The sequence below is a fragment of the Tenrec ecaudatus genome, chromosome X, assembly GCF_050624435.1.
Source record: "Tenrec ecaudatus isolate mTenEca1 chromosome X, mTenEca1.hap1, whole genome shotgun sequence".
Lineage (NCBI taxonomy): Eukaryota > Metazoa > Chordata > Mammalia > Afrosoricida > Tenrecidae > Tenrec > Tenrec ecaudatus.
In genome coordinates, this window is record NC_134548.1 from 45,422,131 (window position 1) to 45,544,026 (window position 121,896).

The 121,896-nt window shown below is 43.9% G+C and overlaps 4 protein-coding genes and 1 pseudogene across 5 annotated transcripts; 1 reads left to right on the forward strand and 4 right to left on the reverse strand.

Annotated features, from left to right (window-relative positions):
- The first annotated feature begins 19,972 nt into the window (after window positions 1-19,972).
- Window positions 19,973-20,462, forward strand: MPC1L (mitochondrial pyruvate carrier 1 like). The gene has a single exon (XM_075539348.1). It carries the CDS (start codon window positions 19,973-19,975, stop codon window positions 20,381-20,383), a length of 411 nt encoding a protein of 136 aa, XP_075395463.1. The 3' UTR covers window positions 20,384-20,462.
- A 3,090-nt stretch (window positions 20,463-23,552) lies between these two features.
- CXHXorf38 (chromosome X CXorf38 homolog) lies at window positions 23,553-40,334 on the reverse strand. Its single transcript, XM_075538618.1, has 7 exons — window positions 39,773-40,334; window positions 39,556-39,690; window positions 34,172-34,291; window positions 32,466-32,615; window positions 31,143-31,322; window positions 26,078-26,240; window positions 23,553-25,468 (listed from the first exon to the last, which is right to left on the reverse strand). Exons 1-6 carry the CDS (start codon window positions 39,986-39,988, stop codon window positions 26,079-26,081), a joined length of 963 nt encoding a protein of 320 aa, XP_075394733.1. The 5' UTR covers window positions 39,989-40,334; the 3' UTR covers window positions 23,553-25,468; window position 26,078.
- A 3,677-nt stretch (window positions 40,335-44,011) lies between these two features.
- On the reverse strand, window positions 44,012-117,524 carry MED14 (mediator complex subunit 14). 2 transcript variants are annotated; one of them, XM_075538616.1, is made up of 31 exons: window positions 117,099-117,524; window positions 111,965-111,991; window positions 109,202-109,307; window positions 98,663-98,836; window positions 97,963-98,092; window positions 96,681-96,809; window positions 96,262-96,369; window positions 95,499-95,631; window positions 93,781-93,931; window positions 93,170-93,281; window positions 89,901-90,026; window positions 88,227-88,305; window positions 85,084-85,243; window positions 81,129-81,323; window positions 80,424-80,558; window positions 78,445-78,521; window positions 74,032-74,192; window positions 73,805-73,951; window positions 72,143-72,234; window positions 69,985-70,137; window positions 69,399-69,668; window positions 66,909-67,055; window positions 62,322-62,433; window positions 57,634-57,765; window positions 55,618-55,800; window positions 54,320-54,555; window positions 50,700-50,879; window positions 50,495-50,602; window positions 47,239-47,364; window positions 46,677-46,869; window positions 44,012-44,183 (listed from the first exon to the last, which is right to left on the reverse strand). In XM_075538616.1, the coding sequence occupies exons 1-31, from the start codon at window positions 117,305-117,307 to the stop codon at window positions 44,110-44,112; spliced, it is 4,365 nt and encodes a 1,454-aa protein (XP_075394731.1). In that variant the 5' UTR covers window positions 117,308-117,524; the 3' UTR covers window positions 44,012-44,109. The 2 variants fall into 2 exon arrangements, with proteins under 2 accessions (XP_075394731.1, XP_075394732.1); XM_075538617.1 differs by lacking the exon at window positions 57,634-57,765 and having other exon boundaries at window positions 117,099-117,523.
- Window positions 72,984-73,037, reverse strand: LOC142435285 (U7 small nuclear RNA; annotated as a pseudogene).
- A 3,190-nt stretch (window positions 117,525-120,714) lies between the features above and the next one.
- Window positions 120,715-120,993, reverse strand: LOC142433105 (small nuclear ribonucleoprotein E-like). Its single transcript, XM_075538238.1, has one exon. It carries the CDS (start codon window positions 120,991-120,993, stop codon window positions 120,715-120,717), a length of 279 nt encoding a protein of 92 aa, XP_075394353.1.
- Window positions 120,994-121,896: the final 903 nt, after the last annotated feature.

Genomic DNA, 121,896 nt, shown 5'->3' on the forward strand with positions numbered 1-121,896 from the left:
ATCGACACTTCATGATCACACAGGCTGGTGTGCGTCTTCCACGTGGGCTTTGTTGCTTCTGAGCTAGATGACCACTTGTTTATCTTCAAGCCTTTAAGACCGCAGCCACTATATCTTTTGATAGCCGGGCACCATCAGCTTTCTTTGCCACGTTTGCTTATGTACCCATTTTGTCTTCAATGATCATGTCGGGAAGGTGAGCACCACAGAATGCTGGGTTAGTAGAAAAGTGTTCTAGCATTGAGGGAGTACTTGATTCTGTGTGCTGCCTTAATACTTAAAATATAAATATATAAACATACAAATATATGTACTTAACATATAAATATATGTACATAGATCTATTTCCCTATCATTATATGTAAATATATGCACATGCCTGTACATTTACATATGTACATTTAGACCTCTATAAATGTCCTTTGCCTCCTAGGTCTTTCCTCTATTTCCTTTTACTTTCCTCTTGTCCCACCATCATGTTCGACCTTCATTCCGGTTTCAGTAATTCCTCTCAACACACATTGCCCTTGCTCAAGCCCCATCAGGCATCCTACACCCTCCTCACCATCAATTTTAGATCACTTTTTGCCCCCTTGTCCCTGAATTTAACACCCACTTCCTTTCCTCTTACCCCCAACTGTTGATGCCATTGTTTTCTCCTCTGGATTGTTTATCCCACCTACCTCCTCTAGATAAACATGCAAAGATAATAATAAGCACAAAAACAAGACAAAGTAAAACAAAATGACAAAAAAAAAAGAAAAGCCTATAAATAGTTCCAGGTCTGTTTGTTGACCTTTAGGAGTGTTTTCCAGTCGAGCCTGATGGGGTGCCATGCCCTCGCCCCAAAGTCTAGTTTTGGTATTCCCTGGGGATTTCCTCACTTTGCTCCCCTTGCTGCTCTGTTGTGTTCCCTTAGTGTTTCCCCCCAGTGTGGTGGGGTCAGGTTGGGCACAATTCCCACACTGTGTCTCCAGTGTTGTCCTCTGTAGCGCTATGGGTCAGTGAGGGACGGCGTATGTCTCGTGGTGGGACTGCCCTGTGGTCCTCTGCATTGTCTGCTCTGAGCAGGAATATCGTCCTCAGGGTTTGGTGAGCCAGGATGTGTTCCCCTCCCTCTCCATCCCTCTTTGCTTCTCCTGTGCACTCTCCCCGAGCTGTAGCTTCAGTGCTGTCCTCTGAGGTGCACTTTTCTGGGTGGGGGAGGGGGTTCCATAGAGTTGGGATTTTAGGCTTCTTTAATCTACGACGGTTCACTTGAATATTGGCCAAGCGTTTTATAAAATGTCCCTCAATTTGACTGTTATGTTTCCTCATGAATTCAGAATATGTGTTGTGGGAAAGACAGAGAAATGGTGCTATGTCTGTTTCACTTAATCAGGAAGCACAAATGGAAGCCTGGCTCATTTGGGGAGATATTAATGTTGCCAGATTTCTCCAGCATAAAGTGAGTATCTTCTTTTGTTTAGTGAATATATTTTTACCTTGTAATTGTGCGGTATTTTGTAGGGATCTACTTTGAGGCTGTATATAGCCCATTTTTCATCTTTTTCACCCATTGAAAATTTGCTGGAACTTACTGGCATGTTTGTCAAAGACCAATGTTCTATTTCTCTATTTTATTCGTTGGCATTGAACTGGAGAGCTTTCCCTTCCTCCCCACTTCTTTATTATATTGGCATGAACCCATGGATATTCTTATTAGTCCCTGTGTTACAATCCATTACTGTAATTTACTTTCTTTGGGGTCATTGGGAGCCCCTTTAAGTTGGTTGCTTGCGCTCTCTTGCTCTCTCACACACACACACACATAGACATGTGCCCATTGTTTGGAATACTGTGGCAAATATATGAGGCAGAGAGCTTCAAAAAGTTTGTGGAGATTTCCATTATTTTTCCCTTTGGGTACTGTGTTAGCCCGGGCTGACTGGAGAAACAAATCCAGAGACACACATATGTGTATAAGAAAGAGCTTTAAGGCCTCACCAGTATCTGTTGTCCACTGGGGTATTTGTTGCAGGCAGAGGGCAGCCTTTGGGGGGCACGGCAGGCCCTGGCATCCTCCCAAGTAGCATCTACAGGTCTGCTCTGAGGCACTCGCTATGCCCCAGTCTCTTGGATTTTAAGTAGTTTCTAAGTTTAGGGGAGTCACTTAAATCCGTTCATCTATTTAAGTGGTTTTCAAAATAAAGTTCTAATAAATGACAAAAAAAAGAAAGAACTTTATATCAAAGAGAAATTGTATATTGAGAAAATATCCCAGTCCTGCCCATATCAAGTCCAATATTAGCCCATATGCCCGATACCAGTCTATAAATTCCTCTTCAGACCTACGCAACACATGCAATGACGCCAAATGCAGCAAGATCACAGGTCAGTGGGTAGAAAGTTTTGTGGATCCAGTGGTGGTGGAAGCATCTCAGCGCTGGTGTGGGTCTCCCTGTGGCTCCTCCAGCTCCAGGGTTCTGGCTCCATCAGCATAGCTCCATCTGGCTTGTCATCAGGAATGTCTCACAGAGAGTGTGTCTGGCCTCTAGTGAGCTGTTTATCTGTCAAGTCTCCAAATGAGTTCGTCAAGCTGCAACCTGATTTATAAGCTAGACTCCACCCCTTCCTCAAGTTGACAGTAGATTATGTAATTGCCACAGGCACAACAAAGCATTTGCAGATGCAACAATCACGACATTGTGACACAGCTTACATCTTCATGTTGCACAATGATTTGTATTGCTGGTTTCCAAATTAGTCCACCACCATTAATGGAAACTCAGTGCCCCTTAAACCGAAACTCCTCACTCCCTCCTTCCCGCCCCTGGGAACCACTGATAAGTGAGATCAGACAGTACCGGTCTTCACTGAGCATGATGTTTACAGGGTTCATCCATGTGATGTGCATCCAGACTTCATGGCTGAGTAATATTCCCTTGTGTGTGCATGAGTTTTGTTTATTCATCTATTTATGGGCACTTTGGGGGCTGGGGTTCTACTTTTTTGGCTCTCGTACAAAGTGCTGCAATGAACATTGGTGTACAAGTTTGAGCCCTGGAAGTATACTTGTGAAATCCTAGGACATTTCTGTTTTAGCTTTGTGAAAACCCGCCAGGCTTTTCCACTTCACATTCCCACAACAATAGAAAGGGGTCCCTCATCATTGAGAACCGCAGATGTTTATGAATTCCAAGTCAAAATTAACTACCAGCATTCCTTTACATGGGGGGGAGAAAGCGAAAGAGGCAAGGAAAGAAACACTGGAATCATTTAAAATATATATATTTACATATACAGGGGTACCCCCCCCAAAAAAATGTTAAACTCCACTAGGAGGAGCGAGTACTCATTATTCCCACTAGGCTAGCTTCAAGCAACTTGCTCTGAGTTCAGTGCACCCAGTGGCATCGCGTGGGAAGGTTCTCTCTGGTCACAGTGAGTTTTTGTAAACGCAGTTTCATTTTGGGGGCTGGCCAATTTGAGAGATGAGTGGCGGCTGTGAAATTTTGTTTCCTGCATGACAAAAATGCTGTGGCGTTGAGCACAGCTTACCAGGGCAGCGCTGTGGGAACAACTCAAGTTTCTGAGTGGTTTTCTCGTTTCAAAAAAGGGGAACTGTCGGTTGATGACCAACGTGGTTCCAGACATCCATCAACATCCCAAACAGATGAAAGTGTCAACTCATAGTGCATTTGGAGTTCATTCCACCAGGTCAGGCTGTTAATCAAGCTTTCTATTTAGAACAGGGGTCCTCAAACTTTTTAAACAGGGGGCCAGTTCACTGCCCCTCAGACCCATTGGAGGGCCGGACTATAGTTTTAAAAAAAACTATGAACAAGTTCCTATGCACACTGCACATATCTTATTTTGAAGTAATAAACAAATGCAGCAAAAACACCCGGCGGGCCAGATAAATGTCCTCGGCAGGCTGCATGTGGCCGTAGTGTGAGGATACCTGATTTAGAGGTTCTGAAAAGATAGTGCAATAGTGTGCCACCAAAAAAATGCCTAATTTGTGGCAGATGGAGGATTAGTTTTGCCACCACGACAATGCACCTGTTCACACAGCCATCTCAGTGCACCAGTTTGGGGCCAAAAACCAGCATGCCTCCCTTGCCACACACACCTGACCTTGCCCCATACGACTTCTTTATGTTTCTGCAAATAAAGAGGGACATGAAAGAACAGTGATTTGATGATAAGAAGTAAAAAAATAATACTAATAAGGGAGGTGCTACCAGCCATCCAAACACATGAGTTTGAAAAACGTTTCCAAGAATGGAATCACAGATTTGACAAATGTATTAAGTGTAATGGAGAGTACGTTGAAGGTGGTAAGGTTGTTTTGTAAAAAAATATAATAATACATGGCTTTGAGGGAAAAATATTCTGGGGTTTTTTGGGTACCCCCTTGTATATGAAATGCATTCATATATATATGACAAAGTGAGGTCATGTGTATATTAGGGGGAGATGTTGTTGTTCATGTCACTTCAAAAGATAATAGGATCATGGTTGGATTTTATGATTTTTAAGTCTATCTTCAACATTCTTGTTAAACCTCAGCTAGTTCTTCACCTCTTACCAAAACCCCTTTATTCCTGAAGTTGGAAAACATCTTCCAGTAAAATATACTGGACTACTCACCATGTGATCTTGCAATACCTGATGTGATAAGTTTAAGAACAGAGAGCAGAGTTTAGACATGGTTTACAGGAATTGGTCATTCCATGATATCCAAACACATCATCTGCTTACACACTGAGTCACATGTGGCACACGCTATGACCGAGTCGTGCACAGTAAAGCCAGATGCCAGTGTGAGATCTCTTAAGATTTGTTTGCCAACTGTCAACCCAAGTATGTATAAAATCTAGAGTTGTTGTCTAATGTTTACATCATAAATTGTTGGAACTGGCTATTGAAGACAGGCATACTGGCTTTGGTTTTGGATAAAAAATGAACAGCCTGCACTTGCCAAATCACTTCAAAATCTCTTCCCTTCCTGTCAACATACCTCTGAGACCAGTTTTTCTACTCTCTGTGGTAAGACAAGGCGCAAGAGAGTGATTGAGCGAGGTTATCACCCGCTGCAAGTGGTCTTGTTAACAATGCAGCCTACGTTACATTGGTTAACAAGCAAGCAAGCTCACTTGTCCCATTAAAACGAAATGTGCAGATTGATACGTTCCGTGTTCCTTCAAAGTGTGCAAATAGACATTTAATATAGCAGAATTGCTTCGCCTCATAACTTTTTGTTTGGTTATAATTGTGGAATGACAAAGTTATGAATATAATAATAGTGTCTATCTATTCACTTCCAATGACTGTGTAGTTTTTGCAATTGTTTCTTGCTTCCGTTTATATTCATTTAAAATATGATTTTTCAGCCTGTTAGGTAAAATATGTGGGCTTACATTTTTATGTCATTCACATTTATTTTCAAAGTAATTCATTTTTATTGTAATTCATAACAATATTGGTCTGTAAATGATTGGAGGTTAAAGAACTGGTTCTTTAGCACAGTAGTTCCAGAAGCACTGCCCTAGTGGATGCCCTGTCTGTCCCGCCATCCACCCCTACATTGTATAGCATCAACCTTGTCTCCTCTCCAAATCACCCTATCATGTCACAGGGTGAGGACTGTTTGCTTGTTTGCAATACCTCGGTTAAGATAAAGGAACCTTTGGATAAACAACGCACCCTGGTAACATAGTGGTTATGCATTGGGCTGTTAACTCCAAGGCCAGCAGTTCAAAACCACCGATCGCTCTGTGGGAGAAAGATTAATTTTTTTTATGTTAACAGTCTCTGAAACCCACAGGGGCAGTGCTACCCTGTCCTATAGGGTCCTATGAGTCTGAATCCACTTGATGGCAGGGAGTGAAACTAGAGAACAAAGTAGGAGGCCTCTCACTTCCCAATCTCAAAACCTACAACCCAACCACAGTAGTCAAAACATCCTGACATTGGTACATACTCGCAGATAGCAATAGAATAGAACCCAAGAAGCAAATCCACCCACCTATAGACAGATGAAACCGGGGGGGGGGGCAGTCTCTTTACTAAATGGACCTGGCACGACATTGAATCTGCAGCTTCAGGAGAGGGGCATATCTGATCGGTGCACACGGGAGCAGATGAAGGGGGAGTAGGAGAGAGTGGAGCACATCCTGGCCCACCAGGCCCTGAAGATGATGAACCCAATTAGAGCAGCCAGTCCACAGAGAGGACCACATGGCCAGCCCCACTATGAGATATGACGTCCCTCACTGACCCATGGCCCTGCGGGGACAGCACCGGAGACACAGTGAGGGAATTGCACCTGACCTGATCCCACCACACCGAGGCAAAGCACTGGGGGAGTGCAGCAGAACAGCAAGGGAATGGAGTGGCAAGGGCCCCAGGGAATGCTGAAAGTGGACTTTGAGGCCAGGGCGTGGTGCCCCGACAGACTGGACTGGAAAACACTCCTAAAGGCCAACAAATGATCCTTGAACTAACTACAAGCTTTTCTTTCGTGTTGTGTTTTGTTTTGTTCTTTGTCAGTGGTTTGTTGTTGTTGTTTTGTTGTATACTGTTGCTTTGTTTTGCTCTGGCTTGTCTTTGTGCATGTTATTATCTCTGCAGGTCTGTCTAAATAAAATAGGCTGGATAAACTATCTGGAGGTAAAACAACAGGACGGACAGTTCCGGGGGGACATGGGATAGGGGGAGGTGGGGGGTAAGCAAGTGGTGTTAACAAACCCAGGGACAAGGGAACAACAAGTGGTCCAAATTGGTGGTGAGGTGGGTGTGGCAGGCCTGGTAGGGAGTGATCAAGAGTAATTTAACGAAGAGGTATAACTGAAACCAAGGTGGGGACGGAGCATGACAGTGGGACAGGAGGAAAGCCAAGGGAAATAGAGGAAAGAGCTAGGAGGCAAAGGGCATTTATAGAGGTCTAGACAAAGACATGTACATATGCAAATATATATATGAGGATGGGGAAATAGATCTATGTGCTTATATTTATAGGTTTAGTATTAAGGTGGCGGAAGGACATTGGGCCTCTCTACTCAAGTACTCCCTTAATGCATGAATACTTTCTTCTATTAAATTGGCACTCTATTATGCTCACCCTCCCAACACAACCGCTGAAGACAATGTGGGTGAACAAGCAAATGTGAAGAAAGCTGATGGTGCCCGGCTATCAAAAGACATAGTGTCTGGGGTCTTAAAGGCTTGAAGATAAACAAACGGCCATCTAGCTCAGAAGCAACAAAGCCCACATGGAAGAACACACCAGCCTGTGTGATCACGTGCTTCCGAAGGGATCAGTTATCAGGCATCAAAGAACAAAAAGTCATATCATTGGGTGCACACCTCCATGATACGATCGCTGAGGACAAACGGGTGCATAAGCAAATGTGGCGAAAAAAACTGATGTGCCCGGCTATCAAAAGAGATAGTGTCTGGGGTCTTAAAGGCTTGAAGGTGAACAAGCGGCCATCTAGCTCAGAAGCAATAAAACCCACATGGAAGAAGCACACCAGCCTGTGCGATCACGAGGTGTCAAAGGGATCAGGTATCAGGCATCATCAGAACAAAAAAATCTTACCATAGTGAATGAAGGGGGAAGTGCAGAGTGGAGACCCAAAGCCCATTTGTCGGCCACTGGAGATCCCCCTTACAGAGGGGACTAGGGGAGGAGATGAGTCAGTCAGGGTGTGATATAGCACCGATAAAGAATACAGCTTTCCTCCAGTTCCTAAATGCTTCCTCCCCCCCAACTATCATGATCCGAATTCTACCTTGCAAGTCTGGATAGAGCAGAGGATGGACACTGGTGCAGATAGGAGCTGGAGGTACAGGGAATCCAGGGTGGATGATCCCTTCAGGACCAGGGGTGTGAGTGGCGATACTGGGAGCATAGAGGAAGAGTCTATGGACAGCCAAAGATTTCACTCAGAGTAAAAAGAGCTCGCACAGACTGGGAAAATGTTTTTGTGGCAATGACATAGCGATTAGGGACTAGTCGCTAAAGTCTACAGAAAAGTTCACCACCTCTACAAGAAAATGACAACTTATCCAGTTCACAAATGGGCAAGGCACGTGAACAGACAGTTCACCAAAGAAGACTTTTAGGTGGCCAGCAAACATGAAGGAGGGCTCCCAATCACTAGCCAGTACAGAGGTGCAAATCCAGGCAACAACAAAGTATCACCTCACCCCTGCAGGAGCAGCGAAGTTGAAAACAAGAAAACAACATGCTGGTGCTATGGGAACCCTTACATGCTGTTGGTGGGACTGTAAAACGGTGCAGTCACTGGGGAAAGAGGTATGGTGTTGCTTCAAAATTTGGGGAATAGATCATCCGAATTCAAAGGAGGGAATGGTATCAGAGCTGAAATTGTGAGCACCCAGTTTGCAGAAGGCTGTGGACAATAATGGAAGGCCCAAATCCATTTGCAGGGTCCACACATAGCTGAAGCCTCTAGTCCACTGGTTCTCAACCTTCCTAAGGCCGCGACCCTTTCATACAGTCCCTCGTGTGGTGGTGACCCCCCAACCATAAAATGATGTTCGTTGCTACTTCATCACTATCATTTTGCTACTGTTATGAATCGGGCAACCCCTGTGAAAGGGTCATTCGACCCCCAAAAGGGTCGTGACCCACAGGTTGAGAACCGCTGCTCTAGTGACTCCCCTGTGATTTTAGTCAAGAGATGTGAATCGCTTTGTTATTAAGACAGAGTATTGTGGAGACAATTACAGTAGACACAGTTAAGTTAAAATTTAAATCTCCCCCAATAAATTTTTAATGTAATATATCTCCCTTTGGAACCATTTGAAAGTCATTTTAGTTTAAAAGAAAAAAGTCAAATACACGTGGATTAAGCCTCTGGTGCCTCCCCTCTGACCAGAGGCCCAGGATGTCAATAGCCTTGCTGTGATGCAGAGGGCACTGGAACGTGGACTACGGCAGATGCGGTTAGGCTAGAGTGTAACATCTTATCATTGCTTCTCCCTCTTAGCCCATTTCAAAGTTGTTCTGGTTCTGAATATTCTCTGCTTTCTTTTCAATTGAGGTTTTCCTCTATTTTGTTGTTGTTAGCTTGTTTGTTTCTTTGGTTTTGTATGTTTTTGTTTTGGTTTTTTTATTTGAAAAATGTAAAACATAATGCTATTATTCTACATGTGATGACAAAGAACACAAATGTGAAATTTAACTTAATTGGAAATAATATTGTGAAATTATTTTCAACATCATATGCTAAATTGAAGAGCTACTTTAATTGCTAAGTAAATATGCAATAAAGAAAGCCACAGTGGTAAATCTGGTTAGGAATTATGCAAATCCTTATTTCATAATACCATCACAGTCCTTAATAAGGATAATTTCAAAGGTAGATAATTCAAACTGGAGTGGACAGCAGTTAAGTATGTGATTTTTTAAATTAAATACTTTTATTGGGGGCTCTTACATCTCTTATCTTCATCCACTGTGTCAAGTACATTTGCACGTATGCTGCCATCATCATTTTCAAAGCATTCTCTTCCCACTTGAGCTGATATCATTTCCCCATTTCTTCCCCCTCCCGCCCTCCCTCACGAACTTTTGATGTTATAGATGATTATTTTCATGTCTTACATCGTCTTCCGTTACCCCTCACCCACTTTTCCATTGTTCATCCCCCTGAGAGGGGGTTATAGATTGATCCTGTGATCTATTGCCCCTTTCTCCCCACACCCTCCCCCGATCCTCCTGGTATCTCCACTCTCATCGTTGGCCCTGGGGCTTTTAATGTTTCTCGGCATCTGAAATCTGGAATGGGTGAATGTATAGACAGCAACACTAGATTAATGGATTCTTGGGGGTGTGGCAGGGAAGGTAGGGGTGGGGAGCTAATAACAAGGAGTACAAGGAAGAAGACAATGTTCTAAAATGGATTGTGGTGAGGATATACAACTCTTCTTGACATGATTGAACTATTGCATATACATATGGAGATTATGTCCCACTAAAACTGCTTTTAAAAAGTGGGGACTAGAAATGCCATGTGACTCGGCAATCCCACTACTTGGATATGTCCTAGAGAGCTCAGGCCAGGGCAGGAACAGCTATGTAGGCAGCCATGTTCATCGCAGCGCTTTCACCATAGCAAACAGATGGAAACAATCTAATGGCCATCAGTGGAAGAACAGAGAAATAAACTGTGGTACCTTGTCACCATGGAAAATCGTATGCACGTTAAAGAATAAGGATGAATCTGCAAAACACCTCATAACATGGATGAACCCGGAGGACACTCTGCTGAGTGAAATTAGTTAAGCCCACAGGGGCAAATATTGTATGGGAACACTAAAAAAATAATATTAATAATAAAGCTCAGGGAAAGGTTTTCCCACTAAAAGCACAGTCTTTGATGATTACCAGGGGTGGGAGGGGAAGAGAGGAAGAGGACGTCATGGGCTAGCTAGAGGGTAGACATGTGTTAACTCAGATGAAGGGGAAGGAAATATACAATGAGAGATTAGGAAAAAATGACAGAGGCAGGGGAAGATGCTGGGCGGATGCTCTATACACCATCCTGCGGCGACAGTGAACTGTGAGCCGATAACAAGCAGGCTGAATAGATGTGGGAGGGAGGGCGGGAGTAACCCACAAATACGTGTATCTGACAGCTGTACGGGGGCATTCACCTTTGCTATAAACATATCCACGAATGAAGTGGAGCACACAGAGGGTAACGTTATAAAAACTTCTTAGACTAAACCAAACACCTGGATGAGATGCTGGGGCTCATAGTCTCAGGGGACACGAGCGTCCACTGGCAGACCATAGTCCATGTGGCAGTCACCTAATCTGGTGTCAAGTTAAGGATTGAGAGTGTAGGGCTGGAGTCTAGGCTGTCAGTCTGGAGATAGCCAATGAGATTTCTGTGGGCATGACCTTCTCCTGAGAATTCTGGGAAATCTGGTACTTCCTCCTTGGAGCCGGAAGACACCTCTCTTTCTTTCTCTCTGCTACTCCCTGGGAGACATTGCAGAAGGGAAGCCACATGGACGCAACCAGACCTCGGTGCTGGAGAAGCCACAGAGAGACCCCTGCCAGTGCTGAGATGTTCCAATGACACTGGATCCAAAGCCTTTCTACCCACTGGCCTGTGATCTTCTGCATTCGGCATCATTACATGAGTTTCGTGAGTCTGAAGAGGATTTTACAGATTGGTATTGGACATATGGACTAATATCGGACTTATGGACTTGATCTGGACTGGGCTGGAATGTTTTCTCAATCTCTTTCTTATACACATATGTGTGTCCATGGATTTGTTTCTCTGGTCTACCCAGGCTAACACAGTCCACCAAGAAGACAGTGTTGTACTTCCTACTTCGGTGAGTAATCACGGGGCTTTTAAAAGCTCATAAGTCATCCAAGGTGCAACTACTGGTCTCTCCCGGTCCAGAGGAAAGAAGTGTGATGAAAATCAGAGACACATGGAAACAATGAGAGCAATGGACCATTTGAGCATCACTGTCTGCGCAACCCCAAGACGAGAACTAAATGGTACCCAGAGACCACTACCAACTTCTCTGAAAGGGATCACATGAGAAGATGGAACAGGAGTAAGATGTGGGGCAAAACTCAAAATCATAAAGAGACCAGGCTAAGTGGGCTGACAGATTGCTGGAACCCTTAAGACTACGGCCCTTAGTCACCCTTCAGGACCAGAACTGAACTCTCTCGGTAACTGAATTTTCAGCCAAACAATAGACAGGGGGACAATAGCACTAGCACCCCTTAGAATAATCAACCACTTGAGCTCCAAAGGGCAGCATCTGCCATAGGACAAAGTACAGACGGGTTAGGAAAGGGGGACGAATGAAAGCAAGAAACACCGAGAGGAAAGAGGGGAGGGGGTGGCGATGAAAGGCAAAACCCAATGTGTACGAAGTGTTCGATGTGAAACATGATCTGCTCGGTAAACTCCACCCAATTCACAATTAAAAAGTTTGAATGTTTTGAGCCCAGAGAGCGTATTGGCTTATGTGTTGGGTTGCTAACTACGAGGTCGGCAGTTTGAAACCACCAGCTACTCCGCAAGAGAAAGCTGAGGCTTTCTCTTCTGGTAAACATTTATAGCGTTGGAAACGCACGGGGCAGTTCTCCCGTGTCCTTACAGGTTGCTGTGAGTCAGAATCGACCCGATGGCACTGAATTCATACTCATATGTATATGCATGATCACACGCATATCCATATGAACTTTGCAGCAGTCTAGCTCTGCGTTGTGTCACTTATATGCCACTTACATTCCTTACCCACGGGGTTCTCCGGGCTGTCATCTTCAAAAGAGCACAGAGCCAGGTCTTTCTCCCTCCGAGCTGCTGTGGGCTCCACCCGCCAGGCTCGCAGTCAGCCATCCAGTGCTTTATCGCGGTGCCACCAGACTTCCGTAAAGCCAAGCCAGTGCGACACGTTCTGCATTTAAAGCCACCAGGAGCAGAAATGCCCCTTTACAGGAATGCACCTACTGCCACTGTGGGACTGTCTCCTTTCCCAGCTCCTGTTGGCTGCCATTTCCATTCAGTCAGAAGAGGGGCCTTGAGGAGGAAGAACCTGTGGTGGAAATGTCCTAATGAGCCAGGTCTTCAGCTGTCTGCCCTCAGCAGGCCCCCAGGAATGCTGCCAAGGAGGCCCTGGACTCTCACACTTGACGCTGGGCAGCCGTGGCCCTGCACCTGGAGTGCTCACTCTGAAAGCATCGCGGCTGTTCACAAAGCTCCATTTTGCCCTCTGATCTTGAGGAGCTGCGAGGGTTAGCGTGATCCCCCGCCCCCCACACACACACACACCTCGTTTTTAAAAGTTCTGGAAGATGACTTCCTATAAAGACCAGATTAAGATCGCCTCCTCTGCTTAACTGCCTCCCTCCCCCTGAGCGCTCACGCCCGCCCTCCTCTCAGTTTCTACAATCTCAGAGACCCTTTTCTCTCCTTCCCTGGTCCCTGGGCCTGCAGGCAATCTTACAAGACAACCCAGCTCTCAAGCCCGGGGCCCTAACTGCAACCCCCATAACAGTCTGAGGCAGCTCTGGCCCAGGTCACACCCCTGCGTCTGGCTCTTCCCTCCTGCCGTGGTTTCCTTGCCCCCTCCCCTCCCTCTAGTCCTCCCTGCTTCTTGCAGTAATCCTATTGAATACAGTTGTTCTCTTGTGGCTGCAAACCATTAAGCCCCCTCTGCTGCAAACTAAGGCCCGTGCTTGGTGGTGCCGTGGGGGAAGCTTTGAGCTGCTAACTGCCAGTTCAAACCTCCCAGCCACTCCATGGGACACAGATGAGGCTGTCTGCTCCTGTAAAGATCTACAGGCCTGGGAGATGATCGATAAGGCTCTCGACCATAAATTAACAAGGAGGTTTGGAAAGGGAGCCAAAGGCAGATTAAAAAACAACAACATAAACAAGCGGCCATCTAGCTCAGAAGCAACAAAGCCCACATGGAAGAAGCACACCAGCCTGTGTGATCACGAGGTGTCGAAGGGATCAGGTATAAGGTATCAATAGAACAAAAAAATCTTACCAGAGTGAATGAAGGGGGAAGTGCAGAGTGGAGACCCAAAGCCCATTGTCGGCCACTGGAGATCCCCTTAGGAGATGAGTCAGTCAGGGTGTGATGTAGCACCGATGAAGAATACAGCTTTCCTCCAGTTCCTAAATGCTTCCCACCCCCTGCCATGATCTACCTTGTAGGACTGGATGGGTCAGAGGTTGTACACTGGTGCAGATAGGAGCTGGAGGCACAGGGAATCCAGGGCGGATGATACCTTCAGGAACAGGGGTGTGAGGGGTGATGCTGGGAGGGTAGAGGGTGAGTGGGTTGGAAAGAAGGAACCGATTACAAGGATCTACATGTGACCTCCTCCCTGGGGGACGGACAACAGAAAAGGGGGTGAAGGGAGACGTCGGACAGGGCAAGATATGACAAAATAATAATTTATAAATTATCAAGGGCTCATGAGGGAGGGGGGAGCGGGAAGAGAAAAGAAGCGGACCTGATGCCAAGGGCTTAAGTGGAGAGCAAATGCTTTGAAAACGATGAGGGCAAAGAATGTACAGATGTGCTTTACACAATCGATGTATGTATGGATTGTGAGAAGAGTTGTATGAGCCCCTAATAAAGCGTTTTAAAAACAACAACAACAACAACAAACACCAGATCCAGGAATGGGTTTGGGACTCACACTAAATCCTAGCTCCAGCTTCAGAACAATTAGCTCTTCCATCGTGGCCCTGCTCCATACTCACCCTCAGGAAGGGAACGCCGAAGATATGGTGTTATAGGAAAATGTAGTGAAGCAATCAGATGTGCCTGGCTACCAGAGAAAACACTGTCTGGGATCTTAAAGGCTTTTCTCCAAACAAACAGCCATCTAAGTGGGATGTCAACTGAGGCCACCCAGAAGCACACCAACATCAGTGATGGGAGGACTGTAAATCATATCATCTGACGCTGAAGGAGGGAATCGTATCAGAGCCTAAACTGTTGAGAATCTGTTTTGCAAAAGGCTACGGATGACAGTGGAAGCCCAAGACACATTTGTGGGATCTACATGGGAAATAAGCCTCGGGTGATTCCCCTCTCTCCATAATAGAGGGATGGGAAGAAGCCGGTTAGCAAACAGTGCATTGGAGAGATGCCTGTAGGAGATCAAAATGAGAAACCTGACTGGAACAGTTAGACCCTTGTCACTTGATCCCGCCTCTGGTGCACGCTTGGCCTGAGCTGGTTTTCAACATTCTCTGTATTTTTGTTTGTTCATATGGGGGGTTTTATCTCCGATGTGTGTGTCATTGGGGGTGACCCTCTTGAATTTTTAAATTCCCAACTTGAAGCTTCAAGCGCCACGTGGGGAGTGTGAACAGAAACTGCCAAGACCTCTGAGGGCCATGGTACTACTGCTAGTATGGACTGCCCAGGGAGAATTCTCTTTCACAAGGTTGGGACAGGCAGATTTCCAAGTTGGCCTCTTCTGGGGGGAAGGCTTGTCTAGTTCTTCGTTTTCTTAAACTTTGTCATTGGAAATTGGGTGAAGGCTTACAAAGCAGATGACCAGTTTTCCAGTCAACAATGAGTACACATTCGGCTTCATCTCATTCATTGCAATCCCCACAACAGACCATCACCCATCCCACCTCCTTCCGGCGTTTACTGCTTCCATTCCTCCCTCTTGCCTGCCCCCTTCATCCCAATGGTTGATTCAAAGGTGTGCAAATACCAATAGGGCTCTTGTTCCCCTTAGAAACCGGCTTATTGTTTGTTTGAAAGTTGAGTCACACAGAGGTGAGCTCAGTTCTGGACCCAGAGAACGAGTCTATAGGTTTATCATGTTATTGATCTGATAGGGTTCCAGCATCAGTGGGGTTTTCCTGTCAGACCTTCCAGCTTAAAGCCAAATAACCTCCAGAGCAGGCGCCAGTATGGCCTTTACTTACCTCCCATATCATGTTTGTATGTTTCCTGAAGGATCCTTTCCTGCTACCTCGAGAAGATCTTTTGTAAATTGCTGCTGCCGCCGCTGCTGGAGTCATTAAACTCTTATTTTCAGGGTTTCCACAAAGAGAGTCCGTCAAGACCTCTAGCCTGCCATATGCTGGGAACCTAGGTCACTATCGTTTTAATGACTGTTCACGCTGTATCTTTCGCATGGCTCAAGTGAAATAGAAATTTCTAGATGGCTCAGAAATAATAGCAGCTACTGGAATCAGAATGTCTCCACCCATGCTCGAGCAATACCATGAGATCAACACCACGTGAAAATACCCCCCCCACACAAGACCTACACCTTTAGCAGGCTTAGGAGACCAAGTCACAAGCTTCAAATGAAGTCTAAGTAGACATAATCACCAAATCTCATCAGTACTCCCCGATACAGACCTGCAGGTGTGTGAGGTGGGAGGGAACGCTTAAGACTAGATGAAAAAGAGGACAGAGAAACAGAGGCGGGGCTCAAACACAGACAGCATCATTCCCAGAATGAGAAGGTCAACCAGGTGCCAAAACACTAGACAAAGGTCTGAGCATGGCTTTCACAGGATGACTGCAGGAAAGAGTTGCCGCGTGTGTGTGTGTGTATGTGTGTCTGTTGGTAGATGTTATCAAGCAAATTCTAAAATTGACATGTAAAGACAGAGGACCTAGAAGAGCCCAAAGCACCCTGAAAAAGGACCAAGTTGGAAGACACATATTTTTGATTTCAAGGTTTCCGATGATGCCCTAGTGCTCAAGAATATGTGCTATTCGTGTAAAGATAAATACTTGCTCAATGGACTAGACTAGAGCCCAGGCAGAGCTGCTTGCAAACATGTTCAACTGCTTCTCCACCCAGAGGCCGAGGAAATCCAGGAGAGGAGCATTAGCCTATCAGCAAACAATGCTGTAACAAGTGGGAGAAAGGAGCTTCAATCCTGATACCACATGTAAAAATTAACTCGAAATGGGTCACAGAGAAACATAGATTCCAAGACTAGCAAACGCTGGGAGGAAAATCTTGCGTAAGCAAAAATGTATTAGGACACAAAGAAACTTGAACTGTACCAAAAAAAAAAAAGAAGAAGCAACCTGAACTTAATTAAAAAAAACCTCGTGAATCTTCTGCTCTCTGAAGGACAGTTACGAAAATGAAAAGACCAGCTGCAGAGAGGGAGAAAATATTTGCCAAATGCATATCTGATAAAGAACTCATAGTCAGAACATCAACTCACTGATATGAAAACAAACAAGCTCATAAAAACTTGGCAAAACATTTGAACAGCGATATTGCCAAAGAAGCGAAATGGCTGAACATCATTAGTCATTAGGGAGATGCAAATGGAACACACAAACGAGATGCTCGACGACAAGGTGGCACGGCCCCTGTGTGTTTCCGAGCCTGGAAATCTCTACGGAGGAGAGAGCCCCTCATCTCTCTTGGATCGTGGACCTTGCTGTTCGCAGCCCAACATGTTACATGTTACACACACCACTGGAGCTCCTTTTAAACCCATTAGAATGTCTAACCCTTTTAGAAACAGAAAACAAAAACCCTGACTGCCTACTGTGTGCAGATGTGGCGCCCCAGGGGAACTCCAGTGCACCGCTGGTGGTACTGCAGAAATGTTTCCATCTCCTCAGAAACCCACTCGAGAGGTCAAATGTTTTGCCAATTTTTTCTGAGCTTGTTGGAAACCTACCCTTACCATTCAGTCTAGCACTTCCACTACAGAGTTACCCAGGAGAAATAAAAACACGTATTCTTCAAAGACTTATATTTATGATTATATCATCTTTCTTTTTAAAAAGACCAGTAACAAAGCCAAAAGTGTAGCCATATAACTCAGATCAGTGGTTGCCAGGGGCTGGCTGTGTGAAGTGGGAGGGGGGGTGACAAGGAAGGGAGGGGAATCTTTCAGAGCAATGTGGTGGTGGTGACAGAGGCGCCTGATGGGATAGTGAGTTATGCTTTGGGTTGCTAACTGAAGGTGAGCAGTTCCCAACCACCAGCTCCTCCGAGAGAGAACGATGGAGCTCTCTACTCCTGTAAAGTCTCAGAAACCCGCAGGGGCAGTTCTACCTTGTTCCAGTTGGAAGCGACTTGACGGCAGGGAGTTTGGGTTTTGAGTTGGTGCTGACTAGCTATAAACATTTTCAGAGTACTCTGGACTACGCACTTAAAAAGGATGTTAAGTTCTACTTCCCTTAACCTAACTTAGAACAGAAAAACACAGAGCACTTGTACAGTCTTTTGGGCAAGATTATATAACCCCAATCGAATTGTGGAAAATATCAGACAAGCACACTCTCTGTGACATAATGCGACGTAATGCCAGTGCTCTGATACACGAGACAGACCCAGCAACTGCTCAGGACAAAATGCCATGCACGATCCTAGGCTGGAAAGAAGTTCTACCAAGGGCATAACTGGGGCGAGTGACGCAATTGGAATCTGGGCTACAGATTCCCGGTGTCCAATTTTCTGAGCTCCCATTTACCTGTGGCTGCGTGCGTGAAGTCCTCATTCTTGGGAAATACACACGGCAGTCAGAAAGGGGCACCCTTTGATGATTTTGAATTAGGAAGTTTTCTCCCAATTCGTCCCAGGGCCTCCTAGTGTGACCCTCTTCAGAGCGGCTGGGGGTGGTAGCCCGGGACCATCTAGTTCTTTAGGCTTGGGTTGTGGAGACTGGTGCCTGCCTGAGCCATTAGTCCACCGGACTAATTTGTTTCCACATGGCTTTTGATGTTGGCCCCTCTTCTTTCATCTGTGACAGACCAACAGTTGCACCTGAGATGGCTGCTCACCAGTTTTGAAGACTGCAGTCGCTACTCATCAAAGGAGGGTGGAGAACATTGTCTTTGTGAATTCTATTATGCCCATTGACCTTGATGTCCCCTGAGCCTGATCTCCCTAGCCCAGCAACTCTCTTCCCTCAAGGTTATGGCTAAGAAGGTTTCATAACTTTGTCCCTGTACGAGCCACCACATCCATGGATATGTTTGCAGCAAAGGGCAACGCACGCATGCAAATATCCCGTCAAGCCTGTACATATGCTCATGAGTACAGTACCGCCCTCTCCCACCTGTTCAGCGTCTAGCCTGATGATGATGTGGCATCATCATGAGACCTAAAAATCAAAACCTGGAAAGCACTGGGAAAGTAATCGTCCAGGTCATCAGCTAAGAATGGCCCTCAGTGGCTATTCGAAGTCCTCCCTGGAAAGCTTGCTGCAGAAAAGAAGTCATGCACTTTCCAAGAGGTTCCCCCAAGATGAGTTACGGATTACAGACGGGGAAAAGATAGCGTTTCAACCAAGGAACTCGGCAGAAAACTCCTCAGTGATCACACTCACGGGAACCAAGGGAAAATGGAGCCAAGAGACATGATGTGCCTCCCGGTGTGATTCATGAAGAACACAGCACCGCCTGGCCTAAACAGATTGGCACCAAAAAAAAAAGTCTGAACCAAATCAAACCTGGCAGGGGGAAAATCAGATGAATCTTAATGAACGATATTTGGCAAAACCACTGGCTTGGACGCTTCAAAAGTGCCAAGGCCAAGGGAAGACGAAAGAAACTGGAGAGCCTGAGAAAGTGTTGCGGAGGGAAGATTAATCGAAAGTATCCTTGTAGAGGCTGTCTCGTGCCCTCCAGTCGATTCTTACTTTACAGAAGCGGATTGCCAGGCCTTTCTTACGTGGTACCACTAAGTAGGTTCAAATCGACGCTCTTTCGGTGACTAACCTAAGGACCTTTCCTCTAGAGATGAGAGTTAAACATAAACTCTCACTGGATCCTGGCTCTCCCCTGCTTTAACAAAAAAAAGTGGGGGAGGAACATGAAGCTATGAAATGAGACGCACACAATATATGAGATAACATAAGCACCGTGTTGTTGTTGTCAGGTACCATCGATTCGGTCGCAACCCACAGCTACCCTGTGCACAACAGAAGGGAACAAGGCCGGTCCCGCGCCGTCCTCCCAGCTGCACTGGACTTCAGGCTCATGATCTGAGTGGACTTCTGCATTGTAGCACAGTAGGAGCCGCCGGTCCTTGTTAAGAGACAGATGCGGAGCTCTTAGCATCAAGTGTCACTAGTGAGGGGTGGAAAACGGAGGCAGGCCTGCGAGTAACAAGGCAGGCGATTTTTATAAAGCTGAAGGTCTAAAATTCGGCAGCTGGCTCAGGGGTTGTGTATCATCACCCAGGCACCAGCGCTCACGCGCAAAGGGCGGGACAGCGGGCAGCCGCGTGACCCACAGAGCGCCACGGCCCTTCAAGGGCTCTGCCGCGAGCCCCACAAGGGCGCGAGGTCACGGTCACGGCCCCACCCCCACCCACGACGGCGCCGCGTGGTGGCCTGCGCACCTCACGGGGCTGCGTCAGGGGCGGTTGTGATGTCACGTGGCCTCGCGCCCGTCGCCGTGGGCTACTTGCCCGTGTATTTCACACAGCTCAGCGATCATGGCGGCTGTGGCTGCAGTGCTGCAGCGGGCGAAGGACTACGTGAAGACCAAGGAGTTCCGGGACTACATCACCAGCACTCACTTCTGGGGGCCCATGGCCAACTGGGGCCTGCCCCTGGCCGCGTTCAAGGACATGAAGTCGTCCCCGGAGATCATCAGCGGCCGCATGACGGCCGCGCTCATTTTCTACTCGCTGGCCTTTATGCGCTTCGCTTACCGGGTCCAGCCCCAGAACTTGCTGCTGATGGCGTGCCACGGCACCAACGTGGTGGCGCAGAGTACTCAGGCCACCCGCTACTTTCTTTACCACTATGGCGGGATCGAGTTGACTGTCAATCCTGGCAACCCTCCGGTGACCGTGACCAAGCAGGGGGCCACTGCCCCTGGCTCGAAGCAATTTTCGAAATGACTAAGGGTGTTTGATCAAAGCTTTGCAGCTTGCAAACACTGGGGTTCTCCGACCGCGAAGACCCATTTAAAGCTTTGGTGGTGACTCTCCAACAGTGTGCATCTGCAACCTGCGGTTTGGTTCATTAAAAAAGAAAATTGCATTGACTGCAGCCGCTGAGTCTTGTTATTATTTGGTGGACAGCAAAGGATGTTTTCAGGAGGTGAGGGTAGCGGGCGTGCTTTTCATGGGCTCTAACTTGAGGGTTAGTTATATGGGAGGGAAGGCAGACTTGCTGTTTGAGCGGGAAGGCACTCTTTATTCTTTGAAAGCTCTCTTGAGTATTTGATATGGTTGTGGTTTAGGCGACCAGGGAGGGCAAAGGGTACTTTGTGTTCACATGGCTTAAAACACGGTACCGCCCCAAATCTCAGACACCACCACCAAAGTGCCAGGGATGATTTCTTTGTTGTTGTTGTTGTTTGCCAGGGATGATTTCTACTGGGGAAAATACTTTGAAGTGTTTTAATGAGTCACTGAGCTCCAGGTGAGCAGTATTAAGGGTCGGATGTCTTTGTGACTGAAGACAATTAGAAAAGCTCCCTGGGAAACAACATACAGATCTAAGGGCAGTTGTCACGCTTGGTTTCTAGGAATGTAGAAAACCCAAATGATAAACGTCCTCATTGTTTATTTTCAGTAAAATGGTTGCCTTTTCACCCTGTGTTGGACACTACCCGGGGCCCCTCGTATCCTCCTAGGAATCCGGTGGGTGCTGCTGTGCAAGGCTCTGGGGAGTACAGGTCCAGAGTGGTGTATTGGAGAACCTCCATGCATGTTGGTTAGCTAACTGCTGTCTGCTTGGCCCCGACTCATGACCCCACACACAATGGAGCAAAACCCTGCCCTGTCCTGGGCGGACCCACCTGATCAGTTTGGACCTTTGTGATCCCCCAGGGCTTTCAGTGGCAGAGTTTTAGAAGTTGATCACTAGACAGGGAAAGGCCTTTCATTGTAGTTCATCTTGGTTTGACCTCTTCAGTTGACAGCTCCATTGAAACCTGTTCAGCACTCGACCGAATCACGACAGATGGGTGGTGGCTGTACAGGAGGTGCATGGGCCTGGGATCGAACCTTGGTGTCAGGCATGGAAAGTGAGGTCACTACCATTGACCTCCTATGTCCCCTCATGTCTCCCCACTGCCATTGTATTAACTCCGACATGCGGTGACTCAACATAGGGTTTGAGGCTTTATGAATCTTTGCAGGAGCAGGCAGACTCTCCTGAGGAGTGGCTGGTGGCTTTGAATCACTCACCTTGTGGTTAGCATCCTAATGCTTATCTGACAGCGCCACCAGGGATCCTTCACTGATGTGTTCAGTGTTTAAACTCTGCCTTTGATAACAATTTCCAATGCAGAGGAACTCAAAGCAACTATCTGAAAGGTTCTAAAGACATCCACTCTTGGGTAAGACAAGCAGGACACTAGTGGGACTCTGATAGAGGTTCCTTTGGCTTTGGTGGCATCTGAGCAGGTATCCTTTGTAGGGAGCCTCGGCATAAAACAAAACCAACCAACCCCCAGCGCCATCAAGTCAATTCCAATTCGTTGGTACCCTTTAGGACAGAGTAAAACTGCTCCTGAGCGTTTTCGAGGCTGTCAATCGTTACAGAGCAGACAAACCTCGCTTTTCCTGGGGAGGGGCTAGTGGTCTGAACCTGACCCCTTGGTTAGCAGTCCAACATTAACCCACCGTGCCGCCGGGGCTCCTCATCCTCTGCACGGGTGGGGGGAATGGTAACTATTGCTATGTAACAAATCCCTTAAAGCCTACAGCTTTAGAAAATAGTTATTTATTTCACATGGTTTCTGAAGGCCAAGAATTGGGAGTGATTAAGCGGGGTGCTTAAGTCTCAGGGTCTCTCCTTCATCCACTGGGGCTGGAAGGTCGGCTCCCCAGTTCGCTCCTTCATGATCTGTGGGAGTCTCCCCACAGGGCTCCTCACCACATGGAGGCCCCTAGGACATAACCCGCCCAGGAAGTATGCCCAAGATAGGAACCAGGGGCTTTCAGAACCTCATCACAGAAGTGACGTACCACCACTTCGGCTGTTCTACTGCTCACGCAGAGTAAGCATGGTACACTGTGGGGAGATAATACAAGGAAGGGACTACCAGAGAGCGGGGACTGTCGGGCGCCATCTTGGAGGCTGGCTGCCCCACATCATTCTGAAATAATAATTTCACTGTTTCTGAAATACAGAACGGAAGCATGTAACGGCACTGCCCACCTCCCAAAGTTTGCCACAAAATGCTCCATTTATAGCCTCGCAGTCACTCTGCGTTCGCTGCCATGAAATTGACTGACCCGTAGCGCCCCCCGTAGGCTAGGTAGGACCGCCCCTGTGGGTCTCCAAGACGGTGACTCTTTCCAGTAGCAGAAGGCCTCGTCTTTCTCCCACGGTCATTACTAATGAGTGCCCTAATCACTGAGCATGGGGTTTCCGAAGCGGGCCTCTGGAAGATAGGGAGACTCTAGTAATAGTTTACATTAATCCCAGCAGCAGTACAGTACTGAAAACCAGCTTTTAAAGTTCATAAATGAATCAATGAAGTCAGTAGTTGAAACCCACCAGCCGCTTCCTGGGAGAAAGAGCAGGCTGTCTGCTCCTGTGGAGATGGACTGTCCCGGAAACCCTACAGGAAGCAGTTCCACTCTGTCCTGCACGGACCCTAGGAGTTGAAGTCAACTTGATGGCAGCCAAGCTGGTTGGGTGGCTCATATGTAATGTCTTCCTTCTAAGGCCCTCGGAGCTTCCTGGTAAAGAGCAGATTAGCATACACAGAACTGCCTCATCTTTCGCAACTACGATGCTAAAATCATTTTTCTCCCAAGTTCTTCAAAATTCTCAACCACAGCAAACGGGTCCCAGCAAATCGTCCCAGGCGATGTGTCTTTCCTAGATAAAGATAGGGTCGTCCAAGAAGAAACAGACAGCCTTACGTGGAAGGGAACCCACTTAGCAGGCTGCTCGCGCTTTTCATGCGCCAGGGGCTGGCGCTGACCCCCACCAGCATTGAGGCTACCACAGAGTCCACACACGGTGATACACAAGTTGTGCACGGTTCCATTTGATTGTACAGGTCTCTTTACTGATTGTGAAATATGAAAACTTAGAAAAAAACACCTCCAAATATACAAGTGCATGTTTATTATAAAAAAATTCACATAGGCATACACAAGTTCTCGGAGAAAAGCCTGCTCCTTCTAATGACCCTCCTGGCCCCATACAATTTCCTTTCCCAGAGGTGACGGAGAAAACAAGCTTGGGAGAAGCATGCAACTTTCCTGATCTCAGTGATTTAAAATGACAAATGGTAGGGCCTAGTTCTGGGCCCAGGGAAACATTTTGGTTTTCTCTCTCCCAGGTCTGACACACAAGGAGCCCTGGTGGCGTAGTGGTTATGCATTGGGCTGTGACCTGCAAGGCCAGCAGTTCGAAACCACCAGCTGGCGGGGGGGGGCGGTTTCCTACTCCCATTAATAATTAGTTTTGGAAACTCACGGGGCCATTCTACCTTGCCCCATAGGGTCACTGTGAGTTGGCATTGACTCAGGCAGTGAGCAAGAGGTCTGACAGACAGATCATTCCAGCCTATCGTGTTCAGTGCTGCTACATTCTCCCTCAAGAGCTACCTACTCTTCTGTGGGCTGGATGGGCTGTGGCTGCGGCTGCCACGGGGATTTCTACAAGTTTATGGAAAAAGAGAATGAAAAGCTCATGGGTGAGCCAGAAGTGAGGGTCATACCGTGGTTCCTACTTGCTGTGCATGGGGCGTGGTGCCAGAGAAGCGCCAGCAGCCTGAGCACTGTGTAGGCGGCGCGCCCAGCGGTGCCTCCTCCCTGAGACTCTACTAGAACGTCTTCCGCTCACAGCAAGGGCCAACCTGACTTCAGCTCTCCCGAGAATGGCCAAGCAGCCAGACCACAACGTGGAGAAAATTGAGAACAAAGCAGAACCCCACCGTAGACACGCTTCCCAATTACCTGCAAGCTTTCAAGAAGGCCCTGGCCCTGGTCATGCAGGTGCAAGAGCAAACCAACAAAGGAACCAGAAGCAAGAAAAGCCCAGCAATGACTCTTAACAAATCTGAAAATAATGGAAGTTTCCCGTAAACTTCTTGAAGCTCCCTTGTATCTCTCTCACAACTTCTGCCTGTTCAGTATCGACAGGCTTAAGCCTTATTGACAGCGATTGCAAGAATCTGTTTGCAAGCTACCATTCCACGATCCATGTAGTTTTTCTATCACCCCTACCCTCCAACCTCCACTTTCTGTATACTGACCCTAGTGTCCAGTAATAAACTTTGCTATCTAAAAAAAAGATCATGGGTGTTTCCAAACTCTCTGAAGCCCCCTCGTATTTCACCAGCCTCCCTGGTGGCTCCTTCACTACACTGCCCTCCCACGGGCCCTTCTTCCAAAGAACTGTGCACGTGGATGCCGTAGAAAGGGAGGGGAGAACAAGAGGCTGCTCTGTGTCCACAGAACAGGCCATTCGGCCTTGACAAGAGTGAATGATATACCCAAGAAAGGGCAAATATTCCGTTACCTGTCAATCTTACCAACCAAACGTCACACCCACTGCCAAGTCGATTCTAACTCAAAGCAACCCTACAGGGCCGAGCAGACCCTCCAACTAGGGTTTACCAAGGCCTCAAGACTCCTGTGGGGCCGTCGGTGAGGGGCTCCACTCAAGGACCTTGCCATTCACAGCCACACACGTAGCCTCGGGCCAGCAAGACCCGGCTTGTAAATGCAGCCCAATTGAAAAGAATCAAGTTCCCTCTAAGTAGGGGGGGAAATGTCCCAATAGTCCCAAGTTTGGGGCGTAAGTATATCCAGTATTTTGTTTTGTTTTATGAGTATATGTTACATAACTTCAAGATTATGAATATCAGAAAACAAACTTCCAAAGGGCCCAGATCCAGGGGCAGACTGCAGTCCTCTTGGGACGTTCTTTCTCTGGCAGAGGCAAGGGTGGCGGAGACAGCAGCAGTGCTGGCTGTCACAGAACAGGTCTGATTTGCATCAACGGACAACCTAAAATGAAAAAGATTTTAAAAAATTATTTCAAGAGAAAATAGCAAAAGTTGACCTTATGAAAATTACCCTCTTGCTGGTACTGCCAGGGCCAACCAAATCAAACCCACTGCTGTCAAGTTGATTCTGACTCCCGGCGACGCTCTGGCGCGGAGCAGCAGGGCTTCCCTGCCCTCCCAGGTTGTATATGGAAAACGGAAGTGCGAAAGTGGACCTTTTCCCCACAGAGCAGGCTGCTGATGGGGGAGCGCGGGCTTTTCAGCTAGAAGCTAAGTGCTTAACCACTGTGCCACTGGGGTTCCTGAGTGTCAGTGACCCGTTTGGGCTGAAACGTCTTTGCCAATGCTATACCGCTGATTCACTTCAGGTGGGATCAATAGCTTCAGGCAGATTCACGTAAACAAAGCTGACAGGGCATTTGTTAGGTTGAATTAGTCCACAGGTGGAAGAACCATTCCCTGCAAACAGCACGTGGCGCAGTGTCCTTTCTTTCAGATCACCAGGGCATGGAGAACTTGGGATGAGACGAGAGTTGTGTGTGTGGATAAGCCAGCAGATACCCCAGGGAGAAAGAGTCTGCTCTGATGGAAATCAGATGCCTGAACTTACCTCAGGCCCTCACTTCAGGTATCTCCCCCTGAGGATCCTCTGGGTTCAGTTTGTGAGGCTGGACGTGGAAGCTATCTAGCCTCTGCATCTCATCTGTAAGCCCATTTCTAAGGTCCTCGTTGTTTCTCAGAAATTCCTTCAGCAACTCCAGTCTCCTTGCGGTCTGCAGTAAGGAAGGTACACAATGCACAGCTGGGGTCAGGTCGTTCCTGAGCAGGTGTGGGACCCAACGAAACCCTCCTAGCTCCCAAACTAGCTCCCGCTCCTGGGTCCACTGAGGGAGACACAAACACGGGCTACTGGCCGATCTGACCACAGACAAGTTAAGGGTTCGAAACCCTTTAAAACAAAGTGCCCTCCACTGGAAACAATCCCAGTTCCGGGACAACACAATGGGGCGTTTGCTTGTCTTCGTAAATTCAGCGTGTGCACATGGCCACTGCCAACATCCTATACGTGTGTGAAAGGGCTTCAATCTGTTCACTTGTAAATTTTTTTTATTCCGCCTCCCTCCCCCATCCCAGAACACCCTTATCTGTAAATTTTTATATGCACTCACAAGATATAAAAAAGGCAAAATATGTACCCAGTACAAAATGTTAAATGCACACTACGGTACAAGGTGAACAAGGTGGTTGTCTTCCCAACCATGTCTTCAGTACCCTAGCTCCTCTCCCCGGAGGCCACCTCGAAGAGCACTGTCATGCGGTTCTCCTGCGAGTCTGTGCACGCATTCACCTGTGCGTACCCGTGTGTGCATGTGGACACAGTTTAAAACACAAATGGCGACACTGCTGTCCCACTTGCTCAGACCCTAACAATCTTTGCTCCAACGTAAAGAGGGGCTGAACAGTCTTTCAGTTGTAGGGGTTCTCCGGTCTAACGTGTCACTCCCAGCCTCCTGCTGAAACCGCAAAGGCCACCACGAAACCGACCTGGCCCGTGGAGTGTTCTGTACAAGGGTCCAGTCCGCCTATAGGATCTGGTGTTAAGAGGGGATGCAGTTCTAGTCCTGCCAGACTTTCGGGTCTCAGCACTGCTATGGATTGCACTGGGCTCCAAGTTGGAAGTCCTGGCTCCTGTACCTGGAATGAGGCCTACTTTCTGAAGATTCTTCTTGTGTCCTGGTCACTCTGCCACATCTGAGCAGGGAGGGGGCCTGAACCCAGTGACTTCCTCACAAAGACCGAACCAACCAATCTCACTGCCGTTAAGTGATATCAATTCATAACGACCCTGTAGTGACCCTACAAGAACAGGGTAGAACTGCCCCTTCCAGTTTCTGAGACTGTAACTGGTTACAGAAGCAGAAAGCCCGTCTTTCTCCCATGGAGCAGCTGGTGGTTTTGAACTGCCAACCTTGTGGATTACAGCCCTATGAGTTACCACTATGCCACCAGGGCTCTGCTGGTCACTTCCTAGAAGTGTCTAATAAAAAGAGCAGATCAGACATAAACACACACAGGGGTATATCAAAAGCTGATGTAGTTCCGAGTACAGAAATGCCAAGGTTTGCTGGCAGCTACAAAGGACGGATATCCTCGTGTACTGTCAGCTCCTGCCCCTTCCTTATGACCCTCTAGACTTGGCCAGTACTGGAGCAGAGGCACTACAGCCACAAAAGTGACTGGCAGTGAGCTCCACACACAGCTTCATCTGCTGGCACCTGCATGTCTCTCCCACGGCTGCCCTCCACCAACCCTTGCACACCCAGCTGCCTGGACCAAGCATCTCTTGCTCTATCCCACCCAGTCTCTTGTCCTTTGCTTCAGGCCCAGTCCAGAACCCTCTCTTCCCTTTCCTTGCCGACGTGTCCTTTCTAATCTTCTCCAGCAGTGGCTTCTTAAGGACCACCGCTTGGAATTTGAACTGTGCTTAAGTGGTGCTCGCAGCTGGGGGCACTTTTCAGTTTGTGAGAGAGTGGGGCCAAAGGAGGCTTTTCTTTTGCTCCTCCATTATTAAGGATGGCGAAGGGCGTGTGCAAGTAAAGGGAAGGAAGAAGTTGAGAGGGAAAAACAAAAGGCACTAGCTAAGCGGCTCACAGTTAAGTAGCTGAGTAACGTTGGGCAAGCAAGACATTGCAACTCTATGCCAGCTAAAGGTGGTGATAGCGACCCCACTGAGGAGTCTGAGGATTCGAAATAATCTACCCAAAGTGCTTAGCATGGTGGCTGCCACACTCTTGCCTCCCTCCACTCATTTCAGAAGCAAACAGTCCTTGAGAATCTACCACAAACCAGGCACGGTTCTGACCAAAAGGGCTTTGGCAACGTCATTCTTCCCTTAAGTCAGCAGTTCTCAACCTGGGGGCCGTGACCCCTTTGGAGGGCGACTGACCCTTTCATAGGAGTTGCCCGATTCATATCAGTAGCAAAATGACAGTTATGATGTAGCAACGAAATCATTTTATGGTTGGGGGGGGTCACCACCACATGAGGAACTGCATGAAAGGGTCGTGGCATGAGGCAGGTTGAGAACCACTGCCTTAAGTGATGCCTCCCTTTCTTTCACATGCCACACCCATCTACTTTGTCACCATCTCTTCCCCCCCCCCCACCCCGAAGCCCCTCATCATCATCTCGACCTGGGCTACAGTGGCAGGCTCCCTGTTCGCTCTCCACACAGCCACAGCCGCCCCTTTGGTCATTCGCTCCTCCCTTGGCTCCCATGGCCAGGTCCACACCCAGTCAGAGAGAATATGCCAACTAATCCAACCTTAAATTGGATCCACTGAAATATTAAGAGAAATACCAAGGCCTACTGAACAGAAGGCATGACAAAATGATAATTTACCACCTCCATCCAGTGACCTAGTGACTTAGAGGACAAGTCGATGAGACCGTATTTCCTCTCTGTAAACTAGACACAATTAGGGTTCAAAATGTCCACCTGCCATCGCCTTAGGGCCCCAGAACCTGCAGAGCGGGGAGACCTCCGGGCCAGCCTCCTACCAGTTGTGGGGCCTTATACTACACCCCTCAGGGCCTGTCCCTCGAGATCACTGCTTCGCAGGGCAAGGGTGTGATCAAATGGCTCCACGGCTCCCTACCAGCTCTCATATGCACAAGAAGCACCTGGCTTCAGCCTGCAGCCACTGGCATTGCGTGTGCTTTACCACACCACCAGGAAAAGACCTGCTGTCCGAGAGAGAGAGAGAGAGAGAGAGAGAGAGAGAGAGAGAGAGAGAGAGAGAGAGAGAGAGAGAGAGAGAGAGAGAGAGAGAGAGAGAGAGAAGTGAGAGGCAGGGAGTCGGACCTCTTCAGTTGTCTTCTCTTGCTCTCCTCTATTCTCAGACGCAACAGGAAGAAAACGAGGCTGGTTCTAATGCCATTTTCCAATAGAGCAAGATAGAACACACGAAACTCACTGCCATCGAGCTGATGCCGACTCATAGCGACCCTACAGGACAGGCTAGACTTGCCCCTCTAAAAGAGCCTCCTTCCAACTGCTGTAACGATGAACTTTCTAAAAGCCGGGTCGGCTCATCTCACTCTTTCCACAATACCGCCTCCTGCTCCATGCTTTTTTTTTTTTTTTAATAATAAAACACCCTTGGCATGGCATAGAAAACCTTTACAAACATGGTTACTTCACCACCTGCACACCTGACTGTAGTGACGTGCAGTTTCTTAATATGGCTCTTCTATCGTGTGTCTGTAACGCCCACCAGATGATTGGATGGGATTATGAACATAGGGATTTAACACTAATAGAGGGGATCGGTCAGCTTCAGTCGCCACTCCCTTGGCTCTAAGGACAAACCATCCCCGAAGCAGGAAACGAGGACTCCAGGGAGCATAAAGGAAGAAGAGCCACCAGTAGAGCACTTTGAAATTGGCGTGAAGTGGCGGAGGCTGAGTCCAGATGGGCCAAAGGCTGTGAGACAGAGCAAAAGAGATGGTACAAGACCAGAGGCCAGGCAAGGAGACCCTGAGACACAACAGAGCTGCAGCACTGAGACTGCGAGAGAGCAGCAGGCTGGCTTCCTGGCCCACAGAGGTAGAGGCCAAGGGATCACATGGCTGAGGCTGAAGACCACACCACCAGGAAAAGACCTGCTGTCCGAGGGAGAGGGAGAGGGAGAGGGAGAGGGAGAGGGAGAGGGAGAGGGAGAGGGAGAGGGAGAGGGAGAGGGAGAGGGAGAGGGAGAGGGAGAGGGAGAGGGAGAGGGAGAGGGAGAGGGAGAGGGAGAGGGAGAGGGAGAGGGAGAGGGAGAGGGAGAGGGAGAGGGAGAGGGAGAGGGAGAGGGAGAGGGAGAGGGAGAGGGAGAGGGAGAGGGAGAGGAGAGAGAAGAGAGGGAGGAGAGAGGGGGGGGAGGGAGAGGGAGAGGGAGAGAGAGAGACAAGACAGACAGTGACTTGGCTGCTGGCTAAGGAGAGGTGTTGCTGTGGACCAATCAGCGTCCTGATTGGTTACTGACCCTGGCTTGTGGAAACCTGTTAACTTTCCTTACTCAACCCCCGAGAGTGTGAGTGCAGTCTCAGAGCTCTGTGTGGCCACAGCCCCAGATTCTCAAACCCAGGAGAAAAGTAGAGTGCCATGGGAGGAATGGTTGGTATCCAAATAGGGTAGGAAGGCTGGAGGGTGCACGTTTGTCTGACCTCTGCCTCATGGCAACAGGCCTTGGGCTTGCAAGGAGCTGGATTCTCCTTCTCCTTTGGGTGGCCAGAGGTGAGACATGGCCCCGCCATTTTCTCACTGACCTTAGTTTGCCTGCCACTCCCCAGCCCTTCTGCCGGAAGCACCTCCTTCTTACTTGAGTTTACAAGTCCCTGTCCAGCAACCCCCTCGCTCTCAGCAAATCCTTTTCTGCAATCCCCTTGATCTATACTTTTGTTCGGAACGGAGTCAGCCCTCACCACATCTCCTGTTTGCATGTAAACATTTTCGGAACCTATTTATGAAACTGTAATATGACTTTATGTGTAAAGAACAGTTACTTCTGGAAATTATTTAACTTGTGGATCAGAAACAGATCACTGGCTATTTTTCAAAATAAACTACTCTCCCTCCTGCCCAGAGTCTCTAATAATTTTTTTTAATTTCTTCTCTTTTTTTTTTTTACCTCTTCAGGCAACACTTCTTGCTCTTCTGCTTGAAGATACATCTCTTGAAGTTTTTCCTTTAGTAATTCCATTTCAATTTCATTTATTTGGCTCTCACTCAGGTAAACTCCTTCTCCGCATGCAGACCCATCTCGCTGATCTTCCTCAGGGATGTGAACCGCCCAATCAGATGTCAGCAGCTGCCAGAGTATCAAAGGTATAGACTGACTTAGTGGAAATGTGATCCCAGGGCCTTACTCAAAGAATTTACAATGAAGCATTCCTTAACTGGGCCTTACTCAAAGAATTTACAATGAAGCATCCCTTAACTGGGCCTTACTCAAAGAATTTACAATGAAGCATCCCTTAACTGGGCCTTACTCAAAGAATTTACAATGAAGCATCCCTTAACTGGATCCTCTAACACCATCCTGTGACCTCTTAGCAAAGCAAATCTTCAGATTTCCCATCAGTAAGGTGGGCAACTCTTTCTCCTACTTGCAGCTGCCACCCAATCAATTTCAACTCACAGCAACGCTAAATTGGGTTTCTGAAGACTGTAAATCTTTATAGGAGCAGAGTCTCTTCTTTCTCCTGGGGAGTGGCTGGTGAGCTTGAACCACTGACCTCCAAGTTAGCAGCCTAATGCCTAACCTATAACTCAGCTAGTCACTGCCAATTCTGACTCACAGTGATCCTATAGGATACAGAACTGCCCCCTGTGAGTTTCCAAGACTGTAACTCTTTATAAGAGTAGAAAGCCTTGTCTTTCTCTACAGAGTGGCTGGTGGTTTTGAACTGCCGACCTTGTGGGTAGCAATCCAACGTGTAACCACTCCACGACCAGGGTTCCTTAAATAAGATATTACCTGTACTCAAATCAATCTATGGTTTCAATGCAAGCCAAATCAAAATCTCATAAGGGACAGAAGTGTAGACCTTGATAAGCTGATTTCAAAATTAATATAAAAATGCAAAAGGATCTACAGAAACTAAAAAAAATTAATAAAAATAATTCTAAAAATATATAGAACCTTGAAGAGAAAAAATCCGAAGGATTTATGCTAACAATTTTCAAGGTTTATCATATAAACCCACTGCCACTGGGTGGATTCCCGCTCACAGTGACGCTACTTATACACGGCTTCCCGGCCTGTAAATCTTTACAGGAACAGACAGCCTTGTTTTCTCCTGTGGAGCAAGTGGTGTGGAACTGCCCCCCTTGCAGTGAGGAGCCCAGAACCAAGCCCACAGCGTCACCACTCACACCCTAAACTTTCATTTAGACCCAATACATTTCAAATTCCATTCTAGAGGCCACAATGGTTCCACACAACTTCTACCTTCTCTATTCTGGCGTAGACCTCCACAATCTCTGGGATAGTCTTGAATTCATTCAAGAAATTTTGGATCTTCAGCTGAAACTCTTGCAGCCACACAGAAGATACTTTCATCTCTGAAGAATGCATGATCTCATTCCGACACTTAATCACCTGCGGAAAGGCACAGAGGCTTTAACGGCAAACCAACCATGGCACGGAAGGAAACTGGGCCCAAAGAGACACTTCGGCAAGGCTTGGCTAACTACAAAATCCCCAAGTGTGGGCCCCAAAGGAAGACGGCCAGGACTTTCCTGGGAGCTCAAGCAGCATCCATATTGGACTGCAGCCTGCCCTGAGAGCATGCCTGCCTCTCCCACAAACACAGTAAAGGGGTGGTGGGGCTGGGCAGGCGGGAGCGCGGAGGCCCTATCTAAAGGGGCAGCTGCTACTCGCTCAGAGCTTGTTGCCAGGCCTGCTGATTTCCCGAGAGTAGCTGGAAATGCAGATGGGTTATGACAACTAAGTTAAGACTTCCTCATTCTTCTTTAGTCCCGGGGAAAGGAGATGACAGTTGGTAAAGCGGAAGGGCAGTGAAAAAGAGGAAGACTCTCGACACGATGGACCGACACTGTGGCTGCCACACTGGGCGGGGACAGGGCTAATGGTGTTTCCTTCTGTCGCACCCAGGGTCGCTAAGAGTTAGAGCTGACTTGAAGGCACCTGACAAGACGAATGGGTGCACATTTTGGAGGGGAAATGCGGGCAGATAAAGATTTTTTCATTCAATCTTGTAAGCCAGATTTTAGCTATGGAATAAAAAGGTCAATGGGCAAAAGTGACACCCCATTTCCCCCCTTCCTCTGCCTCTGGCACAGATTCGTAGCAATCCACATGCTCAAGATGATCACCTGGCTGCCATTAGGAGCGGTTCAGGCGAGTGGATGCTCAAACTCCTGCCGCGTGGATAGTTTAATCAAGGCTAGAAACACAACACCTGTAGTTATTTGTCGTTCTCGAAACCTTCTGGCCTGCTAGCTATGGCTTACACATGGTCATCCCTCAGTCCAGTGGTTCTCAACCTTCCTAATGCCGTGACCCTTTCATACAGTTCCTCATGTGGTGGGGACCCCCAAACCCTAACATTATTGTCATTGCTACTTCGTAACTGTCATTTTGCTACTGTGATGAATCGGGCAACCCCTGTTGGGAACCGCTGCCTTCGTCTAAAATAACCTGTCAAAAAACAAAAATTATTGGCTCTCATTATACTCACAAGCTGAATGAAGCAACAATGCAAAAAATACTGTCTCCAGGAAGTTGGGCCAGGAGAACTTTGGGATGCAGAAACTATGATTAAAAGAAAACCAAGTTTTGCCAAAATGTGAAACACATGGTACCCTCTAATCACGTCAGTGAAAAGGTTCCGACTCACAGCACCCCGAGGTACAGCGGAACTAAGACTGCGGAGGCCTGCGCCCTCCTGACCACCGTGCCGGTGCTCCACTCACTGCTGCAGCCCCGGTGGCAGGCCGGCTCGTTGGGGGCCCTCCTCATGTATCAGAGAGAACTGGAGCCTAGGGTTTCAAACGGCTATGTATGGTCTTTTGGGAGCAGAATGCCAGGCTATTCTCCCAGGGCATTTCAGGGTGGCCTGGAAGAACCAGCCTTTCGAGGTTAGCGGCCCAGGGCTTCGTCGTTTACGCCACCCAGAGACCGGCAGCACTTACCTCTGTGACTTTCCTTCGATTCACCGTGAAGTGGTCACAGGAGTTGATCAGATTCAATAGGGCCACAGCGTCACAGTCCTCGGGTCCTCGTTTGTCGGCCAGTCCTCGGGGCATGAAGGCCTGGAGGGCGAGCAAGCAAGCACACGTGTGGGGCTCCTGAGTCTCTGTCAACGGCAGGAGCTGACGGGGCGAGTATTAGCTGCAGAGTTCTCAACCAACGACTGAGAGTCTCTTGTGAACTGGCGTCTCAAAAGTTATAGTCTCGTGCGTCTGACCCGCCAAGTGGAGTGTCACAGCGAAGTGCCAGCCAAAGGGCTGTTCTAGCTGTCCCTCCTTATGCGGGACGCTTGATCAAAGGCCTCCTACAACTGGCATGTAAGCAGCAAGCCTGGGGAACCACGGCCATGGAGTCCATTCTGACGCATCGAGGCCCTGCATCTAGTTTGAGGCTTTTTGGGTAAATGTCGACGGGGACACAGTCTCATGTTGCCTGGCATTTTCTCACCACACACACCCATCTCAGACACGTTCAAGTGTGATTCTACAGAAATAGAAGCCCACAGGGAGAGGGGGGTGGGGTGGTGTTTGGTGAGCCTTGGCAGTAAAAACATTTTCTTAGAATTGGATTTCGCACCACTGTATCTCATGTTCACACACCTTACTGCCTTCTACCACGTGCAAGGCCGAACCTTGACTCACAGCAACTGAGAGGACAGAGAACCGCGCCTTCTAGTGATTCTACAAGGGTGTGTGTGTGTGTGTGTGTGTGTGTAAAAAGGACACCAAGTCAGAAGCAGTCTAGAGATTCTGCAAGGGTGTGTGTTTGTGTGTGTATGTGTGTGTAAAATGTGCACCCATTCGTCTTGTCAGGTGCCTTCAAGTCAGCTCTAACTCTTAGCGACCCTGGGTGCGACAGAAGGAAACACCATTAGCCCTGTCCCCGCCCAGTGTGGCCAACTGCCACACCCTTCTCTGCCGAGTAGCCAGTGGGCTCCAACTATGGGCCTTTTGCTTGGCAGTCAAGTGCTTCAACCACTGTGGTGCCAGGTTTCCCGCACCACACACTACTCACTGCATCTTCATGGAAATGAGGTTGGAGAAATAAGCCAGGGCCGGAATTTATTCCAAAGACAGCAGAAAGCCAGCCAAGAGATTTCATGAGAGAGGGTAAAGTGATCTCCTCCCCTGTCTGGATCCCATGGGCAGGCCAACAGTGAGAGGGGCCCAGCACAGCAGCAGACAGCCAGGAAGGACCGGAACCCAGGGCTGCAGAGGGCGCAGGCACACGAGGGCAAGAGATACAGCAAGAATGATTCTATGCAGTTGGTGCTGGGGAGTGGGCAGGCTTGAGGGTGGGGGGGAGAGGGAGAGGGAGAGGGAGAGAGACGGGTCCAGCTTTAAAAATAAACTGGAAATAAGGAAGTGGAGAGGGGGGTGGGGGTGTGTGTGGTGTGTGTGTGTGTGAGAGAGAGAGAGTTCTACTTTAGAAATAAGCAGGAGATAGGAAGTGAAGGTGTTGTGTGCATGTGAGACAACTCCTACTTTTGAAACAAACAGGAGATAAGTATGTATTGTGTGACACATACTCACGCGCGTCCTGCCATAGAAATAAAAGGGAGGTCAGGAAGTGAAGGCGTTGAGTAAGCAGCTTGAGGGGAGAGAGGTCAGAGCTAGGGCTTAAAGAAGCCTCCTCCGGCTGGGGAAGGCAGGTGTCCGAGGGAGGGGGCTGCACCAGAAGAAGGCAGAGGAAAACCAGGAGAGACTGTGGCAAAGTCAGGAGTATTCCCAAAGGAAAAGCGTGCTTTGTATTTCAGATGAGAGACATGAGGCCCGAGAACTGCAGGTCACCATGACCCTGACAGGGGCAGATTGCAGGAATAGGAGACAGCAGGAACAAATGGGCGCAGAGGAGGGATGGGCCAACATTGCCCAGCGCCATTGCTGGAGTTTTGTGTTTTGGCTCCACAGGGTTTCCCAGGCTGTGGCCTGCGTAGTGGCTAGTGGATTTAAACCACCGACCCCATGGTTAGCAGTGCTTCCAGAGATCCTTTCGGGGTGGGCCAAGTGAGGCTTTTCTTTCCAACTAACTCCAGTGTTACCATTTAACTTTACTGCGAAATAGTTCACAGCAATCTACCCACTATAAGCTGCAGGGGGAGTGAATTATTTAATGTGGCTCTTGTAGCCAGTCTCTAACCCCCACCAAATGACTCTTCCCTGCATGGGTCCGGAAAAAAGGTGAGGAAAAGTTACTCAAAGGATGCACCTGTGAGTAACTGAACAGAATTCTCTGGAGCGCCATGCTGCTGGGTATTAAGTGAGCCCTCATAGAAGCAGCAGGAGGGATCTCATTATCAGCAAGAGCCAAGAGTGGAGCATGTCCTCTGGATCCGAGATTCCTGCAGTGAACCCCCCTGGATCCAGAAGACAGCCATAACATCAGAGGAGCGGGAGCAGAACCAGGAGCCAGAGCATGGAGCAGAGTGGTGGACTTCCCCACCCAGGAAGCAAGCAAAGTGTTTTTGAGCAGGAGGCTGGCTGGGGGAGTGACCCCCAGAAGCGGAGCTGAGTGCCTTCCGGCTGAGGCTTTACTGGAGTGGGGTGCCCCAGGGCGCTAATTCCGGGAGCTGTGTTTGCTGACCCACAGAGTGTGTGCCGAATGCCTTTGGGTTGAGACTTACTGCACTGTGGTATGCCCCTTTGGATATTTATTAGCAGACCTGAAACTGTGACATGTCCTGATCAACTGCCCCGAGCATTTCTCACTGGAATTACAACTTGTTAACTTCCTTAATAAGCCCTTTCATCAAGACTTTTGTCTGTCTCTGTGTAGTCTTCACAGTGGGCATTGGACACTAGAAAGGTAAAATAGTTCTCACTCTAGCCAGAGCAAACCATTCGTCTATTCAAAGTGCATAACTAGCCAAAACCACAGACCATTTGGGCACATTTTCATCACCTAAAAACAACCCCCTAAACCTTGTTTAAAGGTCACACCCTCCTCCCACCACCCAAATCAGACAATCACTGATGTACGTTGTCGCTATGGGGCTGTTTTTCCTAGACAGCCCACACAAATAGAATCAACATGGACCCTTTTGTGCCGGGCCTCCTTCACTCCCTAGAATGCAGGGCCTGTTTCCACTGTGGTCAACCTCAATATTTCACTCCTGTTTCTGGCTGAAGTGCCCAAGGGGCCTTCAAAGAGTTCGTGGAAAAAATTAAATGGAAAGAACTGAAGGTTCCCACAAACTTTTGCAAGCTCCCTTGAACTTCACTGGTGGGTGGTCCACATTTGCACTGGGCGTGCTTTCTCCTTTGGAGCTATTAGAATAGTGCTGGGGTAACCATGTGTGTACCCGGTTTTCTATGGATATATAATTTCTCTGGGGTAAAGATCTAGAAAGGGCATTATGGTAGTATTGTGGTTATGTGTTGGGCTGCCAACCGCAATAGTTCCAACCTACTAGCTGCTCCACGGGACAAAGAAGAGGCTTTCTATTCCTGTAAAGAGTTAGTCTGGGGAAACCCACAGGGGCAGTTCTACCCTGTCCCATAGGGTTGCTGTGAGTTGAAATTGACTTGATGGCAATGAATTTGGTTTGGTTTATAGACCTAGGAGTGTGATTACTTTTACATGTAATCCCTACTTAAAAAAACTAAATTATATTGAAACGATTGGGATAAACCAGGAGGGAGGGAAAGTGGGTAACTGGAGACTCAAAGTCCTCAGGCGACCAGAGGAGAGCCCAGTAGACAAGAGAGGAGGACTGGGAGGCTGGGTGCAAAGATGTAAATGTGTGTGCTGGGGGCACCCATCAACTCCATGAAACATGTGCAAGGCCACCAGCTGGGAGCAAGGACGATGGAGTGTTGGGTATTAGCGAGGGGGGCGGGGTAGGAATGGAATCGATTAGAGGCACAAGGCCTGGACTGCTGAGGCTCCTGCCTGACTCGGGACAGAAAGCAAAAGCAGTCAGTGAGAGGCTTCCCCAGAGGAGCAGATGCAGGACTGTGCAGGAGCAGGACTGTGGTGACTATGAGGGGCTGACTTACACAATGGATCGTGGAACCTGGGCCAGCTAAAGGGTCAAGTGAAGACGGAGGGCAGAGGCCACGCCACCAAGAGGTGACCGGAGTACAAGGGCAGGGGGCGTTTGAATAAATGTATCGGATAAAAGCCTTCCTGTGACAAGGTCCAAGGCATGAGCATGCAAGGAGGCTGAAGTGGAGCGGCCCGGAGGATGCTAGAACAAGGAGCCCAGAAGTGAAAAGGCTGGGGAGGGGGAAGGACTATAAAGGTCCTGGAGAATGAGGAGGGGGAACAGGTGGCTCAAGCAGGTGGCACAGGCTTCAAGAGCATTCCGAGGGTGTGAAGGTAGCAAATGGCAGAGAGGAAGGATGGATACAGAAAAGAGGGGGGGGGGGGAGTTAAGAAATGCATACTTCCACTTCTTAACATCCCCACCCCCTTTTCTTAGTAGAAAAAGAAATATGGCAACTCCATGTGCACGTGCATGCAATCACGCACGCGAGGCCTGGTGGGGTGGTTCACAGATCTCAGTATCCAGCTATCTAAGGGGCATGGAAGAGCCCTGGTGGCACAGTGGTAATGGGTGGGGCTGCTAACTGCCAGGTCAGTAGTTCAAAACCACTAGTCGATCCTTGGGAGAAAGATGAGACTTGCTACTCCCTTAAACAGTTATAGTCTCTATGAGGAAAGAGAGGCAGGCCCACTATCACACCACATCAACTGGGCTAAAACTCTGATGGCTGGCTTCCCAGGCTCTGGCTGAGCCCATGTCTGCTGCTCACCCATATAGACCAGCTTGTGGGCAAAACCACTTCTGTCACACACACACTTTGCCCAACACCAAAAAGCCCCCAAACTTCGGCTCAGTTTAGTAAATCACGTGTGAACACAGGCTCCTAGCTGGCTACCTAGCCCATCCCTGCTTCCCTAAAGTCTTACTCCACAGTTGGGCACTTAAGGTCCTTCTTTCAGTACTAGCTTCCCTGGTCTTCCTCTGCCGCCCTTGTGGGGTCCTATTTGCTAGCCAAAACGAGCTACTGTAAGAGCCTCTCCTCGGCCTGCGCCCCCGCAGCAGCGTCTCTTGGGGAAATCCTTCCTATGCCTTTCCAAGCAGGGGTAGCAGGTTCAAATGTCTGGAGGATAATATAACATAACAGGCCAAATCCAATAGAACAGCTCCCAACCACCTGGACACTTGAAAACACGGCAAAACTCTGTAGGTCAAATAAAACGTGCAGTTCCCCTAGGCCTCCTCTTTGAGAAGCCCTGGCTTCCGCACCACCTCACAGCCGTCCTCCGGCATCTGGTTCCCGCCACTGCCGCCTCCTCTCCCCGCCATTAAGTGCTTTACCTTGGCCACCTCCCAGGGGTCGACGGGCCAGCGGCCCGGCTGGCAGTTCCCCCAGTGGACGTCTCCATTTCTGTTTGTGTGATGGCTCAAGATCTCCCGTTTCCACTCCGCACACACCCGACACTGAGGCTGAAACTAGAGGTCGGTGGTGAGTTGGGGAAACAACTGAAGACCCGCCCTGCAAGGGAACCGGAAGCTGCCCCCGGACGTTACTCACCTGGCGGGCACGCGGGCTGCACCGCGAGCCGCCGCGACAGGTGACGCGGGGACTCAGGCCAGGGACGGCGGCGAGCAGATTTCGGTGAAAGGCGACCACCTCGCGGCCGACGAAGCCTTGCAAGCAGGCTCGCAGCAGCAGGAGACAGTGGCCCGCCTTCACCCAATTTTTGTATTCAGCACAGTTGAGGCGCACTGCCAACTCAGACAGCACCATGACGCGCTCACGCCCCGGAAGTCGCGGGCCGGGCGGGAAGCAGCGCGCAGGCGCAAGGGCCTGGGAGCGGCGTTTCTGCGGCGGCGCGGCCCCGCCCAGAAGCCGTCCCCACCGGTGACGTGAGCGCGAGCGTAGCTGGGAAAAGCTGTGCGGCTCCACTGACGTCTGGCCCCGGGCAGGTCAGATCCGTTTGGCTTTGCCGGCACTTCGGCCCTTCCCTAGTCTGAGCAGCAGCATTCAAGGGTCCTCAAACTTTTTAAATGGGGGCCTGTTCACCGTCCCTCAGACCCGTTGGAGAGCCAGACTAGTTTGTTTTTTTAAACTATGAACAAATTCCTGTGCACACTGCACATCTTTATTTTGAAAAAAAAAAAAACCCCAAACGGGGCAAAAACACTCGGCGGGCCGCAGTTTGAGGACGCCTGGTAGCCTACACCTGAAACTTTTATACTCTTTTCTGCCCTCCCCTTTCTTACCCCTTCCCTGCGCCCTACCCTCTCGCCCCATTTCAACACCTCATGTTCGTGTGCCCATTTTATTCCAGGGACATAGACGTTCAAGGACTATATTTTGACCTACTTTCTTGAATATCACATTCTAGAAACTTTAGTTAAGTGGTTCCTTAAGTCCAGATTTGTTGTATAACATTGGGATCAGTGCTGCCTGTACCGTGTACCTATTATGTAGGTGTGGTGTGGCCAAGCTGCAGAAGCTCACAAACTTCTGTCCTTGGGAAGTCTAGCAGAGGTAACTGGACAACACATAACCCGCCCCCCCTCCATTCTAGAGGGCTGGAGAGTCACGGATCAGATGAACTTCTTTCACTATGATCTTGAAGCATCGGGCAAAGGTTAGACAATTATTTTATGCTCGTGTTAGTAGTGCTTCACTGCTTCTTGAGCTGGGAGAAAGTGTTAGCATGTAGTAGAGTCCAAAGGGAAGCGTACAGAAGGCCTGCCACCCACCCCCGCCTCCGATTATTTGGTTCTCGGCCGAACAGTTCTGGACTTGAAACTTCTTTTTGGTTGCTCCTAAATCTGCTGAAGACTTATTTTTCTTAGCTTTGCTTGATTTTAAGCATTTCCCTTCCAACATTTCTCTGGGCCTCCATTTTACTTGTGTAAAGGGAGGATACCAATACCTAGCTCATAGAGTTGTGCGGTTTAAGTAAACATACTTTAAAAAGTACTTAGAATTGTGCTCGGTTTGGTAAGCTATTATTGGTATTAGCGATTGTTTTATGATGACCTAAATATAAACAGAAGCCTCGGTAGCTTCGTAGTTACACATTGGGCTGCTAACTGCAAGATCAACAGTTCGAAACCACCAACAGCTCCATGGGGCAAAGATGGAGCTTCCTACTCCTATGAATAGTTTCAGAAACCCACAGGGGCAGTTCTACCCTGTCCTATAGGGTTGCTATAAGTCGCATGGACCCGATGGCAGGGAGCTTTGTTTGTTTGTTTTGGGTAAATAAAATCAATCAGTCATATTCCAAGGCAAGGTATTTTAACCAATTGCTGGCTACTTGGAGTTGGGGCAATTTATAGAAAACTGTGAACAAGCTCTGCACTTAACTCACTCAGTTTTGAAACCATAAGGTTCAGCCACTATTAATAACCTTCAATTAATATGTCCTGTTGAAGTTAGCACCATGTTCCTCTCTGCTAAGTCTGAACTATTTCTCTACCATCTGAAATCGCATGTATGCAGATGGAGGAGGAAAAGGTGGAAAATCAGGCCCAATTTCTTGTTCCAAGGTTAATCTAGTACTAAACCAGACTACTAGTCAAAGCATCTTCATAAAGATTAACGAGAGAGAGAGAGTTGGTAGTTCTCTGAAACTTGGGGGGGGGGTAGATTTTTTTTTAAATTACTGACAGTACTAAAATCACATTGAAAACACCTCAAAGACTCAAATCGCCTATTAGGAAAAAAACACTATGGGCACCCAATCCCTTTGGTTGAATCTGAGTAACAAAAGAGGCAAACGGCATGATTTTGTGATGAAATCTAAGATCGAAATGCTAAACGTTGTCAAGCTTTAATAAGGTACATACCAATTCCAAGTACTAAGCATGACAGCAAAATTCAAATTCATGGGTTTACTTTTAATCAGCATCGAGAGCAAAATCTGTTCACTGAATCCTATCTTACTTTTGATTTCACAATGCATTCAGCTGAGTTTTATAATTAAGAGAGAAGTTGTCCATAGAATGCATCATGTTCTAAAAATCGCAATGAACATTTCCAAACCACACCAAAAGGGGAAAATAGCTGAAAAGTTAACTCTATTAATAGAATTATGTGAAACAATATTATCCTGCAGATAAAAATACACTTCTTGTATATACATGTAGATTTCTACATGAAAGAGAGGATTCAACACCAAATAGAAAAAGGGCTGATCCTTGATAAAAGACATCTTAGATTGCCAAACCGATGTTTATACCATTGTAAGGAGAGCTGAAAGTAGAAGGCCATAAGGTCAGTTGAAGGAAGGAGGAAAGTCTTGCCATCTGCTCTCCACAGCGACAGAGTTGGGTGAGAAACAGGAGACGAAGGCAGAAATAAGACACAGAAGAAAGGCAAAGAAGGCCTGAACTCTAGCCGAAAATGGAGAGCCAAGCCAAGTTCAGAACAGACATGACGTAGCTGTAGTGAGATGCTCAATACTAGAATGCGGTGGTTGGTAGTTACAGAAGCTCAATTAAAGTAGATTTAGACAAAATATCTGACATTTAATGGAGCCAGTATTATAGCAACCAGATAGATAACTCAGCACGTTATTATCATTTTCAAACTTTACCAATAATGTCAAATCCCCAGAAGACCTTTGCTTCAGATCATGGTATCTGAAGCTTACAAAGTCCCTAACGGAGGGGGGAGAGAGAACACAGCGCTCCAAATTAACACACTGATGAGCTAGGTCAGTGGCAGAAATGCCGCTGGAGACATGCACAGCGTTGGCCCTGGCTCTTGGGAGTCTGGGTAATGAGGGCACTGGACCAGGTCTTTTGCAAGCAAAGCATTCTCTTTTGGGCTGACAAAGAATTAAACTGGGACTGTTTACAACTCCAATGTTGGTGAGGGGGGAGAAGTTAAGCAAGAAAAGGAAACATTACAGAAATGTCATGCAAGGGCAGAAGCATTAATGCTATAGGCAGAATTATCTTGTAGACAGAACTGGCCTCATCACAGAAAAGATTCCACATCTCCAACCAATGAGAATGATGACAATATGTAGGCTTCTTGGTCAATGGGAGTCATTTACTGTCTCTTTGCCAAGCCTAGATGCTCTCCGTCTCCCCCCACCCCCCAAAAAAAATCCTACACTGAAAGGACCACCAAGGTGCTAAATGTCAACCAGCAGTCAGGTTAGGAGTGTAGAAGAAAAGAAATTACCTTGAAATAAAGAAGATGTTTTTGGTCAAATTTCAGACCTGTGTAGTTAGAAATGAATTATTGGCCTCACCAGGTTAAAGATGAAGGGAGGCTCAGAAAAGTTTAGGGAGCGTATACACACACACGTGAGTGTCCTTATTTTTGTCAGACTTGTCGTTGGTGTTTTTTTAAACCTAGATTTTATTAAATATTGCTTCTTTGGGATCTGTTTATAACAACTCCCAGAACATTGTCACGTAAGGATTCAAAGCGGTCATATTAAAATACAGCTTCAATATAAAGTTTATCACAGTTTTACAGTATTCAAAAATGGCAGACCTGCCTTCAAAACAAAACAAAAAAAAACTAAACAAAAAGGAGGACTATTACACCCAAAACATAAGAAAACAATTAAATAAACAAGTTTAGCATTTCATAATGTTATAGTAGAAAACAATCTTAATCTATCACTGGCAAGTGGATACGGATGTATTACCTACTTGGAAATGTGTTCCATTTAAACACACTGTACAAGTGAACTATACAAAAGATTGATGATCTTTTTGATGAAAGAAGTGCACCCTGAAAAAATTTTTTTTGCCAGTTTAGAATTTTTAGCTCTTAAAAGTCAAAAAGTCCTTTGTCTTTTTTAATATGGAGGCTGAGTTCAAATTTATTTATTTATTTTGTTGTTTTTGTCTCATTTGCCAGCCCTCCTGGTTTAAAAGCAATAGTGTTTATGGACGCCCACCAGGGGGCAGTGTAAGATTAGCCATTAAATCACGAACAGCTGCAAATATTGTGCATTCACCTGCAACAGAGAAAAATGGTCATTAGCTATTCGCATTACAGGAAAGATTATGCTAACACACCGGTGGGGGGAGGGGTAATTAAGATCCAAATAAAAAACAAAATTTAATTGCCCAAATTAGAATGGACTCAGCTTTGGTGTTAGGGATCAGATGGTATTTGGTTTGGGTTTCGGTTTGTCATCAGGAAATCTTAGCAGTTCCCAGGTTTTTTGAGGAGGGAGATTTGCCTACAGCTTCTCTATAGAAATACAACACTGCCTATACCCTTAGATGGGTAGGGTAGGCTCTAAGGTTACCGACAACTTGCTCACGTAATTTGCATGTAACAGAAAGATCTGGTTTCTATTTGTACATGAGTTACATCTTCAGTGAGACGTGTCTTTTGATGTCCATTAGAGGCCAAATGACAATGTCGGTGACAGCACAGCCCAACTGATGATGGTAGTAATGTCTAGATTGATGCCATGGCGCCTGAGCACTTGTAATTTAGCTAGTGTCACTGAGGAAAGGAACTTTACATTTTAGTTCAGTATAATTAATTTACAGGCGGCTGGCGGTTTTCATATTGGACAGTGCAGAGTGCAGGTCTGTCACATCTGTGGGAATTTTCTCCCCAATTCAAAGGCAACAGTCAGCTTCTGGCATTCAGCATTAAAGTCAATTAAATGAAAAATAAATTATGATTTTATTAAAAGCACTTCATGGGGAGGGAGAGGTGATAGGTTTGGGAGGAGAGGAAAGAGGGTGAAGTATGGCACACCAACAAGCCAAATACAAGATTTGGTGGGAGGGGGTGGCCGATGATTCAGCCCCTCAGTTTCCCCTTTAATTCAAGACACCAAATGCCCTGCCTCTCACTTCTTTTAAGTATCACAAACATTTCAATTTTAGAAACAAACCTACTGGATTCCTTCACTGAACTGTGGTGAGCACCACAGTGCTGAAAGCGAGAGATGACTGGAGGGAAGACCACATGTGAACAATGGCCTTCCGGGCAAAGGCCAGGATGTGCAGTGACACCGTGTGCAAGTTACTGCCACCTCCTCGCCAGTCACAGGGAAATTACGGCACAGAAAGAAAAGGAAACCCAGAGATTGGCCCAGCTTAAGGTAAAAAGCAAAGGAAAAAAGAAAACCACTTCTCAAACAGTCCCACCCTTCTTTAAAGTCAACGAAGAAATTCTTTCAAAAACATGGATTTTAATTGCTGCGGGGCAGAAGTGCTTGCTTGATCCCAGTTGGATCAAGATATTATTTTTCTTTCCTTTCATTTGACTTCTCCCAAGACATCATTGTGGGAGTCATCTGCTTGTGAAAGGAGTAAGACAAGGTGCTTACTATCCAAGTTCGACTGGACTGCTTGCTACTTTGAGGATCGAGGTGTCGCTGAAAGAAGAGGCAAGTCAAAGGATAAAAGCAGAAAACTGTAAGGAGCAGAAGGGTTACAACAGAAGAAGCACTCCCTTCTCGACTGCCCAGTGTCGTCTTTGTAGACTGTGTCTCGGGGAAACGCACCCGTGTGTATAATATGGGGCAACCGCTTAAACAAGGACATGGCCCAATCCCTGCGCTTGGAGTAGAATTTTGACATTGGGATAATTAGAAATGTTTCAGAGAACAACTTTCCCTCATTTCAAAATGTAATTATTTGTCAAACTACTGAGCCAAAAGTTACATAGCTTTCTTAATGCTGGACGTAAAAAGCACAATTCCAGATAATGTTCTCACAATTCCAGTCATGTTCTCAATAGGAGCAATGGGTAAAATGGATGAGAAGGGCTCTCTGCTGATCTTTATGTTATGCAACCAAAGTTGAGGACTGCCAGGAGTTACGTGTTAAGCACATGCTACTTCATCGGTATTGAAGGGACCTTGTCGGGTTTTCCAGATACGCTCTGGGGGCTTTGACAATGTCCAGCTTGGGACCTTTCCTTGTGCACTTGGTGAAAGGTGTCCTTGGCACCCGCCTGACACTTATATTAAGAAGCCCAAAAAGCAATGATGCCATTTGTATCAGCTTTTATTCTTCACAAAACAATTAGAAGATACAGAACTTTTATGCGAATATTCTCATGACTGAACCATGAAAATATGAGAAATTAACATGCATTTCAACTTCGTGAGGTACAGAGTGGCAGGTTATCGATAGGAGGGTGGGAAGTCACAGCCATGGAAAAATTTTATCATCCTAATCTAGGGCTTCATGGCAACGGGCGCTAGAAATACAAGCTTCTGGCATTAGCAACTGGGTCAGTCCCGAGAGTAAATCACTAACAAAAAGAAAAGTCCAGGCAGCAGAGAAATGGACAAAACTGAAGAGCGAGCGAGAAAGGAAGAGAGCGACAGGCAGACATTTAAGAGGGGTCACAGCAACCAGAGTTCTAGTCCTAAAATTGGGGGGGGGGGGAGAAGAGGGGTGGAGCGGGGGAGGGAACCTCTCAAAAGAACTTTGATAACATATATGCAATAGAATAGCATCTACTGGTCATGTACCTTGTCGTGGTGGATTCATCTCTGCAAATCTCTTTAGAATGTTGCTGACCATCATGGGAGCAGCAACAGAAGAGTTCTGCTGTCTGGGGATGTCTGCCTGCTGGGTGGTACCAGAAGCCATGTCATAAATGATGGGAACTATAATGCTAACAGGCTCTTGGGGAGGCCCCGATGTTTTCTGCGTCAGCTGAAGCTGTGGACATACAGTACAGACGAAAGAGAACAACAACATAGTTAGGAAAAGAAAACATCTAAGAAACATCTTAAAAGCCACTCTCCTCTACCGTCCCTTCATATTAAGACACAACAGGCAAAAGAAAAAGAAACGGTAAGGAAAGTGGTAAGCCACCACGTTATTATTACGGTTCAAATGCAACGGTGTTACACACAATTAGATAGCTTAAGACATTTCCTGTCACCAAAGGAGCCAGGATTACCTGAAATTGAAACTAACACGGAAAGGAATCCAGGCCTGCCTTTGGCAGGGGGCGAGAATGGATGCAGTTATTCAAAAGCTGCTCTACCAACCTCGCAAGGCTTGTGCACCCTGGGTGGTACTTACAAAAAACAGCATTTTGGACTTCAGCACCACAGCAGGAGTCCCCGGAGGAGCTATGGGAGGCGCGCTGGGTGGGATCGTCAGGCAAAATTGAACGTTCCACTTGAGCTGTGTTGCTTGATCAGGGAACTGTTTTAAGGAAGAGAAACACCATAAAGGCCAATCAACTTTTAAAATTATAGTATCAGATTCTGAGAGGTTAGAATTTCATTCCATACCTAATTAACACAACACAAAATTGTTAACCGAGACTCCCCCTCCTCCCCTACCCCCACCCCCGACCCACAAGCAATGTATACACGAAGTGAAAGGTGAACTCTGGATTAAGCTAACATGTTCCTCTTCCTCCAAGGAATTCGTTCCCAAGGCCGATGGATTTTGCTTCCAGTGGTACCAACTGCCTCTCAATTACCGCAGATGCCACAGGAGCTCAAGGCTTCATCACATCTCCTGGTAGCCTCAAATGGCTCCCTTACCCATCCAGCTTTATACCACTGCCAGACACTTACCTTAGACCCTACCTCTGTTAGCTCACAATATTCAATGACTTTCTGTGACATGTGCTGACCCCTCCCCCACTGAAGAACCTCCACCTGCCATTCAAGGCCTTTTAAACTGGTGTCAATTTAGGCTTCCAGTCCCTCTTCCAACTTCCTCCCCAAACAAACAAGCCACTGTGTTCATGACTTAAACTACATCCACAAACAGTATTCATTCCTTTGCAAATTGGAATCTGTTTCTCTGGATAAAAAGAATGTTTCCTATCAGAGCAGAAGCCACATGCTGTGACCCCTGATTTTTAGTGGACCGTGGACGCTCTGTATAAACAACTCTGGCAGTGAGACCTGGCCATATCCTAACCAAAGAGAGGTAAAGTGGAAGTATGACATGGAACTTCCCATACAGGAGAAGGGCTATGTCTTCCTTCATTCCTTCCTATTCTCTAGAATGCTGACTGGAGCTGGTTCAATTCCGCCGGCTGAATTTGTGATGACAAGTAATTACATTGTAGGGGAACAAGCTAGAGAGGGCTTAGATCCTTTAATACTGTGGCTCAACAGAAGGGCCCTGGATCCTCTGCCCTGGGGCTTTGACACTGAGAGAGAAATAATTTTTTTTTTTCTTTTAGACCCCTGCCCAGTCCCCAGCCCCCGAGAAATAAATTCTTAGCTTGTTTAAGTCATGGGTATTCAAGGGATGCTGCCACTTAAAATGAACCCTAACGCTAACAAGACCAGCGAAACATTAAAAATTTAGGCAGGAAAAAATAAATTAAAATTTATACACAGTTAATAGAAAAAAATTTTTCAACTAGGGAGAGGACACTTCCTTGATGTGATGGTATCGACTCCACACCTAAAGAACATAGCATATGAGAAAATAATCTAGAAAACAAGGTTCCTAGAGATACATTTAATTACATTTCTAGGTACAAGTATCAAAGAGTCAAAAGATAGGCAATTCAGAAAAGATCCTTTACAATACCACCCCCACCCCATCCCCAAATCAGGAATCCAGAAATAAAGCTAAAAAAGATGCACAAGACCTTATGACAGAAGATAGCTTATGAACAAGCTACAGTAATTAAGTCTGATTGAGCAGAATGATGACACAGGACAAGGCAGTCTATCAGTGGGACAGGATAACCCTGTAAATATGGAGACTGGAGAGAAATGGTGCAGCACTGCATGTTTGAGAGAGGGTGGCCACATAAATTGTGCCACAATTGGTTATCCACATGAGAGAGGAAAAGAACCACGTAATATGAAATGGTTAAATGTGCAAAGATTTAAAGAGGGCGGGGTGGCAGGGTTGCCAATACTAACTATTCCTAAAGATTGGTAGAAGTGGTATACTCTCTCTCTCTCTCACTGCCAGAGAGTCAATTCTGACTCGTAGTGACCCTGCAGGACACAGAACTGCCTCTATGGGTGTCCAAGGCTTTACAGGAGCAGAGAGTCCGGTTGTTCTCCCTAGGAGAGGCTGGTGGGCTCAAGCTGCTGATTTTGCGGCTAGCAGCCCAGGGCATAATCTACCACACCACCAGGCTCAAATTGGTACAAGAGCTTGGTAAATAGATCCATGTTAGCTACTGTATATACTCGAATATAAGCCAACCCGAATATCAGCCGAAGCACCTGATTTTACCACAAAAACTGCACTAAAAATGTGCTGAAAAACTCAACTTACACATGAGTATATACAGTAATCAAATCACATGTACTTAACTGTAGCCTCCCTCCTCCTTTCTTTAAGACGGGGCTGAAGTCAGTATTTATTCACAGGCGTTGAGAATCAGATATTACATGTAAGGCTGTTAACATAGAAGATGATGATGGCTATGATATGGAATGCTATACAAACTCGTAGTCATCGAGTTGATTCTGAATCCTAACAAAAGGGGTTAGAACTGCCCTTGTGGGTTTCTGGCACTAAGTGTTTACGGAGTAAAAAGCCTCGGAGCTACTACACTACCAGGGCTCCAAAAGAACGCTACAGTACTGTGAAAATGAGTGAACTGCAAAAACTTGGACCAAGAAAGATGAGCTTTTAACACATGAGAGTGACTTCAAAAAAAGCGAACAATTCCTAAAAAGAGTTTGGTATGTTATTACCAATCGAAAACCCCAAATTTGAACAATGTAAGCAATATATTGCTTAGACAGTGTCCATAACTGTTAAAATGATCAAGAAAATCAGGGGAATAATAGACGCACAATTCCCCTGGGGGGAGGAGGGTGGAAATGATAATGCTTTAACTCAGTGGTGGAAAGATAAGCATGTTTTATTATTCTTTACTAACACAAATGTTATCTACTTTTTATAAACATGCAATAGTTCATAAGAAAAAGTTGAAAAATGTACAGAACAAGATGTGCAGACTGTTAGTTCATTACACACTAAAACCAGCTCGGCAGAGATACAAGCATTTGCTGTTTAGCATGTACCGTTTCTGAAAGATAGACAAGACACAGTATTGGCTGTGTGGTGTGGAGTGGGGGGCTAGATGGCTATCTAGGGGCTAGGGAAGGCTGGGAACACTTTTATAGTATCATCTTGTTTTCAAAACGCAAGAGATACAACAGAATAATGTGATCTATTCAAAGACAAATAGAAGTGAAGGAAAAAAACCAAAAGAATTTAAGAAAAACAACGAAAGTGTAAGTGGATGAAAACCAATGACCACTCACTGTAGCCACCAACTCCACCCTGTTCAAACCAGTCTTTCTATGAACGTGTAGCTGTCTTGGTCACTTACCAGCTCTAGCTTCATAATGTGCACACAGTCTCTGAGGATGTGTGTAGGCGCTCCTAACAGCTTGGTGAAGGCTATTAACGTATTGGCTTTAAATGGTGGTCCTGCAACCTACACAGAGAGAAAAAAATACATCATCACTCTTCATTCTGCTTAGGCTCTTCTGTCTCCTTAATGACTTTAAACTTCCACAGCATTAGTAGCGTACCCTGGTTTCAAAGAATTTCTCCAAAACTTGAAGCTCATCTGGTTTCCACTGTCCTGCATTTTCAGGCGTCACTTTGAGCTGAAGTGTCTGGTTGGTTTTGGGGCTGAGGGCTACTCTACATTTCAGTGCATCAGTCTTAAACATGATCACGCCCGGCTCATTGGAATTTATCAGCTGTAGCTGGAAAACAGGAGGATCACAAAATGAACACATGACAGAGAAAAAAGGAAAATGTTACTGAGGAAACGGGCTCAAAAGGAAGAGAATAAAGCTGACACCGCCTCAAAGGAGACAGTCCACTTGGCACCAAGCATTAACCACTGCTCACATTCCCTCTTGAAAATGAGGCAATTCAACATTAGATGCAGCTAGATGGGAAAATATCACATGGATCACACAGGATCCTTGCAAAGCAACAAAAAAGTTGAACCTGAATGCCGTAGCTAAGACCCTGAGAATTTACTGTTTTGAAGAGATTTATTTGGCATCTGATTCAGACTGTAAACAATGAGAAGATGGAGGAAATCTGGACACTAAGGTGCTATCTAGTGACTTTTCTGTTTTGGGTATGATAATGGTATGTACCAGGGTTACTTTTTTAAAAGAATTTTCACCTTTTAGAATTATATTCAAAATTCCTTATGGATGAAATGATAATGCTGTGCTGAACATGCTGTGAAATATTGTGGTGGAGTGATGGCTCTTAATATGGCTCTTGTATCCATGTCTTTCTAACTCCCACCAAATGAATTGGTAAGGTATGCAAATAGGGTGTCTATAACACTAAGAGGGAATTGGTCAGTTTTAGCTGCCACTCAATTGGCTGTAGGGATGAATCTTCTTGGCAGGAACAGAGAGAAACGTCCGGACCATCAGAAGAGGGGCCGCCAGTGGAGCACATTTGGAATCCCTAACTGAAGTGGTGGAGGCTAAGACCAGAGGCACCAGAGGCTGCAGATGGAGACCATGGGACAAGGCAGAGGAGTAGCACTGAGACTCTGAAGCACAGCAGCAGGCTGGCTTCCTGGCCCACAGAGGCAAAAGGACCAGAGAGAGATTTGGCTTCTGGCTGAGGTGTTGTGGCTATGAACAAAGTAAGGACTGTGTCCTTAATGGTTACTGGTCCTAGCTTTTGATAACCTGTTATCTTTCTAATAGGCCCCCTTAATTGTGAGTTTTGTCTGAGTTCTGTGTGGCCACTGCAATGAATTCTTGGATACAGCAGAAAGGTGTTATGGGAGGAATAGTTGGTGTAAGAATGGGGTAAAGAAGGATGGAGAGTGAAGGTTTGTCTGACCCCAGCCTGACGGCAATAGGGAAACCAGAAGTCAGATACAGCCTCCTTGCCAGTTCTTCAGACAGAAGTTAATTGTTAGCTGAGTTAGCTGTTGAAGGTAAGTGAAGAGAACATACAGGTTCACTATACTAGTTTCTATTTTTGTATATGCCAAAAATCTTCCAAAAACAGTCTTTAAAAATGGCCAAACCCAAACTCACTACCATTGAGTCCGTTCTGACTCATAGTCAACCTATAGGAAGGTTAGAACATCCCCTGTGAGCATCCGAGACTACTAACTCTTTAGGGGAGTAGAAAACTTTGCCTTCCTCAAAGTGGGTGGTGGTTTTGAACTGCTGGCCTTGTAGGTAGCAGCACAACCATTACGCCACCAGGGTGCCTTAAAAAAAAACAATACAATTACAAAATGTTATCTCTAGATAGGGTCCCTATTCTATAGTGTAAGGGCTGGCAAGCTTTATATATATATAATATATATAGTTCTATCTATATATATAAAAAGCTTGCCAGCCCACGTATATATATGTGTGTGTGTATGCCACCTAGTGAATATTGTAGCACTAAAGAAGCCAGACAATATGTAAATAAATGGGCATGGCTGTGGTCCCACAAAACTTTACTTAACCTATTTTAAAATCCCCCCCCGGACAAAATAATAATATATGAATGATGAAGGGTTCACGGGTAGGGGGCAGTGGGGAGGGAGGGGGAAAATGAGCAGCAGATATTAAGGGCTCAAGTAGAAGGCAAATGTTTTGAGAATGATGATGGCAACAAATGTACATATGTTCTTGACACAATGAATGTATGTATGGATTGTGATAAGAATTGTATGAGTCCCCAATAAAATGATTTAAAAAAAGATCTTTACCTCATTAAAAAAAAAAATCCCCCCCACTCCAACCCCAGCCTCCTAAATCTAAATGTAAAGGTTTCTAAGATGGCTTGGTGCTGACCTTAAAAGTAGATATTTCAGACATTAATAATTGTGACAAATAATATATGTTGACTGCCAAGGCCTTATTCAAAGGGCTTCATATAAAACTTCTCAAATGCCCACTCTATCAGCTGGGTAGATACTTTTTGTTGTCGTTTTTATTTTTTAATCGTTTTATTAGGGGCTCATACAACTCTTATCGCAATCCACGCATACATCAATTGTGTAAAGCACATTTGTACATTCACTGCCCTCATAATTCTCAAAACATCTGCTCTCCACCTAAGCCCCTGGCATCAGCCTCATTTTTCCCTGGGTAGATACTTTTATGAGAAAAGTGAAGGAATCTGCCCAATGAATTCCTCTAAAAGGAGGGAATAGTAATACCAGATGACGCAGCACTCTCTCTATTAGATGGAGATTATATATATACATACATGCATACATACATACATACTCGAGAAATCAAAGCTGTGATACAAATAGGCATATGCCCCCTGTTCATCACTGTGTGACAATAACAAAATGATGGAAAACAATCTCAATGCCCAATCCAGTGGAAGGATAGATGGATAACCCTTGGTCCATAGACACATTGGATTACTGTGGATCTTAAGAATGATAATGAAACTGAAACTCCTCATGACATGGATGAGCCTAGAGGACCTTATGCTGAGTGAAATTAAGGACAAATACTGTATGAGACCTCTATTGTGGGTCTATTCACACTAAAAGAAACATTATTTGATGGTTACGAGGGGTGGCAGGGGAAGTCAGGGGCTACAGGGTAGACATGCTCACTTGGGTGATGGGGAAGGTGGTATACATTAAGAAGGAGGGTGGCCCAAAAAATGATGAAAGGGAAGACAGTCGGGGTAAGGGGTTAGAGAAAGGGCATGCTGGCAGGTAGGTATGGCAGGTAGTACAAGCCCAGGTAACCTGACTCTGGAACTAGTGCTCTCAAACCGACCTCAGAACTATCCTTTAAAGGCATCACAACAGGGTGGGTTAGAAATCTTGTTCTATAAGGGTTTTCCAGTCTTGTGATCACAAATAATTGTAGGCCAACAGAGATTCCAAGTTCAGCTGCCTGCACAGCATTCTACAGGATAAACAGCTACCCAGAGGCTGTCCCTTGGCAAGCCCAGATCCGGACTGCACGTGTTCTGTTATCACGGCATCCCATCTCCAAGGCCACGCTAGCCACATAACACAGTACGAATTTTACAAGTATGCGAGCATGAGAATGGAAACCACATAGAACTCGATTTTCATGCTAGGACAAGAAGAAAATCAGAATCCAAACAAAGTAGATAAAGGTGGTGAGGAAATGTCACTCCACCTTTGAAAATCACCACTGAGGAGGTCACTGGGAAGGAGACATACCGTTTCTTGTTGAATAATCCTTTGGAGGTGTCGCCTCATGATGACTGATCCAAGGAATCTCTCAAGTGGTGAACACAGGTAACTACCTGCCAGGCCAGGTACGAGGCCTGGTGTTGGAGAGGGCAGCAGTAAAATGTTCAAGGCACTGTGTGTGAGGATGGTCGGGATGGATGCTGCCCAGGAGCGCTGAGGTAGTTTGCGGGGCGGAGGCATGTTTGTTGGCATCGTTTGGGAACCTTGAGGGAAAAGACAGTGTATGTTCCTTTCACCGACAAACACAGAATATCTCACAGGTTCCCGTGTTGCTTGTATTAAAAATTTTTCGGGATGTGAATCTATTTGTGCAGTTTTTTGGTTTTTTTTTTATTTGTACAGTTTTAGTTACACCTTGTGGCAGACTCTCAACAACTCCAAGCCAAATTTACTGCCAACGAGTCAATCTCGACTCATAACCACCTACAGGACAGGGTAGAGAACTGCCCCAGTAGATTTACAAGGCTGTAAATCTTTACTTGAGTACAAAGCCTCATCTTCCTCTGTCTGGAGTGGCTAATGGTTTCAAACGAACTACTGCCTTTGCAGACAGCAGCCCAATGCACAGTCCTATGCTATGCTAGCCAGAAAACAGCCACAATGCCCTGCATTCAAGGTGATTTTACAGACACCCCTTCAAGAGGCAAGAGTTTTATTTCTCTACCTTACGACTTGCTTTGGTTAACAGAATATCATGGACGTGACTATGTAGCAGTTGCCAGCCTGGGTTTCCACCCACTCCCTCAGAACGCTGTCATGTAAACAAGCCTGGACTAGTGGGATAAAGCAGAGCGAAGTCATCCAAGCTGAAGCCATCTTGCCAACCTAGTGGCTGACTGAAGACACACAAGTGAGGCCAGCAGAACTTGTAGGGAATGCCCAGGTGCGCTCAGCCCAACTTTCCAACCTGCAGAATTGTGAACTAATTTAATACACGACCGCAATTTTAAGCCAATAGCAATCTCAAAGAGAAAGCGAACAAATACAATCTAACTCATATACTTATACAGGTGTGTGTCTTTTAAGGTCCAGGATGGCTGCAAAGCGTGAGTAGAGGTCTCGGGGCTCATCACCTAAGATCTGCAGAGAAGGCATTCTCTTTGACTTTTGCCTGATTTGGCAAATGAACTAGTTAACCAATTTACTAACTGGATAAAAGTTTAAGTTACTAAGGTCATGGCTTCCAAATGGAAGGATGGGATAAAATAAAAAGGTCACCTGTGCGTGATAAAAACCAACAAACACAAAAAGTTGACAACACTTACTCGTTCCAGCTCGAGGGGAATGAGAAGCATCTGGAACTGGAGAATGCAGTGATGGGTTAGCTGGTGACATTCCAGGCATACGTGTGGCTGGTGAGGGGCCAGACACTTGAGGAGACCCTGGCCAGGTCCCCGCTCGTCCACTTGGTGAGACCATGGTGTATGGTGAACTAGGGTCAAGGGTTCCTGTAAAAACAGAAGCAATGTTGTTCCAAATCTGTATTTTCTTAACTGAATACTTGACAGCATTCGGATCCTTTCATGGTGATCATCTTTATCTTTTCAGCAAGACGGGATTTCACTGAAGCATGATGCTTCAACATGCCATTCTCTCCATCTCAATTTTGTGCAGTTGATGTTCTTTTAGGCAATGATGTAAGAAGTAAGAAACTAGAGAGGCCCAGGAATGATAAAATTCCCTTTGACACAAGCTTCAGTATGCGTAACAATGGAGCAATTTGCTTTATGGTATGCCACAATAGTGGACAATATCAGCAAAATGTAAAGCTCCTTGAAGGACAGAAATCATCGTATGTATTTCAGATAACCCTCACAAATTTGTGTTTCCGTTCTGCTCATAAAGGGCTACGGAGGAGAATGTCCACTCTCTCTGTGTAGTAAAGGCCACATTGACAATGACCCCAGAAGCAACACTTTAGAGCAGTACCTTCCTAAATGAATTGATAGTTTCATTTGTTCCTGCAGGAGACCCATCAACATATTATCTACCTCCCTTTATAGTCAAATGACACACTGAGGAGGTCCTTCTAGCATATTATCAGAGAGTCAACGGTATAAGTTTTACAAATCATTAAGGAAAGGCAGACCACCGCAACAAGAACACAGGCAAAGGATGTACACTGGCAGGCACAGGCACAAAATCAGAAACACCATGGACCAACAAACAACTTCATTATCAAAGAAATGCAGAAACAAGGAGAGACCATTTTTCTCTAGCAAAATGGCCAAGACCTTAAAAAAAAAAGTCACACTACTCCATGATGCCGATGATGCAGGAAGGAGGCATTCTGCATGGTGCTAGAGGACAGAGGCACGGCCTTTCGGGGGAACCATTTGCAGTGCATGTTTTGAAAGCTGGAGGATTTCTGAAACCCTTGGAGACTAGGCAAGTCCACCCTGCAGGAACTCATCTAAAGAAACACAAGCATGGATGTGTGCACAGGTGGCTCCATTGTAACTGGGGGTGAGGGGGCAATCTGAACCGCTGTTACATTCTAGCACGCCCAGAACAGGGCACGAAAGTAACTGGTATGAAGATGTGGAGGTTTTACTGACAGAAAAATCCCTACAAATAATAACGATAAAAAGGAGCATTACAGATACTACACTCCACTGAAAATGAAGACGCTCTTCGTGTTCTGATGTGGCATGAAGTTCAGGACATATTATGAGCAAGAAGGCAGGCACTGAGCACAAGACAGGAAAGGGGCATACGTCACTGCCCCTGGGAAGGGGGACTGCGTTAGTTGGTGGAGTAGAAAGGAAACATTTCACTGACTAACTTCTTGAATTTTGAATCGAATGTGCACTGACTCAAATAGAATTCTTGAGGTGGGGTTTTTTAAGTTTCAAAATTCCAATCTCCAAACAACGCACATCGTGGGAGCCCCATTTTGAGGGGAGGTGTGGGAATGTTTGCGATGGAGAGCCGGGCAGAAGGGAGGTGAGCAAATGATTGCAACCAAGCTGTAAGCAGGCAGGCAGGCAGGCAAGCAGGGCGTGTGAGCAGGCCAAGGGAATAAGAGAGGCAGAAAGCACAAGGCAGACAGACAGGCAGACAGAGAAGGTCCAGGGCAAAGAGGGACTAACTGGTGGTTAACTCTGCCTAGTGGGAGAGGAGGGAAGATTTTCTGTTTTGTTTGAGCAATACTTGGGACTATTTCCCCCAACCAACAAGTGCTAATTTTGCAGTTAGAAAAGAATTCATTCAAGAAAAAATGACTTTCGCGGCAAACTCTTATGCTACAGCGATTTATTTCCATGTTTGGTTGGACTCACCATGTGGACTAGCAAAACTGGCCCCTGGTCCTATTGAGATTCCATGCGAGGATGGGGGAGGAGTTGGAACAAATGATGCTGGTGATGGGGCTCTCAAAGCCCCACTGGGGGAGCTGGCAGCATGCAGGTTTCCTAACGAAGGAAAATAAGTATAGATGATCTTGCAGGACACATTTTCTGTCCTGTTCAAGGACCCCAACTTCAGAATCTCTCCACAGACTAAACAAATAGGTGGTAAAGCTCATATAAACAGTGCAAAGAACACCCAGAAAGATTTTGTTATCCAAGAGACACTCATTCCAAGGGCTCAAATTCTAACTCATACTAAGTTTTGTTTCTGTTTTATTGCACTCTACCCAACAATTCTTTTTATTCACTCGCTTGCACACACAACCAGCAGGCACAGGCACCAACTTCCTACCAGGCACTGGGCACTCAGCAGTTAACAAGAGACAAAAATTAATGCCTTTAAGCAGCTTACATTCTAGTGGAATGAGAAACACAAAGAACAGACAAATGTCATATATCAGTGCTATGGAGAAAACAGCAAAGCAAGTGAGGTGGACGAAGAGTATTGCCCAAGGGAACTCCAAAAAGTTCGTGGAAAGGGGAATTAAAAGACAGAATTTTTCCAGTGGGTGAAGGGAGACATCCGACAGTGCAAGATATGACAAATTAATAATTTACAAATGATCAAGGGTTCATGAGGGAGCAGGGAGGGAGGGGAAAAATGGAGAGCTGATGCCAGGGGCTTAAGTGGAGAGCAAATGTTCTGAGAATGATGAGGGCAAGGAATGTACAAATGTGCTTTACACAATTGATGCATGTATGGATTGTGTTAAGAGCTGTATGAGCCCCTAATAAATGATTAAAAAAAAAAGATGGAATTTTTTCCACAAAATTTTTGAAGTCCCCGCGTGTACTGGTGGAAGTGGGTGCTACGAATTACATAGGATTTCCAAAAGTTCATGGAAAAATATAATCGAAAGATAATGGGTTTTCATGAACGTTTTAAAGCCCCCACATACATAAAGCAATCAGAGAAAAGTTCTCTAAGAGTGATATTTGAGCTAAGACATGAATAAAGTGAAGGACAAGGCAGGAGGGTATCCAGGGATAAGATATTCCAGGCAAACCAAAATGCAAACCAATCTCAGTCATTGAGTTGATTCTGACTCATTGGACAGGGTAGAACTGCCCCTGTGGGTTTCCAAGGCTTAACTCTACAGGAGCAGAAAGCCTCATCTTTCTCCTGTGGAGCAGCTGGTGGATTCAAACTACTGACCTTGTGGGTAGCAGTCCAACTCATGACCCACCACGCCACCAGTACTCCTAATATAGAAGCCTGCATAAGTAACAGAGCAAATCAGTGTGGCCGGAACAGAGTGAGCAATGGGGAGAGTAGGAGGCCATGAGGTTGGGGTAGTCTAGATCACATGGGGCCTTGCAGGCCTCTCTAAATGAGCGGGGAAGCCATTGCAGAGCCTGGGGGGAGAAGTCACAAACCAACTCGGAGGAAGCATTCTAGCTGCTATGTGGAAACTACACCACAGGAACAGGGAAGGCACCTAGAGATGAGTAGCAGCTTGGGCACGAGTGACAGGTTGAGGCAGTGCAAATGTTTGGGATTCTAGAGACATTCTGCAAGGAGACCGGACAGCATTTGGAAAACTGACTGACTGTGGGTTGCGAAAGACAGCAGAGTCCAGGAGGCCTCTAACAGCTTTGGCCCAACAGTAGAAAAGGAGGAACTGCCTCCTCCGGAGGTGGAGTGTCTGTGGGAAGAGCAGCATAGGGGTCGGGGTGGAGGCCTCAGGAGTTTCACTTGGGCCATGCAGATAGAGCACTGGAAATACAGGACTGAAGTTTGGCAGTGGCGGCAGGGGGTGGGGAGAGGTGGTGGTGATAGTGTCCACATTAGATAAAATTGGGAGTCATGAGCTCAAATTTATTATTTAAAGGCAAAGGACTAAATTTAATTTAGGATTATGACTCCCAAAACAATGAGTAAAAACATTAAAATGCTTGATATAGTACAACCAGCTTAATTAATCTGAGACTTCAAATCTACTCCCTGTGTAAGGCAATTTCGCATTTTCTTTATGTCTACAATACTTACTACAGTGGCTTACATTCAGTAAATCAATTGATCAACCTTGACGTGGCATGCTCATGTATTCCCTAGGTGACCTGGGCAAGTGACAACTTGTTCATGGCTCAGTCTTCCTCTAGAAAATAAGGATCCTAATAGTACCTTCTCTCCAGGTTTGCTGTGAGACTTAAATGGGTGAAGTGCTTAGAACAGGGTTTGGTACAGAGTAAGCACTAGATAGTATGTTTGCTAATATAGAATGCTCCCAAACCAACTATTTCCCTTTCCTCCTATGCAAAACTAGTCTCAACTCGTATTCTAAAAACATGTTCTCTTGGGTTCTATGATCCAAGGACTTTTTTTCCTCCTGGTTCTCTAATGGCTTGTCCTCAGGGGCGGAACTTGCCCAGAGCCTCAACAGTCCTAGATGTGAAGGCATCCAATTCTGTATCTCTGGTCTATCTCTCATCTGATGAGACTCAAGCCTCAATACATGCAACCATCTAGAGGAATTGACATTTCAATAGAACTCACATCCTTGCCTGCAAAATTTGCTCCCTACAGCACTTACCCCTCCCCCCATTATGTAACCTTGACCCTAACCTTCCCCTACTATAACCCAACAATAGCTCCCCATTACCCAGACAGCGATGTCAGCAGTCTCTGACAGAGACCTATCTTCCTCACCTGATTCTTCATGCTCGAGCCCTTAGTCCATCCAGTCTGTATCCTCTATTAACTACCCACCCTTCCTATCCCAGCCCCTGTGTAGATTAGGACCCACCTTCCGAGTCTCAGCATGTAAGTGTATGATGGGAGCTAGGGGGGTGGTTATGAAGCAGGTGGCAAGGAAGGAACCTCTCCCTTCAGAGTACTCCCTCAGAAACCTCTTTTGTAACACTCCCCACAACTGGCCTTTGAGACGAAGACTGCTTCCAAAACTATAAACATAAACAGGGGAACCTTTGCTGCCCCCCCCCAGCAAAGAATCCAAAGATATATGTGAAATGAAGATTCATTCAAAACAAAACACCCAGACTACTACTGTATTCATCTGAAGAGCAATCTGAGTGGCTTAGTGAGACACGGGGGAGGGTGGGATTTGCCCATGTTGGAATGCATGGGTAGTGAGCAATGTGGTGTCCAAACACATTACAAGTGGGGTCCTTCTTTTCCTGCCTGCTGATTAAGATGGCTTTACTGTCAATGTAAACTTCATACTCACTCACACAGGTGTTTAACTTTATACAGAAAGTGATGCACTGTCAATTTTCAATGTGAAAACTTAACAAAAGCAAATGTATGGGCTGAGTTTCTGCAATTAAATAAGCAGTTTTATGTAATCTGCTTTCCTGGTTTTCTCCTAAACCCAAATATTTGAACTGGTATAAAACCACTTGAATGCAGGCATTCTTTAACTGAATTCATGTATTATTTTAAACCGTTTTAGCACATGCTTATCTATATATCTATAGTGGCAAAAATTTCTTTTACAAGCTTCAGCATGCCCTGGAAATAGGATAAAGGTAAAGATCAGGAACGGAATCCAGAACTCTCATTCCCATCTTCCTGGCTGAAATTTGACTCACTGCTGAGGCCATACCACCAAGCTGCCTTGAGTGCAGAACAAGTGCTCAAGAGACACCACTGAGCTGTTCAGTTCAAATAAACATCTGGCAGGCTCAAGCCACCTGACAGTGCGCTTCATGGCCTTTGTCGGGAAAAACTGGCTGTGCATCACCCATCTCCAGGAGGAACCTTTCATATACACCAGGGTCCACAAGCACCTTCTGGAAAAGACCACTGCGGCAAGGAAACAGCTGTAGACAATACATAAATGAGTGGCTGTGTTCAAATAAAACTTTATTTTTGTAAAAAATCAGATGGTGGGTTTGGCCTATAGGAGTAGGTTGCCAACCTCACATATATCATGTGACAGAATTCCTTGAAGTTGTGGCACAAGTCTTGCTGGTGCAGTAAAAGTGTCCACATACTAGCTACTACAAAAGTCACTGGTTCGAATCCACCAGGCACGTTGTGGGAGAACAGTGTGGCCAATGGCTTCCATAAAGATTTTCAGTCTTGGAAACTATATGGGGCAGTTATACTCTGCCCTATAAGGTTGCTAAGGAGTCAGAATCAACTCCATGGCAGTGGGCTGGGGAAGTCATGTCATGATGCTGGCTGGCCTTGAGTGACAAGTAAAAAAATAAAACAGAACAAAAGCCAAACCCACTGCCAAGTTGATTCTGATTTATAGCCACCCTGTATGGGGTTTTCAAGGTTGTAAATCTTTACAGAAGTAGATAGCCTCAACTTTCTCCTGCAGAGCAGCTGGTGGGTTTGAACTGCTGACCCTGTAGATAGCCCCCCAGTGCTTAACCCAATAGCACCACCAAGACTCCTTAATTCAAACTTTAAAAAGTGCTCCCAAACCATCAACCCAGATTTCATAACCTGGTCACACAGAACAAATGGCAAACAGACACAGCCTGAGAAAGGAGTCCTCTCCGAAGCCTCAAGCTAACGTATGGAGTACTTCTACAGACACAGCACTGGAGCACTGCGCCTGACAAGAGAGGAAGTGTCCGCTTACCTGGGGACTGTGTGTGCATCATAGAGGGAGACTGATTGACTGTGCTGTGGTAAGATGTCGGAGGGGAAGTCAGGGGATACACGCCTGATGATCCAGGTTGCTTCGGAAATGGCTGGAAAAAACAACATTCAATATGGCATGGCAGTGCGGCGTCCTTTGACGACAACTACTGTGTCCACACTACACACCACACACATTTCACTGATTACCAAACAGGAACTACAAGGGATGAAATGTGTTAACTCCACACCAATTATAGACGCAAAAAAAAACAATCTTCCAAGATATTTTAAAATACCCACATCCTCATTCCTGAGCTTACAGCACCATTGCTTATATCCATCAAGATGGAGATGGGTGTTTTTTATCTTCTCTTATTTACCATAATGCACCAATTCTTGCTGCAGTTAGGTGCTGTCCCGGGAACCAACTCAACAGAATGGTGGAGGGGTGGGGCATATTTTTAAGTATCACTGACACCCAGGTGTGTCTTCCAACTGATGGCCTGCCATTTCAACTATTTTTGTTTTAAGGGGTAGAGTGGGGGAGAAGACAAAAAACACCAAAACTTGTGGCCATTACATCGATTCCAACTCATAGTAACTCTATAGGACAGTGTAGAACTGCCTTTTTGGGTTTTCTTGCTTAGCACGTTTTAAAAAAAAGGCATGTCGTGTTTTGAGGAATCTTCCAATCAATGAAATATAGTAGTTGAATCTGCCGTCTGGCCACATCTACCCTAACTCTTACTAATTAAAAATCAAGGACAATCTAATTACCCTTTTTAAAAATTGAGATATTGTTGTTAGGTACCATGGAGTTGGTTCCGACTTATAGCAACCCTGTATACCACAGAACGAAACACTGCCCAGCCCGGCACCAGCCTCACAAGTGCTGTCAGTTTGAGCTCCAAATTGAGGTACGACTCACACATTAATACAGTGCCCAGCTCTTAAGGGTACAACTTGAGGAAATGTCTACAATTGTTAACTACCACACTGGATCATCAAGACTCCATAAGGCTCCTTGAGCACCTTGAAAGTCTGCCCTACTTCCCCAACAGGAAGCATCGCTCCACCTACACCGGGTCCTCTTCAGTGCTTGGCTTCTTCTGCCAGAGTTTCACCCATGCTGTGCACGTAGCATTCACACTCACTGCCACCGAGTCCATGCTGACTCTAGCAAACTGAGGACAGGGTAGAACTGAGTTTCTGAGCCAGGAACTGTTTGCAGAAGTAGAAAGTCCTGTCTTTGTCCCATGGAGCAGCTGGTGATTTCAAACTGCAGACCTAGTGGTTAGCAGCCCACCACGTAATCACTGCATGCCCAGGGCTCTTCATGTAGCATTAGTGATGGTCTTTTACATTTCACTGCATGAACAGATTCCACTTTATTCACCCATCCTACTATTGATGGACATTGAAGTTCACAATTTTTGGATAGCATTGCTGTGCGTATTCTTTCATGTTTGGATGTGTTCCATTTCTAGCAATTCAGAATACCATCAAATTCTATCCAAAGCATCTGTATCATGACAACTGGTAGAAGAGCTGCAGTTGCTCCTAACCCCAACTGTTGGCAAGGATGACCAGTTTGCCTTATTTTGAACTGTGGGGGTGGAGTGGTATTTCATTGGGGTTTTCTACTTGCATTTCGGGCCAGGTGGACATTTGTGCCCCACCCCAGCTTTTGGTGAAGTCTTGAATCTTTTATCCAGTTTAAAAACTAGGTCGCCCTTTTCTTATTGATTTTTCTTTTATTCCAACAAAATTATAGAATCCAAGATAACACATGAGCTATAAAATCCATATGACCTTAATAATAAAAATTACAAGTCTTACATTTTTATAGGTTTCTTTCTTTTCTCATGGACTAAAATTGTGTACTATGAAGAAGAAAAGCTATCTGCTAGCATTAAACAAAGTTTATGAAACCCTTCATATACATTCCCCCCCCTTAGAACTCTCTTATTAAGTAGATTTGGAGTCCACAAAATTTTTAAGATGGAACAGCCAATCTTGTCCCTCACAAGAATTTTAAAATTATTTGATTTACAAATTAAATCACCACTATCTAAATATGCTTTAAAATTTTATAAATGAAAAAAATTATAAATGAAACTATGACAGTTTCATTTTACTTCAGGGCTATATGTACATACCTAGACAGCCATATATGCCCTGCAAGCCAGTTTGCTGACCCCTGAAGTGGATTAATCACTTAGAAATTAAGAGCACAGTATAGTGTTAGAGTTGCTATGAGTCACAACCGACTTGAAGACTGAGGTTTCGGTTTTTTCTCTCAATAGTATAAGCTACCTTGTAAATAGAAAACTGAAACCTGCCCCCAATTTTCTAAGAGTACTTAAAGCCAAAGACATTGACGAAAGCCATTCAACTACAGCAGTCCAAAGTTCTCTTAAACGAATTCTGACGGACATTAAATAGCAAATATTTTCAGATAAAATACAGAGCAAGAAAAAGCAGCAAATTTCTAGCATTCTCAAAAAGTACAAATTATCTTAACTTTTCTATGACATTCTAATGTTTCTTCCATCTACGTACTTCTAAATCTTTTGCCTTAGGCTTGGAATTCAGAAAGAAATGCCACTGGATCTTAACAAAATCAGTGTATCAGTAACCCAGCATATAGACGTTCACTTGGTCAGATAGTGGTCTGTAAGTAACAGAATGTGGATGGCCCACTGTACAACTCATTGTACAACAGTGTACCCTATTCCTATTCTCCCTTCACTGTCTCTGTAACCTTGGCCCTGCAATGGCTATGGCCAGTAGGCAGCTTAGATTTGTAGATCTCGTCTCAGTTACGTGTTCTCCTGCCCCAAACAGCTTAAAGCCCTTGCTCCACAGCAGGTACAAGGAGGGCCTATATCACAAGTGGCTTCCACACAAAACAACTGCTCTTGCCTCTGCTGGGCTGACGCACTTCTCACCATGGGTGGCCAAGCATCCTCACAGGGCCTACTCAAGATCACCTGACTCAAGACAACCCATCACAAGGCCTTCTGGAGGAACACAGACCTTCTATCTTGGTTACTTAGAGGCATTCACATGGGGTTTTACTGAGCTGCTCTGTATCTTCATGAAGGTTAAGAATAAAAGCAAATAATGAGAAAAAAAACAAACCACCAAACGCACTGCCATCGAGTAGACTCCGAGTCATAGGGACCCTATACAGGGTTTCTGAAACTGAATCTTTTTTTTTTTAATGAGACTAAATCTTTATGGGAGCAGGCAGCCTCATCGAAAGTTGGGTTTGATCTGCCAACTTTGCAGTTAGCAGCTCAGTGCTTATCACACAGGGCACTTAGAGTGAGGACACAGCCCAGAAGAGTAGCTAGGGGCAATATACTTCCCAGAGCACCATGTTCTAGTTGAGATTCCAATACTCTGTCAAAGATGAAAGCACGAGAGAATCTCACTTATTAGACCAGAAGTACTTGTCACCAGACCACAAGTGGATGCCTTTGAAGAACAGTGGTGTATTTTCTTACAGTTCTGGAAACTCACATGGTCCTGGCTGTGCCCACTGCCCCCATGGGCCTGCCTCCTAGTTTCTGCTGGCTTCATCCCTGGTGTTCCTTTGCTCCTCACACAGACAGATTCTTCCATCACCACAAGGTGTCAGTCTTTCCCTCTCTGCTTTCCCTTTTTATAAGGAATTTTACTCCAGTACAATCTCTTTAATGAAACAAAAGAAAACCCCTATTTTCAAATAGGGTCGCATTGCAGGTCCAGAGGTGGTAAGGACTTCAACTTCACTTGGGAGGGTGGGGGGTGCACAACACTCAATTTAACTCAGAGCACTAGACAGTAGAAAATACTGATTGGAAAAATGTTAATGCTCAACACAGGTAATACGGTCTCACGAAAGCTTACGAGTCAGACGCAGTGAGTTCTTTTGTGCACGTCTTCTAAAGGATGTGTTGAGCCAAAGAGCCTTGCATGTGGGCTGTGTGTTCACACATAACTCTACATGTCGCCACTGAAGACCTCAGTGCAGAGATAAGACGCTTCCCCACAGCTGCATGAGTATATTTCAGGAGAGGACTGAAGAAAGGGTCAGAGGATCAGACCACTCCTGGGTGAGTGTTTAACAAAGGCTGGCCTGGTAGTCTGCTCAACTCTCAAGAGGCGTGAAGGTGATGGGGTAGAATACAAAGTTCTGTGGTGCATCCAAACGGGCCGAGGACAGAACCATGTCCACTCGTTCTCTGCAGCAGGCCCTCTTGAACGTTACAGGGCCTTCAGCTCCCTGTGCGCTGCTTTAATGGCACTTTCCCCCTAAAGACCATCTCAGATCCTGCAGGCAGTGTTTCCGCTCTTGGGGTCGCATAGGCATTTTCAGTACATGGGTGGTCGAAAGGTCAGTGCTGTTTCTGGCACTATTTAGTCCTCATCACTGGACACCTCCCTCTCCTGCTATTATTGCTTTTCATATGGATTTCTGGGATGTCTTGGGCTTACTTATGACCTCCTTGCCTTTCAATGAAGAAGCCTAGACACCTGTAAAATCGAGTAAGTGACACAAAACATCACACTGGAATTCTAGATAGACATTTATTACCTGCTGTTGGGGTGGTGGCTGGGGCTGGAGTTGGGATATTAAAGAATCCATCATATCTCCTCCTATAGGAGAAGGGGGATTATCATCTTCATTTACAGACCTCCTTCGGGCATCCTGATTGCTGTCAACAAACATATTCAGGAATGTCTATGGACATAAACAAGGACAATTCAGATTATCTCACTTTCAAACAATATTTCTACTCATTCTGAACATTTAAAAGGCAGCAGCACCATAGTACAGCCATCTCTAAAACATACATTGGATATACAACCACTATTAGGACAACTGAGAAGCGATGACAATACTTTTGCAGGCAGGCAGAAGACTGAGAACAACAGATCGAATGCAAGAAATTGTATCAACTAAGAAATAAAGTCCAAGCAAAAAATTGAAGAAAAACACACATCAGAGTACCAGGTCAAAAGATATTCTTATTAACTTCAGACTCAAAAATAGCATGTAAAAGAAAATGACACCTCTTATAAATTTAAGGAAGTTCAAACACGTGAAAAATTTTCCACTTCAAGGGAGTTGTTACTTTTTAAAGCTAAAAAATATGACAGGAAAACTGAGGAAGACTAAGCCAACGTCTCCCTTTTCATACAATTTAATCATGACCCAGTGAGACTAGGGCAGGTCGTCAATCAAAAATGAAATATTACCTTCCACCTTCCCACCCTCCAAACAAATCAACCATAAGTCTATCAAAAAACTGGGAATTTTTTCAGAGTCCACGTTTGACTTCCAATGAAAGATTATGAATTCATAGCACATACTTCATCCTTTCTCTCTTACTAGCCCCTGAAAGGGGGAAATTGTGTCTTTAAGCAGTCAGTCACAAAGACAAAACCAACAGCAGAGAAGAGCAAAATATTGTGGAGAGGGTGAAGCAGCTGGTTGAGTGGCAACTGAATTACTGATGTGAATTTCCCAATTGAAAAGGCCCACTCGGGCACATTAAGTATCCATGTGACATTTCTGAACAAGAGTGACAAAAGGAAGACGGCAGAGGCTTTCTTAGACATGCAGGAATTGGAAGACATGAACCATATCAACAGTCACAATGGAAGCTAGGAGAAATGAAGCGAATGCCTTAAAAATTCTTACAGAAAATGGATTCCCACTTAGAATTAATTCCTTGTCTAGCTACTCACTCAATTAGCTTGATGGTAAACTAAAGATGTTTCCAGACATGCAAGGTCTCAAAGTAACCTTCCTCTCTCAAGAAGCTGCTACAGAAGGCACGCCACCAAAACAAAGGAGTAAACCAGGAAAAAAACATGAAGTATTGAATGTATTAAATGCTATGTTACATCATTGGGATTATAGCTGAGATAGTGACAGAAAAGCTAAGCTAGCAAAAAAAGGCAATAACTAACCAGGAAAATAAAATAATGAGCAAAGTAGGAAAAGTAATCATAATACACTAGATAGTACGAGGAAGTATTTATATTCATATTAATACAAACACTGGAAAACTATTACCTGTTATGAGTTGGATGATGTCCCCCCCTAAAATGTATGTTGTAAATCCTAACCTCTATGCCTGTGGCTATAATTCCACTTGGGTATAGTTGTCTTTTATGCTAAGGAGGCAGTACTGTTAATGTTAGGTGCTGCCGAGTCAGTTGACTCACAGCAGCCCCGTGTACAACACAAGGAAACACTGTGCTCCGTCCCCGTCATCCCTACCACTGTTACTAAGTTTGGGCCCATTGTGCAACCACTGGGTCTAGCTCACTGCGAAGCTTCCTCTTTCTCACTGAGCCTTCACACACTAGTTAACTAAGACACTAACCACTTTGCAAGGAGAAAAGGACAAAGAATATGTTCATGTACTGGGGACAGTCTGAAAGGAGTATGCAAAAAAGAATTAACATCTCAATCTTCCATTGTGAACATCAGATAATGCCCGAAACTAAAAAAAATTTTTACGAGCGAGTGAGCAATGTGAGCAGGGTATTCACAGAAAAGGAGATAACATGAGTAGCAGCTGAGACCTGTGAGAAACAGGAAAGTGGCAAGAGTATGTCACAGGGGACTACTGTTTAAAACAATCCTTTTAAAATGATTTGATTCTGAATTATAAGCATGTACAACTAACTATTATACTAGACTCTTCGGGGGTTGTGATTCAGAACCCGACATTTTAAGTAAGCATGATAGTTAATCCTGTTAAGTTCCTCACAGCCAGTTGGGGAGTCCCCACCAGCAAACGCCACTCTCTTCAGTATCTTCCCCCTCCCTCAGTAAGAAAATAAAGACCTTTTCACCATTGCATACACATAACCAGGTGCCACTCTGCCAGAGCTTCTAGCTCCTGAAATCCTAGTTCAGAACTTCAGAAAGAAGCTTCAGAGATCACAATGTACTTTTGCCTCATTAAACAGAACAAGAACTTTTTGTGTATCCTCCTCAATGGAATTGTTCCAGAGATTATTTTTACTCCCTCTTGCAAAATATGCTCTCGACATTAAAGTCTGTTACCTTTAATCCTGGCGCAGGATAAAAACCTTCGACTAGCTTGCTATTATCAAAAAGACTATAGGCACCATCCCGAATTGCCACAACGCCTCGACTCCGGCAGTATATGTCGATGCAATACATGTTCCTGAAGGCCAGGCGGATGTGGGTGGATGACTGCGGCAGAATTGAGAAGCACTGATAGGCAGTGTTGGTTCTCTGGGTCAAACCCAACATGGGCACAGTGGGAAGCTTGTTGATGGCATTTAAGGGAGCCTGAGTATCAAATAGTACCTGTAAGGAAGAAACAGTGAGAGGAGTTGGTTTCTACAAACTAGAACACCTCAGAAGTTTCCTTGTACAACAGTCCCAAATGAGGCCATGTCCTTCCAGCATATTCTATAAAACTTCTTGGGGGTGGGGGGAGAATGCAATTAGATCACTGTATCCACTTTCAATTAAAAAAAGTTCTCGGGGAAAAAAAGTAAAATATAACAACACAAAGGCCCTGTTCATTAAAACACCAGGAAATCCACAGGACTTTTGAGTTTTGTTTGAGACACTGACATTGGCCAAATCTTAAGTTTAAACAGAAAATAAACTTGATTACCTGTAATAACTGAACCACATTTGGTGTTTTGTTGAACATTTCTTGAAGCTGATGGAGGATGGTATTGTGACAGTTACTGCAACCTGAGTTTGGGCCAACAGTTCCTAATGAAATGTGAAATTTTTGATGTACAGAATTCCATTGGATACTAATCTAAATAAAAGAAAACACATGTGCTTTAGATACTGAAAAATCAACGGTAGAGAAAAAAAATGTTTCCATAGCAGTTATGCTATTAAACTAAATGACATCTTTTTTGAAGGCAAAGAATAAAACTCAACTCTATAATTGCCAGACGTGCTGTTAATATTGACCAGTATATTATTTGAACATGTAACGTGCTACATGGCCCACTTCTACTACAAGAGGGTACCCAAAAGAAACCGGAAAAAACCTCCACTGGGCAGAACTTTCCTAGTACACATTTTTCCCACTAGGTGAGCACTGAGCAACTCGCTCTGAGTTAGTGCACCCAGCACCGTCACCTGGGGAGATTCTTTCTGGTCACTGTGAATTTTTTTATAAAAGCAGTTACGCTCAAACCTTGTTTTTGTGATGGCTGAGAACACCATGTGGCTGTGAAGTTTTGTTTTATGCTCTGGAAAAATGCTGCAGAAACTATTGTGATATTGAACACAGCTTACAAGGACAGCACTATGGGAAAAATCCCAGTGTATGAGTGGTTTTCTCATTTCAAAAAAAGGTGAACTGTCCATTGATGACAAACCTTGTTCTGGACGTCCGTCAACTTCCCGGACAAAAATGTTGACACAATTTGTGCACTTGTACTTGAAGACCGTCAACGAACCATTGAAGAGTGGGGACGTTACCTGGACTGTCTTGGAGCTCGGCTCAGTGAGTTTTAACAGAAGATGTGGGAATGACGAGGGCTGCTGTGAAATGTGTGCCTCGGGTTCTGACCGACCAGGAAACAGAGCTTCAAGTGGACACATGTCATGCTTTGAACAAATAGCTCCTAAGCAACCCAGACTTTTCCCCCAAGGTCATTACTGGTGACGAGACATGGTGCTATTCTTAAGAATACGAAAACCAACATCAATCAAGCTAATGGAAGAAGCTGTCACCTTGCCCAAAAAAAAGCTCATCAAGTAAAATAAAAAAATCAAGACAATGCTCATTTGTTTTTTATATGAGGGGGATAGTGCATTTGGAGTTCATTCCACCAGATCAGCTTTCTATTTAGATTCTGAAAAGATTGCTTAACAGTGTGCGACAAAAAAGGCCTGATTTGTGGCTCATCCAGCTATGTCAGTGAGCCAGTTTGGGGCAAAACACAGCATGCGACTCTTGCCCAACACAACTGACTCACCTGAAATCACTGTGCAAGTTATTGTTTCCGCAAATGCAGAGGGACATGAAAGGACAGGAATTTGACAAAGTAGAAGAGGTGAAGAAAAAAAAGGGGACGTGCTGTCAGCCATCCAAACAGATGAGTTTAAAAAATGTTTCCAAGAATGGAATTGCAGATTTGAGAAATGTAGTCAGTGCAATGGAGAATACTTTGAAGGTGATAAGGTTGTTTTATTTAAATTTTTAAACACATAGCATAGCTTTGGAGGGGAAAAAATCTGGTTTGTTTTTTGGTACCCCCTCATAAGTAAACAGGAACAGCACTGCAGAAAAAAATTATTTAAAATCTATCATTGGTCTCTATTTCTCTAGCTCCCGCCATCTCCCAGAACTTAAGAAAAATCTTCATCATTAATACCATCTATACACCTTCATAAATGGGAAAGTCTGGTTAACCAATTCTGAAATACAAAAACAAAACACACTGTTTATAATTGTCTGTCATCTTCCTTAAAATCATTTTCCAAGCAGATTTGAAGTTCATGAAGAAAAAGAGTACAAATGAGGGAGCGGGGGGAATACACTGCCTTATGAAAAACTCTTCAAGGTCATATACCGCAGCAACGAGGGCACTGGTTAAGGGGAAGCATTTGCATACACAGTAGCACATTTGGATCAATAAGATTTTTGAAAGTCACCATACTGTCCATATTTTTACTTGAGCTCAGTCATTTTAAGACCGGTTTCTTATTACAGGATTTGGTAACAATGAGTTGGTCCACTAGGCACTTCCGTGTTTTCATTCATTCATCGACTTAGTGTAAGCTGTGTAAAACTAATTACTTACTGAGCTTCCCTTGGTGGTTCCATAACACAAGATCAGTTTTCGATAATTATAAACTCGGACTTCAGAGAAAATATTTAGATGAGCAGGTATCTCTAAACAACAAAGAAACAAAAGATTAAGATTATACATGCAGATTTTAAGGATCTAAACTTGAAAAAGAGAGCATTTGGGATCTATTACACACTGAGGTAGGCAATTCTCTAAATACAGGCAATCATTGTGTAACTGCATATATTATCTTTGGTTCCATTAAGCTGTTGCGTTACTTTTATTTGTTTATTTAAATAGAGACAGACAGCAGCTCTCTTTTTATTATACCCCCCAGTGATTTTAATGAGTGTGGTGGCACTGTTGGGTGTAAGACTTCAATGTCCGTGGTTCAAAACCACCAGATGCTTCTTGGGGTAAGGATACAGTTATCTGCTCCCAGAAACTTACATCCTTAGCAACCATATATAAGGTCACTGTGAGTGGGAATAGATTCGATGGCAGAGGTTTGTTGCTGTTGTTTTTAGTGTTTTAAAGACCTCACAGACAGACTTGCAATTTTGAACTATGAGTGGGATACAGAGAGAGGTGAGGCAGAAGCCATGACTTTCATGCTCTATCTGATGGGCAGGAGAATGGCAGCGAGGCCTGGGCTGTTGCTGCTCAGGTGGGTAGAAGAACAGGCAGAGGTATGCATACTCTACTCTCTCCCTCCATTTCTGCTGTATCCCCCTCAGCAGGCACAGCTGGTGTTGCCCCCCATTCCTCTGGCTTTTCTCAGCAGCTCTAGCAACAGCAGCAGAAGCACCTTGGAAGCAAACTTCCATAAGTTTGCTTTTGTTGGGGGGACAGGGGGGGTCTTCCGGAGAAAACCAGCTAGACAAATTTTAAAAGAGTTCTAACACTCCTGTATGACGTTCACACAACATCCAAATCACTTACAGTGTTCTATCTATTTCACAGAACACATACCTGTATAATATCTGGTTTAAAAATATGTAACAGTATAAATACATTGTATGTTTCTATTACTATAAAAGGAGTCCTGAGTGGGGGGCAAGATATGCTGAGCAGCACAACTAAGCATAGAGGCTCCAAAACCTCACTGCCATCGAGTCGATTCCAACTCATAGTGACTCTACAGGGGAGAGTAAAACTGCCCCTGTGGGTTACTGAGATTCTAACTCTACATGGGAGTGGAAAGCCGCATCTGTCTCCTGAGCATAGAGACTACAGGGTTTCACCTGTAGGTCTGTTTCTTACTAGCAATGTGAGCTGCTGCGAGCTATTCAAGTCTCTGACTTTTCTTTATTTTTAAAATGGGGATCAAATACCTGTCTTTTTCTTTTTTTTTAATAAAACACCTGTCTTATAGTGATTGTTAGTATCAGATGATGTAACACAAGCAAACGGTTTAATTAGACTGTCATATATAGGAAGTTCTCCTTAAGTATTAATTATTATAGTATACCAATGTATCAAAATTACTAGCTACATAAGAAACTTAACGGTGGTTGTCTCTAAGGTTAAAAACTGGAGCCTGAAATGAAAGGAGACTTAGTCTTTCATTTAGATAAACTTTTGAAAGAAAAAACTACTTTGACCATGTCCATGTCTTAACATTAAAAAGAAAAAGCCCACCCCCTCCCCCCCAAGGAATATTATCACATGTACCTGGTAGAGAATGTGCAAATTCCAGCACACACTCATATAATCGTGCGATGCTATTCCAGTCATTAAGGAACATTTCAACCACTTTTCGACCACCAACGGGTTCAGACAATAGATTTTCATATGTCAGATATACATGCCTAGACGGCCCTATAGGAAGAAAAGAGAAAATTAATAATGATACTGGGAGGGGGGGGGAATCCAAAGGCAAAGTGGGCAAAATAACTCACCTTGCTCCCTGGTTGAAGTGCCATTAAGTGGGCAATTTGCAAACACTAGCTCTGCCACCCACGTGCGGTTATTTCTACCTTGTAATCGGAAAGTGCAATCAAGAAGCGAACGGTCCAGAGTCTTTTGGGTTTCCTCACTCACACCCTTACATGGAGGGATTCTGGTGACGAAAGACAGCATGTGAAGAGCACTGTCCATCAAAAAAAGCCTAACATGCACGACGACAGGCATGGTAAGACTAGAGCTTCGGTTCAAAGCCCATTACTAAGTTCTGCAAAGGAAGGAAGGAAGCAATTCACAGCACCTGACTCATTCACATGTACGGAGTCGCAAACGCACTGCCATCCATCAAGTCGATTCAAACTCATAGTGAACCCAGGGGACAGGGTGGAACAGCCCCTGTGGGTTTCCAAGACTTCACAGGAGTAGAAAGCCTCATCCTTCTACAGAGGGGCCAGCAGTTTGTTTCGAACTGACCTTGCGGGTAGCAGCCCAACATATAACCCACTACTACCCCAACCAGGGTTCCCACCATGGATCAGGACTCTCATTTGAACAAAGTGACATTTGCCTTCATCTTTCATCTTGTTATTAAAAAAACACTAATTCTTCAGAATGAAAATCAAGGAGCAGGGATGAATAACAGAAATATGGGTGAAGGGAGACAGTGGAAAGTGTAAGATACAAAATAATAACAATATATAATTTATCAAGGGTTCATGAAGTTGGGGGGTGGGATGGGAGGAACTCATACCAAGAGCTCAAGTAGAAAATGATTTGGAAATGATGATGGCAAGATATGTACAAATATGCTTGATACAATTGATGGAATGTTATAACTAACAACTGTAAGAGCCCCCCAACAAAACTATTTCAAAAAGAAAGAAAGAAAATCTAGGGCCAATTCTCTTAGAACTCTATGGAGAACATCTCCAAGGCAAAGCTATGAGAAATAAGACTTGTGAACCCTCTTTGAGGGCAGGATGCTATATAATGAAAAAAAACAAGGATTGGAGCCAGCGACCTATGTTTTAATCCTGCCTCTGCCAAATTTAACCTCCCTGAATTTCAGTCTCTCAACTATAAAATGGACATGAGACTATCTTATGGGTGACTGATGAAAACAAAATACACTTAAAAAGCTTAGTGGGGTGGCTGATACAGCAAGCCTTCATGTCAGTTTTCTTCTACAGTAAAGCCAAATCTTGATCACTGACTGCTAGCACAAAGGTCTGGAGTCATGATTCCTACTCCCCTGCCCTGCCCCCACGCTTCTGCTGTGTGGGTGACATTCACTGTGATATGCAAACAGTAAGCTACATGAAGCAAAGAAAACCCAATGGATTCGACAAAAAATACTTGTGAGCAGGGGTGGGGGAACCTTTTTTTCTGCCAAGGGTCATTTGGATATTGATAACCGCATTCACGGGCCACACTGGTCAAATACTTGATGAGTTTAACCCTAATGTGATGGCTGGAATGGCTTCTCTTTGGCGAGGTGGGTGATGTTAACTGGGGTTGATTTCTCAGGCCTTATACAGCCCGTGGGTCGGATGTTCCCAACCACTGGACTAGAGGATCAGTTACTGGAAAGTTAACTTGGGGGGAGGGGAAGGCAGGACCCGTGACAAGAGCAGTATTACACAAGAGCTCAAAAGTAAACATTGTGAGCATGTTGTGCTCCTCAGATTCCCATTTAATTTACTTAGGCCTGAAAGCTTAAAAAAGTTTCTGGAGATGAATACATCTGCATTAGTAACTACATATTAGATCAGTGCAAGATAGAAATTTGTAAAACTCATTTGTTCAATTGTATATCCTCTCCTTCTCAAGACTTAAAGAAAACAAAAGCCAGGAACAGAAGAGGCATTCCTTAAAAACAGATGTAAATTGAAGCTAAACAGATGTAAATTGAAGTGCTTCTTTCCACTGCTCCCAAGAATGTCCAAGGCTGCAATCTTTACAAGCCAAGGAGGAAGTGTGGTTGGTGGTGTTCTATGGAGGGGATTGCATACGAATTCGAATGTGTAGGAATTGCTGAATGTGAAATTGAAGATCAGCTCTGTAAACTTTCACCCAATCCATAATAAAGTCTAAAAATGAAACTGCTAAAAAAAAAGCTGCTGACCAAGATATTTTTTAAATCTTGCAGAGTATGAAAAATATAACTAAGGGAATAGAACACATAAATGTTAATATCTGTATTTGCCAAGAGTGAAATTTTTTTAATTTTTAGGCAGAAGTTAATTCAAAATCAAAATATTATATTTTCTTATTGATTTCCTTAAGATTATCTCTCCTCCTAAAAAATGTCTGCAGAGATGATGTTATGGTGAGTCAGCTGGAAAGAGAAGCTGTTCTGGTACTCTTCGAATTTATCTACAGCAGGGTGGGGAATGTCTGACCAATGAGCCACCTAAGGCCCAAGAAATCATCAGTACCAGCTAAAGTCACATGTCTCACCACAGTGAAGCAATTCAGGCCATCACATTAGGTATGCAGTGATTAAATGCTTGACCAAATATAGCACACTAATTTTTAAATTGATGATTTTGTATGGTTCATTAAATATTCAAATGGCTCTTGGCACTAAAGACTCCCGCCACCTCTGATCTAATGCAAGCACAAGGATGCATACGTACAAATGTATGCATGTGCACACGGGGACATACATGCAGACAGGTACACGCATGCATGCACTCCTATCCCTCACCTCCAGAATTCGAGTTTGCTCACCCTTCTCATTTTCCACCAAAGCAAACTAATTACTAACCAACACATGCTAAAGCCCCACTGGCTCAAATGACAATGGTTACAAAGGTGCTATTTTTTAGTAGACAGAGGAGTCCCAGAATAATACTCATCTAACTTATATTATTGAGTAGTATCTAAGAAATAAAAAATGCCAAAAAGAAAGCTGTTTTCTAGACCAAAAAAAGTTGATTTTTGAATGGTACTCTAGCGTTGTAATAGCTTACATGAATCACTTTACAATGCATACTTCTAAAACACAAGGTGGCTTTAAGTTTGTGGAAAAATTCCAGTCTCTTCATTTCATTTTCTCATGAACTTTCTGGACCTCCTTGTTTTACTTTTAAACATCCTTTGAGCTTCTTCTAACCATTTAGAACCAAGTCCTCTGCCCAGCTGCCTTGTATACTCTTCCCTGAGATTTAATCTACCAACTCAGCTCAGTTATCATCACTATGGTGATGGCTTTATCTATATCTCCTATCCAGACCTGTTATCTGAGTTTGAAACACATCCCTGCCAAGACCTCACACTATGCAAACCAAAAACTCATTACCACCAAGCCAATGCTGATTCACAGTGACCCTATAGGACAGGGTAGAATGGCCCCTGTGAGTTTCTGAGACTAACTCTTCACAGGTATAGAAAGCCCTGTCTTTCTCCCGTGAAGTCAATGGTGATTTCAACTGCTGGATTTGTGGTTAGCAGCCCAATGCATAACCACTTGCCACTCAGACTCCTAGCAAAGCCCCTTCAAACTTACATCTCCTTTTGTGTCCCTTATCTAAGAAAACATTACCATCATCCAAACATTTGCCCTACATAAAACTGAGTCATCTTTGCCATCTACCTTCTTGCACACCTCCCACAACAATCAAGTCACCAACCCTTGAATATTGCTCTCCACCACCCTAGTCCACATTATCAACAACACTGGTGTGAACTAATTTGGTAAATGGTTTCTCTACTTCAGTCTTGTCCCATTTATTCTCCACATTACTATCAAGGTGAGCCTTCAAAAACACCCATCTACTATCAGGTTCCTGCTTAAAACCATCTGAGACCTTATCTTATTATTCTTAAGATTAACTCTAAATTTCTTAAGGACACTTACCAAGCCCCATTAGGCTCAAGCCTCTCCTGATTACATCTATAGCTCCAGCTCTTCTACCTCCTACCGGATTAACCTTTCCTTAGTTCCAAGATGTCATTTCCTCTAGCCTCCAAGCCCACATATTAGCAATTAGGCCTCTAGTTAGGTCTCCTGCTTCCATGCTCCCTCCCTTTCCTCTGGCTCCGATTTCTCCTTCAGTCCCAGTACAATTGGTCCTTCACTCAGGGATATGCTTCCTGACTTCTGAATGAGCAGCTGCCTCTGCTATATGAACCATCACATCTGGAAAGGCCCTCACAGATCTCAAGCCTTACACATTGCTCCATAAATACCTGTGAAGGCTAAAAAAAAAAAAAAAAAAAAAGGAGAGAAGACATCCCAAGATATCGAGTAAAGCTGGATCTTCACTTCCCAGGTCAAGGGAACCCTCTTCAGACCTTAACAATTCTAAGTGGGCATCAGGACATCCATAGGTTCTGAACTCTGTGCTGTCTAATGGAAGGAGAGCCACGTATGGCACCACACGAAACCCCAAACAGAGGCTTACTTTAGTAAACGGATTGCATGACTGAAGCCATCGCCTTCCATTTGCACTCCTTGATGTGGGATCTCCAAATTGGACAACTGGAAAGAGAAAAGCACAGTGCTACCTATCACACCACCAGCTTTACAAAGGAAGCTATCCTCTCTCAGTAATATTGTCTGTGTTCTCCTGGAATCTGTTTGTTGGTCTGTTTGGCGGGAACATCTGTTCTTTGACCATGTTGTAAGGGCATGAGCACTGCCACCACCGTTTCATATCTTAGGAACCAATATCAATTTCAGTAAAGTGACATTAAATTTCAGTGATGCTCAAAGCTGTGTGTGAGGGGGGAGGGGGGTGTTTTGTGTGTGTGTGTGTGTGTGTGTGTGTGTTAAAAGGCGAACAACACCTCCACAGGTGGCAAGCATTCAGAATTGGAGTCATGGATCTAATTTTTCCATCCAGACCAAAGTACTGGGAATCAATTCTGCTGGTTCCAAGCTAGGCAACTGTAAATAAGATGAGTCCTCTTGTCTTATATTAATTCTAAAGCGGTTATGTTTGCTTGCAACAATGTTTGGAATCACAACCCTAGCTCCTATCTAATCAGGACAGTCTCTTTAGACATTTTTGAAATCCATCTTTTATTTTGAACAAAATGAAGTGATTTCCCATGTAAAACTCATGACAGGGTTTCCAAACTATGCATGTACCCAATGAGCTACCTTGCCCAATTGAAAGGTTCGGAAAATTTGTTTAAGGGAAGGGACTGTGCCTCGAACTATGCCATTGAAATTGAAGGTTACTAGGTTGCCCAAAAAGCCATCTGTCCTACCGATGAAATGCTTGTCTTTGGCAGTTATTGATGCCCACTTTGTTGCAGGAAGGGCTCTACATATTTGAGTGAATTCTGTTTAGGCCTGAAAAGGGCAGCAATTTAGCAAATATCTGCTGACCAAGTCAGCAGTAAGGGTTTGGGTTCAGAAGAATCCAAAGTGAGAAGGGCTGGAAAATGTTGCTATTATTCTATCAGTTAGCAATATAAACACCTCTAGATGTTTGGTTATTTACATCCCAGGATAAATGGTCTTAAATGGAAAATGTGCTTGCTTTTTGTCTTCAACAGTTGGCAAAATCACATTCCGCCCCCCCACCCCCACTACAGAACATTCTTAGATGTCCTGTGAGCACAACCAGTATAGGAGTATAGAGATGCAGGACAGAGGGAAGCTATAGGTGCTAGTCTATATGGGCACTACAGTTAAAGGTTTTTGTGAATCCTAGCCTATGTGTGGGTGTGTGGGAGAATACGAGTGCATTATACTGGCCCAGGGTACCCTGTGTATCCTCCCACCCCACTGCACAGCTAGTAAGCCAGTAACCAAGTAACACTGATAGAACCATCCAAATGACATGGAAAAGGCAAGGAACACAATCAAGTAGACATGAAACACAACTAATTGTCTGCTTAACTAATGCTATGAAAACATATACAGATAAGACATTCGTTCTTAGAAGGTTTTTGTTATTTAACTGGGAAATGCCCTTATAATTTAATTTACATTCCTATAAAGAAATAAGGCCCAGAATCTGAAGTCATACAAACAAAATACTTTTAAGTCATGAAGGCAATTTGTACATATTCCATGAGGTACTTTTGAGTTCAACCTCCAAAACCAAACTCACTGCCACTGAGTAGTAGATTCTGACACATAGTGACAAAGTATGGCAAGTAGGGCAAAGAACTCTCTGTGTGGTTTCTGAGACCACGAATCTTTACAGGAGCAGAAAACCTCACCTTTCTCCCGAGGAACAGCTGGTGGGTTTGAACTGCTGAATGGCGGTTAGAAGTCCAAAGTGTAGCCCACTATGCAACCAGGACAGTCACCCACAAAATGAACAGAATGACAATTCTAGTTCTCCCAATGGAATTCTTATTGCTTTAGCAATGCAATTCTAAAATTCCTCTCGTGTGCAGTACACCCCAAATGAAAAAAAATTACCTCCAACCGAAGTCCTACAAATGGCATGTTTGTATCACACATAGCGACAAAGTGAGCTAGTACTTTATTGAAGGCACACATTTCTCCTGATCGCTTGGTTCTCTTGGGTTCTACTGGACATGGATCACCAGACAACTAGAATGTAAGGAGAGAACTTGAGTTAAAAAAAAAACAAAACACAAAACTTGTGTGATGCAATTAGTTAAAGCAGTTAAACCACTGTAAGTGCATCATAAAGCTAACCCCAAAAGATGTTCTATTAATTCTGCAAACACTAAAACCAAGGCTGGTAATTCTGTAGTAACTGTGTTTAAACAGATTCTCTTCTAGAAAATAGTGTATGATTAATTTAAATTAACAAAGAGATGCACTTTCAAGAAAATGCAGATTGAACTATGGAATGATAACTATGGAATGGTATGAAGTCTGGATTAATTCCTAATAAAATCATTTAGAAAAAAAAAGAGGACCTGATGCCAGGGGCTTAAGTGGAGAGCAAATGCTTTGAAAATGATTAGGGCAAAGAATGTAGGGATGTGCTTTATACAATTGATGTATGTATATGCATGGATTGTGATAAGAGCTGTATGAGCCCCTAATAAAATGTAAAAACAAGAATAAAATAAATAAAACCGTAAAAAATGCCAACGATAAAGTGAATTTACTACATAAAAATCCTGTGTCCATCTCCATATGTGCGCATACCTTGCGCTTGGCACCGGTTCTAGGCTGTTTCCCAGCTTTCACGTGCACGACCATGTCCTGGATGCTTTCCTTGAACTGCTGCAGCATGACTGCGGTGCCCGGGGTGTCCTCACGGTCTGTACTGTTCACAGACAGGAAGTAGTATTTGTATGCCAGCTGAGTGGGTTTATTGGGAACCTCCAGCAACTCCACAACCTACAAAAACCCAAAGTCCAAGTCAGAACAGAAATGTGACGCCTGTGTAGGAGCAAGTGCTGGATATTCTCCTTCACACATGAATGCACACACCCACGAGCACTCATAGCTCAGAACTGCAAATCTCATGTAGATGTCTTGGGGGAACAAAAAAAGACATCAATCATAACCATAAACATACAACTTTCCTCTGGTTCCTAAATGCTTCCTCCTCCCTTCTTTCCCCCCACCCCACTATCATGATCCCAATTCTACCTTACAAATCTGGCTAGACCAGAGGATGGACACTGGTACAGCTAGGAACTGGAAGCACAGGGAATCCAGGGCAGATGATCCTTTCAGGACCAGTGGTGAAAGTGGCGATACTGAGAGGGTGGAGGGAAGGTGAGGGAGAAAGGGGGAACAAATTACAAGGATCTACATAAAACCTCCTCCCTGGGGGATGGAAAACAGAAAAGTGGGTGAAGGGAGATGTCAGACAGTATAAGATATAACAAAATAATAATTTATAAATTATCAAGGGTTCATGAGGGAGGGGGAAGGGGGAGGGAGAGGGGAAATGAGGAACTGATGCCAAGGGCTTAAGTGGAGAGCAAATGTTTTTAGAAGGATGATGGCAACAAATGTACAAATATGCTTGACACAATTGATGTACATATGGATTATGGTAAGAGTTGTATGAGCCACCAATAAAATGATTTTTTAAATGTCATAAGCATTCCTATTAAATATTTTCAGACTAAAGAGAACAATAAAAAGCAAACATGTCACTGAAAAAAACAAAACTATGTTGATATCACAGTCCTTTACAAAGGAGTCAATTCTGACTCATAGCAGCCTGATAAGATAAAGAAGAACCGTCCCTCAGAGGTACTATCTCCCTGAAAGCTCACATGCCTCTGTCCAGATGAAGGAAGTGGAGGAGAGAAGGGGAAGAGCTGGTCCCAGGTCACACAGCCAACTAATGGGAGACCAGGGACTTAACCCACTTGGGCTAGTCTTTAATATTCATGGCAGATCACCTGCGGAGAAGCAAGCTACATAAAACCAGGGTTCCTCGTGTGGCTTGTGTCTGGCCAGTCAATAGGAGGGGCTACAGAAATAAAAGAAGCTAACTCAGGCATTTAAAAAAAATTGTCCGATAGGATTTCTTAGGCTGTAATCTTGACTGGAGCAGACCATCTAGCTCTTTACTCCTGTGGAGCAGGCTGGTGGGTTTTAATCAGACAAATACTGAAACAACCACTGCACCATCAGGGCTTCTTAAAGCAACTCTAACTGACAGCAAATGGGGCATTTGAACTACTATATATAAATGTCCTGGATATTATACATTGGACTCCATGATACTACTATTGCTTATATTTATTTTAATGAGAAAAAAGCTGAGGCACAATAAAGTTTGTCCGATGTCACACAGCTAAAGTGATGTATTCATACTTCGAGTCCAGAAGTTGGACTACAGCGACTTGCTTACTCGATATGCCAGCTTGCTTATCTTTAAACTCGAGTCTAACTTTAATTTCTCTACATACTTTAGTGGCAGAAATGTGATTAGAAAAAGTGTCTTATTAATATACATACCCCCTACCTCACCCCACTCCCATTCAGGAAATTGTTTGGTCAATCCCTAAGCATTACATTAACGCACTGCGAGTCTAAAGAATTAAAAGTAAAATGGAACTTTTACCAAAGAAGATCCGGATATCTAGTAAGCACACAGAAATATTATTAGTCATTAGAGCAATGGCAATTAAAAGCATGGTAAAATACTACTATACACTTATCAGGATAGCTATGAACTTTAAAATTCAGTAAAATAACCTGTTGCTATCAAGTGCTGACAAAAATGCAGAGCAATTGTAACTCTTGCTCACTGCTGATGGAAATGCAAAATGGTGCGGGCAGTCAGGGAACCTTGGTGATCACTCCTGGGGGAGTTTCTCATAAAGTTACACAGACCACGTGATCCAACAATGCCACTCCTAGTTACTAAGCCCAAAGAAATGGAAACTTATGTTCATATAAAATCCTGTATTCAAGTGTTCCTGGCAACTTTATTTATAGTTGCTCCAAACTGGAAACAACACAGATGTCCTTCAATGCGTAAATGGATAAACACACTGGGATACATCCATTCAATGGGATACTACTAAGCCATAAAAACAAATGAATTATTACACATACAACACATGGATGACTCTTAAAGGCATTAAACTGGGTGAAGCTAGCCAACCTTGAAGGCTAGATAGTGTATGAGTCCATTTATAAGTATATTCTGAAAGGTGCAAGACAAAGAAAAGGTCAACACAGCAGGGGCTACCAGTTGAAGGTGGGAAGATTTGATTATAGAGGGGTGCAGCATAAAGGAATTTGGCCAGGGATATACTGTTGTCTGTCCTGATTGAGATGGAGGTTATAAAACTGTATGCATCCATCAGGATTCACATTGAAGTGGTGGAATTTTCACTGTAAATCAATTACAAAGCTGACTTCCCCCTCCCCTCCAAGAAGAAAGGTAAAACAGTAGCAAGAAATTTAAAAGGAGATCACCTTCTGACTGTCCATTCCTATGTCTGCATCACCGCTAAGTGATAAATCAAGACGAGGAGTAGCATACATTCAGTTTTGGTCTAAACGACACGAGACAAATTATGGCCTTTTAATAAATCAATGGCCATCAAAACTAAAGCCTGGCTTTTGTCGATGCTAAATAAGATCAGAAAATAACCAGTTATAATTTTATTTTGTGTCAGGTTCAACATACAAGATCTCTGTGGGTTCACAGCTTTGGTTATCATACATGCATTTTGCATATCATTTCACATGTAGACCAGGCAGCTGAGAACTTTACTGTGCTTGGAAATTCTTATTCCTGAACACTACTCTACATAGGTAATCAAATGCAAAGTTATGTTAGGGTACTAGCACAGGGTGCCCTTTTCAGGTGGCTTCTTTCAAAAGTATAGGTCAAAACCTTGAGAAATTCAATCCTGTTAACTCCAGCCAACAATTTTAAATTATACCTTCAGATACCTGAGATTCTTAGCCAAAGATATTTATTTGGAAAACATAGACATGTCTATAAGATACTTCAAATTCTTGCCAATTTTAACCAGGTTCTCAAAGATCTCAAAGACACTCCCTGGAAAATATCTAGAAAGGCACAAAAAGAAGGGATCTCACTGTGTTCTAAAAATACTAGAGGGCTTCAAAAAGTTCCTGTGAAAATGTGACTATCTTTTCATCCCATGTTGCCACAAAGCTTTTTGATGCCCCCTCCTACATGCAATCATTAACATGAAATCCACTTTCAATCAATCAGGGAGGAGGAAAGGAAAACAAAGCTCTACTTCGGCTAGCCCGGATTTAAGAGACTGTATTATGGAAGTGCGCACTCAATTAAAACCAAGTAAAACCCATTTATCTGACATCCAAACATCTCCAAACCTTCAAGGTAGGTCCCAATGGTTTTCTTCTTAGACAGAAACTAGACCCATTACAGGAGCGACTCTATGGCTAGGGATAGAGCCGTATCTTCCATTCCGCAACAGTCTGACAATTACACCTTTTCTTAGAGAGATGGTTTCCCTCTCTCCTCCATCCCTACCCAAATAGAGAATCACTACAGGACAGTCGCATATTCAATAAAGGTCATTTTTGCCAAGTAAACAATATAGCATTCAAGGCACTCATAGAATCACTGAACTTGATCCCCTGCCCCAACCCCACCCAAGTCATCTCCCCCTTGCATACTTACAATGTAGTATTGTGGAAGCCGGGTGAGTTTAATAAACAACTTATTCTTAGAAAGTTTACCAATGGGATGTGTTGAGTAATTGGAAAGCTGTAATGTTTCACTGCTTATGGTAGGCAGATGTTTTATAGATTGTTTGCAACGCTGCTGTCCAAGCCAAAACCTTAATTTGAAAGAGATAAGTCACATCGTAAGATATTCTTGAAACTTTCAATATGTGTTGCTGATTTATAAATAATCAGTAAAAGACCCATTACTTTGAATTTAACTGAACAAGTCAAAACATTGGAGGGTCGACTCCACCTAGAAGTGCCTTAGGACACAGGCCAGGTGATCTGATTCTGAAAACCCTACGGAACAGCTCTACTCTACACATGTGGAGTTGCCAAGCGTCTGAATTGACTTGACAGCAACTAGCAACAAGTCAAAGAACATGAGATCATAATGAAAAATCATTTCTCCACAGTTTCATATTAGACTGTCAAGTTTTTGCCGTATTTTAGGACATTTAACTGCAATGTGAGTGATGATGATTAGTTCCAAGGAAAAATGAACTAATAAGGCTTATTCGTTTATTCGCTTATTATAGGAAATGGCAGAATTCCGATGGCTCAAGGATAGCAACACTAACCTTGACATTCTTTACAAAATACCTGAAGTATTATGAACCAAATTCAGATTCCAACTCAGAGTGACCCTACAGCACAGAGCAGAACTGTTTCTTTGAGTCTGGGGGACTTTGAATCTTTCAGGAAGCTAACAGCCTCATCTTTTCCCCATGGAGGGACTGGAAGGTTTGAACAGTTGACCTGGTAATTAGCAGTTGAATGTATAAATCACTGTCACCAGAGCTCTCATAGAGCAAAGTAAAACAAATTATGTGCATGTACATATATATAACTGTGTTAGTCCTAACAACTGTGTAGTTTCTAATTTTATGAAATATGAAGGTAAGTTAAGTGTTAACAAAATCATAGAAACCTTTAGTAACAAAAAAAACATCAAAATGTGAATATATTGCTTCTCCACATATCCTCCATTTAAGACTATACACTTTTAAAAAGCATGGTTTCTATATCTCTAACCTTTCCCCAAAAATTCTGCACTCTTCACTGTACATTAAAATAGCAATTTTGGCATCCTTGATAAGATTCACATTCTATTCCTTTTCCATGTCCTTTGAGTTTGGGGAACAAAAAGAAGTCTGAATGGGCAAGACCAGCCCTGTGGGGTGAATGGAACAATGTTTGCCATCAAGAAGGTGATGGGAAGAAAATTCCGTAGCTCAACTTTCCTGGCCTTTTTGTCACCAATGCAGTCTTCTATTCTCTTTAAAGCTCAACCTCATTAAGCCCATGTAATCTTCCTGTGTGCCACTAAAGAAAATCTAACAAGATTGTGCTTGAGGGATTCCAAAAATCAGTCACCATAACCTTCTGATGTGACCTCTCTGACTTGAACTGAAGCCAGTTTTGATGGGACCTTTTTTCAGAAGGAGGCTAAGGCCAGTGTATTATGGAGAGCACTCATCTGTAGCCAGCCACTGATCACAGAGGTTTAAACACGATTCGTTTGGAATATACTTTTGTATATGAACTGGAACCCATTACCTTTATACTTACCCTGGTGTATTACTATCTCCCTGCCACGTTTATCCCAAGATACTGGATAGAGTCTGGCATCAAGGGTTATAACTAATGTTCTTGGAGGTAACATAAAAAGTTGCCTGCCCCTATACTAAAGAATCCCTATACATTACACTTTCTAGGGTTTTATACTGTATATGTGTACTATGGAACTCTGGTGGTGTAATGGGCATGTGTGTTGTGAAGCTGATCACAAGGTGAGCAGTTCAAAACCAGCAAACGCTTTGGAGGAGAAAGATGAGGCCTTTTATTCCTATAGTCTCAGAAACCCACGAGAGCAGTTCTGCCCTGTCCTATCAGGTTTCTGTGAGTGAGAATCAACTGACGGGGATGAGTTTGAGATGTATAACACATAATGAAACATCTCTTGCTCTTCCTCTAATCTTTCAGTTAAGCCACCAAATATCGCTCTGATGCTTTCACTTCTGTCATTTTCTCGGTCTATCCTTAAGGAGGCTAAGAAACGGTAATGTGTGAAAAAGGAATTCAGAGACTATTTCACAAATTCCTACTAACCCACAATGAGGTAAGTACAAAAATAATCATAGGATGAATCTAGAGACAACAAAACCACAATATTCAAGGTTATGATAAGGTACAAGTCAGTTCTGGTACTGTAGCATTCCAGTGGTAAATCACATGTTGTGTTCACTGCACACCAGTCACGCAGAGTAAAGCCATGTTATAATATGTGGCATTTAAAGGGAAGTCTACTATTACTCAAAAGTGCATAAAATCTAGAAACACCTTTTGTTAGTGGTGGCAGGCAAATTTAACTACAACTTTACAAGTTACGATGTTAGAACGCACTACTGATGAAGGAATAGAGATGAATTTCAAAAATACGACTACAGCATCACTGGCTTCATTTTGGATAAAAATTCAAAATGAGTATGTCAATCTTGCTGAAACTGCTCTACAATCTCTAGTTCCATTCATATCAGCATATAGTAGTGAGATTGGTAGCTATACTTTGTAGTTTATTGAAAGAAAATCCAAGAATCTGTTGCGATCTCTATTATCTCAAAAAAATGTGTATGTGTGTTCATGTATCTCTTTCAAACATTCAGAGGATTTTGAGACAAACTGAATGGCAGTTATTAGAGAAGTAGACACTACTCTTTTGAAAGTGTCCTCTGGTAGATTCGTACCATGGAGACTTTAGATAATTATAATTAAGACTGCTGCAGAAACCACCTGACACAGTAAAATGCAATGTGGCGGTGATTTGTACAGTACTTGTACATGAGAAGATGGGTCATGGAAAGAAAGTTGAGCATCATAGCCCTCAGATCTACATTTTTTCCTAGATGAAAATTTGATACCAGCACTGTTATCTTGGACCAATTCCAAGAAAATTTAGATTCGAAGACAGCAAAGGCGTTCAAGTTTCATGTCAGGAATCTTAAGGACAGTGACTGGTCACAGTAACACTAGAGAAGCAAACATCGTGGTAAAAACATTTTCATTTTCAGTCTTGAGCTAAATAAATTAGCTTACTTAAGTTGTTGAATCCATGGGATAATCTGCTTAACATCATCATTCACAGACTTCTCCATGTCATCTAACATAGCCTGGTCTGCAGAACAAAGGACTTGATTAATTACTTATCATTAATCACATGTAAACATGACACAAATCGCTCTCTAGGATTACAAAGCCCAAACCATCAGTTTTTAAAGCAGAATAGTGTGCTATTTTGACCCAGACAAAAGCTAAATGCACCCCTAGATATAAATCAACCTGATTTGTTTTCCCTCTTGACATTTAGCATGAAAATTATTATTATGGCAACCAGTGAATCCAAAAATATTTACTAGCAAGAAAAAAATGATACCATGAATTCTCAGTCTGCATTTTCATTCCCAAAAGTTTTAGTCTAATCCACTGATATTTTTGAATTATCATAAACACTTAAAAGCTCACTGCATTATGGGATTTAGGACCTTAAAATATATCGAAACTACAAAACCCCAAAGAGTGTTTCTTTAGTAAGCACACATGGTCTGTGACACGAGCAAGAGGAGTGAGATGGTTAGTTTGTGAAATGCGCTACTTTCAGCCTTTAATAACACTGGGAAATGAAAGTAACATACAATTATTTCAATATGAAAAAGCAAAAAGAAAGAATTAGAAGAGTAAATTGCCTCTACAATAACAGGAATTGCCAATAGATGCCGCTTTGCCGCTGCTTTCATTTGTAAATGTTTAGGTGCTTTTAATTCATAAATATGTACTATGCTAATAACCAGGAAAATGACTAGATACTTTTTTTTAATTGAAAGGAGTGGGGAGCGGGGATGGAGGAGGAAAAATGAGGAGCTGATGCCAGGGGCTTTAGTGGAGAGCAAATGTTTTGAGAATGATGAGGGCAATGAATGTACAAATGTGCTTGACACAATGAATGGATATATGGATTGTGATGTATGTGCCCCTAATAAAATGATTTTAAAAAGAACTAGAAAAAGAATTGAAAGAACAAACATAATTGCTTTATTGGTCTAGCAACAAAGCCAAAGAACAGTCATTTTTAATGGTTACTTAGCTATCGCAAATGTGATTCAAAGTATGTATCCAGTTTTCCCATAATTTTCTCCGAGGGAAAAAAAATCTCTCAGTCATACGATATAACCAGAAAATTCTTATTTTAAGCACTCTGTCTAGGTTGATATTAATGGCCACGATGATAACTCATTCAATACTATTTCAATACAGAAACACTCAGTTCCCTAGTGAGACATTATTTCAGAACTTGGCAACAAAATAAACCAGAAATTAGATAAGCCAACAAGTTAGTTAGATTTTCTGTCTCGGTTATATGAACTTTTCATTACTAGCCAGTAAAGAATTCCCTTCCTCCCAGATTCTGAACTCCAAGTTATCTTAGACATTTATACTATCCTAAATATGTTCTTCAGTCACGTCAATGGGGAAAATCCAAACTGAGCTATTGGATGGAGAGCTACAAAACACTAGGCATCAAAATTATTCTTTTAACCCAACAGGAATATACTTCATATCAGGAAGTTTAATTACTGGTAAATAAAAATCCAAGAGTACTTAGGAAGAACAGAGGGCCAGGGTATAGACATGAGCCATACCTACCTTCTATACTGCTGACTTCTGTCACTTCTAATATTTAATACCAAGTGATTATATGATCTGATAGCTTACCGAGTCCATAAAGCATCAACTGGAACATTCCAGAATGCAAATCTACAAAAACGTGTAGACACTCCGAACTATTGCAGGGCTCCAAGACGGGAACAACAAGGGCTGGAAGTGCAGTCTCTATGGAAGCTGAACAGTTAAGAATAAAATTAATTTTTAAAATTTATTTCTACCTGAATACCTCCCCGTCAGGCTACTCCCCACCCAAAAAAAAAAAGTATATTTCTCAGCAAGTCAAAACAAAGCAACTATATAACAATCCTCAATGTTGGAAGAAAAACATGATTTTGCAAAATTTGGACTAGTACTCTATTTCCATTCATATCTCAAAAGGAAGAATAAAATGTGGAAGTTGACTTAGAACAAGTGAGTGCATTTTCATTCCGTAGTTTATAGTGCATTAGAGTTTCAGGAAAGAAAGAAAATCAGCTGTTTGGTATAAGACATAAATTCCATCTATGGCCTGAAGATTTTCAAGGCCATTCTTTGCAAAAGAATTTCTGGCATATTTTAAAAAGGAGTCCTGGTGGCAGCCTCTCTCTCACTGCCATCAAGTCGACCCTATAGGTCAGGGTAGAACTGCTCCTGTGGATTCCGGAGACTGTAACACTTCATGGGAACAGAAAGCTTCATCTTCTGCAGAGCGGTTTCTAACTGACCTTTTGGCTAACAGCCTAACCAAACTGTGTACCCACTATGCTACCAAATTGGCTGGTGGTTTGGACCCACCAGTCACTCCGTGGGAAAAAGATGAGGAAGTTAGTCTGCTTCTATAAAAATTTACAACCTTGGAAACCCCATAGGGCAGGTCTACTACCTCACAGGATGACTGTGCTGGAATCGCTTTGATGACAATGAGATTCAATTTACTCTTGGGCATTTGAAAACATTATTAAATGGGGGGGGGAGAGAGACACCACAGCCCCATTCCCAGTCATTGTATACATTTTCAAGGCACAGAAGAGATAAGGACACAGCAATTGCTAAACATATATATCCCCAGAGCTGCCAATACACTTGATAGGGAATTTCACATTCTTTCCACCAGGCCCAATTAGCTTGTCCCTTAATCCCCAAATAGGCAGAGCAAAATCCCAAGCTGAGTGAAGCACTGAAAGCACTCCAGTTCCTCCACAGCTATGGCATCCAAGAACGCCAGGGAGGGCAGTAATGGAGGCAAAGACTTGCATCAGCCCTGACTGCTCTGGGTTACTTTGTCAAGCAACGCCAATACCACCTTTTTTTCCCCACACATCCCATCGGAACGAGACCTGGCAGTCTGCTACTGTAAGATTTACAACCTTGGAAACCCACATGGGCTGTTCTACTCTGGCCTATAGGGTTGCTAGGAGTCGGTGAACTCCATGGTACTAGGTTTGGAGTTGGGCACATATACCAAGACATTCCCCAAACCTCAAACTCAATGCCATCCTGTCCATCCCAATGGTCCTGCTGGGTTTCCAAGATTTTACATTAGATAGTGGGATAGTTTTCTGGGACAAGGAGCCTGAGGCTCCTAGTCCTGAAGATGATTTCATGCCAGAGCTTGAACTAGACTAGTTTGAGATTTTTGAGACACACCAGAACCTGAACTGACAGGGGATTTATTTGGAATTACATAATGGGCTTCAGTGAAGAGGCAAGGAAGTAGACAGATTCATCTTTCTCCCACAGAGGGGCTGGTGTATTCGAACTGAGGACCTTGTGGTTAGCAGCCCGTGAACAGCCTACACTCTCACACTAGAGCTCCTTAACAGGCCATTAGGAGGAAGAAAGAACAAGTTCTGTGAAGGACCTTCAACCTTATTAGTCAACAAAACCAAAACCAACTCATAGGGGAAGTTCTACCCTAGTCTCTAAAAAATACTCCTGTAAGCTTACACTTTGGCTGGTCTTAGACTCTTTTTGTTCATCTCTAATCTTTCACTTGTCTTGATCAACAGTTGTGTATAAATATAAATTCCTGTTCCTGACAGTCTGCCTTTCCTTCGGGCAGCGTTTTTACTATATGGAAGCACTTTTAACCCAGGGCTCCCAATACCTACTAAGAAGCTGCTTCCTCTAAGTATAATGGCTGAAACTGGCCTCCTTATGTCACCCAAGGAAAGGTTGTTTCCTTTAGGCACAAGGAAACCACAGCCCCAAGCAATCAGGGTCCAAAACTCTCTGCCATTGAGTTGAAGTCGATTCCAAGTGACCCTATAAGACAGGTTAGAACTGTCCCTGTGAGTTTCTGAGACTATCACTCTTTACGGGAGTAGAAAGCCTCATTTTTCTCCCATGGAGTAGTTTCAAACTGCTGACCTTGCAGTAAGCAGTCCAACTCATAACCACACACCACTAAGCCTCCTACAAAAGCAGATACCTACATTTTATCCTACATTATTATGGGTGATAATACAAAAGTTCTTAACTGCCAGGGAACTGCTGAGTATCCCCCCACCCCCCCGAAAAAGAGTCAGTAGGTCAATTAAGTCTGGGAATCTAATGCCTTAGAGCAGGGGTCCTCAAACTTTTTAAACAGGAGCCAGTTCACTGTCCCTCAGACCTGTTGGAGAGCCGGACAATAGTTTAAAAAAAAAACTATGAACAAATTCCTATGCACACTGCACATATCTTATTTTGAAGTAAAAAAACAAATGGGACAAAAACACCGGGTGGGCCGGATAAATGTCAAGATTCACATGAAAAGGCTACAATAGCTTCCATTTCAATAGGAAAAACAAGTTTTAAGGAGAGTCAATACACAAACAGTACAAAAATAAGACCAGGTTAAATAATAAATAATAGGAATTTTAGAAAGAGCTTGGTAGGCCACAAATTAAAATATAGGAATGCCCAGCCTCTTCAACAAAACCAGTATACAGGTAATCCATCCTAGATTTACGATGTAATTGAGTTACAAGGAACTCAATTTAAGGACTGTTCTTTTGGTACACTGTTAATGATACAATATGTTGGATTTGGCTTGTAAGTAATTTGCTGGCCTTATGTTATTCTCATTACTAACATATTTTTGATATGTTCAATATTATGGTTTCTAATGATACAGCTAATAAAAGGCAGTAATAATGCAAAAAACAAAATAAAATGAGATATTCAACTTATGTCACAATTTATAACAGAGTTGTGGGAACTGTGGGCACAGAAACCCTTTGTAAGTCAGGGACTACCTGTACCGGGCAAAACATCCTATTAAGAAAAATGGCTTATAAAATAAAAGTGGACAGTAAGTTAAACAAGACAGAAATGGCAATTTTTTATAAACCTACAGTTTTCGTTGCCATTGAAGCCTCTGAGAATGGCCTTCAATTCCTGGAGTTTCTGATGAGCCCTTGCATGGACGCTGTCAATCAGGAGTTTTTCTATTGATAAATGATCAATCTGCATCAGTAAGAAGAGACACAGAGGGGTAATTTAAGAGTGTTTCACTTTGACAGCCTAAGAGAGTTACATGACTGGAAGTACATGCTACTAAAATCACACTGACTAAAATGTTGATCAGAAAAAGTAAATTTAGATAAAGTTAAAAATTAACTTGTATGTTGCTGATACCTTAAAGCCTGTAATCAGCATTCTGACAAGTATGGATCAAAAGATACTAATCAGTTGTCAGTGAGTAAATGCAAGACTTTAAAAAAAAGGTGCTCTGATCTAAGCTATAAAATTTGAAAGAACATCTTAAACATTATGTACAGTATCAGATCTTTTTTTTTTTAATCACATACATCATGAATTCAGAAGTATAACATTCACATAAAGTTTCATCAAAACTTTAGGGAACAATGACATATTTTAAGCAATTTGTACTTTAAGTATAAATGCTAAGCTAGATTACATTCATTTAATCATGTCAAAATGCAAATACACTGAGATCTTTTACCTTCATTGCTCTTTCTACTAATTTGGAATCAGAAGCTGGCAGGGGAGGGTCATGAAAAATTTGTAAAGGCTTAGAGACATCATTCTCATCGATTCTAATTGTAACTTTGTGAACAGATGCTGTCCCAGTTTTCCTCCCAAGAATCTGTTGACTTAAAAGGAAAAACAAACAAATACGTTCAGATCTTTTTACAGAACAGCCTGTTAATTTTTGGAATAAAATAGAGACACTATTTCAGGAATCTTGGAATCCCTGATGCTTAGCTGCTAATGGGCAAGAGGGCAGTTCAAATTCATTCAGAGGCGCCTCAGAAAAAAGGCCTGGTTGGGGGAACCGATTATAAGGATCTACATGTGACCTACTCCCTGGGAGACGGACAACAGAAAAGGGGGTGAAGGGAGACGCCGGATAGGACAAGATATGACAAAAGAATAATCTATAAATTACCAAGGGCTCATGAGGGAGGAGGGAGCGGGGAGAGAGGGGGAAAAAGAGGACCTGATGCAAAGGGCTTAAGTGGAGAGCAAATGCTTTGAAAATGATTGGGGCAGGGAATGTGCGGATGTGCTTTATACAATTGATGTATGTATATGTATGGATTGTGATAAGAGTTGTATGAGCCCCTAATAAAATGTTTTTAAAAAAAAGAAAAGAAAAATGGCCTGGCAATCTACTTCCAAAAAGTCAGCTATTGAAAAACCTATTCTGACACACAGGAGTCAGAATCCATTCAGTGAAAATTTTTATTAGTTTGTTTTTAATTGTGTCCATAGCCAGAGGCTAGAACATGGTCCACTTTGTGGAAAGAATAAAAGAATACTGGGAAGACAGCTATCCTGAACCCAATACAATACTTCATTTACTGCATTACGTGAAAAAATGTTTTTAATCATAAAATTTAAACATAAAAATGCACAAAATCCCAAACTATACAACAAAAACAACCTATTTTCAACACGGTATCTGTCCACCTCTTATAAAAAGTAGGAATATCAAATAAAGTTCAAATGGGGCATGAAGGCTTGAAAACTGCCAGATCCCAATTTCCCCCTAAATTCAAAGAAAAGTATCCTGTTATGCAGAGCAGAGCAGTCTCACTACAATCCGATTTACAAAGTAGAGAAGTAACAGGATAGAACCCAGGTATAAAGGCTCCTCCTCAGTACAAGGAGTAGCTATTATGGGTATGTTAAAAACAGAAGAAAATGAATGTTTCTAAATGACACTCAGTCTATAGTAAAGATATGACACTGTTAAGCATAGTCATAAAATGTCACTTAGCAAAAAAAAAAGAAAGTCACTTAGCCGAACTGCCAAATAAGTCTTTAAAAGGCAAATTTCAAAATGTAAAGCCATGAGATAAACAAACAGGCTTTTAAAAAAGATGTTGAAACATTCTATCTTTAAGCAATATGGTCAGAGCCCAGAAGAAACTAATTCCTTAAATGTTTTAACAATGGCTGGATCTTAGTACAAACAGGTAGATAGATGACTATGTATTTAAAACATGCCGTGTTTCTTTAAAAAAAAAAAAACAGTATCAATTATGAATGTCTTTATGTGGTCTGTGATACCATCAGACCTTACTACATAAAACTCCCATTAACCGAGAGCCAGGGGCATATTGAAACTGAAGCAGGACAGAACAAAGGAGAAGCAAAATGATGCGAGTATTTTGCCGTTAAGACCATGAACTCACCAGAACCAATGATACTTACTTCCACACGGAGAGGGAGAGGCACTTTCCAGCATGATACCTTTCCACTTGCACAAGGTCACCCCACCGCTCTCGGATTAACATCAGAGTTTGGGAATGTAGCACTTCTAATTGCAGTGATAAGCAGAACGAATCTGGTAGCTCTTGTTAAGCAAATCCAACAGAATATTTCATTCCAATAGTCAACCAAGTACCTGAGAATGGCACTGAACAGAGGCTCTAGTCCCTAACATTTGTCTAGGAAGGTAATTTCTAGAATAGTACTTCTCCACTTACTTAACCTAAAGAGGGTTATAATTTGTGATCACATTTTAGAAGAGTTCTCATGTTTAATGTGAACAAATACAAGCTCACTATAGAGTTCAGGTTCCCCCTCAACTCATCCTAGTTTAGAGACTATTTTAAACTAAACACTAATTTTTGCTTTTACCTACAAATAGCAAAATTTAAAACTTGGTCTACAATAAAACTCACTCAACTGACTGCCATCGAGTTGATTCTAACTTGTAAGTGAGCCTACGTGACAGGGTAGAATTGACCCTGTGCATTTCGGAGACTGTGACTCTACGGGAGTAGAATAGGATCATGACTCCTGTAGATGGATCACTGTTGTTCACACTGGCCAGTTCTCCAGTATGACAGTCACTTGAATGGGGGTTGGGGTAGGCTGATATTTCAGAAGTACAGACGAACGGACAACACAGAGAGGAAAAGGAACAATACAAAATCTTTACAAGTACACCCCTCAAATTTTAGAAGGATACGTAGGCAGTTGTACATGTCCTGAAGAGGTTTCTCATCAGCAAAGAGCCTAGACTGCACCAGCTGATGGATAAAATTGATTTGCATACTATGAACCAACGCACGTCCATCTTCCGTTGGCAGGAGGAAAGAAGGTGATTAATGAGAAAGGTTTTTTACAGATCAACTAAGGAAAAACCTACAAATGGTAGAGTGAAATGAAACTAACACACATCAAGAAATACTTGATCTATGGAAACTGGAGAACATTCTACTTTCAGACACACAGACTTCTCTGGCCAGCGGGCAGCTAGCTACAATACGCTTACAATGTGTGTCAAATGAAAGAATAAAGTACTTAGTACAGGCATTACTCTGCAGGAATGTTTCAATAGTGTACAAATAACCAAATACTGAAATCAATGCAGCACTCAGGATTTACCTCCCGTTTCCTTATCCTCAACCAGAATTTCCAGCTTGAGAAGACGCCATGGCACATCAGGGTCATCGCCCATCACAGTCAAGGTAGCTTCAAATTCTCCTTCAACTCGAAACTTCACTCGTCCATTGGCTTTTAGAAAAGGAAGAAAAATTGTACTTTGCTAGAAAAGCAGGAGGTTGCTTTTTGGGTTTTGAACTTGGGAGTGTGATGGTTTACAGAGCAGATCATCAGTTTTCCATTTCCATTCAACAATTCACACACGTTCCAGTTGGATTTCATTCACTGCAATCCCCTCTATGGAACATAACCCCTCCCAGTCTCCTCCCTGTAGTTCCTGTCTCCTTTCTTCCTCCTTTGCTAATGGTCAATTATTCTAAGGTATGTACATCTCAATAACACTAGTCTTACACACCTGTCCATTGTTGGCATGAAAACTGAGCCATAGGGGAGTTTAGTTCCAGACAAGGATAGCCAAGGACCACAGTCTTAGAAGTTCCATCAGTCTTTATCCAACCAGCGCAATTGGTCTCCTTTATGGCTTTGAGTTTTGTTCCACATTTCCCCCCACTCTGTCTATGTGATCTAATGTCATTCCTTTCAGAGCAGTTGGTAGTGGGAGCCAGGCACCATATCTAGATCTTCTGGTGTCAGAGCTATGGAGACTCTTTCACATTGTCCATTAGTCCACTAAACTAATTGTTTCCCTGTGTCTTTCAATTTCCATTATTATTCTTTCCTCCAGATAAGGAGAGACCAATATTAGCACCTTAGAAGGCTGCTCACAAGCTTTTAAGACTCAGTGGCTATTCATCAAAATAAGAAGGAGACTTTGTAGACTATGTTATGCCAATTGACCTTGGTGTCCCCGGAGACTATGGTTCTGAGCCCCAGATCAAGTGATGCATAGAACTTTCAGTCTTGCTTATAAAGAAGTCTCAAAGGAATGAAGGTTCTTTCATAAGTGTCCAAATACTTCAATGGTTCAGGCATAAGCTGTAGCCAGCTTCCAAGTTACTCATCAAACTAAAGGTAACTCCTAACATCAACACCCAAACTCTCTTGGGGCTCCACTTTGGAGCCTCTTCTCTCTTCACCTCGAGCTGGCTCACTTACTCAATAGCTTCAATGGCCAGTCCTGTATTTTGGGGTACTACAGAGAAATAAGATGGCTAACAATTCACAGCATCAAAGACCACCCAAATTGGTCATCGTAAGGGAGCATAAAACAAACATTCTAACAAGTCAACTCTTAGAGAAAACAGAAATTTCAGAAGGTACATACCAACTGTAAGATTCGCTAACTGAGGAGGGAGATCTGTGGTGACAAGCCGATGTCTAAGAATCTGGTTCAGCTGATGAAGAGTGGTTTGTTTCTCAATTTTGGTGATTGGATCTGGAGGAATAATTTTATCCTACGAAAACAGTGAAGTGCATATTTGATCATGCACAAAAAGGCCTATTTTACCTGTGCTTGCCAAGAGAACCTCAATCCTCATCTCTGCCGTCACTATCGCACATTTACAGAGAGCCGGTAACTCCCCTAATCACCTAGCTCTGTCACTAATACAACACTATTGGCTGTGTGCTCCATTTATGAAACCAACTCTACAGCACTGGATGTGACCTTTGCCACCTCTTAAAAGTATAAACTATATCATAATAGCACCAAACTAGTAAACTACAACAGCAAATTAAAAGATCGCTTCTAAAAAAACTACTGGCGTGGTTTTCCCATCTATAATTTGTTCCGTTCCCTCTCATTCACCGTCCACCCGGCCCAGGCCCAAAATAACAAGTTACTTATTTTGATAACTAGTCACATTCTGGGACCACCCCTTTTTGGACACCCCCAGTTTTCGTTTCAGAGGAGAAAAAGCAAACTACATGAAGCATTTGTTTCAAAAATATGGAGCAGCTTTATGCAGAAGCCAACGGCTACAGTTTATAGACTGTTTCTAAGAACGTGGGGCATAAGCACTTACCCTAATGCAGGTTGGCAGCCGTGGATAAGACCCAGTAGTCAGTACATCAATGGCATATGGGATGGCAAAGCTGGGTAGGCGCGCATGGACCAAAGCGTCTCGAGCCAAGGAGGCCAGGCGGTCAGCTGTGTCCACAAACAGGATGGCTTGCTGATCTAAAAAACTGGAAATCATCTTGAAGGCAAAAGAGGTGTGCGCATTAGGCTTCCTTGAAAGGGGTCAGCTTTTTACACTTCAAGTGTAAATCATTTACTCGTTCGAAGGTAATCTTCTGGGGAATTAAGATAGATTTTCTGTATTGCAAATTATTTCTTAACGTTTCCAAGGAACTTGAAGAAAGAAATGAAAACAAGAGTATGTAAAATGAGAAACAATTCTTTCATCACTTAAAAGGCTTACCACTTTCTTTCCCCTTCCTTAGCAGTGGGGGCACACACACGCAGTGGCAGAAATGAGGGGAAATGGGATAAAAGCAGTCTAATCTTACAGGCTTCTATAATTAGCTGGCGATGGAGTACCTTGGACTCTGGACCCAGACTGCCTTAGTCTGAATTTCCTTCTGCAACTTCACAGCCATATAACTTTGGGAAAGTTATTTAGCCTACCCCCTGTGCCTCAGTTTTTTCAACTACACAATGAAAACAATTTGATCCACAACTTCATAAAGTTGTTTAGAGGTTAGGAATTACTGCAGATAAAAGCTGTATAACCATGCACGGAACATAGGAAACACTCAATGAATGTTGCCCATTATGAGATGGAGCCCAACTTCATGCCCCAAACGGGCGTCCTTTCTATTAAGTTCTCTATGAAATGCATTTCATAAGGAAGTCTGAGTTGGTTGCTCTCACAGCAGAGTGAAAAATATCCCTCCAATCTTTTCTCATCCAGCTCTATTTATTTGGGAACAATACTTGGAATTCTCTTCTCTCACATACTTCAAAGAGCCAACTCCCACCCAGACTTCAAGCTAAACATTGATTCACTTCATTTAGTCTTCCTATCTCCAGATTCCTGACTTCCCAACCTTGCTCCACTACCTGAAAATGTTCAAATCAGTCAGGGGTTAAAGGAGACTAGTGGCGGGTGAGAGTGAGAGTACAGGTTGGGCTGCTAACTGCCAGGCCATTTGTTTCAAACTGTGGTATACATAATCTCACGTGAACTTGTGGAAGTGTGGAGTCTAGCCTGTCAATCAGATCGCAGCTTGATGACCTCATTTGGAAGCATGAAGGCGATAAATAGCTCAGTGAAGGTGGGACACACACTTCCTGTGAGAGATTCTTGTTGACAAGCCACATGGAGACAGGCTGATGGCAGCCAGAACTTTGGAGATGGAGGAGCCACATGGAGACCCACACCAGTGCTGAGATGCTGCTACCACCACTGGATCCACAAGACTTTCCACCCACTGGACTGTGATCTTCCTGCATTTAGCGTCATTGCATGGATGTGAGTTTAAAGAGGAATTTACAGACTAGTATTGACATATGGGGTAATATCAGACTTATGGACTTGATTTGGACCAGGATGGGATGTTATCTTTTTAAAAAAAAAAACCTTTAATTATTTTATTGTATTGGTGAACTTTAAAGGCTGGGATACAAATCTTCAACTATTTTTTTCCTAAAATGTTAAATACACAAAAATCACATTTAGAAATAAAGGCTAATCCATGAAAGGATCGCTGAAGACAAATGGGTGCATAAGCAAATGTGGCGAAGAAAGCTGATGGTGCCCGGCTATCAAAAGAGATAGTGTCTGGGGTCTTAAAGGCTTGAAGATAAACAAGCGGCCATCTAGCTCAGAAGCAAAAAAGCCCACATGGAAGAAGCACACCAGCCAGTGCGATCACGAGGTGCCAAAGGGACCAGGTATAAGGCATCATGCAAAAAAAAAAAAAAGAATATGTGTGTGTGTGTGTATATATATATATATATATATATATATATATACACCACATTGAATGAAGGGGGAAGTGCAGAGTGGAGACCCAAGGCCCAAGTGTCGGCCATTGGAGATCCCCTCATAGAGGGGTTTAGGAGAGAAGATGGGTCAGTCAGGGTGCAAGGTAGTACCGACGAAGAGCACAGCTTTCCCCCAGATCCTGGATGCTTCCTCCCCTCAACTACCATGATCCGAATTCTACCTTGCAGGGCTGGATAGGGCAGAGGTTGTACACTGGTACATACGAGGGCTGGAGGCACAGGGAATCCAGGGTGGATGATACCTTCAGGACCAAGGGTGTGAGGGGCGATGCTGGGAGAGTGTAGGGTGAGTGGGTTGGAAAGGGGGAACTGATTACAAGGATCCACATGTGACCTCCTCCCTGGGAGATGGACCGCAGAGAAGGAGGGGAAGGGAGACTCCGGATAGAGCAAGATATGACAAAATAACGAGGTATAAATTACCAAGGGCACATGAGGGAGGGGGGAGCGGGGAGGGAGGGGAAAAAAAAAAGAGGACCTGATGCAAAGGGCTTAAGTGGAGAGCAAATGCTTTGAGAATGATTGGGGCTGGGGCGGGGAATGTATGGATATGCTTTATACAATTGATGTATGCATATGTATGGATTGTGATAAGAGTTGTATGAGTCCCTAATAAAATGTAAAAAAAGAAAAGGGAAAAAGAAAGAAAGAAAAGAAAATGATTGGGGCAGGGAATGTATGGGTGTGCTTTATACAATTGATGTATGTATATGTATGGATTGTGATAAGAGTTGTATGAGCCCCTAATAAAATGTTAAAAAAAAAAAAAAAAAGAAAGAAAGAAAGGCTAAAAGGAGCCATTAGCTTCAATATGGGTCTATCTTACTGTGTGGGGTTTTTTAAAATCATTTTTCTATTATTTGTCTCCTCCAAGACAGTTTTCCTCAGTGTCTGTGTCTAGACTCATTGTCCCACTGATAGACGTTTTGTCTAGTTTGATTTTTTATTTTTTGGTTATTCAGGTACAATTGAGTCTGTTCTGATTCACAGTGAACTGGTGTACCACAGAACTAAGCATTGCCTGGTCCTGCATTATCCCCACAACTGAGTCCATTATTGCAGCCACTAGGTCAATCCATTTCCTTGGCAATCTTCTTCTTGTATTTTTAAAATTTCTTCATTTTTTTATTTCTTTTAAAAATCATTTTATTGGAGGCTTATACAACTCTTATCATAATCCATATGTACATCCATTGTGGCAAACACATTTGTACATTTGTTGCCCTCATCATTCTCAAAACATTTTCTTTCTACTTGAACCCTCAGTATCAGCTCATTTTTTCCCCTTCCTTCCCACCCCCCTCCCTCACAAACCCTTGATAATTTATAAATTATTATTAGTTTTTTATGTCTTACAATAATGGATGTCTCCCTTCACCCACTTTTCTGTTGTCCATCCCCCAAGGAGGGGGTTATATGTCGATCCTTGTGAACAGTTTGCCCCTTTCTCCCCCACCTTCCCCTTCCCCTCCTGGTATTGCTACTCTCATTTTGGTCCTGAGGGGTTAATCTGTCCTGGATTCCCTGTTTCCAGTTCTTGTCTGTACCGGTCGGTGTAGGGATATTTTCTTAATGTACAATTGCTCTTTTATATAAAACTCTCTCTTATACATGTGTGAGTATCTATGAATTAGTTTATCAAGTCTACCCAGACTAACACACAAACCCACCAGCTGTTCCACAGGAGAAAGTGGAGGCTGTCTGCTCCAGTTAAGAGGTACAGCTTGGGAAACCCTATGAATTGAAATCGACTTGGCGGCCGTGGGCTTTGGTAAGTGGCTAACTTAAAAACACGGCACCCAGAATGAACACCACATCATGCACTCACATTTTCTCAGTATTTCAACACCTTGTATTGGACTTCCACAACACAGAGACAAAACCAATTTCTTTCATCTTGAAGATGAGAAAATTGAGGCTGAGTTTAAGATGTATGCTCGAAGAATGATCACTAATAAACAGAAAAGGTGTAACCCAAAAACCCTATGCTGCCGCCTGTGGGGCAGCTATGAGTTGGCATCGACTGCCTCGATGGCAGTGAGTTTGGTTCTGACACTGCTACCACATTGCTAGCTTGAGGTCAACTAAAAGGCCTGGGACTTTTGTACATAACCCTCTATCAGGTATACCCTACAGCCACCATGAATCTAAAGCAGGACTTGTCATCGGATTTCAGCATGGTAAAATCCTTCTGAGTCCTGCTTCTGTCAACTTCTGAACTGAGTTTTATTCAGCCTGAGGGCCCTTATTCAGCCAAGTGTCCCTTTATAGCAACACCAGACAAATGTTCATCAGACCAAAACCAAGGCCCAAGAGCACAAAGCCTGCCCTCCAGGAAGGCATGTGTGACTCCTGACTGAGCGACACACTGCACCCTCAGAAACACGGGCAAATAATGAAGTACCTTCTCAACTACCTTGCCAAACTCAAAACACACTAGCATCAAGTGATTCCTTTGACTTAGAAAGCCAACTAAACAGACAAAATGTTAGCTTTGAGTGACTTTATTAGTGAATCCATGCAGCTCCCCAATGATCATCATGTTCTTTTCACTAGTCTTCACATACCGGCTGCTAACCAGGCTAATAATAATCTCCTTTAAAATTTAAATGAGCCCTGAATAGACATTTCTCCAAAGAAAACACACCGAGAGCTGATAAGCACATTAAAATACAAAACCCCAAACCAAGTTCAATATCACCAGAGAAATACAAATCAAAACCCCAACGTGATGGCACTTCATACTCACTAAAACGGCTAGAGTCCAAAAGTCAGATAGTAGCATGTGTTCACATGGAAGTGGAAAAATCCAAACCCTCATATACTGTGGGTAGGAATTATCAAATGATGCAGCCAACTTGGAAACCAGCCTGGCCATTCCTCAAATGATTAACCAGAGTTACCATATGGTCCAGCAATTTCATCCCTAGGTAAATATAAGTTGTGTGGATATGTTTACAGCAGCATTATTCATGCGAGTCAAAGGTAGAAGCAACTCAAATGCCCATCAACTATCAACTAAAGACTGGATAAATAAAATATGGTATGCCCACACAATGAATTAACATTCAGTCATAAAGGGAAAACAAAAGGCTGAGTATCACACAACTGCATTTACATGAAATGTTCAGAATAGATAAATCTAGAGACACAGAAAGTAAATCGGTGGCTGTTTACGGCCGGCGAGGAGCTTATAAAAGGAATAGGGTTTCTTTTTGACGTGGTGACAATGTCCTAAGATTGGCTGTAATGATGGTTGCACATGAGCCACTGAATTGCATACTTTTAATAGGTGAATTATATAGTATATGAAATGAGAGAGGAGCACCCTCAAAGTTTATGGGGGAAAAAATCCATTATCTTTTCATTCCATTTTTCCCCACAAACTTTTTGATATTCCTTTATATCTATCTCTCTCAATAAGGCTGCTTTTAAAAAAATTTTTTTAAAGGGTCTCCCCCCCTCTCTCCCCTCACTGCCATGGAGTCGATTCCAGCTCACAGTGATCTTATAGGGCAGGGTAGAACTTCCCTTTTTGGGTTTTCAGAAATGGTAACTTTTTTTTTTAACTGTAACTCTTGAAAGGAATAGAAAGCTTCATCTTTCTCTAGAGGCGCTGCTAGTTGTTTCAAACTGCTGACCTTCCAGTTAGTAGCTTCACTTGTAACCCACTAGGCCACCAGGGTTTCTTAGACGAGAAATTTTCTTTTCTTTACATAAAACATGATCCATACTGCCTTACCATTAGTCAGAATTCGATAAGCTGTGATTCACACACATCACTGATGTTTGTATTTGCCAAAGATTATGATCTAAGAACCTCTAGCGGAGCTAGTTAAATAATAACTAGACTGAGGATAGATGTAACAAAACATGCACAAACGCCTAATTTATCTAGTTGGTGACCTTTAGGCCTTACAGAAACACATCTGTCTATATTCACAAAGCCCAAATACCTACCCTTGGAGAAGTTCAGTATGATACTTTAGTCAGAATATGATTTATCAAATCAACCAATTCAGAGAACTAATACATGACAGCTATGAGTTAAAGAAGAATTAATTGCAATACAGCTCAATAGCAGATTCAGAAGTTGTAGATTTTGTTTGATCTTCTATCACAGAAGCCCAAGTAGGTGATACCAAGCAGGTAATTTAAATATCCATGGTTGTAAGGGATTTAACACCAGCTTTGAAAAGCTAAACACTTATGGATGTGCTTTATACAATTGATGTATGTATATGTATGGATTGTGGTAAGAGTTGTATGAGTCCCTAATAAAATGTAAAAGAAGAAAAGAGAAAAAAATGATTAGGGCAAAGACTGTACAGATGTGCTTTATACAACTGATGTATGTATATGTATGAACTGTGAAAAGAATTGTATGAGCCCCATAAATTGTTAAAAAAAAAAAAAAGATATAACATGTAACTAATAAATAAATACCACTTTCCGGTATATAAAAAAAGAAAAAAGAAAAGCTAAACACTTAGTTCTGCTAGACCTCCAACTTTGCACTAAAAATGTGAGCATCTTTAATAAAAGATTACTCCAAAGTAACTAATCACTGAAAAGAAACCCTAAGCTTCTCATAGAGAGTAACATATGCATCTTCATTTCAGTCAAAACAGATTTAGTGTCTTAAACTTCCAAAACACTGCTGAGAACTGTAAGCCTGCTAACTGTAAGCTTGAAAGGGACTGACTTATTAATATTTATAACAAAAACAATACTTTGAATGATGTTCAACCGCATACAAGGTCTTTCTGCTTACAAACTTCAATTTTTCTTCCATGAATAATTGACAGATGAATAAAAGGCATCTAACTGCTTTATTTTTTAGCCATAAGGAAAATATGTTATACATAATGTACTATCCCTATAATAAACGTTTTATCAATATTCTAAGGAAGAACTCACTACCATTGAGTTGATGCAGACCCACAACGACCCTTTAGGACATGGAAGAGTTGCTGCCCCTGTGGGTTTCTGAGATTATTACTTTTTGTGGGAGCAGATAGCCCCATCTTTCCCTCCACGATGGGCTGGAGGTTTCAAACTGCTGACTTTGTGGTTAGCAGCCCAATGTGTAACCAATATGCCACCAGGGCTCCTTTTATAAAATGAAGGACAATTCCAACTTATTCATAAAGACAGAAAGCATGTGGTTGGATGTGTCCTACTGAACTGAATTCTTCCAGCTCTGCCATTTGCTTGGCTACCAGGGCTGGAATTGACTATTAACTTTGTTTCAAATGGGGGAGTGGGGCAAGGCCAGGAAGCTAGGGAAACAAGATAAGCAAAAGCAGCAAGTCAAGACTGAGGTGAGATGCCAGGAAAATCATGAAGAAGCCCAATTGTGCTGCAGATTCCTCTCTGACGTGAAATTTTATACAACAGGCAAGTCCCCATAAGTGTGCTGTATACTATTTTTAGAAATCACTTGTAAATTACGTAATTTATAAAGAAATAAATAGCTTCCTGATTTAAAAAGAAATTATTTCTACTTTATACACTAAAAGCTACTATAAATGTACATTCAACTTGGTTTGTCAGGGTGCTAAAAATAAATTTATTAAGGTACCTCTACACTGGTTAGCTGCTAACTCTAATCTCCCCTAAAAGGCCTGATAAGCTTAAGAAAACTTTAAAATGAATGGAATATTCAAGTGGTACCTGACAATGACACAGCGGAATTACAAGGAACCACACTTAAGGGCAATCTGTCTTATCTGGAACATTGCACCCTCTTGGGAGGAAGTTACAAGGAAATATATGCAAGTGATAAGAACCGTGACTTATGCGAATATGCGTCCAGCATTTGATCTGGATAATCTAGTGGAAGAGAGGGCAGAACACCATCCATAACTATACCGGAAGGACACTAAATGCAGATGGTGCACACCAGCTCATACATCACAAACCAGAGAACTGGCAGATTAGGATTTGACGGATTTGACAGAAGGAACAAAGTGCTTAAGAGAAAATAAATAACGAAGAGGAAAGAGGGGTGTCAAGTTTTACAATGACAGGGACTGGCTGGTTTTTGGGTTGTTGTTTTTAACCAAATCAGTCTTCGGGTGCTTGAAAACATGGCCCCAAACACTGAAAACTTAGATGTGGGAAGTAGTTAAGATGTTACCACAAAATATGAGAGGAAGAAAAAAAAAGCGATTGCAGGAGTGGGGGTGGGAAGATGAACATACAGAAAACTATTGTTAATGTTTAGACTAAAAACACCATCCCCATTCCACAAGCTGAGTTATTACCACAATTGACAAAACAACACCGTGTCCATTTTTTCTTCACATTTCCAATTCTTCACAATGGTGTCGCTTTTAGGTTTGAGTACAAGCAGCTCACAAGCCAAATGGGCTATAAAGCAGTCACAAGTTTTGGTTTCCTAGTCTGGGAGATTTAGTGGTTACAAGTTGGGCTTCAATCCACATGGTTGGCAGTTCAAAACCACCAGCAGCTCCTTGGGATAAAGATTGGGCTTTTTTGTTTGTTTTTTGGGGGGAGGGGGGTTGCTTTTCAACTTTGTCTACCAAGGTAAATTGTCTTTTTTTCTTTTTAAAATACTTTTATTGGGGGCTCGTACAACTCTTATCACAAAAGATTGGGTTTTCTATTCCCGTAAACAATTTACAGACCCATAAGGGAGTCGCTATGAGTCAGTATTGACTTGACGGTGGTTAAGCCTGGCTTTTACTATTCTGCCCATCCTTCACACTAAGACTCAAATGCTACCTTCTTTAAAGAAGTTTTCCTGGATTCTACCACCCGCTCCCCCACTCCAAACTGGAAGCAGTCTTCCTTCGCTTTTTAGAATTGCTAATGTTTCCTACTATGTCAAGTATTTTATAACAGCCACTTGACTGCATGTGCAGGTAGACCTCAGAGACATTGCAGGTTCGGTTCCAGAACACTGCAATAAATCGAAAACTGCAATCAAGTGAGTCAAGTGCAGTTTCTATCTCCCCATACATATCAGTTATGTTTACACCCCAATAACGTGATGAAAACGTTTGCAAAAATGTGAGAATTACTAAAATGTAACAGGCACTAAGTGAGCATAGGCTGCCAGAAAAACGTAGCTAAACATGCCTGCTGGTTGCTGCATAAACTTTCAATTTGTGAAAACAAACGGTCTACAAAGCACAAAGAAGCGTGTCTGTAGTTTATTATGTTTGTATCATTAAAATATAACTCAATCAGATTTATAAAGATACTGAAAAAAAAAAGCAATTATAATTAACACCACCCTTACCCCCAGGTATTGGATTTACATCAAAATCAATTTTCAACTCAGAATCCCACTCTAAGTCAGGGACTACCTGTACTTTAAATAACCAAGGTAAAGTTGTTATTCTGCCTCAAGCTATGATTAACTGGTAAAAATTTTCAACATGATTACCTAATTGAGTGTGTCTGTGTTTGGGGGAAGGGGGGAATGGGAATGTGTGGGGATTTTAACTGAGTATCAATGTCAAGTTTACTGAATCTATCCACTTTCTAAAAATATTTTATAGTGGCCAGAAGTCAAGCATGTAAACAAAGCTGGGTCTGGAGACTGGTGCGGAACAGATAAATGCTGTGATCAGCCACATGACTTTGAGGAGGCCATTTAACTTACAGAAGCCTTACCATTTTCTCATTTGTAAAATATGAAAACAGACCTCCTCCCTGGGAGATGGACGGCAGAGAAGCGGAGGAAGGGAGACTCCGGATAGGGCAAGATATGACAAAATAACAATGTATAAATTACCAAGGGCACATGAGGGAGGGGGGAGCGGGGAGGGAGGCGGGGAAAAAAAAGAGGACCTGATGCAAAGGGCTTAAGTAGAGAGCAAATGCTTTGAGAATGATTGGGGCAGGGAATTTGCAGATGTGCTTTATACAATTGATGTATGTACATGTATGGATTGTGATTTAAGAGCTATATGAGCCCCTAATAAAATGTAAAAAAAGAAAAGAGGAGAAAAAAAAAGAAAATGATTAGGGCAAAGAATGTACAGATGTGCTTTATACAATTGATGTATGTATATGAATGGATTGTGATAAGAGTTGTATGAGCCCCTAATAAAATGCTTAAAATATATAAATGAAAATAGTTACTCTGGCATTCTCAAGAGAGTTGTGGAGGATCAATGGCAAACTTTTTTAAAAAATCACTGCTACTGAGGCAATTCCAACTCATAGTGACTCTACAGTGCCCTGGAGGGCTGCCCCGATCCTTCTCCCAAGGCGCGGCTAGTGGTTGCAAACTACAGTCCATTAGATGAGCAACCCACCATGCCACCAGGGCTCCTACAACCAAAATAGAAGGAAGTAAGCCACAAACTTAAAGGTACCGAGTAAATGTAAACAAATCCTTTTCCCCTTGGAATTCAAGTCTCATATTAATAAACACATTTCCACAAAAATGTAATATACAGCATCATACAGAAAGAAATACGCTTACTCACATAATGACTTTCTCAAAACTATGGTAAGTGAGCATTTTAACACATTGTTTTACACAAAATAAAAGCAAAAGGGATTCACTCACCGCACATTTTTCCACTTTGCCAGCATTATTAGCCCATTTTACTAAAGCTAATAATCGAACGAAGAGTTGGCGTGTTCGGCTGGCAAACTGCACTATTTCTATTTTCCTAGAAAAAAAAGAAAATTTTAATGAATCAGAGTATTAGGAGTATCTCACAATCTATTTCTTCTGTGCTCAAAAATGAACCAATCTTCATTTCTAACCACTACAACAAAATTAACCAATCACACTTCTCTAAACATGACATCATTTTCTCTCTTTTTGTACACCACTAGTCTAGATTTTATTTTTCACCCCAAAGCTGATTAAAGGCTTTAGCAATGAGTACCATTTTTAAAATTATATTGTAATGAAAGTTTAGGAAAGATTCCAAATCCATGGATATGTGGGAAAGTGAAAAACAAGACCGATCTTAAAGAGTTATGAATGAGATCCGTGTACCTTTTGTGACAGGTAGCTCTAGTGGCACCTTTGGGTAAGCACTGAATTGCTAACTGCAAGGTTATTGGTTCAAACTCACCACCTGCTCTGAGAAAGAGGTTGCCTGCTCCCAAACAGAGAGATAAAGCCTCAAAAACCCTAAACAGGATTGCTATGACTTGGAGTCGACTCCATGGCTATGGGTTTGAGTTTTGGGTAACCTTTCTAGTAAAGAAGGGGAATTGAAGTTATCCAAACTTGAAACTGTATTTATTCTACAAAAGCAAGGGCCACTGCCCCATTCCACAGGACTATGATTTATAAAGTTGAACCATCAAAGAACTGAACCATGCAACTCTCTATCAAACTAATTCCCATAGAAAATTTAGAGATGCTAAATCATCCAAGTGAAGTTCAGAGAACTGCTACCTACAATTTCCAAGGCTCTGGTTTTGGGAAGCAGATTGCTAGTCTAGTCTTCTGACAGCCTGGGTAAGTTCGGGTCGTAGTTGAGTATTTAACCATTTGCACCACTCCAGGACTCTAAAATTAAAAGCTAGAAGGTTCCTATCTGCACTTATTCTCTATCTACTACAACGCTTTCTCTCAATACTCATCAGTATTTTTATTGTCTTAAAAGTTACTGAAGCCTTTATTCTGCCAATTCATGTGCTGTTACCTAGACCTCTCCATTTCATGTCACCCACAAAACTGAGCATCCCAACTATCATGGCTTACCTTAATACGTTGTGGGACGGGGGTGGGTAGGGGTGGGGGGGACACGACACACCACACACACAAAACATTCAACAGGTCACGACTGACAACAGGACCCAGCCAGACACCAATTTCCCCCCAAGTGGACTCTGAGGTACAGCTGTTCAATGACCTGCAGAGCCAACCCATATCTCTGCATCTCCCCCCAGCAATACCATGATGCACCACACCAAAAACAGAAGCTTCTTCTGCTGAACTATCAGCCTGATGGAAGACAACAGAGTCTAGCATCTATTGACAGCAGCTATAGCCCAGAGTCCCTGAAAGGGCAAACACCAGTACGCTCACTGGTACCATAAAGAAAAGAATCAAGGATGCAGATTACCCTGTGACTCTTGACCAGTGCATGTGAAGGACCTTAAGAGCTAAGCCCGCTGTGCACCTAGGGCAAGGTTGAGCCAGAGCAGAAGAGTAAATGCATATGAAGCTCTAGCACTCACCTCTGTAGCAGCTCTCTGCTCCTCCCCCAGAACAATCATCCTTCAGACACTACTAACTCACTCGGGTTCCCAAGGTCGCTCCTCTACTGGAAAGGACGGCTCCCTTAGTAAACTACTACAACGTGGTTGTTGGCAACCAAACTGTCTCTCAAGTGATAAGGCAACAGGAGTCGGCTCTCCAAAGGTCCCGCTTTCCTTTGTGTCCCAGAGGGACAGAACATATCCTAGGTATCATTCCCTTCCTCAAAAACTCACCAATCCCACTCTGACACAGGCATGCCCCATTTGTCTCTTCCACCTCTTCTTTGCACTCTAGGTCTCAGTCTATCAGAAAGGTCAAATGGGGATGGGTTGTGGTAAAGAGCCCTGGTGGCACAGTGGTTAAGTGCTAACTGAAAGGTCAGCGGTTCAAACCCACCAGCTGCTCCATTAAAGATGTAGTAGCCTTGGAAACCCAGAGTCACTATGAGTCAAAATCTACTCAATGACTATGCTGTTGTTTATTTGCAAGTGGGGAAGGGTGGGGGAGGCTTGAAAGTGGCAAGTAGGCCAGAACTTTTACAGGATCAGATTGCTAGGCCTTTTCTTCCATGGAGCAGCTGGTAGGTATGAACCACCAACCTTTCTTTCAATTAGCAGCCAAACACTTCGCCTTTGTGCCACCAGGACTCATTACGGAAGCATACCAGTATTTAGTTACATCTGAAGCCCTAAATTCCAACAGAACCGAAGTCCTCTCCACTACAAATCAGCAATCATAGTAGGCAAATGCCAATTTTCTAAAGATAGCTAATAGTATTACTATAGCAAATGATCAATTAGAAGCGGACTTTTTAGTCGGCTTGCTCCTCAGCTTCTTCCGTCCATTAAGGACTGCATCTTGTACATCTTTCTCATCGCCACCACCCTATCAAACGTGACCCGTTCATCCGCAATGCATGTCTACAGAACAGAAGATCTAGAGGTGCTCGCATAGCAGGTATTCCCAAAGATGAAAAATATTACCCCTCTCAGGAGCTTCCTACAAATTGGTGACAAATCCCCAATCCACAGCCTACAACATGCACACACCCACATCATCACAGATTTAAGCAGTGGTTTTTTGGTTTTGTTTTTCAATACTCACCTTTCTACATCAGATTTCCTCGGCAGTCTAAGGGAAAGGGGGTAAAAAAATGAAATTGATTAAATATATGCATTCCTTCAACAAATTGTGCTGTCTTTACTTTGATATTAATAAATATCTTCAGGATTCCGGAAAACCTGAGTAAATAGCTATTACAGGCTCAGCAGCTACCTATTCTTTGATTTTCAGTCATTTCCAGCAACATGGCTGGAAAGGGGAAAGCAACAAAGGGATCCGTCTCTCCATTCAGAACACTTCAAAAGGGGCATCCGTGAACCTCACACACCTAAAAGGCTGGAGTAGCAGACTATCCCAGAGTCAAAGAAGATATTCTTTTAGGGCCAAAATGGCCTCGGCTGCTTCAGCCAGTCACCCTGTATCCAATGGAACCTTGGTTCTGAGCAATGATCCCGCCCCATTTTATAATCAGCCTGCAAGCACACAAAAGGGCCAGTGTCAACAGGAGGATTTGCAGTCATAGATGCTGAGTAGTGGTTAGACAGAAATGATTGCTATTACTTTGAGAGTAATCCATTAGGATGGTTTTGATTTTGGTTCTTCTAGCTAATTCTCCAGTACTGATGGCCAGCAATCAATGTCACCCCTTTCCTTGACAAAGGACATCATCTAACACTCACTGTGCCCTAGTGGCGCTGTCAGGTAAGTGCTGTCGGATAAGCATTTAACAGCAAGGTTGGTGGTTCTAACCCACCAGCCACTCAGTGGGAGAAAGATGGGGTTCTCTGTTCCCATAAAAATGTCCAAAACCTCAGGAAGCTGATATAAGGGTCTCTATGAGTCCGAGTCAACTTCAATTTGATGGCAATGGGTTTGGTTTTGGGAGATGCTCCTAATCGTTAGTTATGTCCTGTGGCCCAAGATCCAGTGATTTGAACTACTCTATCTCCCCTGAGTCAATCCCCTTTTTGAATGCCCACAAAGCTATGTAGATCACTTCTTTCCACCCCCAAACCACAGAAATTGAAAAAAACTAAAACAACTTGCAGATGTGGTACTGGGAAGGGTAAATAGGAAAATGGGTTTTGGCTTGTGGGGTGGGAGAAACGGAGGCACGGCCTAGAGCAATCCAGGAAAGGAGACGGGATCTGGAAGAGCCAGCAGATCAGGGAAGTGAAGCAGAACTCTAGGCCACATTTTAAGGCTGCAGATAAAAGCAGCCACTGGCAAGTTCCTTTGCTTGCAAAAGCCCCTGGGAAAGCGCCCCGAAGCCACAGTCCTGGTCCTCCAGGGAGGGAGAGGATGACTAAGGAGGTGCATGCACATGCCAACAAACAGAAGAGCAGAGCTTCTGAGGACTGTAATCACTGCTCCAGCTCTTCCCACTTGCCTATAAAACCCAAGAGCCCACTGCCTTAGGGGTCATTTCAACTCACAGTGACCATCCAGGACTGAGCAGAACAGCCCTTTAGGGTTTCCAAGGGCTGTCATATTTATGGAAACAAGACTGACACGGTCTTCTGTGGATCAGCTAGTGGGTTCAGACAGGCAGCTGATCTGATAGCTGCTGAGAACTTAACCACAGTACCCCGAGACCCTCTCCCCACTTGCCCTAAGAACCCTACGAGGATCATCTCAGGTCAGAGGTAGTGCAGTGTCATTTCAGGGACAAAGGTTTTTGCAGCCTGCTTCCTCTGTCCCCACCAAAAAACCTCAGACTTACTACCATCAAGTCGATGCAGACTCACAGTTACCCTATAGGGCAAAGTAGAACTATCTCCTGTGGGTTTCTGAGACTGTAACTCTTTACAGGAGTAGAGAGCCCCATCTATCTCCCTTGGAGTGGCTGGTGTTTTCGAACTGCTGTCCTTTAAATTAGTAGTTCAACACATAACAACTATGCCAGCAGAGCACCTACTTCTTTCTCTTACACCCTCCTTATGTATTTGAAAGGCCTTTGGGGGGCGGGATAGGGAAAAGACTTAAATTCCACCTCTTGTGGGCAAAGCTCTAAAATACAAAGGTTTACAAGGCAGGACGGCACTGAAACTTATTTATACTGAAGTGCTGTTAAGTTTACATGACTGAGATCCTGGCATCTGATTCTAAAAGAGGTTAAGAAAGGAGGGAAAAAAAGAAGGGGTGGGTGAGGCAGGAGATGTCAAATGGTACAGACATGATGGGAAACAGCTGGTGGCACCATAAAAAGTTGAGCAGAGAACTGTCATTCAAGGCAGCAATCGCAAGCATATATATATTCAGAAGTAGGGAAGGCATTTTTCATGAGCGTCAAAAAGGTGGAAACAACCAAAATGTCCACCAACAGACGAATAAAACACACCGTGGTTCTCTATGTACAATGCAGTATTACCCGGCCACAAAGAGAACTGCTACCACTTGGACAAGATGAAATCTGGCTGAGCCAAATAAGTTAGTTGCTAAAGGACAAACATTAGATGCACTTGCTTAAGAATCAGGAAATCTGCAGAAACCAAGTTTTACAAAAAGGTTTCAATCTAAGTGAGGAAAACAACCACTGGTGGGTTCTGAACAGCATGTTCTAAAAGGGTCACCCTATTTCACAGAGAAGAAACTGCAGTGGGGCAGGAATGGCAGTTGGCATGCCAGTTGAGACACGATTGCAGCAACAGTGGTGAGAAGAGATTATAAGGTGGGTTGGATGAGACTGGTGATGGTAACAGTGACAGGATCATTGATAATATTCTGAAATCAGAGCTGACAGGACTTACATCCCGTCCCCATAGACTGGATTTGGGATGCCCACCATAAAAGGGAGCCAAGAATTATGCTGAAATGTCCGGGCCTGAACATCAACAAAGAGGTAGACTAGAGGTATTATTTAGTGCAAGAGGAAGATCAGAAAGGCTTTGAGGGGCTGAGGGGAATCACGAGTCTAGCTCTGACTCTGGTACACTGAAATGTCCCTTAGATATTGAAATGTGAGCATCTGAAGGTAGAGTCAGGAGCTCTGGTGGTATCCTGAGTTACCTGTTGGGCTGGGAACCACAAGGTGAGTGGTTCAAACCCAGCAGCCTCTGCAGAAGATGAGGCTTTCTGTTTTCATAGATTTATAGCCTTGGAAACCCACAGGAGTAGTTCTACTCTGTCCAAAGGTTGCTATGAGTCAAGACTGACTTGTCGGCAGTGAGCTTGGACTTTTTTTTGGGGGGGGGCGTCTGGGGTGCCTATGCTGGAGCTATAAGGGACCCATCATCAAATAAAAGGTGTGGGACTATAACTACATTTTTATTGTAAGGCAATTATAAAACCTGTTTCTCTCTTCATAAATCAAGTCCTGAAAGGGTAAAATGGCACTACTCAGGAACACAATACAATTCAAAAGTTTTCTAAAGAAAAAAAAAATTACACAAGCACTAATAGCAGTTGTCAATATTTCCCCTACAACTATACATGAGCTTCACATACATGATACTTTATTGTGGACAAGCTTGTATTTCTATAAAATTGTACAACAAATGGTACCAAAACCCATTTATCATTGCCCCATGACTGTGTTACTGAACACTGTAATTGCTACATGACTGTATTACTCCACGACTGGTACTAATAATCACTGTAGCTATTTCTCTTTGGAGAGGCACTTGCTGTTGGTTGTCAAGACCTTATGTATGCAGAGTAGAACTGCTCCACGGGGTTTTCAAGGCTGTGACCTTTCAGAAGCAGAATGCCAAACTTGTCTTCCGAGATGCCTTTGGGCTCAAACCCCCAATTTTCAGGCTAGCAGTCTAGTATTTAAATGCACAACTTACGGATTCCTTAGATAAATAGGCTTCTTTAACTTTACTGTCTGTCCCATTCAACAGTAGCCCAGAAAAAAACAAACACAAAATCTCACTGCCATCCAGTCAATTCAAACTCATAGCAACCCTATTTAGGGCAGGGTAGAACTACCCTTGTGGGTTTCTGAAAATGGAACTTTCTTTTAAATACTGTACCTCTTTTTTGATACGTTAACTCTTTACAGGCTGCTGGTGGCTTCAAACTGCTGACCTTTCGATTAGCGGCCCAATGTATAACCCACCATGCCACCAGGGCTCCTCATTCAATAAAGTACTGTCCATCAAAATGAGAAAGAATGATATTCTATAGAAATAAACGAAATATTTTCTAATCCTTTAGTCATCTGCAAATACTTGTTTCTAATAACAAATTACTTGTAACATTTTACAGCTTAGTATCAATATACTAATGTATTTCAATTGAAACCTGTTAACCAGAAGTCCAGCGGTTGATATATTAGTAGATGCATTAGTGTATAGCTGCATTTTAATCTTTTTTTCAATTGAAACTGTTAACCCCAGAAGTTCAGCAGAAGATAAAAAAATGCAGGTAACAAACTGCCACCTTTTTTTCCCCTCAAATCTGTTAACTGTCAAATAAATTAAATGACCCCAAATTTGAGGCGGCCTTTTCTTTACACACTTAAATACCATAACAGGGCGTCCCGATCCTAATCTGACGGTACTAGTAATATTCTAATCATGCCCAAAGCATTGCATGGGTAACAGTGATTCATAAACTCCTTACATATGTCAAGAAATAATAGCTAGCAGGTCAGTTACAACCCCCCCCCAAAAAAAAAAGAAGGGGGGGAGAAAAACCTATAACCTACACCAAATGCATGAAAACTTAAAATAGTCAACGTTCCAGAAAAACCATTTGGAATCAACATTTTGGATTATTTTACGCACAGCACATCTCTGGCGTTCTAACTGAAGTCACAGACAATTCGAATCTTTCTTTAGAATGAATTGTCAAAAGAGGCTTTGGGATTTTGGTTACAGCTCTACATTACGTATTCCTAAGCCCTGAAGTGTAATCGGGTGTGGGGCGAAAAGGCTTCCAGGAAAGCAAACTGGAACAACAACAACAAAAAAAATCTCACAATCTTCAGTGAAAGTCTACCGCGCGTAATTAACAAGTCTCGGCCGCTTCAGCACCAGGAAAGACGCCCCCAAACGCAAAGCTTTTCCTGCGCCGCCGAGCCCCAGCAGTTGGGGAATTCTAGCCCGAGTAGCCGGCGGGGGGGCGAGGGGGGACTGCAGCCTCTTGGGGTGCGGGAGACGCTAGTGTCTCAGCAATTGGGCGGGAAGGGAGGGGGCTGGGGAGCAAGCGGGGGCTGCGCGGCACTTACAGGTCCGTCAGCACCATGAGCTCCGAGTAGGCCCTGTGGAGCAAAAATTCGATGAGGCTGCTGAGGCGGTAGCCGGGGCTGGCCGCCGCCGCCGCCGCCGCCGCCACGGCAGCTCCCGGGGGAGGGGGTGCCGGGGCTGACGCGGGGCCGCCGCTCCCCCCGCCTCCGGGTGGCACCAGCTGGTGGTTCTCCAGCTGCACGGGAGCCATGGCGGCGCAGGGTCGGGACTGGCGCTCCGGCACAAGCTGCGGCCCTCAAGCGTTCGGTCACCGCGCCAAAGGGGGCGCGGGCGGAGTGGTTACCGCCTACCGCCGGGCTGCCTCTGGACAGGAAGCCGCGAGCGGGCAGCGGAGGCCCGCCCCCATGAAGCGAGTCGCGCGCCGGCCCCAGGGATTGGACCGCGGGAGGCAGGAGGCGGGAGGCGGGAGGCGGGCCGGATTGCCGCGGCAGACAAGTAGCGGCGCCTGCCAGACCGAGCCGAAACCCCTCCGCCGAGCAGCCACGGCGTCCCTGATGACTGCTCCCAGCGGAAGTCGTTAGGCAGAGCGGAAGAATCTGCAATGAGACTTCCGACAGCAACCTGTACCTTTTCCCGCCCCGCCCCCCACCCACCCACGCACTCCGGTGCCGAAGCGCGTGGGAGCGAGGCGGGGCCTGTCCCTTGAGCCGGAAGGGCGGGGGCGGGGGAGCTACGCGTCACCGGAAGCTGGTGTAAGGGCGGAGTCGGTGTCGTCACCGGGACGTGAGGGGTTTGCAAGCCGGGACTCTTGCCTCTCCGTAAGCTTTTTTAGGCGGCAGTTTGCCCAGCGCGACCGCGCCCTTAGGAGCCCGGTTGGCTCGGCTTTGGAGGCCCTCCCTGGATATTCGCGAGTTGCGGTGCTGGCAGCGCGCTGAGTGGCATTGCAAGCTTTGCGTCCATCCTTACCGATCTAACCGTGGGAAAAAATATGATTTGAGGTCGAAGTAGGGCAAAATTACTTTTAATAGCTAAACTATACTTTTAATAATATATATATATAATAGCTTTCAATAGATATATGTACTGACCGCCAGATCCTGTCAGTTCAGCCACAGAAAAAATATATAAAGCAAAAACACGCACACAACTGAGCCTCCCACTCTATTCCAGCTCTTAAATTGGACAGTTAAAAAAAATAAATAAATAAAATTTTTTTTTTTTTAATTGGACAGTTAAACTGCGCCATAGAGGTTTCCAGGCTCTAATCTTTCCGGAAGCCAAGTATTTAACCATTATGCCACCAGGGCTCCGGGCTTCACCTGCCACAGAAATAACCCTTAAGCCCTCTGCCTTTCACTCATTTCCTGCCTTAGCTTTGGCAGGAGCTGCTATCTTACTCCCCAAGAGCCTTCAATTAATCCAGGCCTGCTGCCTCCACATTCGTCCATGTTCTCTAACCAAGGGTCCCAAACTTGGGTGATATCGGAATCTTACCTGGGGTTCTGGTGGAACCAAAGATTCCTGGCTAGCGATTGATTCGGAGGTTGGAACGGAGCCCTCCCCTCGCTGACTCATAGCAACCCCTCTGTGGGTTCCCAGACTGTAACTGTCTGTGGCAGTAAAAAGCCCAGTCTTTCTCCCTGCGGAGCTGTCGGTGGTTTCCGACCATGTGGATCGCTCCGGCTCTACTGAATAGAACCTAGGGATCTGTAATACCAGATCCCCCAGGTGGTTATAAGGATCAGCGGGGTTTGGGAACAGTGATTTGTCCTAAAATCGATTGTGGTGATGGTTGTACAAATCTTGATGTGATTGAACTATGGTGTGATATGTGTATTATATGCCAATAAAATTGTTGCGGGGGCGGGGGGTAAAACTGATTTGAAACTGGTGCATTGGGGTTCGACCACCCTACTGCAAATTCACCTTTCTATGCCAGATACACCGAATGACAATGTACATTTTAAGATCTGAACTGGAGGGTCCTATTCAAAGGTAGCTTATGATTCAGAATATCTGAGATGGAAAGGCAAATTCCCATGATCACCGACTGTATAACCCATCAGATAGTTTTAGAATTATCAGTATATCCATATCTGATTTTTTAAAATAAATGTATTGGGGCATATCTGATTTTAATAAAAGGAACAGATTCATTGCAAAACTAAGGTAGGAAAGAGCATTTTCTTTTAAGTCTTTTAGATGGAAAAAAAGAAATGATCTATTTGGTTTCATTTTTGAAAATACAGTTCCTCAGACACATCAAAGCCACTTTCTAGCAGTCTTATCTACCATATCTACCGGCCCTGAGCCATTCTTGCAGTGGTGGTTATGCTGCAGCCACTGTATGGTGTCAATCCATCTCCTTGATGGTCTCTTCCTGTTTTGCGGATCCTCTACCAAGCATGTGCCCTTCTCCAGAGACTAGTCCCTCCTGAAAAACGGGTCCAAAGTTCGTAAGACAATCTCACTCTCTTTGCTCCTACAAAGCATTCTGGATGTACTTCTTCCCATGCAGACTTGATTGTTCTTCTGGCAGTCTGCTACTTTCAATACTCTTCACCAGTACCATTGTTCAAATGGATCAATATCTCTGCTGTCTCCCTTATTCATTGCTCAGCTTTCCCTTGCAAGTGAGACCGTTGAAATGACCATGGCTTGAGTCAGGCTCTCCGTAGTACTCAAAGTGACATTATTGATTTTTAACACATGAAAGAGGCAGCCTCAATCTTTTCTCTGTGTATCCTGATGTTTATTGGTCCGGTTGTCAGGAATTTTGAAAAAAAAGTTCCAAAATGTTTTTTGTTGCTATTGATTTCTTTTTTTATAAATCATCTTATTAGGGGCTCATACAACTCTTATCACAATCCATACATATACATCAAGTGTATAAAGCCCATTTGTACATTCGTTACCCTCATCATTCCCAAATTTTATTGTGGTGAGTTCAAAACTTTTATGTTTAAACCATTGAATTATATAATATGTGAATCAATAAAAAAAGAAAGATGGTAATCAATTCCTCTAAAATAACAAAACTTGAATATTCCAATGTTAACCTCTTCCTTAACTGTAGATGGGAGAAATTATCCTGTGGTCTGGATGCCTTGGGGTGGGGTACACTGAGTAGCTGCCACTCTGAATCAAGGAGAGAGAAGCTAGACCAGAGAGGCCCTCTTCGCCTCTGCCTCTGTGAGAGTACAGCTCTCATGCAAGGCAATGCTGTGAGACCTCTATGAGTTAGCGCTGCCTCGCCCCCACCCCCAGACCTCTGTGCTGGGTGCTGGGGTGCTCCCGGAGCGGGTTCACTGGCCACTCTGAACCACTTGTGCAGTCAGGCCAGGCAGAATCAGGAACCCTTGGGCTCAGGCCTCTCACTACAGCCCCTGGCCCAGATTCTCACTGCCTGGGCCTTGGGGCTCTGCTTGCCCTCTGTACTTGCCCACCCTCCGCACTCCCTTGGCCTGTCATAGGGGGACTTCATCCTTCCCTCGTTCTTTCTTTTAAATAAAAACAACCCCATAGAGGCCATTTATTGATTTATTGTGGTTCAGTAAGAACGTAAGGGTAATGAAAACAGTATGAGCACGTTTTATAACTGTGTGACAGGGGAGTGGGGGAGCTCTTGCCCTCAGCTTCTCACTTCCATCATCTTTTCTAGTTGGACACCCTTTGTAGGAGAGTAACGTGACCTCCTTTCAGCATGATCCATCCCAGTTGTTGTCTTGACTTTGTTTTAGAATGAATCTCCTCTGCATCATCTGATACAAGGCTCGTGTGCTCATCAAAGGCTATGATACAGCCCTCTCTCCGCATATTCCCTTGCTCACAGAGCCACCCCTGAATCCGGGATCTATTTTGCAAGTATCTGAAGATGAGGTTGATGGGCTGCACCATCACCTTCTGCACTTTCTCGCCCTGGCCATGGTACGCCATTGTGGAAGCTCAGAAAGACCACACTGAGCCGCATGCTAACTTAAAAAGTAACTTCTGTCTTCCCTTGTTCTTAACTGTGACTCATCCTTACTGCCATGCCCATATCACTTACACAGTGAATGCACAATGTGGAATGAGCTAGACAATGTGTCATCCACCCGAAATAGAAGGTTTGTAAAACAAAAATGGGGTGGGGGGGCGAGTAGTAACTACATCCATTGAACAGCTCTTTCAGTGGCCTAGTGGTTATGTGTTGGACTGCTAAGTGCGAGGTCAGCAGTTTGAAACCTCCAGCTGCACTGCTGGAGAAAGATGAGGCTTTCTATTCCTATAAAGAATTATAGTCTTGGCAACCCCCAGGGGCAGTTCTGTCCTGTCCTATAGGGTCACGATGAGTCAGGATCAACTCGATGGTGGTGAGCTGGGTTTGAGTTTGGGTTTTGATGTCATACTGCACTTGAAGGAAAGAGCTCATAATACTGTGGATATGCTCTGTTCCAACCGAGGGTAAAAGGAAAACACATCGCAAGGCTTTGCGTGTAGAAAAATAAAACCCGTAAGTCTTACTGTGGCCTCCTTTCCCAGAGTGATCCTTGTCTGATTCCCTACCTACCACCTGCCACTCTTGCCTTCACGTTCCTCTGTAACCTCCCTGGGTTTAGTACATGCCATACCCTCCACCTTCAGATGTATGCCCTGTCCCAGATACCTGACAACTTGGGACCTCTGACCATTCACCTGACTTGCAGCTGATTTCTCATTTTCTAAACAAACGTTCCCCCCACCACCACCACCCCCAAAAAAACTCATTGCCATTGAGTCGGTTCCAACTCATAGCAACCCGATCTTGTTATTAGGTGCCATCAAGTCGACTGTGACTCAGAACAGCCCTATGCACCACAG

What these genes read in the sequence shown, in the direction of transcription:
- MPC1L (XM_075539348.1), top strand. Translation starts at nt 19,973, where the DNA reads ATGGCGGCTGTGGCTGCAGTGCTGCAGCGGGCGAAGGACTACGTGAAG.
- CXHXorf38 (XM_075538618.1), bottom strand. Translation starts at nt 39,988, where the DNA reads ATGGTGCTGTCTGAGTTGGCAGTGCGCCTCAACTGTGCTGAATACAAA. An exon ending in ATCGAAGGAAAGTCACAGAG is followed by an intron (nt 32,616 to 34,171) that starts GTAAGTGCTGCC and finishes GCCTTTCCGCAG; the next exon opens with GTGATTAAGTGTCGGAATGA. An exon ending in TCTACGCCAGAATAGAGAAG is followed by an intron (nt 31,323 to 32,465) that starts GTAGAAGTTGTG and finishes ATACTCTGGCAG; the next exon opens with CTGCTGACATCTGATTGGGC.
- MED14 (XM_075538616.1), bottom strand. Translation starts at nt 117,307, where the DNA reads ATGGCTCCCGTGCAGCTGGAGAACCACCAGCTGGTGCCACCCGGAGGC. An exon ending in GTTGATGCTTTATGGACTCG is followed by an intron (nt 88,306 to 89,900) that starts GTAAGCTATCAG and finishes TTTGTTCTGCAG; the next exon opens with ACCAGGCTATGTTAGATGAC. An exon ending in AGCCACCACCCCAACAGCAG is followed by an intron (nt 62,434 to 66,908) that starts GTAATAAATGTC and finishes TGTTTTTTCCAG; the next exon opens with CCATTTCCGAAGCAACCTGG.
- LOC142433105 (XM_075538238.1), bottom strand. Translation starts at nt 120,993, where the DNA reads ATGGCGTACCATGGCCAGGGCGAGAAAGTGCAGAAGGTGATGGTGCAG.